General features: G+C 52.7%; 4 protein-coding genes across 5 annotated transcripts in view; 3 read left to right on the top strand and 1 right to left on the bottom strand.

Moving 5' to 3' along the window:
* The window catches only part of AREL1 (apoptosis resistant E3 ubiquitin protein ligase 1), a 19,657-nt gene extending 2,254 nt beyond the window's left edge, over positions 1-17,403 (top strand). Inside the window, exons 3-19 of one of the 2 annotated variants that reach the window (XM_076345107.1) lie at positions 1-19; positions 1,692-1,929; positions 2,939-3,108; positions 3,187-3,367; positions 4,100-4,347; positions 7,596-7,673; positions 8,180-8,321; positions 8,730-8,851; positions 10,622-10,697; positions 11,072-11,181; positions 11,707-11,886; positions 12,047-12,172; positions 12,372-12,501; positions 12,588-12,646; positions 12,837-12,926; positions 13,909-14,084; positions 14,272-17,403. The exon at positions 1-19 is cut by the window's left edge and continues 208 nt beyond it. In XM_076345107.1, coding sequence (XP_076201222.1) covers positions 1-19; positions 1,692-1,929; positions 2,939-3,108; positions 3,187-3,367; positions 4,100-4,347; positions 7,596-7,673; positions 8,180-8,321; positions 8,730-8,851; positions 10,622-10,697; positions 11,072-11,181; positions 11,707-11,886; positions 12,047-12,172; positions 12,372-12,501; positions 12,588-12,646; positions 12,837-12,926; positions 13,909-14,084; positions 14,272-14,374 — 2,248 coding nt within the window. In that variant the 3' untranslated portion in view covers positions 14,375-17,403. The remainder of the gene's footprint in view (positions 20-1,691; positions 1,930-2,938; positions 3,109-3,186; positions 3,368-4,099; positions 4,348-7,595; positions 7,674-8,179; positions 8,322-8,729; positions 8,852-10,621; positions 10,698-11,071; positions 11,182-11,706; positions 11,887-12,046; positions 12,173-12,371; positions 12,502-12,587; positions 12,647-12,836; positions 12,927-13,908; positions 14,085-14,271) is intronic. The other variant, XM_076345105.1, reaches the window with a different exon arrangement.
* A 22,593-nt stretch (positions 17,404-39,996) lies between these two features.
* On the top strand, positions 39,997-115,478 carry LTBP2 (latent transforming growth factor beta binding protein 2). Its single transcript, XM_076345104.1, has 35 exons — positions 39,997-40,538; positions 48,959-49,029; positions 54,915-55,158; positions 74,824-75,005; positions 76,316-76,486; positions 78,108-78,308; positions 78,682-78,950; positions 80,552-80,654; positions 89,623-89,697; positions 93,718-93,840; positions 94,342-94,506; positions 95,344-95,574; positions 96,143-96,165; positions 97,602-97,641; positions 98,054-98,146; positions 99,196-99,321; positions 99,516-99,644; positions 100,097-100,216; positions 101,169-101,288; positions 101,496-101,618; positions 101,817-101,942; positions 104,449-104,571; positions 104,879-105,004; positions 105,102-105,224; positions 105,454-105,585; positions 106,774-106,899; positions 107,682-107,825; positions 108,100-108,291; positions 108,414-108,494; positions 109,125-109,253; positions 109,474-109,614; positions 109,857-110,024; positions 110,567-110,842; positions 111,073-111,222; positions 114,579-115,478. The coding sequence occupies exons 1-35, from the start codon at positions 40,084-40,086 to the stop codon at positions 114,743-114,745; spliced, it is 5,268 nt and encodes a 1,755-aa protein (XP_076201219.1). The 5' UTR covers positions 39,997-40,083; the 3' UTR covers positions 114,746-115,478.
* A 677-nt stretch (positions 115,479-116,155) lies between these two features.
* On the bottom strand, positions 116,156-118,337 carry NPC2 (NPC intracellular cholesterol transporter 2). The gene is made up of 4 exons (XM_076343426.1): positions 118,212-118,337; positions 118,019-118,126; positions 117,591-117,763; positions 116,156-116,942 (listed from the first exon to the last, which is right to left on the bottom strand). The coding sequence occupies exons 1-4, from the start codon at positions 118,294-118,296 to the stop codon at positions 116,856-116,858; spliced, it is 453 nt and encodes a 150-aa protein (XP_076199541.1). The 5' UTR covers positions 118,297-118,337; the 3' UTR covers positions 116,156-116,855.
* A 4,606-nt stretch (positions 118,338-122,943) lies between these two features.
* ISCA2 (iron-sulfur cluster assembly 2) lies at positions 122,944-124,219 on the top strand. The gene is made up of 4 exons (XM_076345103.1): positions 122,944-123,007; positions 123,218-123,386; positions 123,532-123,647; positions 123,838-124,219. The coding sequence occupies exons 1-4, from the start codon at positions 122,949-122,951 to the stop codon at positions 124,010-124,012; spliced, it is 519 nt and encodes a 172-aa protein (XP_076201218.1). The 5' UTR covers positions 122,944-122,948; the 3' UTR covers positions 124,013-124,219.
* The last annotated feature ends 14,304 nt before the right edge of the window (positions 124,220-138,523 follow it).

Below are 138,523 nucleotides of genomic sequence, written 5' to 3'. Positions count from 1 at the left end.
CATGGCCTTCCGAGTGCATGTAAGGGAATATTTCTGTTTCCATGCAGCTTTGGGGGCAGGAACAGAGGTCTGAGTTAGGGATGGGCTCTTCAAATGTTTTTTTGTTGGGGCCAAGCTGGATGTAACTTAGGAGTAGGAAAGCTATCTGTTTATGTCTTCTGGCCCCTGTGACTGTGTTGCGGAACTCTGTAAATGCATATCTGAGGTTTGCACTCCTTAAAATCTTATCTCCCTCTCTTTAGAATCCTCTGAAGAGCCGGAGGAGACCAGGCTTGTCCTATCTACTGCTTCCTTTACTGGGAAGTGAGTGGGCTGAGCCTTGCCTTCAGCAGACTTGTGCTCTCTTTTGGTTGTGCAGCTGAAGTTGGGAGCATGGGAGTGGGCATTTTACCAACCCAAGAGCTGTAAAGCTTCATGGCCACTCCCCATTCCTCAAAAATTGTGTGTTTTTCTGTCTGACCTGGAAAAGCCTGCCAAGGACTCTTGTTTCCCTCCAATCCCAAAAGGCCAAGTCTAGGGGAATGGGACAAGTATACAAAAAGATGGGTGAGGGGCCTGAAAACTGAGAGTTTGGAGCTACGTGGAGAAAGTTTGAACAGGTTTTGCTGGGCTCATGTGCCCACCTTTCTGCCCCACCTTCCCCACCCAGAAGGGTATCAAAATAAGAAGAAAGGTTCAGCCTGGTTGCCATACTGATCCCTCTCGGGAAGGCAAGGAAAACCCTTCTGCTTGAGGGTGAGTGAGGAGTTCTAACTCCAGGGCAGGCAGTGAAAAAGAGCTGAGGGGAAAGGGACTTGTTCTGTTCCTGCTGTTTAAATCTATTCCCTTCACCTTACTGACTGACTCATGGCAGCTCCAGCAACGTGCCCTTCCACTTCATGCTTGTCTCCCATTTGCTTAGCCTTTTATTCATCAACAGTAGCTGTTGCATGCACTGGTTTCTCTCACTGACAGTCAAGATACATACTACTTCAGGCCCCACACCCTGTTTAGAAACAGGGAATAATAGTAACCTTTTGCTGACTGCAGGCTGATTGCAGATGGCAGGCAGGATCTGGCCCACAAGCTGCTGGTTCTTGAAGAGCCACGCACGTAGGGTTTCAAGGTGTAATTCTTTCCCTGTAAGGATGTACTGGTCGAGTATGTTACCTTCTGAAATTGTCTGGCAGATCACTTCTGTGATTGAGCTGCCTGTGATTTTTATCTAACACGTTGTTTTCATGCTGATGTTTCTTATCAGTACAGACTGGGTCAGCTCCTTAGGTCAGCATCTTCTCCACACTGTTTTCTGTAACAAATTGGTGAGAGCTTTTCCAGAGCTTAGCTGTACAAATGGACAAGATCTGCTTGTTTCTCTGAAAGGATGTGGCTTTGCTTTTTTCCTTTTGGTAGTGGGTTCTCTTGGTTTGTGTTCTGATATTGCACTAACAGTGCAGAGAAGAAATGCCTAGAGGCATGTTCTTTTCAGGGCACTCATTTGAACCCCAGCACAAAAGAGAATGAGGTTGTTGAATGCCCACTTGTGCCCTGTTCGCTTGGGAGAACACAGCCTGTGTGACAGAGCTGGCTGTTAATTTTTTTTCCTTTGCTGAGCTGGGGTTCTTGCCCTTGTTTCCCCAAGGCGACTTGCTTTCTCTTCCTCTGTGCACTGCATATTTTTGCTGACCTGGACTTCTCCATTTCCCATGCAGTTATTCTATAAAAATGGGCAACCCTTCCCTGCTCACCGGCCTGTGGGGCTGCGAGTTCACATCTGCCATGTGGAGCTAGCAATTGATATTCCTGTAACCCAGGAAGTTCTTCAGGAGCCTAATTCCAATGTGGTGAAAGTGGCCTTCACTGTGCGCAGGGCTGGGAGATACGAGATCACTGTAAAACTTGGTGGCTTGAATGTGGCCTACAGCCCCTACTACAAGGTGTTCCAGCCAGGTAAGGTCTAAGTGACCCTGTAATGATTCAAAGTGGATTTGGAGGTATTGAAGGCAGTTAGGTAAATGTGTTTCCAGCTAAAATAGGTAGGTGACAGGGAAAGGGTTACCTTCACCATTTTCCCCTTGCACATTTAGATCCCGGCAGTAGACCCATGACTAAAACATACTTGTGACCACCAGTATGTGGCAAAATAGAAACTGCCTTACAGAATAAGTCATTAGTGCTGCTTAAACTCCCTAACCACTTGTGTCATGTTCTCCATTTTGTAGTAAATTCTTCATGATCTTCAAGATCATGATCTTCATCTAGTAGTCAGAGAATGCCTTTTGTGAAAGTATTGAGTTATTTGTATCCGAATTGGAAATGCTGTCATGATTTGACTCTCTTCCTCTTTTTGAATACCCTACTCTATTCCGTTAAGCTCCTGGAGCAGTTGTTACCCTTGATTATACGCTTCTTTAAAAACATTTCCTTTTTATCCATTTTAAATTTGTTTCCTTTACTTTTGTTTTTTGACCCAATCTACATCTTTTCTATTTCATGTACATGTTCATTGAAAGTACCTCTATTCCATTGCATTGTGAATAGATACAAAGCTTGCTAAGATACCCCTTCAGAAGGAGGAAGCTCAGATTTAACTCAGATACCCTCCAGGCTAAAGTTTTTTTGGCAAGGTGAATTTGCAGGTTTCCTTGGATGTCAGCCAACTTGTACTTTGTATCTGCAATGGGAGCAAGTTCTTGAAGGTTAGAATGGAGGAAAGAGCATTCTTTAGAGGACTAGTAACTACATTTGCTTTATCAGTATTAAGTTTCTGACCCAAGGCAAACCCTGTGCACCACACCATGTATTTCAGAGCTCATTTTGTTTTTTGAATGTCGGGGCATAGAATGTGTTTAGATTTGATCCATTTTCAAGGGTATTGTGCCCCTAGTTGCTCTTCCTTTGCTCTTTGTAGCTTCACCTTGGAATTTGTTTGACTCTAAACTGTTGTTGTCTGCTTCAGGGATGGTGGTTCCCTCCAAAACCAAAATTGTCTGCCATTTCTCCACTCTGGTGCTGACCTGTGGGCAGCAGCACACTCTGCAGATAGTGCCCAGAGATGAGTATGACAATCCCACCAGCAATTCTGTGTCCCTGATAGATGAGCACAATTACAGCCTCTCCATCCATGAGGTGAGTGCAACCCAATCCCTTGCTGCTTGACTTCTGGTGAGCTAGAGAGCCCCCTTTATTAATATGTTTTCTGTTTAGCTGGGTCCTCAAGAAGAAGAGAGCTCTGATGTTGTGTTTGAGAAGTCTGTGGTGTCCAATCGGCAGACTTGTGAAGTGTTCTTCCGACTCACCTTGCACTGTAGGGGGTGTTTCCATGCCTGCATCTCCTACCAGAACCAGCCCATAAGCAATGGTGATTTTGACATCATTGTTCTAAGTGGTGAGTCAAGAGCTACTCAGTATTCATTCTCCAGGTGTCTTCTTACAAGATGCTTTGCACACTCTGTAGCAGAGCTAAATGTGGCTTCCCTGCCGGCTAGCCATGCTTAATTGCTCAAGAAATGCCTATTCATTTAAAAATGCTAAGGTAAATGAATTTGATGCTGACAAGGGAGATCTCTGAAGGCTGATATTCTGTTCCATCAGCATGTAAAAGCACGTGTGCTTTTTCACCTATCTTGGGAGGTTTACCTCTGAAATTAGGCAATTTTTATTGCTTGCTAGTACTTGGCATCTGAGCCATACCATAAGTGAGCCAGTCATGTATTGTATGTTAAGCTATATGGATGAAGAACACTGCGTGTAACCTATGTGCTTTTTTTACAATTTTATAATTCCTGGTTTCTTCAGGAGTGAGCCAGTCTGCAATGTGGCTGTAACATGGCTATGCCTTCAGGCTGGTGCTCCGAGACAGAGGTTCTGCATGCCTTTTTCCTTTTTTCTTGAACCAGTCACTGTCTGAAGCCAGGACAGACAAACTGCTGTCTTGAAATCTTTTCATCCCACTCCTGGGTTCTCTTTATCAGTTTCACTTGACCAGGTTTTCCTTTGGATGTGTAGCCTCTTCTTAAAAATCATGGTAACTAATTTGGTGGTGGTCTGTGGATTCTTTACTTTTTGATTCTGGTCTCTGTTAAGATTTATACAACTCTTTTATATCTGTTTCCCTCAGAGAATGAAAAGGACGTTGTAGAACGCAATGTGTCCACCTCAGGTGTCAGTATGTACTTTGAAGCCTACCTTTACGATGCTCCTAGTTATACTAACACTCAGTGGCAATTTCCACTAACGCACCTGAGCTCCTCCCAGCGCCGTCCTTCTATTGCAACTGAGGATGAAGATGAAGACTCTCCCTCTGACAGCCAAACCCCTGAGAAAGTGAAGAAACCTAAAAAAGTGTACTGCTATGTGTCACCTAAGGTAGATTATCGCAACATTACCACTCTTGAGTGCATGTTTAAAGTACACTGCAGCTGAAGAGCTTCCTTGTGCCCTATATCTTAGCTCCAGATTTAGGTGCCTCAGATTTGGTTAAAAAAGGTTTGCCTAAGGCTAGACAGCAAACCTGGTGCTCATGACTGAGAATAACGTTAAAATGCTCCTTGAGGTTTTAGGACTCCATGTGTCTTTCTAGGTCTGATCCAAAGCCTACTGGGAATTTTATCACTGATTGTTCAATAGATATTCCGTTTGCCTTTCCTTTGCTCTGGTCAGGTCAGACCTGCAATTCCCTTTCTCAGTTTCCGATACCTGTAGGTAGGAACTTAGAGGAAGACACTTCTCAGATTTTATGTCTTTGTCCTGTTTCTTGAATGTTTCAGGGAAAAGAAAAGGAAAAAAAATGGTCAGAGGACAAAGGGTAAATGTGTAAGTAGAAGAAACAGGATTCAAGCAAGTCAAGAGAAACTGAGGATTCTCTTATAGTAAGAATAGGTTAACAGAAATTATTACCCCTTATTATTGCATTCAGGGAAACTAGACAGAAAATTCCACTAAATCTACTAATAAATTTAAATTCATTTTGACAATATCCAGCTGAGGGTGTTAAGAGAGCTGGCTGATGTCATTGCGAGGCTGCTCTCCATCTTTGAGAAGTCATGGAGATCGGGGGACATCCCAGAAGACTGGAAGAAAGCTCATGTCACCCCCGTCTACAAGAAGGGCTTAAAGGAGCGTCCAGGAAATTATAGGCCCATCAGTCTTACTTCAATCCCTGGGAAAGTTAGGGAACGAATCCTCCTGGGGGCTATCACAAGTCAAATGAAGCACGTGACTGGGAAAAGCTAGCACGGATTCACCAAGGGCAAATCATGTTTGACAAACCTGATCGCCTTCTATGACAAAGTAACCTGCTTGGTTGATGTGGGGTGAGCGGTGGACATTGTCTACCTGGATTTCTCCAAGGCTTTCGATATGGTTTCCCACAGCCTCCTCCTAGAGAAACTGATGCATTACGGTCCAGACAAGTGGTCTGTGTGGTGGGTGGGGAACTGGCTGACAGGCCGCACCCAGAGGGTGGTGGTAAATAGCTCCTTTTCAAACTGGCAACCTATCACAAGTGGGGTCCCCCAGGGATCGATATTGGGCCCATCGCTGTTTAATATCTTCATAAGTGATCTGGGTGATGGGATCAAGCATACCCTGATGAAGTTTGACGATGATACCAAACTGAGTGGGGAAGCGGACACTTTGGAAAGGAGAGCCACCCTGGAGGAAGACCTGGATGGGCTGGAAGAGTGGGCTAACCAGAACCTTATGAAATTCAACAAAGACAAATGTAAGGTCTGGCACCTGGAAAAACATAATCTAGGAGTGCAGCGCAAGCTGGGATCTACCTGGCTGGGGAGGAGCTCTGTGTAAAGGGACGTGGGGGTCCTGGTGGACAAGCAGCTCAATATGAGTGAACAGTGTGCTTCTGCGGTAAAGAAAGCAACAGGATGCTGGGTTGCATCAACATGGGCATCACCAGCAGAGATGAAGTCATTATCCCACTCTACTCAGCGCTTGACAGGCCACACCTGGAATACTGTGTTCAGCTTTGGTTCCCGCTATACAAAAAAGATGTGGACAGGCTGGAGAGGGTCCAGAGAAGGGCCACAAAGATGATCAAAGGACTGGGAAGCCTGCCATATGAGGAAAGGCTGAGAGAACTGGGTTTGTTCAGCCTTGAGAAAAGAAGGCTTAGGGGAGACATTATCACCATGTTCCAGTATTTAAAGGGTGGCTACAAAGAAGATGCAGACTCCCTTTTTACAAGGAGTCACATGGAAAAGATGAGGGGTAACGGGTACAAGTTACTCCTGGGGAGATACTGATTGGACACAAGAGGAAAATTTTTCACAGTGAGAACAATCTGCCGTTGGAATAATCTCCCCAGGGAAGTGGTGGATTCCCCAACATTGGACACTTTTAAGATTTGACTGGACAGGGTGCTGGGCCATCTTGTCTAGGCCGTGCTTTTGCCAAGAAAGGTTGGACCAGATGATCCTTGAGGTCCCTTTCAACCTGGTATTCTATGGTTCTATGATTAATCTATCGATCTGAATGCATTCTGAAAAATCTGAAAAATTTATCTTAGCAATAAATATCAAAGTGAAAGACTAATCCAGGAACTGCTTTCCTGACAAAGGGAGAAAGAGGGCTGTGAAACAGTTATAGGATGGAGGGTGTTGCTAGAGATTTCTAAATCTCTGCTGCGTGCGGCTCTAAGAACTGACTTTGGGAATGAGTGCTGGGTCCTTGTGAGCTCAGCATCCTTTCATCCTTGGGGTATTGTTCTGGACTTCTGTACTTTTTTCTGTTGCATTACCTGGTAAAGGAGACCACCAGAAGTGGGTAGTTGCAGGTTCCCTTTAGGTGCCAAAGTTATTAATGTGATTCTGATGCTTGCGTAATTGTATCCCTGGATATCTCTCTATATACCTAGAGCATCTGTCCTGTACAGTAGGTAACTGTTACTATGCTGTTATTTCTTTAAGAGGTTGCTGTTCATATTTGCTTTGTTTCTGGAGAAATGCTGCTCATAATTTTTTCCAGACATTGCAGCTAGAACAGGCTTGTGCAGGAAATGGTTTTGTATTTTGTCTAAAGATGCTAAAATTTCATCTTAGCTTGCTTTCTAGAAGGCGATGGTTTCACAGTTAGTAATTATTTGGCAGAAGTACACTGGGAAGAAATTTCTGCAAATCTCCTGGATTTAGCAATTGCAAGTGCTTTTTAAAAGTTGTTTGAAATGGTTGTGAAAATGAGGGAGTAGTAGCAATAGTTCTGTTAGGCAGTGTGACTTTTTCCAAAACCTTTTTGTCAATGCATTACAATTTTGTCCTGAATTTAGCCTCTGAAGTGAACTTACTATTACCTTCCAATTAGACTGGTGATGTTCTACTGAACGCAACGCCTTACTACTGTAATATGTGTCGTGCTGGTATCCCACATGCATTGTAAATGCACGCAGTAAAGTCTTACTGACAAGCTGCTTACAGTTCTGTACAGCTTTAAAGGTTTTTATGTATTGTGCCAGCGGACGATGTCACCAAATGTTGCAGAAACCTATCCCTGGGGTTGGAGGGAGGTCTGGCCTTAGGGATCTGTCTTGTGCCTCGTGTTTCAGGGACAACCCTTAACAGATGTGTGACCTTTAACATTTTCTTTTCCTTGTGGTTACTCAGCAATTCTCAGTGAAAGAATTCTACCTGAAGATCATTCCATGGCGCCTTTTCACTTTTAGAGTATGTCCTGGCACAAAGGTGAGCCTCTTTCCATGTAGCTGTCACTGCACCTCCATGTTATTAGCTTGTGGTCCTTGTGAATGACAGTCTGATTTTTGCTTTTGGAGAGAAGGGCTGTCACCCACAGGGCAACATTTTGTTGTCTAAAATTCAGACTTTGGAATTCCCTCTCAGTGCCTAAATTCTGCTAATATTTATGAATAGGAGCCAGTTGTATCACTCCTTCCTGCCTTTTGTCCCAATCCTAGGTGAAAATCTATTTCTTTTGCATTTCTCTTGTTTATTTTCCTCATAACCTTGCTAAAATGCTGTGATTGTGTCCGCTGAGGCCCCTAGGCTAGGGTGTGAGGTTTGAAGCAGCCTCCTAAATGGAGTCCGGATGCTTGAAATAGTGTTCCTGTTAACTACATCTGCTTGGGTGAGCAGAGAAAGTCTTAGAGCGCAAGTGGTGTTGCTCTGTCCACTGAACATGCTGTGCCTTCTGCATGATGGGTTTACCCTTTCTTGCATCTTTTTGCTGCTAGTTTTCATACCTTGGTCCTGACCCTGTACACAAATTACTGACACTGGTGGTGGATGATGGGATCCAACCCCCTGTGGAGCTCAGCTGCAAGGAGAGGAACATCTTGGCAGCCACTTTCATTCGCTCTCTGCATAAAAACATAGGTAAAGGGGCGGTGAGGTGGGTACAGTAGTCAGGAAGTTAGCACTTGAGTCTGCTAGTTTTGCTTGGGAATGAAGATTGTCAGCACTGAATGACCTCTGATGAGAACTCTGATTCTTGGAGTCTCATGTTCTGTTCCTGTGGGTGCTTCCAATGAATGTATTTCATCGTGCCAGCTGTTCCTTTTCAGTTTGGCTTTTCTGTCAGGCTCTTTGAAAGTGCACCTGTGAGTATCTGAATGTCAGCAAGACTAACTGCAAACTGCCTTTAGAGTTTTGTTTCCAAACTTTGCTGTAATAAACTCATCCTTGGGCTGTTAGGCTGACCTGTGCAGTTAGTCTTAGGAATGCCTTCTAGATGTTCAAGGTTTTGACAGCTCAGGCCTGAACTGAAACTGTCACCATTCTCAGGAGGCTCGGAGACCTTCCAGGACAAAGTGAACTTCTTTCAGCGAGAGCTACGTCAGGTGCATATGAAAAGACCTCATTCAAAGGTCACGCTGAGGGTCAGCCGTCACTGTCTGCTGGAGTCGGTGAGTGTACAGGCCACTTTGCTTAAGCCCAATGCTTCCTCCATCCTTTTTCTTCTGCTTAGTGCCCAAAGAAATCCAAACTGGCATGTGCTAGGGCAACCATGCTAAAAGTGATTAGTCCTTCTGTTTCAGGGCACATGCCAGTAGACAGCTTGAGACGGGAAAAAGAAAAAAAAAAAAAAATCTCAAGGTAGCTCCTCTGTGTTCAGGTTTGGTATTGTGTGGGATGCTGTGTTCCTTCTCTACAGCCAGGAAGATCAGATCAATTTCTTAAGTAATTAGGAAACTTCAGCTCTGATAAATTTTTAAGGAACTCGTCACAGAGTAAATCAAGCCATGAGAGCTGTCTAGGGTAAATGCATGCATAGCCTGTAAAAGCAGGAAATCTGCTAGTGCTGTTCTGTTCCCACTTTACATTGGAACCCGAGGCCTAGAGAGAGACTGTCTACCTGGACCAGATTTGGGAGCAGAACCTAGAGCTCCTGAGTCTTTATCTACTGTTTTTCTGGTACAGAGCCATTCAGTGAGATAAGCTGTAAAGTCAGGTGTTACCGAGCTGCGTGTATGAAACTCTTGCATTGACAGGCTTCTAGTAGTGGTTCAGTGTGATGATAAAATATTCTGTAGAGTCCTTGAGTTAAGTATTCACCAATGCTGACCTGAGCTGATGTGTTTCTGAAATCGAACTTAAGAAAGAGACATTCATATATCCAGTTCTTAACTGACATTCTAAATACTGTGTACGCAGGGCAGGCAGTTACCCTGACTTACTGTTTTCCACGTGTCTTACAACAGTGATGTTATAAAGACGGAAAAGAATGTTTCTGGGGAAGGCAGGAGTGGCTGGGACTTCCCTTGATTTACACTCAGTAAATCTGTGTGTTGGAATATTTTCTGCACGTACGAGCTTGCAGTGTTTACGAGATTATGTTTCGGTTAATAGTTTGCTACACAATGACTTCACTTCTAAACAGTATTTCCATGACTATTTTTTCCCACTATTTTGGAAATTCCTGCACTGTCATGAGCACTGGTGTTACAGCCTAGTAAGACAAAATAAATTAAGTGCCATAATAAATGTAAGCTTTAGTGTCCAAGGTTGACAGGCACAATGAATGTGACCAATGTGTTTAGCCCAGAGGTGTGACTAGTGTGATGCTCTAACCTATTTGAGGATAAGCTAAGCCAAAGCTACCTGTATGACTGAGGACTGCTGTGTAGCTTTTTTACTTTTCTTTAATTGGAATCCAGAATCGGGATACAGGAAGTTCTAGACACTTGAAATAATTTTGTTACCTTTTTGCATCGTGACTTGCTTTAAGTATGAGCTCAGTGAACCCTTCAAGCTATTTTCTAATGCTTTGTGAAACATTCCTTTTTTAAATCTAACTCGTGGGCTGGCAGTGCTTTACAGAAATTGCTCCTTCCCACAGGCATTTTAATACTTTAAACAATACTGTACTGCAGCCTTGAGAGGGATACATCTGTGCTGTGCTAAGACCTCACGCTGGTTTTAAGATGAGCTGTATTTATGTGGATAAGGTGTCTTATAATGGAAAATGAGGAATTGGCTTCTGTGGCCTTGGACAAATAAGAATTACACCTTAGGAGTTCCTAATTCTCAGTTTTATACTGTAGAGTACTAGACTGTTCCTTGGTTTTTTTGTGTTGCTTAAATTGCCCATCCACACGTGCAGGATTGTATATTGGCTATGGGGTGCCAAGCAGTAATGGCTGCTGCTATTTTCTTTTCTTTTTTTTTTTTTTCAGTCTTTTAAAGCAACACGAAATTTTTCTGTTTCTGACTGGAGCAAAAACTTTGAAGTGATTTTTCAGGATGAAGAAGGTGAGTTATCCTGTGAATGTATTTGAGGAGGAAGTGAAAGGAATGATGGTGGAGTAGTTTTAGTCTGAAATTCTGGTTTCTTGTAGTATGTCTATCCTTTGTGGCTTTCCAGCCCTTTCACTTTCTCACAGACGTTAGTGAAATATCCTGCGGTGCTATTCTATCCCTACTTTACATAGGGACCTGAGGCCCAAATAAAAACCATTAGGACTAGGTTTGGGAGTAGAACCTAGAGTTCTGGAGTCCCTGTCTACTGCTTTTTTGCTATGGAGCTGTTCACTGCAATGAGCTCTCGTGTCAGGTAATACTGAGCAGCATGCATGGAACTCTTGAATTGATGACCGATGGATGACCAAGCTTGTTTTATCTTGTAGCTCTGGACTGGGGAGGTCCACGCAGAGAGTGGTTTGAGCTTATCTGCAAGGCGTTATTTGATACCACCAATCAACTCTTTACCCGCTTTAGTGATAACAACCAGGCCTTGGTGAGTCTGCAGTTCCTATGCTGAATGTACAGAATTGTGTGCATTGACAAGCTGCTAGTTAAATAACGCTGCTGCTAAATTCATTAAGTGGTGTGCAACCTTACCCATTCTTTAGCTTGCCTGCAGTCACTTCCAGTGCCTTTCTCAAAGCTTTGCTTAATGATCTTAACCCATTGAAGTGTCAAAGAATGGGCTGGATGAACAGCAGAGGGTGGCCAGTCAGCAGGGAAGGCTGGATTTCTGGGCAAGAGGAGGTGGCATCAGAGTGTCTAGAGGTTTTGTTGGGTCTGAATGTTTCAGAATCCATTTCTGCTCTCATACAGCTTCTGGCCTGTGCATGTGTAACATTTTGTATTCTTTCTAGGCAGGCTCAGGCATTTTATTTCTGTTGCTTGGCTTTGAGGATATTACACTAAAGCTCCTGGGGCAGCCTGAGAGATGCAGTGACTTGAACTGGTCCCATACTTGCTATTTGTGCTAGTCTTGTCTGGTACTTGGATGTTTCATTTTGTTTCCTCTTCTCAGGTGCATCCAAATCCAGGGCGTCCCACATATTTACGACTCAAAGTGTATGAATTTGCAGGCCGCCTAGTAGGAAAGTGTCTTTATGAATCATCTCTGGGAGGTGCTTACAAACAGCTGGTTCGAGCTCGCTTCACCCGATCCTTTCTGGCTCAGATCATAGGACTTCGTATGCATTACAAGGTAAAGCTTCCCAGCCTTGTCTGAAGCCTGTATTGGTCTGGGGAGAGGTTGAACATTGGTGTAGTAGAAGCAGATCCAGAGTCCTGATTAACAATGTATAGTTTTGGTTGGTTTTTTTTTCCTTCCTTCCATGTCCCTGCCTTCTTTTTCTTTCACACAGTATTTTGAAACAGATGACCCAGAATTCTATAAATCCAAAGTTTGTTTCATACTGAACAATGATGTGAGTGAGATGGATCTGGTCTTTGCTGAAGAGAAGTATAGCAAAACAGGACAACTGGAGAAGGTGAGGGAGGCAGCTCTTGAAGATGGAACAGTTTAACCCCTTCTGCCCGTAGCAGGGGAGGCCGAGAACTCTGCTATGTGCCCCAGAAAATTGAGCTTGCTCTGGGCAGTAGCTCCTTGCTTGGGTTTATTCTGCTTGGGAGTTCAGGTCTGGGAAATGCTGATGGTCACACTCACATCAAGTGTTCTCCTGTTTTCAGGTGGTGGAACTGGTGACAGGAGGGGCTCAAGTACCAGTGAACAATGAAAACAAAATCTTGTATCTAAATCTGCTTGCGCAGTACAGGTTGGCCAATCAGGTTAGGGAGGAGGTGGATCACTTCCTGAAAGGTAACATGCTGTCTGCTCCCTGCTCCTGTCTGCCTTTATGTCCCAGGGGATAGCACTTGCTGGTCTGCTCTTCTCTTCTCTTCCAGGTCTTAACAAGTTAGTTCCTGAGAACCTCCTGGCTATTTTTGATGAGAATGAGCTTGAGGTAATTGCTGCTTTCCTAAGCATCTCTATCCTTACTTCTCCTCCCCTCTGACAAATGAAGCACTTTCTGCATCTGGAATAAAGCCAAAATGTTTCTTCTCTAAGCATTTTAAACATTAGTAATTTGCACAGTAGCTGTTGCCTTGTTTCCTGGGCTCCTGAATTTCTGACTGCAGTCTCTTGCCTTTCAGTTGCTTATGTGCGGTACTGGAGATATCAGTGTCTGTGACTTCAAGGCACATGCTGTAGTGGTAGGAGGATCTTGGCACTTCCGTGAGAAGGTAAGTGAAAGCGTTTCTCCCTCCTGCGTGCTGAAACCAGTTATCCCTACTACAGCAGAAGACAACTTAAACTGGGAACAGATTTCTTGGTTGGAAATTAGGCTTCCAGAAGGACAAACTGGAAGATTTGGGGGTCAGGAGTAGGACTGCAATCGTTATGAAATAATGTTTCCCCCTAGAGACATCCTTCAGCCTGGCTGACTAGAGATGATGCTTAATCAGTTACCAGCAGGAAAAAAATCATCAGCAGTGGTCTTTTTAAGAAAATCCAACAAAGCACTAATTAAGAACAGTTCAGCAGGGAATCAGGAGGAATTGGTGGGAATTATTGCTACTGAAGATGTTCATGGTGATATACTTATCCCTAAGGGATGCTTGAAGATCATGATTGCAGCCCACGTGGAGTGTTTGGAATTCAGTGCTGTGGTAAAGACTACTGATGTAGTAGCCTAAATTTGTACCCTGTAATTGTTCCCATCCCTCCCTGCCTTTCCCAGTGTGAGCGGTATGGGAATGGTAGCAGTTTCATTTAGAAAAATAATGGAAGCTGCCAAAAAACCTGAGATGAAAAGAGATTGGGAGTACAAGCTTCTAGCTGTAAACACTGGGATGGTTCCACCTTCCTGCAAAAGTACCAGAGGATGTGAAAAAGCAAAAGATCAGCATAGTGCAAGAAGCAAATGAGCTTCTGCATTGTAAACCTACCTCATTGCCTATGCAGGTGTTTCTAAAAATAAAATCTCTGTGGGGAGAGCAGAAGTCTTTCTGCTTTAAGGGAAAGGACTGGTGGGAGGTAGTAGCATGGGACATGTCTTAACTGATAAGAAGAAACTATGTAATACTTGCCTCTATGTGTCACCCTGGTAAAACAAAAAAAATTCTGACTATTAATAGGGGCAATTGACTGATCTTCTTGCAACTTGTTTATATGCTTATTTGATTTGCTTGGCTGACCTGGCTTTACGTTCCTGTTTCCTAACAGGTCATGAGGTGGTTTTGGACCGTGGTCTCCAGTTTCACACAGGAAGAGCTGGCCAGGCTCTTGCAATTCACAACTGGTTCCTCCCAGCTGCCCCCAGGAGGGTTTGCTGCACTCTGTCCATCTTTTCAGATCATTGCGGCTCCAACTCACAGTACTTTGCCGACAGCCCACACTTGGCGAGTATCCTGGGGTGGTAGGACTTTCTGCATTGCGCTTTTGGGAATGACACCAGCTAGTTGTGGTGGGCAAGCAGTGTATAACATGTAATGTGTGTGACGCTCGTGTCAACCCATCTAAAAGCAGCTGATGGGGATGATCCCCTCTCAGATCTAGTCTGAATGGAATTTTTCTTTTGTTTTACAGTTTTAACCAGCTGTGCCTCCCTACTTATGACTCCTATGAAGAAATGCACAAGATGCTGAAGCTAGCTATCAGCGAGGGTTGTGAGGGCTTTGGCATGCTGTGATTTCCCCTTTCCAGGAGACCACTTAGCCTCCTGGCTCTTTGTGGAAAGACCCAGGTTCAATCCTCTGCTTGTTCTCCTTTCCTTCACATGGGCAATGGAGGCAGAGCAAAGACTCCATGTAAAGGAATTTGTCATCCAGAAGATGTCACGTGGCCTTTCCGTATCCCAAATATGTCATCAAGAGCTCATCTTTTCCCTTTCCCTCATTCTCCCTTTGGTTCAATGTGAAACAGCAAAAGGACTGTGGTGCATTCATCAAGGAGATATTGCACTTGATTTCCCTGCACCCTGTACACCCATCCTTCTGTGAGAAGATGAAGTTCATAAGCAGAAGTTAGTGAGGTGCAGGAGATCTGCTGAGCTGCCGTTATTGTAGCTCTCTGGGAGGAAGAGGGAAGACCAGCATGGAGCTCTGCTGGAAACCTGGCTCACAGGAAGCCTTAGTAACTTTCCATGTCTTGGCTCAATTCCCCCAGTGATGCTCCCTGATAGCTAATTTAACTCTATGACTCATGAAGAGTATAGGGTTGTCCATCCTTTCAGCACCTGACCCAGAAGGGTTTCTGATTCTCCTCTCCATCTTGTTCTGGATGCTGCTGTCACCTGTGCCACAGAGAAAAATGGGCAGTATCCACTGGAGGGAGTAACCCAATGGAGGGAACAATCTCATCGGAGCACAAGTGCTGGCCCTGACAGTGATCCTGTACTACCTCCGCCAGGGTCCAGCAGCAGAAGCATGTACTTCTCCAGCAGTGGCTGGTAATGAGCCTCTACAAATGAACTGGAAGAGGAGTTTCTCCTCCATTGAATGTTTCTGATAGTTGATGTTGCACAGGAAGCTGTCCCATGCCCTTGCCTTCTTTTCCCTTCTTCGGGAGAGAGCATGGGCATGAGTGTGATCCCTCAATGCTGAGCACCAATGCCTATCCCACATTCACCTTCAGGGTATGTACGTTATGTAATAACAGTGACAGGTCAGGAAGCAGCTACAGTGTGCACTGGGCTTGCGTTTGTTGTTGGGGTGGTGGTACTGGGCAGGATGTGGTACCTCCACCCCGGCATCCCACAGGGTCTTGGCTTCTACCTCTATCAATGCAGCAGCCTGAGGCTTCTCTTTCTCTACTGCATTTCAGGCAGAGTTTCCAGAGGGGTGCTGGTGCCTGGAGAGCAGCTGGCTTTCTGTCCTCCCAATCTTCCTACCTTCTTTCTTCAGCTTTCCTTTCCTCCTGTTCCGTTCAGTGCTGCTGGCTTTCCAGCACAAAACGTTAACTAGAACTTCGCTCAAGTGATCACTCAAAAGCCTGCACTCACCATTGTCTGGCTTGTGGGGAGAGGAGTGTGCAGACCAGCATGAGAAGTAAGCTTATGATTGGGTTGTGTTGTTGCTGGCAGTTCATTCAGCCCTTCCCAGGGAAATAAAGGGAAGGGGAATTTGGGAATCTTTATAAGTTCTTCAGTGAAGCAAAATTCAAGATCTTGCAGTTCTCAACAGTCCCTTAGTTCAGGTCAGGAGTCAAAGGCGTGCAGGAGTCAAAGTGTGAGAAACCTGCATTGCTACTGCCTGCAATGTAAGCTTTCACTGGATTATGTAATTGCTGGGTTTCTTCCAGAGTGGAGTCTCAGACTGGCATCCCTGAACTAATTTTAGAACACCGTATTAGATAAAAAGTCACATCATCCTTTTCAGTCCCCTTCTGCTGTCCTCAAGCTGATCCAGGCAGACTTCTGCACAGTATGGATATTTTAAGATAACTGTGTGTGCTTTTCCAGTATAGCTTAGTTGAACTGACTGGGAATTTGGGGGAAACATTCTACATCTAGAAAATGTTTTTAAGGCAGCATCTTAGCCATTCTTGGGCTGAGTGTGTTACTTCTGTACGGAAAAAAATAAGCCATTTTGGTGCCAAAAAGCAGCCAGCTGAGCATTGGGACTACTCAGGGGGATTTCTTTGCCTTGTGAATTCATTCCCCCATTGGCACCGAGGTGCTGGGAGGCTGCCAGCTTGAGAGTTGCCACTGTTGCGCTCTGACAGATCACTTCAGTAGTGGCTGTTCTCCCTTTTTTAGTGAAGGCTCCATTCTGTAAGGTCCTGAACTCCTTTGGGTGGAGAGTATGGTACCATTTTACACTGCAGATGGCTTCCATGGTCAGCAGAGTTACAGCTCCTGTGTTCTCCATGCCACCACTTCACTGTTTTCTCCAGGGACTGAGAGGAGGTGGCAGTGCTCAGCTTAACTCCTGTTTGTTGGGAGGCGTAGCTTGGTGCTGTTCCCACATTGCAGCCTTGTCTTGCACTCTTACCCGGTGAGGATGTTTCCAGCCTTGTAGCTATGGGCCAACTCTGCCAGTGACATCTTCCTCAGGAATCTTCTCCCTTCTTCTCTTGAGCTGGACTTTTTTATTCTGAGTACAAAGTAGTTGGACATTGGGCTGTCTTCCTCTGCTGGAAAGAGCTCCTAAATGCTTCTCATTGCATTGCAGCCAGCACCCCATGCTTCCCAGCAGCTGTGCAGATGCCAAGGACTTTCTTAACACAAGCGCAGTCAGCCCCTAGCTGGTCCCATGTTTCTGAGATCCATCACAAACTAGTTTCTAAACTCGTCTCAGCTTTATGCCCTTTTCCAGTGCAGTCACTTTTTATGCTGCCCTTAACACTGGCAATGGGGATGTGCTTTGGTCACCTATACTGTATGTTACTTCTGGCAGAGGCTTGTTACTTTTATTTTTACGCTTTATTTATTCCCACTTAATAGAGGCCCTTCTGTAGAAATCTTTAGGATCCTGGTGTCCTCTCAGACAGGTTCCGTGTTTCCTGAAGCTGCTTTGAGGTGCAGAGGGCCTGGCTTCAGCCTGCGCCTGCAGGCGGTGTTGCATGTTTTTAGAAACCAGGAACTGTGGATGATACCAGTCAAATCCTAGTTCTCTCTGGTGAATTTCTGGCAGAGTTCAGCCAAAATTTGGAAGCCTGTGGTTGTAGTAGCTGATTTTGTAAATAGTTTGTATAATAAATAAAATATTTTAAAAATGCTGCCTTCTCAGCTCAGCATTCTTTCGGGGCTGTACAGAGGGAATCAAACTGGTTGGTGCTGTCCGTGGGCGAGGGGCCTCTCCAGGTCTTCGGTTGTCTTGCTGAGATGTGCTGCAGGGGGGAGAGGATGGTTCTCCACCTGCAGCCTTTCAGGATGCCTGACTGAACCCAGGACCTGTGAGTTTCTGGGAAGAGGCAGGACTCTGGGCTGGGGCGCACAGGCTGCTGTGAGGTCTCTCTGCAGTAGGCTGGAAAATGGGCTGAAGCAGCTGGTAATGCCAGAAAGTATTTTAAGGACTCTTTTATGTAAATTAATAATGCGGTTGGTGCAATTACTTTTTCATCTCACTGTGTATTACCTGACTTTTTGAGATGCACGCATTTGTACTGCTTGTGCTTCGCTGTACTGTCAAGAGGGTTAGATGGAGCCAGGAGAAAAGGGTGCGTTTGAGTCCTTTGCACCTTTTTAAATTGTATAAAATGTTTTCAGATTGCAGGGTGCAAACAATGTACCTGTAAGTGTCCGCTAACAAACAGCGGAGTAATTAGCAAGTTGACAGCTTGTTGCCTTCAGGGGCAGTATCCAATTTCTGTGATTCTCTGAGCTTGAGCTGTTCCCAGCTCTGATGAAAAGCATTCAATTTATCACTTGTTTTCCTTGGACTTTTTTTTTTTTTAGCTTAAGGATTAAAATCATAACTTTAAAACTTGAAGATTCTGCAACATGATTCTGTGTCCATTAGCATTGTTGCCTGTAAAACAATGAAAACACTGTTTCCTGGGCTGTACAAAGATTTAGCCCATCTTCAGCCAGCATAGCATTGGCTGGCTGCGTGTGTTCCACCATATAACTAGGCAGATGTTCTCACGTATTATGAAACCAGCATCTAGCCTTGATTCTGGCTTTCAAGCCATGAGCACTAGCTACAGAAGAAAGTGAGCAGTGTATGTGAGTCTCGGGAATTGCCTCTGTGGCATTGTGCTGGGTCATGGTATTATTTAGAAGCTCCTTGTGGGAACAAAGTTGTCTTATGCTGGACTCAGAAGACAGAGGTTAGATAAAGCGGTGGTGAGCATTATGAAGAATCCAGAAACTGAAGTTCCAGTGTCCCCTGGAAATTGCAGAGGTTGTGAGTCTAGAGCTGCTGGAGTTGGGGTCAGGGCGCTAAAAGGTGGGTGACTTTCTCTGCAAACCTGGCATGAGCAAAATGATACACAGCAAACTATGTGGGCATGTCTTTACATGCCATGACCAGTATTACTCATGGGAAGGGGGCCAAGTTGAAGCTGGAGTTTTCAGAAACACTATCTTGTTTGGGTGTGAAGGAGAGAGCTCAGCTTGCTAGATTACTTTAGCATGAAGTAGGTTCTAAAGTTTCTGCCTCTCTTTGCAGGATGCATGATATCATCTGACTGCCCACATTGTCCATCCTAATCACCAGTTTCTTGTGATGTCTTGGAGAGGGAGTGGTGACAGTGACCTGTTGCTGACTCCACAGCCTTCATTTATCCTGGCACCTGGCATGGACTTGGGGCTGGGAGAGAAATCAGGCCCACGCACTCCATGCTGGAATCCTACATGCCCCAACTTGTGTCTCCAGCAATAGCAAGGAGTTGCCTGATGTCTTAGGATCCTTGATTCCATACACGGCCACTTGACCTGAGATGTGTCAAGATGTGCTGCTTGGGGAAACTGGATTTTTGTGCATTCAGTTCCTCTGCTCAGCTTTCTGTTTGCCTCAGTTGTAGAACTATGGAGAAGGAATTTCTTAAGACACCTGAATGAGAAAATGGGGAAATGATGCTTGATTTGGATAAGATTTCTTTTTGCTTTCGTAGTGTTATGGCTGAGCTGGTCAGTTGGACCAGGCTGTAACTCGTGGTTCCCATAGTGAATTACTATGTTTTGTATGGTTTTGGCTGTTCTGCTACCATCTTGTGTCTGACTGACCTGACACATGACAGCAGAAAGAGTTTGATTATGGGAACTATAAAAGGAAAACACGGGGAACAGCAAAGTCCACCAGAACCTCAGCCTGTCTTGGCTTCAGCCTTACAGTGCAGAATCTGAGATTTTAGAATCTTCCTCTTAAACTCTTACCTTGTTTGTTTGTTTCTTCATTGAATGTGTGAGAAACTCTAATCTCTGCTCTCCAGAGCATGAAACTTGATTGTAGGAGGGAGGTGTTACTGCATGAATGTGTTCATTTTTAGACATAATTTGCTATAACTTTTTTTGTGGTAAAACAAAACAGCTGTAGCTGAAGTTCACCCAAAATTCCCGATCAGTCTTTTCCAGCTACCCTTCTGCAGGGATGGCGTGCTACAAAGTATGTTGAGGCGTGGGCAATTGCGCATGGGGTTGGAAGTGGGGAGTGAGGCCGAAAGCCAAGCCTTTCAGCCTTGGTATAAAGCTGCAATGAATATAGACGAAGGAAGCGGAGTTCTTGCACCATATGAGGGATGGAGAAACTGGAATTGGCCTAAGGCTGCTCCAGAGTTTTCTCTGAGGCACGTGAAGGCCAGACTGAGTTTGGGTGGTTTTTGGGGGAGTGACTCTGCAGTGGCCAAAACCAAATTCTTCTCTCCCTCTTGAGGCAATTCTCCGATAAGCTTGCAAGAAGTGTGTTGGCCTGCACCCACCCCTTAATTTAGGGATTTATGCTAACATAATTCTGATGGCCTGTAAACTGATGCAATTTTCTGAGTAATCACAGAAATCTCATCTCTTACCAGAAGGAACAGCTGTTTGGGGTTGTCTTGTGCTTCAGTAGCTGAGTGTGAGGTTGCCTCGAGATGAGATAATGCCGCTAATGGCAGTAGGTGAAGAAACGCAAGGAAATACAGTTCTCTGCAGTCCTCTTGGAGGATGATGGAACCAACTCTGGGGGGTTCAGATTTGTCTGGGGAAGTGATCTGCTGTTTAGAGACTAGCTCAGATTTGCAGAGGCCTCTATTGCTGGTGTGGAACAGACTTGGACTCCTACTCAGGGACAACTGGCAGCCCCTTCTCCCTTGTCTATGACTAGAGCAGTCAACAGCCTTCCCTCTCTAGGCCCTTTCGTATTGGGAACAACACGCAATACACTGGTAGCAATTGTAGTCACTGTTGAAACTAAAAATTATAGTACAAAAATGTCACCTTGGTGTCTTCTAATAAGACACTGAACTGTTGTCTTTCTGCTGCATGTCCTCACCCGTTGAGAGCAGCTCACTGGGCTGCTATCTCTTATGCTGATCAGTGTTGTCTTGTTTCCTTCTGCTCCCTCTCTTCCTGTTCATCTCCTGTCCTTTCTCTCCATCTCGTTCCCAATCCCAAAGAGCGGTCAGTCCAGATGTTGTATAGCTCCTTGCATAATGGGGCCCTGTTTCAAGATGGGGGCTCCTAGTGCTACACCAGTATTGCTATTAAAAATCGAGGGCCTAGTTGTAGATAGCCCTAAGGCTGTCAAGTTGGAGGGACTGGGCAGATGCTGGCTGTTCTGGTAATGAATCTTTTCATTTTTAGAAGACTTTCATGACATCTGCTCTGGTGCCCAGGTCTGCCGTGCTCCCTGACTCGGCTCTGTGCTCTGAAGTCTGCTGCCCGACAGTTCTCCGAGCAGAGCCGTGCTGCCCCGGGCTCAGGGATGCTCAAGGTGATGCAGGGCTCGGGGATGCTCAAGCTGCCTCAGTGCAGGAACAGGTAGCAATGTGGCAGCCCTATTCTGCCAACAGAAGGTGACTGTGGCTAGTTGGCCACCAGAGGGGGACCGATAGTCAACTTGAGCTGGTCAGGTTTAGGAGTGGCCAACTTCAGCTATCTTAAAACCCTGCAAGTTGGGTTACTGTTGTCTGGGTTTTTTTTTTTTTTTGTTCAGCAGACCTCCTAGTTGGCTGGCAGATTCTCTTGCTGTGCTTCTAACCCCCAAACTGGAGCGTATGAGAAGTGAGCATCTAGGAAGCATGCCCTGGTTTGGCACAAGTCCCTGTTGTACCGCTTCCCCTTGCCCTTTTGTTTTCCAACAGGCAACACATTTAAAATGCATGAAAGGAGGTTGGATTTACGTATGTATGATTAACCTGCAGCACTCCATCTCAGGAGACTTGGGACAAATAGCTTAGTAAGAATAATGTGCTTAATATGAACAAACAGCAGCAGTAACACTAACCAGATTAGGTGTATTCCCTCAGGCTTTGAGACACAGATTAGTCCCTGGTTTGCCAGGGGAGAGGGAGTTTTAACGCATGGACCAGGAAAGCAGAGTTGAGCTTATGCACAGAGAGCTGATATTCTCTTTTTAGGGCTCATTATAACTAAATGGACTGTTTTTATTAACTGCAGGCACCACTAGCCAGGAAGCCTGGGGGAGTGGAAGTTGACATGAGCTTGGATGAGTTGCAGTAGGTGACTGGAGCAGTGCAGCAGCTCCAGGGACAGGACGGAAAAAGGACCCTGTTACCACCCTCAAGGAGCAACTGTCTTGAAGTGGTCCCTGCACAGGCAGTGCCTGCCTTAGATATTCTCTGCATCGGGTTGTTTTTGAGTAGAGCTGGCTTGGCCCAGCTGACCTGGCACTTTGCAGTTAGCGGTATCAGTGGCCTGTTGGAAGTGGCTTTGGAAGGCGCTCTGGGAATGCCTTTCTAGGAGTTGGCTCTGCTGTGCCTCAGCCCCTCCGGTTCCTCCTCCTGAGCGGGGCTGAGCTGCAGTTTAAGTGCAAAGTGGCAGGGTTTCAGAGGAGCTGCATACCAAACATCAGTGACGTGTAATGCACTTGGTGCTGCCATGCCGGCTCAGGCCTCAGGCTCTGACCTTGACGGATCTGTTCCTAGGCAGTGTCAGGAGCATAGGGAGAGGCACCAGGTCAAACAGCAACAGCAGAGGGAGGAAGGTAAAGAGTCATGGGACTGGTGGTGTGGGACCCAAGAGGCATCTTTACATTCTAGTGTGGAAATGCTTATGGATCAGAAGGCATCTCTCTGGCTGCATTTCTCGGCAGGATCCCTGCTCCTCAAGTGCTCAGTTCAGCACTGGAGGTTTAGGATTGTGTGAAGAGGTAGTCTGTGAAGACAGATAGAGTACCGGAGCCCAATACAAGGTTGTGGTGTTGAAGTAGAAGTTTATAAAAGGCTGAAGGGTGCAGAGAGAACACACAGCTCCTCCTGATCCCTTTGTCTTGTCAAACAAGGTCAAAGCGACAGCTAGCAGGGATTGAAAGGCAACAAGCACGTGGCTAATGAAAGCTGTCTGCTCCACAGATGGACTGAGGAAATCAAGAGCTTTCCTCCCTGTCCTCCTAAGGGCGGATAAAAGAGTGTGACATAGATGTGGATAATGAAAACATCCATGGTTAAATAAGATTTAAAGCAAACAAACCTTCCTGCTTCAGGGCCAAAGCCTGTCTCGGATAGACAGGAGTTAGAAAGGAGCTTGCTTGCTGCTTCTCTTGAAGCACTGTCCTGTGCAGGATGCTGACCTGGAGGAGTGTTTGGCAGCTGGTGGCTCTAGGCAGGAAGAGGAAGGCAAAATCTGCTTTAATCCTGTCATAGATGTCATGCTAATTACAGTTGAGCCAATTTAATACTTGAATAAGGAACAGGCAGATCCTTCACAGAACTGGGTGTTAACGACTTTCCAGAAACCCTCTCCCATCTAGGGGAGGGCCACCCTCAGCATCCTGCTGTGCCTGTAAGAAGGGCTGCACAGAGAAGGGCCTATCCCTTGTGCCCTGTAGTCCCAGTTCAGCACCCACCATGTTCCCAGTGGGTGTATCAATGTAGAGCCCTGCCAAATACGGTGAGAAGTCTTTGACATGTCTCCGGAGCATCTAGGTGTCTGCTATTAGCCAAATTTCGGTAGTGTTGTTCTGTTCCCTGCATAGCTAATTTCCGTTACACTCCCCTCTGAGCTGTTGGATGGATGTGAGGTGATGACAAAGCCTGAGCCTGGAAGGGAGCTGTGTTGTGGTGCTGTGTCAGGGAGCCCCACACCTGTGTTCTTACATGTCCTAGAGCTGGCAGACTCACAGCAGGGAGCATGCGCGCTGCTCTGCAAGGCCAACGTCTGCCCCATACCCTTCTCGAGCCATGGACCCTGCTTGTAGGTACAAGAGGACCTTTTTTCCTCCGTGTCCTCAGCCTAGCGCAGGTCTGAGGAGGAGGAGGGTTGTCTCCTGAAGCTCATCCTTGGTGAGCCCCATGGAGAGGTGGATGCAGCTGTGGTTTCTTCTCTGCCTCCTCACCTTCATCCCTCTCCCTGCATCTCATCCCCTGCCCTGTTCTCTTCCACTATCGCTCCTTCTCTGCTCTGTTTGCCAGTGTGGCAGTGGAGAAGACAAAGTGCCCTGATGCACTCTGGCTTGGCCTTCTCCAGAAACCTGCACAGGGAGAGGTCCCTCCCCAGTTTTCTCTGGCTGCCTTTTGCCTTTCTCATCAGTCATGGTAATTTATCCTGGCACTGTTTGGCAGGGGCCGTACCTTGGCATCATGAGCAGCCAGGGTCAGCTGTCAGCCTCTGAGCCATGAGCCTAATGCAACAGAACAGATGTAGGTGTTTTTTCCAAGTTTTCCCTGGGCAGCAGGATTAAAGTCTCTGTTCTCAGCTGGGGTCCCCGGTGTAGTCACTTCCCTCTGTGTTACACAACACCCTATTAAGAACAGCACAAAACATGCTCATTGGGATCCCTTCCCCCAACCCTAGAAGGCCAAGGAACAAAGGCCGAGGGAGGTTTCCAAAGGCTGAGGAGCTGCCTGTTTGGTCCAGGAGCCCTGAGATAATCCTGCCCAGGCATCCCCCTGTGCAAGGGCCCTGCCACTCTCCATCCTTGTGGTGCCAGAGGTAAGAGGGAACACGGGGGAGTGGTGGGTAAAAGAGCAGTGGGGTCATGTTCCTCTTAAATCCATCTGGCTGTGTGCAAACCTGAGTGGGTACCAACGGGGGGAGAAACTACTGTGCCAGCATCACTGCCAGGCCTGGTATCTGCGCCTGCCCCCTGAGCTGCAGGCTTCTGGGCGTGCCTGTGTGCATGCGCAAGCATGCAAACAAAAGGGAGTGACAAGAAACCCCGAGGGGTGTCTCGGTGCTAGCAAGGGAGACGGGGTTAGGGTGTGGTCCACAGTCCAGGCAAACTTTCTTGCTTGAATTCAAAGGTGTCATGCCCTGAGAAGACGCTGGTGTTTTCTGATGGCCGGGAAGGTACTGAGGGAGCTTGCTGGAAACAGGGAGGCAGTGTGCTCTCCTTAGCCGATCCTGAAGCGGTTGGCTGCAGAGAGGGACTGTGGGTGCCCTTGGCGAGCAGGAGAGGGCTTCCCCAGCAGTCCAAAGGGACCAGTTAAGTCCACGTGAGCACACACAAGGATCTGCTGCCTCTGTCCACCAATTACTTGCTTTAGTGACAAAAGACCATAAATGAACAAGAGAGTTAACGAGGTCCGCAGCAGGCCAGGTTTGGAGGCCTGCAGGGCTGAGACGTCTGGAGCAGGTTCAAAGGCGCAGTGGGAGGAGAAGGCCCTGGAGCTCTATGTAGCAAACAAAGGTGCTGCTGGTTCTCCCCCTCAGGCAGCGCTGTGAAAAGCCATCTCTGACCAGAAGGACAGTCCCCAGGAGGGGGAGAGACCAGCTCCTGGCAGCATCTGTTTGTTCAGGCCCCTGATGAAGGACTTAAACAGCTTGTTAATTCACTCCTTTGTCCAGCTGCAGACCCTTCATCATTGCAAGTGAGCCTCCAGGGTGGTGTGTGCAGTTGTGAGCCAGCTCCTATGGCCCTGGTACTGCGCTGGATGATCCAGTGAGCCATCAGCAGGGCTGGGGAGCCAGGGCGTGTGTTGCAGCTGTCTGGCCCATCTCTAGTAAAATGCTCGCAGCAGGTCCTTTCCATCTGCTTTGGCTCAAGAGTGACCCTTGCAAACCTCCTCTCCCCTGCAGTCGCCTCAGCAGACGGTGGGAAGGCAGATGGAAAGAGGGAAATCTCTGAAGCTGTAGTGATAGAAAGGTCTGACCCCACAGTACCTCTCACTTCAACACCCACAGGTGTTGGGCTCTTGCAGTGCCACCTAACCCCTGAGCCTTGGCCTCCGTGTCCCTTCTCCCACCCCTCCAAGCACCTCCTGCTCTTCTGTAGCCTCGGTGGAGGCTCTGGATGGCATCCAGCTGGAAGAGAGCCTGCCCCAGCTCTGCAAGCAGAGTAGAAAGGGGCACCCGCGTTACAAGGGGAGTTCACAGCACGGTGAAAGCTGAGGAACACTTGTGCTCTAGATGACGTGTTGATGGGGTCTTGGAGCCTGTGAGTTTGGGGGTGGGGGGGTGTTCAGTTGTGGTGAATCACTGCAAACCACTTTGGGCAGCTGTTCTCTTGACCCCACCCCCCCTTGCACCCTGGATGCATAAAGTCTGCTTTGGGAGGGTGGCAAAGTGTCCTTTCCTTACCTGTGATTTTACCAGACTGCATGAATTCAAGGCGGTGGAAGGGTGTGCTTGGCCCATGCTGGAGGAAGCTTCAGCTCAGCAAGGGTGTTTGGGACAGCTGAGTTGTGTATCGCCCGTCAGGCTGCACCAGCTGCTCTGGAGTCAGGATTCAAACCACGACCAGACTTGGTCCCCGTTCCAGACTTTTCCTTCACCTCATTTGTTAACGGCTTCGGATGCAAATTCTGTGGCCGGTATGTGGAGGCCTGGCTGGCTTGCAGGGCTCCTGTCCAGCTGCCCTTGTTGGATCCTCCTCCCCAGCAGGCCTGGCTGGATGCGAGCACTGCAAAGGTCTCAGAGGGAATGTGCGGGGTATCCAGGTTACGGTGTTCAGCGCTGTTGCCCTTCCTCTCCAGGTGACAGCAGTTGTTGACTTGGACAGAGGACAGGCCTTTCCCATAACACAAGCGAGACAGATGCATCCAAGTACAACACAGACATGCAAGGTTTGCCTGACAGAGGCAGTTCACGCCCCCTTGCATTAGGTACGATGCAGTCAGCTCATGAGAGACGACCCTTCCTCCTGCAAAATAGTTTGTGCAGGCAGTGTGGACAAGGAGCAAGAAACAGCCTGAAAAGGAATAGCAGGATGGTGGAGAGAAGCTTGGAAAGGTTGCCAGGCCTGCAAATGCAAAGATGTCTAGGGGCCACGTAGAGGGGCTCCACTGTAATGTTTGGTACCATGCCCAGCCTGAAGCTCTAGCACCATTTAGTAAGCTGGACCAGCCTTGGCCTCGGTCTTGTTTGGCTTGATGGAAGTAGTTGTCATCGTGTCCCGAGTACAGTATCATTGTCACTCTTTAATTCCTCCAATGAGGTGTTGCAAACAGATATACATGTGTTGTAGCCATACTTTGGATTTGGATTTGCCTCTGGGGACAGGCAGTGATAAGTGTTAAGAGCTGTTTAGATCCCAAACTGTTGCGTTTCTGAACTGGTTTCTAGCAAGAGCAGAAGACACGAGGCTGGGGAAGAGGCCGCTTCCCCCACCAGAAGCATCCTGCTGGGCTGGGGAGGGACCCCGAGCTGGTGATGCCCTCCGAGCAGCTGGGGTTAATGACCAGGCTAAGGTTATTGGTAGCATTACCTGACAACTGCTAATTGGGTTTGCCTGTGTTCAGCACCTGCCCCTGGGATTTTGCCTGGCAGCTGCAGGGGCAGGTCTGGGTCTGTGGAGACAGGTCCCCCATGGAAAGACGCTGCTGTGATTGATGACCAGTGATGAATGAGGGAGAAAGGGATAGGAGGAGAAAGCTGCCAAGGCTTTAACTCCGGTGGGTGCAGAGGTTCAGCCTGGTTCGGATCTGCCGGCAGGAGGGGAAGGGTCCTTGGCCAGCCAGGGTGTTAACAAGCCAGAGGTGAGTGTGGGTGATCAGGACGGCCATGGCTGCATTGCATAAATCAAGCTTAAAGTGCCAGAAAAAGCCCCCAGGGAGATGAAATGTCTAAGTGTCATCAGCTCTGCAGAGATAATGAGAACCAGAAAAGCACCTGGAGGTAAAATGGCACAGATCCGTGAAAAAAGGCTTGTGGACCCGGGATCCTCATGGATCTGCACTGACTGCGGGGCCGGCAGGGGGGATGGCTGTGGGGGAGTCTGGTGTTTATGGAGGGGCTGTAGGGTTAATCTTCCTCAATCTCAAAGGCAATTGACTCTGAAAGAAGAAAGTCTTCCTGCCAAATGATGTCCCCTGCCCCTTCCCCCCCCCCCTTCTTCAGTTGCCTTGAACAGAAAGCAAGAAATGGAGGGAAACAGCAAGGGCCAGATCTGCTATCGCTGTGTTTGCATGATCAGTGAGAGTGAGGGGGACACCCCCCTTTTGCTCCGGGATTAGCCTCTTGAACATGGCCCTGTAACTTGGGGGTTGAGGGAGCCCCTTGGGGACTGGAGCCAGGAGGTGCAGCCAAGAGCGTTGTGTGGGTCCATGGGTGTCACGTCCCCAAGAGAAGCACCCCCAGCTCCTCTGGTGGTGACCAAACCCATTGCAGTAAAGGTGGCTGGTGGCCACCTGTGTTAGAGGTCAGATCAGAGTGAACGATGCTGGAGCAGGCTGCTGTGGGAGGGGAGGCTGTGGAGCCTCTGTCCTTGGAGGGGTTCAAAAACCCAACCAGACACAGCCCTGAGCATCCTGGCCTGAGCAGGGGGCTGGATGGGACCATCTCCAGAGGTCACATCCCACCTCAACCAGTCTGTGATTGTGTGGGAGAGCACCAGGGGATGCTCTCCACTGCCAGGACCACCTGCTTGCTTGGACATGGCCGGGAGGCTCATGACTGGCTGAGGCAAGGACAATAGGAGCCTGTTTCCTCCTCACCTCCATTGCGAAACGAGAGTGATGGGGCCCTTCACCGCTCCCTTGCCCACGCTGCTCCTTGCAGGGCTGTGGCTGAGCCCTGCAGAGTAGGAGCGCTCCTGGGCACTGTTGGAAGCTATCTATCTGAGCTGCTGCCTCCGGGCACTGCGGTGGTGAAGCTGGCTTGCTTCCACTCTTCCCTAAAGGAGGCAGGGCTGTAAAGCAACATGGAAGTTAAGCACCAACAGCTACTTGGCCGTCTTTGGCGTTAGGCCTAAACTGGTGGGGGCAAGGGCAGGGTTATTTCACAAAATAGCGATGAATATCTGCTGGGGTTTGTTTTTCTAGCTGCCTCTTTGTTGGTGCCCCGAAGGCTTGTGGTGAAGGGCAGATGTTTGGTCTCTCCCCTTGTACCTGTGCCCCAGGCGCGCTCCTTGCTCTGCTCACAAAGGCTGCGGTCCCGGCCTCGGGAGAAGCTCTGTGCCGGCTGTGAGATCTCAGCCTGGATTAAGTGGCAAAGGCAAATCCTTGGCTTTGGGAAGAGCACACTTGACCTTTGCCTCTGCGGAGTTATGCTCTCCCTCGGGAGGAAGTGTTGGCTCAGCCACTGAACAAAACGCCGGCTGTCATGAGCAAGACCTGCCTGCCTCGGGGAGGGAGGGCCTGGGGTGGGGGTCAGATTTATGCTCCAGGGGGGAGGAAGAGACAGCAGACCCAGTGACCTGGAAGCTTAGAGGTGACCAGCTCAATTTACTGAGAAACGCAAAGCTATGTTGCCTCCTCTGTCGGTAAAAATACACCATCTGGGATGGTCTGGGCAGATGGGCCCACTGGCACATCCAGATGCGAGGGGGGGATTTGCTTGGTAAGATCCAAATGATGTTCTGAATCCCCTTTCTCTCCTTATTTTCCAGCCCGTTCTCCTCTGCCGTGTCTTGCAGTGCCTCTCGTCCTGAATCACTGCTAGCACCTTTGCAGGTTCTCCAGGTCCCACGGCAGAAGTACTTGGTAACAAACTTGGCCCTAGCATGGACTTAATACAATGTTGTATGTGCTCAGTGGTAGGTGCAGCTAAACCTGCTTGTTTTCCTTAAGCAGTGGCATGTGTACAGCTCTCACATTAATTCAGACATTTTCTCCTACAGTATGCCCTTTGTTCTATGTAACGTGGCTCACTCTAGTGCCAGAGGGCCCAGCAAGGGTATGGGCAAACACAGAGTGGGTGTGTGGTGTGGTCTCTTTTCCACTTCGTACCTGAGGGCTGAAGCTAGATCGTTCATCTGAGATCACAGAAGCAGCCTGCGTCAGAGCCAGAACTGAACTCAGGTCCCAGCATCAGCACTATGAGGCAGTGCCCCGGCGCTGTTGTCATGAGCTCTGTTTAGAAGCTGTCAGGTCTCTCTATACTGATGCTCTTCTATGCGTTCACCTAAGTCAGGTTGCTCTTATTTCCAGGATTTTTTGGGAGCTCTGCAGCCCCAGCACCAGGCTTTTGAAGCAGATGCATAAAGACAAAGAATCTGGCTGAGTGCAAAGTGCTATAGAAATGCATGTGCATCTTCATTGCTGCAGGTACAGTGTTTGAAGGTTTGGTGTTAACCCTGACCTTCACACCCTTGTCCCTCCCCAGCCTCCTCCACTGAAGTGCTCTGAGCTTGGAACCGCTTTGAATTAGTGCCTCTAAAGAGGTAGCTCAATATTACTGAGAGCATGTGGGTTAGAGAGGGAAGAGATTCACTCAGGTGTAGCTGATGAAAGAATCCAGGTCTGCCCAAGCCTCCAAAGGGCTGTAAAATAGGTATAATATATATATCTCTCTCTGTAGTCTACTGCATTGCAGAGAGTTGAAGAGACTGATCCAGCTTGAAAGAAGTGTCTCCTTTTGTGCCATCTTTGCCAGTTCCTGTAGATACTTGTACAGTGCTCAGCCACTGGGTTAGCAGAGTGGTCTCTCCTTCAGAGGTGATGAGAGCATAGCATGGCCAGTCAGTACTGCAGGAGAGGAAGGTTGCCTTCGCCTGCAGGTGGACTGGCAAAATGGAAGGAGATGAGAGGACACCCTGCCAGCTGTGAGCCAGGCTATTGTGGGGTGAGAATGAGGGGAGGAGCAGTTTTGGAGAGCACATCTAGCATCGTTTTGCTTTACTATCAGGAGAAGGATTGTTAATCAGCTGCTGTGAACTTAGACCTAGGCCATCTGAAGATCTTGTGGGAAGCAACCACCACCATGTTACCAAAGCTCTCCTGCACGCTGAGGGCAGAGCTACCTCCTGCTCCATCAGCTTTACAGGTCTTCTGTGTCTCTTGCCTCTGTGTCACTCACACCCCGAAGTATCGGCTGTGTTTCTGTTGGCGAGGGATGGCTGGGAAGAGACCAAGATCAGAGTATGTTACTGAACGCTTGTGTGGGAGGTCTGTTGTTAGCACGGGTGTGAGAGCTGCACATCTGAGAAACTAATATGATGAGAGGGGCTGTGCACGTGAAACAACTCAGGGCAGTGGGCCACGTTCCTCCTTTAGATCTGCTTGGTGCTGACAAACCCATTAGTGGCAGCTTGATGCTGCTGCTGATCAGGACTTTGCTGAGAGCGAAAGCCCTGGAGGCTGTTGGCGGCTGAGCTTTGCACAGGACCGAGCTGATGGAGTTAGTTCTCCCCCCCCCCCGGCCCCAGCGCATATGGTGCAGATTCCCAACCAATTTTCTGAGCAGGCGGTGTTTCTGGGACATGTTTGGCTGAAGTCTAGGCTCAGTGCAGCTGCATCAGCAGGTTCTGGGGTGGGAAGGGCACTAGATTTCACTTCCCCGTTTCCCTCCTAGAGCCTTGCTGACATGGCTTCCTGGACCACTAGTGTCAGGAAGAGGCAGTTCGGTTTCTGGGGTGTGCGTGTGTGGGGGGGGCTCAGCCCAGCCTGCATGGGGCGTGAGAAGGGCACCAAACCATCCTGTCAGCCCAGCTGCTTCTTCCACTAAAGCATTGAGACAGAGTCTCTGCCATACCCAGACTGTTTGGAAACATGTTGATAAACTTCCAAATGTCTATTTTACAATCCAGATGTGCTAGCCTTGGCTGTAAATGCTCATCTGAAGAACAGGTGTGCTATAATGTTTCTAGCAGGGGCCCCAAAGCCAGCTGGAGGCTTGAGCTGAGCAGGGGCCAAGGGGCTGGTGCCATATAGGATATGGATACCGGGGCAGGGACAGGTGAGGCAGAGAGCTGTAGGTCAGCTGTAGTTCATGGCAACCCAGAGTCAGACTGTGAGGGAAGAAAGGGGCATGCCAGAATATCCTTCAACCCCCAGCCTCTGCTTAGCAGCACCAGAGCCGTCTCAGGAGAGGCTGCCCTGGTTGTGTGGGTAACCTGGGTGCATCTCTGGGGTGCATCAGCATGTCCTGGTGAGGAAGCACAGGGCTAGACCTGGCCACCAGCCTCTGTGGTATTTTCTGTGGTTTGCCTCAACCTTTCTAGCAGCTCTGTGGTCTGGGAGGCACTGCAGGTCCCCACCGGCATTGCCAGGGGAGCTGAAATGGGGCAGCTGTTTCCTTGGGCCAAACTTCACGTGTGCCTTTGGCCTGAAAAGCGGGTGTCCCCCCTGAGCTGGTGAAGGTGTCCTGCTGCTGGGCCTGGATCTGGCTCCAGAAAGCTGTGCTGGGGAGAAGCGCAGTCCCAGTGGGAGGATGGGTGGCAGCAGTGGGCTGCCAGAGACGGCACCAGCCCTGGGTGCAGGCTGGCAGGAAGCCTGTGGATGGCAGAGATGAGGCAGGGCGCAAGGTGCTGATACCACACCGCCTTAGCTACTCATGGTGTCTGCAGGCTCAGAGGTGAGAGCCACACTTCTGGCCTATCCCCTGCCCTCCCCTTGTCCCCCCCGCAACCTGCTCTCACATAGGATTTTAGCTCCACTGGTACCGGTGGGTGATTTTTTGTAGCCTAAAGGCTTTGTCAGTGATGTTCATACCCTCCAGAGCCCCCACAGAGATGGCCGAGCTTGCAGGAAAGCAGAGCCTGACTGTGAGCAGCAAGGTAGACAGCACATGCCATAGGGGCAGCTGCCTTTGGTGAAAGTGGGCAGCAAGGCAGGGGTAACTCAGGCCAGGGGCAGTGCTGAGGAAAGCCAAGGGCTGTATCAGTCCCATCCCCTCACAGAACAAGAGACCAAAGTGGCATTGAGAGGGGCCCCCACAGACAGCACTTTCTCCTGCACCTGGGGTGGCCCTGGCCGTGCTCTGGGCCCAGCTAGGAACCTTCAGCATCCCCTTGTCCCTTCTGGTGGGCAAAAGGCAAGCTGGTGCTGTTGCTTCATTTTCATCTGCTCACAGATTGCACCCCTGGCTTATGCAAGTACCTTTACTGCTCTGCATCCCTGCCTGCCTGCTTTCCTCCTGCTCATCTGCGGCAGGAGCTGCCTGTAGATCAGCCTAGCTCACACAGCCTCGGAGCAGGTGGTTCTGGCCTGATGCTGCTGTGGGGATGTTCGCCAGTGGCATCAGGAGCTCCCCACCTCCTTCAGCCATGCCACCCTCCAGGACATGCTTCCCTTCGCTCAGGGATGCACAGGGCTAGGCTCTGGGAGGGAGGAAGGAGAGGGTCTCTCCCACGTCCGCAGTGCCAGATGCCTTCTCAGCCGCCACCCCTGCCATCAGGGCTTGCCAGCCTCAAGGGAGTGCAGGTGGCCACCCCGGCACTTGGCATTGCTGCACGCTTGAGCTGTGCGAGGCTGCCTTGCCTGCTCAGCCCGGCTAAGAGAGGGGAAGGGGAGAGGGAGGGAAGGCAGAAGCATGACCTGAAAGCGCTTGCCAGAGCTTGGCACGGAGGCAGAGGTAATCATCAGCAGAGAGGGGCAGGCTTATATCATCTCCGCTTCTGCCCTGAGCTCCAAACACAGTTCTGGGAGAGGCAGGAAAATCATGAGTGCCATGTCTGTAATCCTGTTGTGGATTTTTGTTCTGTGCCTGGCGTGGCCCCTGTCTGGGTGGGAAGTGGATGCTTCCCCATCCCAAGCCCCTTACTCTTCTCAGAAGATGACCTGATGCGGTGCGGCATGGAAAAGGGCTTTGCTCATCTTCTCTGCTGTTGCCCTGCATTTATTTCCTTGTTAAGCTCTCATTCCTTGTTATTCTTATTTAAGGCTCTGGGTGTGCCACACCTATGTGTAGAGTGGGTGACAGTAGAGTCAGCATGGCAACTGATGAGGGAGACTTCTGGAGCTGTGATGTCACTGGGGAGCTGGATTCCCAGCCTATGAAGTCATAGCTGGGAAACTGGGTACTCAGCCTAATCCCAATAATTACCCAATGGGACTGTAAAGTGTCAATGAACTAGTCTATTGCTTGATGACTGACTACTTTAGCTCTAACACACGCCACCTAATAATCGCCACTTTTTGCAGTTCCCTAAGATTCACTTATTAATAAGCTATTAAACATCCACTTGAAATCACTGCATTGTAATGAGCTGAGATCACTGCTCGGGCAGCCGTTCCAGCACCCAAATTGGTAGGAAAGCACCTAAAATCCCGTGACTGGGAGCAGGCCTGCAATTTCAGGATGGCAGAGTAACCAAACTAAAATACAGATAGAATGTCAGCCCCACCGATAATTCCCATTTCAGGATCTGTGTGGCTATCATCAGTTTTCCTCTGACGTGCAAAGCTGATGGGCTGAAGGACTTCCAGTCCAAGTTCCCCGTGCCCTGGGCAGCCAAGGTGAAGGTCTTAAGGAAGGAATAGCAACTTGAAGGAAATGAGAGCTGTTGCTTTTTAGGAAGATTGCTTTGGAATCAGAAGCAGAAATGAAATTACTTTAATCCCAAACACTCAGTAGAATTCAAAGTTTGATTCAGGTTTGTTTTTTCTGGTCTTTTTGTTGTTTAAGATAATGCAAAGGAAATGCGGTGCTTTTGAGAGAATTTTAGTGTGTGGGGAATTTCTCAGGAAGAGCTTCTTCAGCAGTCTGGGGCTTGCCTGGTTTCTTCTGTCCTCACTGTTGGGTCATCTTGCTTGGATCTCTATCTTTTCTCTTCTCCAGGTTGTGGGCTCCTTGGGAAGTGCTGCCTGTGAAGTGGTACCAGACACCAGGAAGGGAGACTTTCCACTGAGAAGAGCACCCCGTGCTCCCTGTGTATCCTCAAGCTGTTGCTCCCGCTTCCCTGTTCCCTTCCAGTCTGTGACAAGCTGATGTTCAATGGCCGCCTCAGGAAAAGCATCCTGGCGTTAAGACCCCAGTGAAAAGGGGGAGAGAAGGTTATGGAAATTCACACTATCGGGGCCCTTTCCACACTCCTCTCAGCAGTGCCCCGACCACATGGGGAGTGTTCCCTCTTTGTGGGTCACAGCCCTTAAAAATGGCAAGAGGCTCTGCTTCCTTCTTTCCTTTCTTTTCCTCCCTTAGTGAGGACAGCTGACTAATGAGCACTCCAGTTGAAGCCCCCCATCACGTTGATGTCCTGAGCAGGCTTGCTCCTGCAGGGAACGTATGATGGAACGGGTTTCCTGGTCAGGGCAGCCTCCATGCTCCTCAGGGAGCTCAGGCTTTCCTGGTTTCCAGGCCCCTCTCCCTGCTGCGTGTGGTTCCAGCCACAGGTATCGAAGAAGCAGGGAGGCCAGACCAGCCTCCTGGGGAGAGGGGAGATTGCAGTCGGATCATTGCAAACAGGACTTCATTAATTATAAATGGACAGGTTCCCCTGAGCTGCTGTATCTCTGTATGAGTCACATTCTAGCTGAGGTTTTTTTTTTTTTCCTGAAGAGTTGCTGAAGGGGCTTGAAATAGTGTGATGGATAAATAAGGAACCAGCTGTGCTCTGCAGCCAGCCCTACCAGAGCCTTTCTGCAGCAGTAGCCCACAGCAACCTCCTCTCTGCCTCACTCTGCACTCCCATCCCTTGGGTTCTGCCCTCTGGTCCTGCTCTCCAGGTTTCTTCTTCCTAGCGGCATGTTTTCGTCTCCCGTTGTAACCTCTTTTCCAGCGTGTGGTCTCAGCCCTTGGTAATGCACGGACATGTTTAGACAACAGCACGACCAAGGAGTCCAGTTGTGGGACACCCACTTGGCTGGTCTGTGCCTCCCTCCTCCATCTCAGAGATGGTCCTGGTTAAATGAAAGCACAAAAACCAATAAAACCAGCAAACCTTGGCTATCGATTAGGAGCTGCTGGACAGTTTCTCTTCTGTTTTCTGACAACAAACCGTCACTTACATGGCTCTCAGCTGCCTGCTGGCGACCTCCTCACAGGGAGAGGCCAGGATGTACCCCAAGGCCCTGAGGGATTCACCAAGAGTGGGTAGAGGTGGCTGGAGGGCCAGGCTGTGTGTCTGGCTGGAGCGGCTCATCTGTCCAGTGGGAACACCTCCTTCCCTGGGTGCCGTAAGCATGAGTGTGCTGAGCTGTGTGTATCTCATGGCAAAGGCAAGGGGTGGGAATGCTGTCCATGGAGAATTTGCTGGCTGTGTTCGTATATTCAGAAGCTGCTTTTCCTGCCTCTCTGATGCCCATGGTTACAGAGGTCCTCTCCAGAGGTCTCTCTGCACTGCTGCCTCAAAGTTGTTTCTCAGTCCAGCTCCCCAGGGCTGCCATGTCCTCCCTCCTGGTGTGAGATGGCTCTTTCCAGAGAAGCTGTGACTTGCACCTCTAAAAGGCTGGCTTCCACACACTGATTTTTAAGCCAGTGGGGCTGGCCAACCTTCCTCTGCCCGGGAGCCGGGGGAGTGCTCCTTCTTCCTCTGCGGGAGCTGCAGGCAGCTCCTGAATTCGTGGAATGTCTCCCATCTGCAGCATGTTAGGGGTCTGCTCACAGTGGAGGCAGAAGCACATGTGGGTTGTGAACCCTGCTGAAGAGGAAGAAAAGGGGCTAATTAATCTAAGGGATACAGTGCCAGGAGCCACATCTGGGGACCAACTGGCCCTGGAAGCGTGGCTCCCAGGTGCTACCCTCCCCGAGGGGGTTGTGCAGAGCTGGTGTGGACCCAACGGGAAGGGAGTGAGGGTGTGAGGGGGCCTGGTGCAGAGGGGCCCCCCTCAGAACAGTCCTGAAAGAGCCCCTTCTCCTTATCCTTTGAGAGGGCTCAAAGAGATGACTTGCGCTCATCTCTCCAGCGCACCTTGACCCCTCTGCCTCTGGCCCCATGGCTTCCATCCTCAGCTGCCCAAGCACTCCTCCTCCTCTGCCGTAGTGTGGCAAGCAAGAAGGGCCATGCTGTCAGCACAGTCCGCCCTTGCTCCTCTCCTCTGCAGGGTCTGATGAGCCCCTTGCTTTCTGTGCTGGCTTCCAGGTCTGCCTCGTTCACCTTGGCGCCCTGTCCCTGGAAAGCGTGGACTTAGGTGCTGCAGCTGTTTCTGCCCTCCACCTCTCCTCTGGTGCCATCTCTGCTGCCTAGAAGGTTGTGCAGTGTATTAAGGGGAAGTGAAGGCACCAAAGAGCACTTTGAGCTGCCCACCTGCAGCTTGCCCTCCCAGAGGAGCCTTGCGCTCCCCGCTGCCAGGGGCTGGGCTATCGAACCCTGCTCACCGGCTTGCTGCCTCATCCTCTCTCTGCTGCTGATCTGTCTTCCCAGGCACAGGTTTGATCTCTGTGGCGAGCTGCCCGACTGTCCGAACTCTGCCTGCGTGAACTCCTGAGGAATGAGGTATTTCATATTTGCCTCCTGAGCCCCTGCTGAGCGGCACGCTGATGCCCAACTCACACTACAACTCCCCTGCGCTTCCCCATTTTCAATGGGTTTGTTTTCAGGGATGGCTGAATGTGAAATGAGCCATGGGGCTGGGAGGCAGCAAGCCCATGCCCAAGCACCTGTGCATCGCCCACCTGCACTGGAGATGCAGTCACTCCCCTCCCCAGGCGCCTGAGCCTGTGCCTGCATCCCCTGTGCCAGGCAGCTCTAGGGTGGTGGGGCCGGGGCTCGCTGCCCTCAGCTGGCCCCTGCTCTGCTGCAGTGCTCACACAGGATCAAACGGCGCCGGCAAGTCCCTGCAAAAGCAAATGAGTGCTTGCATGTGTGAGACTGGAAAGAGTTCAGTGTCCAGCTCCAGGGGGGGTAGTGTAAACGTGGAGTGAAGCTGATTTGAGAAGGGACGCCAGCTCCCTGGGCCGGGCTCCACTGCAGCCAGGGGCGGCTGCGGGAGTTACTGGAGGGCCATCAATGGCTTTGTTGGGTTTGCACGTCTCATTCCCCGGCCCTGTTGGGGAGGCACAGGCTCCGGCAGCCCCGCCGCCATCAGGGCCCCGAGTGCAGGCTCCTGCGGAGGTGCGGTCCCCTGGGAATGCCGGAAGTTTCCTTCTTCCCCAGGATGACCCAGTGCCTCCGGGGAGGAGGAATCCGCTTGCACCCTGACTGAGCCTGCTCTGGGGTTGCCTGCTTTAGCTTTGAGCACTGCCTGGGCTCTTGGCTGCTTTGTTTATGGCTTTGTTTATGGCGTTGATAATTTTCTCGTGTCAGGTTTAGGCACAAGCATTCTTTCCACTGCTGCATAAGAAAGTAATTAGGTGAGGATGGAAAGGACATTCCTCTTTCTTAGAACAAAGAAATGAGCCACGGCTGTTATCGGGCACTGCTCACGGGATGCTCACGGCATCCAGGGCCACGCAAGCTCCTGCCCAAGCAGTGGCTCTGCCCTGGCAGCGCTGGCGGGTGAGCTGATGGCATCCCAGGAAGTGCCAAAGCACCCGCTGGTATTTCCTCTGATGCCGCTGCCTTGTAAGCCAGCTGCAGCGCCAAGGTCAAAGCCCAAACCTGCTCAGCCCCGTTGCTCCCGTCGCACTTGCTCACCTGCTAAGTTATCTCCCCTCTCCCTCGCTTGCAGGGCCCCGGCCGGAGGGGATGCACTGGGGTCCTGTTCCGCTCCAGACCCAGTGCGCTTTTGGGGGGATTCATTCCCTGTGCTTCCGCTCCTTTCCTGGCTCCTCCGCACCCCAGAGGGCAGGCAGCAGTGCTCCCATCCCAGGGAGGGGACGTCTGTGGTCCGAGAGGGCCTAAAAGGCAAGGGGCAGTGGGAAGAAGTGAGCTGGAGCCACTGGTTTCAAATGGGAGATGTGTTAGGAGCGCAACTGCTGGAGGCCAGAGAGGAGGCACTGGGCAAGCTGGACCCTCTGTCACAAAGCTTTTGGGAAGCAGACAGCTCGGTGGGGGCCAGGGGAGGCAGCACCTGCAGCGGGAGAGGCTGGAAGGAGAGGAGTATCAGTGGGATGGGGTCCTTAAGGAGCTGGGGGAGCGGTGGGCACGGGAGGAGAGCCTGTGCTCTATGTGGCAGCCACCCCACACATCGAAAGGGACAAAAGAGATTAGATAAATTCACGGGCTGATATGATAATTTGCCTTTTAAACCCAGTGGCCGAGCTGCAGCATCTGGCTGAAGGAGCCCTACTCGTGGGCTGCTGGAAGGCGTGAAGGTACACTGAAAGGATCGCTCTGTATGCACACGGAGTATCTTGTGTTCTCTTGCAGGCATCCAGCCACTGCGTTCAGGGTCAGGATGCCGAGTGAGGTACACCTTTCATCCATCCGAGCTTGGCGTGATGAAACCGGGTTGCTAAGTGTTACTGGCCACAGGACCCACTGCAGGGACACGCTCCGGTGAGCATCTCTTTCCCGTGAGCACCTGTGGTGCCCTCTTCTGCCTCCTTGCGCACAGAGATGCAGTGAGAGGTCTTCAGCCACCCACCAAGTTCACAGCCACCGCTGTGGGCCAGAATGAGCCCACCCCAAATACACTGTGTTGCTGGGCTGGGAGTGGGCCTGCACTCCTCTGGGAAGATTCGCTCCCTGCCTGAGATGGCCAAGGGCAGCAGAGAGCAGCAGAGATGTAGCAGAAGGCAAGGCCAAGCTGATGTGTGTGGCTTGAAAGGGGATTTCTGCCTCCCCTTCTCCCTCCTCCTACTCTTCCCTCAGTCTCTCTCAGTGCGTATAAAGCGGTCATTTCAAGTCATCCCTCCACCTCCAGGTGCCCACACAGAGACAGATGGGGGCAGGGATGCACATCTACTCTAAGCTGGTGGGATATGTCTCCTGGAAGATCTCTCTCAGCTGAAAGACCTGGAGCTTTTAGGTGGGGCCTTTTCTAGCCTGGACCTATGCAAGTAAGAGTATAAAGCCCAGAGTTAGGTTTGAGGGGATCTGAGAGCTCTGTAGCCAGGATGGGATGGCAAATAAGGCTCTTCCCATTGCCATGCCTTTCTCCTGGGAGATGCGATCAAGAGCAGCAAGAGGGCTGATGCTGCCGATGCAGCTCCAGAAGTCCCCAGCTGCTGGGGGGCGGTGGTGTATTCCTCCGGCATCCGTGTCTCCCGCTCCGTGCACCCCACACCCGGGCTGCTCCACCTTTCCCGAGTGCTTCCAGCTGTGGCGGGAGCCAGCGGCTCGCTGCGGGCCGGGCGGCAGGGAGGGCTCCGGGAGCTGCACGCCGGCTCCCGGGCAGGCGGCAGACGGGTCTCCCCGGCCAGGCAGGGGTTAAGGCTTCTCTGTTGTAGTTTGTTTCCCTTTGCCAAAGTGGGTGTTGCTGGAATGTCTCCTCTCCTAAGGAGGGGGGGCGAGCCGTGTCCTCTGGAGAGGGGGGATGTCAGCATCAAAAAGACACAAAAGGGGGAGGTTTCCAAAAATAAAACCCTCCATCCCCTCCAGGCGCTGCCAGTGCCAGAGGCAGGCGCGAAGGTGCTCGGAGCTGCCTGCGGAGCGCGGGAGCTCGCTGGCAGCCCGGCGAGCGGGGCGGCCGCCTACCTCCTCCTCTTCCTCCTCCTGCGGGGGCCGCTCGGCAGCCCGCGCCCCTGCCTCAGCCCTGCTGTCTGCGCCCCCGGCCCTGGTGGGCGGCAGGTCCCGGCGGAGCCCCGGAGCGGGATGGGGCGGTGAGCGGAGGGCGGAGAGCCGGCGGTCCCCGCTGCCCCGCGCCCGCCGGAGGATGCCAGCCGGGCGCTGACCGCTCCGCGCCGCCCGTCTCCCCCCGCCACCGGCTGACACCATGCGGGGCACCGCCGTCAGCCTCCTCCCGCTCACCTTTGCCGTCCTCCTGGGCCTCGCCGACTGTCGGCCGGACTCCGCGGCCAGGCTGGAGCCGGGGCGCGGGGGGGCGGCGCGGCCGCGGGGCCGGGGGGCTGCCCTGGGGGCGGCGGGCACGGCGCACAGCCTGTCCCCGGCGCCCAGACCCCCCCCGCCGGCACGGCCCCTCCCCGCCGCCCTCCACGTGGACCGCGGCTCCGCGGCTGCCGCGGGGAGCCCGAGCGGCGGCGACGGCCGGAGGCAGCGTCCCGACCGCGGGCTGCCCGCGCCCCGGGGCGAGGCGGGCGATGCCGGGCTCGGTCCCGGCCCGGGGCAGAGGAACAGGCTGGACCCCTCCCGCCAGCGGCAGGGCGGCGGGCTGAAAGCTCGGGTCGCGCCCCGGGCGAAGGAGCCGAGCGGCAGAGGGAGGATGGCGGGGTAAGTGCCGCGTCCGGGGAGACCTCGCTGGGGGGGCGTAGCGTGAGCCCCGGCGGTCCCGGCGCCGCGGAGCCCCGGGCAGAGGGGCCGGGTCCCGTCCTGAGCCCCGTGCAGCATCCCGGTGCGTCCCCCCTTCCATCCCCGCGGGCGATCCGAGCTCTGCCCCGTCCCCTGCGGGACGCCCCGCCGCCTGTGCCCGGGGCAGTCACGGGGGTGATGTGCGGGGGGCTTGGGCTGCGCTGCCCCTCGGCTGGCTCTGGCACTGGGCCCGGGCCCCAGAGCGGAGCAGGAGCCCGCTCGGTGCTTGCTCTCGTGCCGCCCGTCTGTCCCGCACGTGCGGCGGGCGATTGCGCTGCTCCCGCCCGCGCGATCTGTCAGCGTGCGCGTGTATCCGTGTGCACGCACGTGTGTGCGAGTGTCAGGCGGGACGCGACGCCACGTCGCCCGCCCGCCTGTCGCATGGGGATATGCGGCTTACGAGCGTGCCGGATGCGATGCCCTTCTGCTGGCGCATCAGGGCTCCGGCAGGTCGGACAGCTGCCCTGCGCGGCGGCGGGGTGTTAGTCTGCCGCCCTCCGGGGCTGCCCACGGCCGTCCCAGAAAGCGTGTGGGGTGGGGGGCTGCCGGGAGGGGAGAGGCAGCGTGGCCATGGTGGCGGGAGAGGCTGGAGGGGCTCGCTTGGCTCTGCAGGACGGAGCCTGGCCGCTGCCGCTCTTGCTGCAGGTACCTGGCCTCTTGGCTCCTTCCTCCCATAATGGGCCCCTTGTAAGCACTCGGTGCGGCAGCTTCCCATGGCTTCAGCTGGCTCAGCCAGGGGAGGCTTCCTATGACTTGCCTGGCAGGGCCGCTTCCAGCTCCAGTCTCTGGCTACAGCCCTGTGGAGGTGGAGGGGAGATCATATGGCAAGGCCAGCTGCTCCGCTGCGAAGGGAGACTGCGAGTGGGACGTCTGGCGCAGCGCTGACGTACCCTTCGGCCCCGGGCCCCCTCCTCTGCAGTTCCCTCTCTGCTGCCCTGTGGCTGATGCCCTCGTGACGAGCTCCTCTGCCAGCTGGGAAGGGCTACCGAAGCTGTCGTGCAGGCAGTTTGACTGACCCATGTGGCAGTGCGTGCCTGCTCTCCGTGCCAGGGGGACACAGAAGGCAGGCTCTGGGCTTACTGCCCTCTGACAAGAGCAGAAACTTCTTCTGCTATCATCAGGTGGGGAGCTTTACTGGATAAAAGGCAGCTTAATCTCTGAGGTTTCTCTCTCCCATACTTGCTTCCCTGCAAAATTTAAAGACGGAGATGTCCCCTCTGTGTAGTTTCCTACAACAAATCTACAGAAGCAGTAAACCCAAACTTGTTCTTCCCATTATGTTTGATATGCAAAGTATTTATCATTAGCGGCTAGTCAATGGCAGGTAGGTCTTGAGCAGATTTTGGCTTACCCAGTCCATTAGCCTTGGTTTGTCAGCCGCCCAGAGGGAGAGTCTTGGGAAGATCCAGTCCTGCTCGGTCAGGTCTGGGCTTTTTTGGGCTCAGGAGGATTTTACCCTTTCTGGAGTCGGAGTGTTGTCAGCATTGCTTTGGGATCATGTGGCAGTTCAATTGGATTTGAGTCATCTGAGATGTAGCCCGTTTCTTTTCAATGACTACCCTGAATAGTCTTCACTAGTCTAGGCTTTTCAGGCTGCAGCTGCCTCCAGTGACAACAGCTGGCCCACACCGCTATCAGGAGCGGGTGGGCAGCCCCAGGGTTCACGCTATGTTCAGAAGAGCGCTGAACCTCTTTGCAAGTAGCTTGCTTTCATCCCTTAATCAAGGATGTAAATGGGGATGGTTGGTCCAGCACTTAGGCTCTGTTGACCTGTTATCAGCTAGGTTTGGCTTCCTGGGGTATTGGAGAGTGCCGTTGCCTCCAAGGCACAGTTAGAGGAAGGAAGAGCTGTGCCTTGGGGCTGTGTTCCCCATGCAGGCTGTGCTGCGCTCTCTACCTCTGCTTTGCCCTGGAAGATGAGGGCTGGGGATATGGGGCTTGCTCTGATCCCCAAGAACTTGAACTCTGGAACATGCGTATAATGGCTTGTTGTCAGTAGCTTTCCATCTCTTCTGGAGTCCAAATCGGCACTTTTTAAACTTCTCTATGACCTACTGTCTTCGGAGTTTATGAGAAAGCCTAGCTGAAATAATTGTCCGTGAGTAACTACATGGCGTTCCTCCTCATGGAACGCTAGCTGCTGCTGCCTCCAGCCATTTGGTGAGACTCCGTCCTTCCACCTCATCCATCTTCTTATGTCCCTTGCTGCACTAGACACGTTTCCATCCAGGAAACTCAGGGCCCCTAAAAAACTTCATTTCATGATGTTTCATTTTTTTGCCAGGTGGGATATTTTCTGTTCTTCTATTTACACAGAACTCCTACTACTCTCTAGTACAACAACCTTCATTTTCCCCTTACCCAGGTAGCTTTGCAGGCTGCATTAAACCCCGGCGCTATTTATTTATACAGTTACTTTGGCTTAAAATCTCAACTCCTGCGTGGTTTGCCTTTCCTGATTCCCCAGTCAGAATTCTCTGCTGGTACCTCTAGGGGCCTCGCACAGTCCTGTGGTTGAAAAACCCATTTATTAGCACTATATCCTTTTCTGGATAATTATTTTCTTGCTTTGTTTGATAGCAGCATACCCAAAATTGAGTTTTTTTCTTAGGGACTGTTTGGATGTGTCTGCCACCCTGCTCACATCTGACCTTGTTGCAGGTGGGACCTGCTCACACCCTTCCATGAGTGCATCCAACTGCAAGTCTTGCAAGAGCTGGGTTTTAGTATTTTCTCCTGGTGGCTCATTGTGAGGTGACTTTTGACACCACAACAAATATCGCAGAAAATTACTGTCTCCTAACACTGAGCGAGGAAAACAATCCAGCCCCCAAAGCATCTCTGCTTTGCTGTGCTCTGCTTAACCTGCCTGTTTCCCCAGCCTCCCCTGACTGGTTTGCAGACACACACCGGTCCCCGCTGCTGCAGATGAGCTATTTCTACCCAGTGCCGTGCAGCAGGTGACTTCCCAGTCCAGTGTGTTCAGTCTGATGTTTGAAGTGTTTATAGGTTCATCAATGCAGCTTCTGGTCCATGGAAAGATTTTCCTCCTGAATGTCATGGGGTAGGGAGCTCCCAAGCCCTGATGCATGCCAGCTATGGCTGTACTCGCGTGCTGGATGCATCCCTAATTCGTGTCCCCCGTGATGTGACCCCCCTTGTTCCTCTGCCCCGTGCCTGGGAGGGTGGGTCCCAGTGATGATGCTCAGGTGACGTACACAAAATTAGAGGAAGGTGGGTAACGGGAGAGTAGTCTGGGGAAGCCTCCACTTCTGGTACCTGCCTGGACAATTTTCAGGGGCATGTGAGGCTCCCCAGGTAACAGGCTGGGAGTCCCACACTCTCTCCTTCTCCCTCCCACTTTCTTTTTGTGCGTTCTGCACCCCAGCTCTTGTTTAATTGCTGTTGTAGACACCGTCTGTGGCTATCTAGTCCTGCTTTACCCAGGCTTTGTGGGATATAGGTTCTTGCTGCAGTGTGTGTATAGGACTGCTCAGGAGCAGAGGCAGTTAATGTTGATGTGGACTTGGCAGAGGATTTTCAGTGGCTCATCGATGCCAGCAGCCTTTTGCTAATGTTCTTCATTGGGACTGACTGCAAATATTTCATATGCATTTGGATGAAGTTCACTGTCCTGCAGTAGAAAGGCAGACCTGATGATCTAATGGTCCCCCTGGCCTTCTGGGAGGATGCTGTAAATGACCTGAATGGAGTCAGCATATCTGGCAGCACAGAGTGCTGCATGAAGTTGAAAGATGATGCATAGATTGCTGTTAAAATAAATGGTGAAAAAAGTGGTTCTACTGAATGCTTTAGAAACAGTATGTGATCATCGCTGAGGCTGTGCACACGCTGAAACTATGTGAAGCCATGATCTTACTACTGTTCTCTTGTTTTCATTCCCCCTAGTGCTTGTTACAGTTGCTTGGCTCTGGTTTCATATAACACTGCAAGACCTTGCAGGCTTGTATCATCCTGGGTACCACTTTGCACAGCAGGGGCCTGATCCTGACTGTGGCCTCTGGCTGCTGCAGCAAAGCAGGTGATGAAGGACTGGCCTGCTGCAGCTCCTTTGCCCAAGTTGCAGGTTGTGCCAGTGCATCCAGTCAGGGCCATGAACAGTACTTCTGGATGTAGGAAGGCTTCATGGCACTGGCTTCAGCTCTGTGAGGGGTGTCTGGGAGAAGCCTGTCCCAGAAAAGGAGCAGGCCAGTGAGTAGTACCTGACATCTCCTGTGCACCAAGCTCTCACAACGTGCCAGGGACTATACCTGAGCACGGATGGTGCATAGTAGCTACAGAGTTAGGAGCAAGCTTGGTTTGCAGTTGCTTACTGCTGCCTGTGCTGTTTGGAGACCTCAGGGTGTATCTGGCACTTGAGGCAGGGGCTGAGATCTGGATCCAGTGCCTCACCCTGCATTTTGCCAGAAAGGCAAACCTGAAGGCCCATGTCTGCACTAGCGAGCTATGTCTTAGGGCTTTCTCTGTCACTGTGGCTATTCAGCTGTCTGAGCTATTCAACCCCCTTTCTCTCCAAAAAGGGGAAACTGGCTATTGGAAATGGTCTTTGTCTGCTCTGGTCCGAGCTGGGCTCTGAACTATTTTGGAAGGTGCTACGTGGCCCATGAGCCCTGTAGCCCTCCTGTGTTACAGGCAATCAAGTCCCAGCGCCTGGGAACATCCCCAGCAATGTTTCATTTCCTAGGAAAGACATGTGCTAGCTGACCTGGCCCTTGGGAAGGTAAATACATTAATTAACCTATTCCACTGGTAAGGAGGCAGAGATAGGGAAGACAGACAGTTTACCCAAGGCTTGTTTTGGCATCAGTGGCAGGGCTGGGAATAGGGCATCCCCATGCAGCGTGACCTAGTGTGAGTGTTCAATGGGACTTCAGCTTAGGAGACCTGTGTGAGGACATGTCTTCTGCTCTGATCTGGGGCTGTGTTGAGCTTCTTTCCACCTGGGAGAGCTGCTGACCCCTCCACGTGCCCACCCATCCTCTGGTGCCTCTGCACCCCAGGCTGCCCAGGATGAGGGTGAGAGTCCTGCTCCCCTCTCCCTGCTGCCATGCTTCCAGTTTCAAGGGGTGGGTAAGCAGGAGGCAGCCTGGGTGCTTAGCCTTGTGCGGCAGCTGAGTGCTTCAAAGTTACGAGTGTGGCTTTGTCTCACGTCATTGTTAAGTCTGCCAGGGGCTTGGTGCATCATGGCACCCGGCAGGTCCCCTTGCTGGGCAGCTCTGCCTGCTGCCTTGGAAGCCCCTGTCCCCTGTGCGATGGGGGGTGATCAGGGGCTGCTCAGTGTGTACAGGTAGCTCCCCAGCAGCCATCCCTGGGACAGTGACACCAGACCTGGAAGGACCCTGCCATTTCTTTTGTTCTCCAGAAGCAGTGCTGGATGGAGAGGCCCAGGACTGGACATGCCCCACAGATGGCTCACACCTGAGCCACGTCTTTGCCCAAAGTGTTGGCGATGGCACGTGCAGCAGGACAAACGCAGCTGGGGGTTGCCACTCTCTTGAGCACTGTCCCTCCACGCTGTAAACATGCCGTGCTCCTTAAACCTCCCGGGATTCATTCTGAATTCTTTGTAAGACAGTGAAAACCACATGGTGTTCAAGCCATGCAAATATCAACTAAAGGCTTTAAGTAGAACCAGGCGTGCTCAGGACTAGGTCCCATGCGGCGAAGCCCCCATAGCTATTTTCCCACTGCTGATGCCCTTGCTCACCTGACGCCCCATGCTATGTAAGGTCCTGCTCACTGGGCCTTCATCGGGAAATAGTTGTGGTCCTTCTCTGCCCTCCAGTACTACCTACATGTTGCTCTTCCCAAGTGCTCTCTTCCAGTCCTGAAGGTCCTCCCTGCCTCCATCTCTGCCCATCCTCTCATCCAGGAGGTTATGGAAGGAAGGGACATTCCCGTCCAGGTCCTCCCTCTGCCCCTTCCTCCGAGGGCATCCCTGCCAGGTTGCTCCCTCTGCGCATGCTGGGCTGTCCTCCCTCAAGGAGCATCGCCCTGGTACTAGCATCTCCCTTCACCTGGGGTTGGCAACTCATGTCTGGAGTTGGCAGTGACACAGAGTGACTCTTAATGAGAGGTTTGTGCTGAACCCAACAGGGGTTTCATGCCTTCAGGAGTGATCTTGTCTGCTCAGGCTTGGGCCCCTGTCTGCTTTAGTCTCATACCTTTCTTCCTACAACCTCTGGCTCGCTGTTGGCATTGAGAGCAGCCAGCAGCATGCTCCCTCCAGCATGTGTGTGAGATGTAGATAAAGCTTGAACTTTAATCCCATGAAGAACTGATAGTGTGACTCAAGGCCAAAACAGCTTCTCTGGAGAAGGTAGTTATTTTGCCTACAAGAAACAACCTGATTATGTCAGTAAGTTGAGGTGGGACAGGGCAAGGGCTTTGCTCTTTGAACAGACCGGCTGAGTATGACTTGCGAGGTGTGTTTCAGCTGTGCTGAAGGAAGAATGGGAACTGTGACAGTCTAAGCAAAGATGCTTATGCTGCTGCTTGGAGTGGAGTCCCTCAGCAGACCTTAATTACCTAAAGACCTGCTGCAGCTCAGTGGTTTTCTCTCTTTACTGATCTGGACATCTTTAAAAAGTTTAAGGCCTTTTGTGGGCTCTTATGCAGTAAGTAAAGTTAAGTTTGATTACCTTAGATACTTTCTGGGGATGTCTTAAAGAGACCCATACATCTCTTTGGGTTGACAGACAAAAAGCTGGAAATTGGCGCTCTAGCCCAGCCAGAGCAGACGCGAGTGGATGCAAGAATTACTTTGGCTTGTTCTGTTTCCAGGAAGTCACACCGAGGGAATTTAAGTACTTTCTCCCTTTAAAAATCTACCCAGGTTAATAAAATGTTGATCCTGAAGGGCTGGCTTTGCAAATGATGTGGCTTCTCAGACCACTTCCCCTTCCCACGTGGAGTGATTGTATCTCTACAGGCAGCTTCATTCATGAACACCAGAACAATCCTTGGCACGCCTGCTACCCACCGTCTTTGGCTCTCCTAAAACGTGAGCCCCACAGCTTGAGCTCTGGCACTTCTGAAGTCTCATCTCATGCCATGTGGATGCAGGAGTCACGAGGATGCCAATTCAGAGCAGGATCATCTTCTGACCCTGCTGTGTTCATGTGAAAGTCAATCCAGAAGACAAATGTGCATGTTTCCGTGGTTCCTGTAAATTCTGTCAGCAGCTCCGACTGCCTTGTCCAGCGTTAGAAATAAACCATGCTCCCCACTTCATTTCCAGAGGCTTTCCAGAGCTTTCAGGCTGCCTATTTCTAACTTTTTATCTTTCGATGACTGTACTCTCTCATCTACCTAGACATGCAAAAGTTACATATTCCCAAAACCTTCCCTCCATGATGAGTAAATACGCTTGGAGAGCAACCTGCAACTTGTTATTCCTTCTTGTTATAGATGTGTAAATATTAGATGTGACCAGAGGAAGCAGGATTAGCTGCCTGCTTGGGCATTGCAGAGCACCTCTTGGAGGCACAGCACTGTCTCTGATACCTGTATGTTGGCAGCAATCACTACCTGAAAACACATAATAAGGGAGAGGTGGGAGGGACATTGTTTATGCAAAGGCAGTCAAAAAGTTGTTGCAGCAAAGTGCTGGAATTAATCGCCATGGAAATGATGCGAGCATCCTGGGGTTAGTCTAGCACCGTGCATGTCAAGCAGGCACAAATTTCATAGCACCGGAGAGTCCCCAGCCCCCGGGGATGCTGTGCCAGAGGCAGATAACAAATGCGGGACTGGGGTGCTCACAAAGGGAGAGCAAGCCTGGGAGTGGCCGATGCGGCTGCTGGTGTACCGTCCCTCCCGGGGTGGGGTTGAGCAATGAACAGCAACAGGCGGCAGCAGTTAGGCAGAGAATGAATTGTTGTCTTTAGCCAAAGCAGCTTGGGACACTTGCGGAGGCGAGACGCTATGACCAAAGTTGGAGTCAGGCCCGATTTACACCCTGATACCACGAAGTGCCGTGAGATCTTTAATGATCGTAGGCCGCCGGCCTCCAATTGCTCTCAGGAGGAAAATGGTTCCTCTGAGCGCTGTGCCAGGAACCCAGCATAATGCCAGTTCAAAAGGGAGATACTCCCTGAGGGACTGCTCACACTGCAGCATTCACATAGTCCTTGGGGGTTTATTTTCCAAGCACTTAAACAACTCAGCCCTTGTCCCATTGGTTTTGATCTCAGCTGCTGGTCCATCTGGAAGGAAATATCAGATGCTGCAGGAAATAATTTTACGGGTGACTCAGAAGTGCTGGCTGCAGAGAGACCTCGGCTTCCCTTCTAACCGTGCTGTTTTGTCTCTCTGCTTAGGCCAAATGTCTGCGGCAGACAGTGTTGCCCAGGATGGACCACGGCTCCCAGCACAAACCGCTGCATCAAACGTAAGTACGATAGTCTCAGCCGGTGCAGGTCTTGCGATGCACCCCTAAAAAGCGTTTGAGTACTGCTGTGACCCTGCACACGTCCCCTGTGCTGTGCCAGGGCAGGAGATGGACTGTGGGGTCCCCGGAGGCAGCACCACAGTCTACCTGTGGGGCTGCCGGGCTGTGGGTCAGCTCTACCCGCCTGCTGGCAAAGTCTGAGCACACTGAATAATTATGGCTTTACTTTATTATCGTTATTAGTGTCCATCCCGAGCAGGGTCTTGTTGGGGCAGGGCATTGCAACGGCACATTTATGGGTGAGTTTAAAGCCCTGGGCTCTCATTGTCCTGCTTGGAGCAAAAGGCAGGTCTGTGAAAGTCCTAGGAGGTGGGAACCAGCAGAGTGGGCCTGTGCTCACGTGGGCGAGCATTGCTGACACTGAGGGGGAGATCAGGGCTGCAAATTATCTGAGTGCTATTAAGGAAAGCAATTAATGGAGTTGGCACAGTGGCTGGGACGGGTGGGGCTGGAGCGTGGTGCAGCACGTGGGATGTGTAAAATGGCAGGGGGCTGTAGGGTGCTCCTGCAGTGCAGAAGCTGCCCGGCCAGGGCCCTCCTGCCTGCACACAGAGGGGTTAATAAGGGCTCTGCTCCTCCAGTCAGCCCTGCCACAGCCCTGGGGGTTGAGGTCATTTTGGGCTCCCTGACACAGCGCTGGAAGGGAATGGGTTTGGGCAGGCACCAGTACTACGCACGCCAGAGGCAGCTGCACTGTCATCTCCGTCCCCAATAGCTCTGCAACCGCAGCCCAGCCCCTGCCATGATCCCTGTCCCTAAACAACGGGGTTACATCACCCAGCCCACCCGTGGGCCTTCCCAGGGGACTGCCTGCCCCGTGCACCTGCCTGGTCCCAGGGAGGCGAGGGGCTGCCTGTAGCGCCCAGACAGCTCGGAGGGCAGGGAGCACACAGGCACCGGGCAGGCTTTCTGGGCAGGAACACCCTGCCCAGAATAGCTGAGAGCATCTGCCTTCACTCGAGTGGCAGCAGCTGTCCAGATGTTTAACAGGGAAAGAGGCTCAGCTTTGTTTGCCGCAGGATCTCATGGCGCTTCGGCCGCGCTGGGATAATTGCATTAGCCATCGCTGTTCGGGAGCAAGGGGCCAAGGGCTGGCTCACCTCCCTTCTCCCTCTCCCCCCGGCCGACAGAAGCCAAACGGTAGAGAGCGTGCTGTGCTGCCAGACAGCGTCTGTAAACAGAGCGCGGGGCCAGCGATGGCAGCATCTTTCTCTCATTAGGGATTTTTGTAGGAGCAGTAGATCTGGGCTCGCAGCCACGCAGGCTGTCTAGTGATTGCTCAGGTGCTGGGCCCTTGTTCCTAAGGATTCATTAAGGACACTGTCAACATGATCGGGCCTGACAGTGTCCCCCCGACCGGGGATGGTAAATCTCAGGCAGGTCTTAGGTGGAGACCAGTGATGTGCAGACATCATTTCGTTCTCAGCTACCTCCCTCGTCTGGCTTTTCTGCTGGAGTTCAAGCTGCTGGGTTTGTTTGGCTGTTTTTAAGGCTGCCGAGGCAAGCTGGACAGCCCGTCCCAGTTAGTTTCTGCACTGTAATACTGTTTAATGTCTGATCCCACGGTCTTTGATATGGGGCATATCAGGGAGGTTAGCGGGGTAGAAATGCAGCCAGTGGGAACCTCTTAGCGCGATGAAGCAGGGAAGAAGTTGGCATTCGGGTCTTGGGCAGGACCTTGGTTTTGATGGGTCTGAGCCTGGGTGCAGGAGAGAGGATAGGCCAAATTGTTGCCTTCATCTGCTCCCTATTACCTACTGAGCGTGGTGATTTCTTCCTTCTCCACCCATGCTTTTCCAGGGACTTTCCTCTTGCAACATCTCTGCATATGACTGAACTCAAGCCGTGGGCAGGTTTCTCTAGCCTTTTGGTTTGTTCCAGCTTCGAGGACCAAAGTGCAGCGAGGACTTGGGGGGTTCTCAGAGAGTCAATGACTGGGAAGATGAAAAAGAGAAATCTCTCTCTTCGGGACACCGATCTTTCCTGGGAAAGTGGAAGTGAGCTAAGGGAGTTTAGGAGGAAGATCTCGCCCGCTTGCAATGGGCTTGGTTTCTACCCACACACTGCCAGGTCACCACACTGAACTGCATACAGGGCATCCTGTGGGGCTCCAGAGGTCTTCCTGCAGGAGGGGACATTAGGGATAATGAGCTACATCTGAACTTGGGCCTGAGGAGTTCATCCAACCTCCTGCCTGTTTAACTTCATCCTGGGGTGAGACTCGGGGCTTTATGTCCTGGGTTTGGTGGAGAAGAAACCCGTACACACAAGCTGGCTGGAAGCCCCCTTGCACTGCCCATGTTTCAGGGGCTGCAGGGGCTGCAGTGTGCACTTGTCAATAATTTAGCTGCTGCCTATTAGCTCACCATCCTTCCCCTCTGCTTCAGAGCAGGGGAATCCTCTTGCTCAGCCTCCCAACTTTAGTTCATCAACCTCCACTTTCATCAGCATTATTTACTATGGTTCTCTGCTGCTTCCCAAGATAGCAGCCTCGGCTGGGCTGGTAACGCAGGGTGAGCTTTTTTCCTGACATGGATATTTTAAAGCCTAAAAGAAACATTTTTAATTAGCATGTTGGGAAGGACTAAATAAATTCATGCACTTTCTAATCTTGTACAGATGGTCTTGCATTTAAGGTACTGGATGGAGGCGCAGGGATTCCAGGATGAGTTGCTGGCTCTGCTGTGGTCTCACACTATGTCTTCAGACAGTCGCATTAGCACCTGGGGCTTTTCCACATCTGCAAAATGGAGATGACATTCACATGCTCTCTTTTGTCTCTCTCCTGTACAGTGACTGTAGGGTTTTTCGAGCCCAGACTGTTTTTCACTGAAGTTCTGTTTTCCCTCTCTGTTATTCCTGTATTGCTGTTGATCTCCCTGCCTGTCAGCCTGCACAGATCTCTCACTTGTGTTAAATTGTCCATCCCTTCTGGCTTTGCTAACACAGTCAGAGCTTTAAATTAGAACTGAGATTACATATTGCTCTGCATCAATAAGCAAACTTTTCCATGAGAAAGTGGACTAAATCACCCCAGTGGTGCAAGCCCTTCAGCATCTTCCCAGTTTTCCTGTGGACGCCTAGCTGGATGGACAGGTTCCCCACATTTAAATGGGACTGAGCAGGAGCTGCTTACAGTGAAGATCTACACCACTCTCCTAGACCTAAAGCACGTGCAGAGCAGCAGGGACACAGTAATTGAATGTCACCTTGCAATGCCATTGCTCAGTCCTGGGCCGGGTGTGCCTGCAAAGTGATGGGAGGTTGGACTTGGTGACCTTCCCCTCTGACAGTCCTGCCTGCCTGGCCTAGGTGGGTGGTCAGAGTCACGCCGCAGTCGTCCCTGCAGTGTGACCTTGCAGGGAGGAGTTACCTCATGCACTGAAGACCAGATAGCACCAGACTTGATCAGTGAGGGCACTGCTAGATGCTCTTGAACAAACTGGCATTGCTACTAATGATACTTCAGCAGTGCTCCAAATCTCATCCTTTTATTAAGAGTTTTGAGACGACTCTTTTTGCTTTCCCTAAAGCCTCAGCTCCCCAGACTACAGTGAGAAGAAATGAATGGCTGTCATCTTAACAGAAACTGTTTGTAGCCCCCACAGCTGGGAAGAGACATCTCCCCAGAGAGCAACCCCTGGGCTCAGAAACCAGAAAGCAAAGAGAAAGATTCCATATATATATATATATATTTTTTTTTTTTTTTTAACTGTCTTGTTTCTTCTATCAATGTTATGGTTTTGGGGCCCGATTCGTGATTTCACACACTTGGCATTGGCAGTATTTCTGCTGAATGATCTGCTCTCCCTACATCACATAGCTGGACTGAGTGAAAACCAGTGACTTTTTAAAGCTCTTCCAAGTTCTTCCTGAGTCTGCAAAGGCAACCAGGAAGGGGATTAATCCTAGAGCTGGAATATCTCAGCTAGGGCAGCTCCCCACCCATCCTGTGTGAAGGGACCAGAAGATTAATCCCATTCCCTTCTTCCTCTTCTCTATGTCAGCTGCCTTAGGGTTTTTTTAGAGTGTGTGGTCACTTATCACTGCTTTCCTGCTGAAGGGCACAGTCTAACGTGACTATGAACGTGGTTAGTGGGAGAGGTTGTGAGAACCACTGTGATCCCAGGTCCCAGCATTGCGGGTCTGCAGTATTTCAGCATGTGAAGCGGTTGTTTTCAATGCCAGGCTTCCTGGTCTGGTGGCATTTGTTAAAACAGGCATTTATTGGGAGATAACGGTAGGGACTGGCAGCCTATTTAAATCACAGCTGAGTTTTATATTATAAATTACATCAACTTCTGGAGCGCCAGACTTCCCAAAGATGGTTAATTCCTGCCTGAGTAGGACCCTGTCTCTGTTCCAGTCTGCAGTGGTGACTGATTTATTTTACTGGGGGATTTCATCAAAACCTCCGGCTTTAACCTATACAGCCCTATGTGACTTGGGTTTTCCCTTTCTTTGAGATCTCCCTTTCTTCCTGAGTGTTAACATGGTAATAAAGGTCAAATGAAGCATTCCAGACAACGTATCCTTGATCTAGTTAGGAAAAGCTGATGGCAGTCCAGTTTTGGGTGAGGGAAGGGTTGTGGGGGCTATACTGCTATGAAAGGACCTCAGAGCCTGTACAAGGACTTTCCTCACTTGGCAATAGCATGATGACGTGTGGATGGCATACAAGGCTAGAGCTCTCTGCATGTTTGTTGCCCAGAAGTAGTGTTTCTTGCAGGCATGCTTCGATCTCATAGGGATGGATAGCACAGCCGAAGAGGGAGGGATGTGCTTATGAAACCCCATCAGCTGAGTGCGAAGGTGGTGGGATGTCAGATGCTCCTGCAGCCTCCCTGGGGCAGTCCTCGGGAAGGGGCCCTCAGCAGAAGCGGTGGCTGCATGTTTCAACCCATCCACAGGGTTCCCATGTGGCTGGAGGTTAATGTCCATCTTGTGTTGTCCGATGAGGTTTCATTACCCTTTGGCCAGCCGGCCCTTTCCTTCGAGGGAGGACACTGTTTTCCAGTGCCTTTTCAATTACTCTTGCTCAGAACAACGAGCCTGGTCCTACCTGAGCGAGCTGTGATTTCCTGGCTCTTGCTGGCTGGGCTATAAACCCAATTTGGCATCTGTTGACTTGGGAAGTGTTAGGGTCCAGCGTATAATTATAGCACTTTCCTCCCGGGGTGCAAACTGAAGCTGATGTACTGTAATTAGGAACACACACAGGCTCAGAGGGTGATTTGGGCATGAAGTTAATGAACTGTAAGTCCCCGTAGCTGTGGAGGAATTTAAGCTCAGTGACTCCAAAATGAGCTGCGGAGGGAGAGCTGGAAAGGTCTGGAGGGGACAGCCGGGGGGACCATGCAAATAAGACCCCAAAACGGGCTAAAGCAGGAAGGTAACACGCAAACTACTCCCAAGAGGCTGTGATAGCGCATGGTCGTCTGTCTTCTCATCTGACAGTCATTGCCTCCCCTTGCTCTGGAATTGAGGTCCTACTCCTGCTCAGGGAGCTTTGGGCAGTATTGGAAGCTGTATGCTCTCTGCAGACCATGCTGCTCATTTTTGAGCTTTCTGAAGTGATTATTGCTGGAGAAGAGCTCTGCAGAGACCAGTGGGGAGAAGTGGGAACAGAAACAAGTCTCTGATGGCTGTGACCTTGTGTTAGGGACCCATGGCAGCAGTAACACTGAGACTTTGAAGGCCACCTGCCTGCAGAGAAGAGATGGGGCCGCCCCGGTTGTGCTGCCCCAGCCAGGTGTCACCACCGTGGGGCTGAGCACGCTGCCGGGAGCCTCCTGTCCACTAACCACCTTTCTGTGTCTCTCCAGCTGTCTGTGACCCACCATGCCAGAACAAGGGCTCCTGCAGCCGTCCCCAGGTCTGTACCTGTCGCTCAGGCTTCCAGGGCTCCCGGTGCGAAGAAGTCGTTCCTGAGCAGGAGTATCACCCGCCCGGTGCTGCTGCCGCCTACCAGTCCCCCGCAAGCTCCCTCCGGAGGAGGACCAGCACGGCAGGGCGGGATGCCTCCCCGCGAGGGGCTCAGGCGCCCGTCCCGCGGCACGTCCCGGCTGTGTAAGTCAAACCCAGTTCCTGGCAGGATGGTTCCCCAAACCCGCAGGCAGCTAACGTCATGCTCGGTTGGGCCACAGCCTCTGCTTCATGAGATTGGGCAGCTCGGCTCCCGGTGGAGGCTGCTGCCTGGGCTGTGGGAGCTGATGAAATGGTTCAGGCCCTGCTGTCCCTCCAAGGGACTCAGTTTGGTGCCAGCACTGTGTCACGGTCCCCAGGCACATGCAGAATAGGACAGGCTAGTGGCAGTCTCACTGTGAAGGAAGACCGTGAAGCTCAGCAGTTTGCCTTTGTCCAGTTGATGACCAGCATTAGCGGTAGCAGCAGGGTGGATGGAGGAGTGCAGGTTAAATCTCTTTCCCAAAAGGATGTGTTTAGAGCAATATGTCCAGGTAGTATCCACAGGAGGTACATAGATATGAGGTGTGCTATTAAATGTCGGTATGAGCAAAGTGATAGTACTTGGAGATGTCTCCTGGCAGACTCTAGCTGTTATTGAGCCATTTGTTCCATATTTCTGTGTCACCCTGCTGTAGTGTGGGTCATTTTGGTACCCAGGCAAGTGCCTGTATATTGGATAGGGAAGCAAAGATGCAGCTGTTGGAGCACACAGAGGTCTGTGCAGGAGAGACTCTGTGAGGAGCATGTTAAGCTCGGAATGACAACTGTGGCATCATCCGGTCCTTTCGGATGAGGAAGAGCTTATGGCTTCAGCCCACCTGCCTCGGGTCAGTGCTGAGGTGCTCTTGTACCCGAGCTGCAACTCCTCCACACTTTGTGTTTTGTGAAGTCCCTCTGGACCTGTGGGTTTTCTGTTGAAGGAGGCAGTAAAGGTGGGAAAGGTGCCTTTCCCTGACAAGCACCTCTGTGGTGCTGGCAGCTCAGTGGGGATGGAGAGGTGGGAATGGTGCCTGCTTGCTATACCACAACCCACACGTTTGTTTTTTTAAAAAGTCACCTCCGCTTTTCTGTAAGAGTCCATGGACATGGGAGCAAAGTGTTAGACTGCACCACCCCTAAAGGCCTGTGTTGTTCTTGCTGCTACTCACCCAATTGCGGGGCCAGAAAGACTGATTTTGTTGGTAGCCACCACAGCAGAGAATTTGCACACGGCTTCCAGCAGAAGTCCCTCAGTCGTAGTCAGGAAGACATTACAGCAAATTACAGGTGCCTACCCAGGAGGTAACTTAAGTTTCTCCTTTTCTTCTCTGAGCTGTTTTGACTTTCTCTGTCAGCGTCATTTAGAGCTGCCCGAGGAGATGGCAGGTTGGCCTTTGTTTTTCTGTATTTCTGCAGGTTGTTTTTAAAGTGTCTGTTGCACTTAAAGTAGCTGTTGCCTTTCTGTCTCTTCTGAAGCAGAGGCAATGCATGGGCTGGAGACATTTCTAGACACTTACTCTCGGCCATCTACAGTTTTGGAGGGGCTCAAATGACTGACGAGGAATTGACTGACACGAAGCAGTTCACTGAAGCTGGCATATCTTGGTGCCCAAATGAAAGACTATCTGATGGGAACCAAATTCAGGCAAGGCAGAGGTGATGCTGCCAGGGAGAGGTGGCCAAGCCCCTGTCATCGCTGCCCTGAGAGAAGCTCAGTGCCCGAGCAAGCACGCAGCCCTCGCACGTGCCTGCAATCCTGGTCATTGCTGACAAGTTTCCCCCCAGTGATGACCTCCTCCTACCCCTTCGTGCCACTGCTCTGTGCGCAAGGACTGGAGGGGAGGGAGAGCAATGCCCTTGGAGATACAGCACCTGTTGAAGGCTTTCCCAGTAAGGAACATGACCTCAGGCTCTGCGCAGAGGATGGGGGGCTGTGCAGGCACTGGCAGAGCATTCCTGTCCAGACAGTCAGACACAGCGTCTAGCGATTGCTGAGCTGGGATTGCTGAATGCCCAGCTGCCTGCTGTACCTTAAATCCTCTGGCGCTGTCCCAAGGAAATAGGACTCCATTAAGGACCGTGCCGTGCCTTTCCTCCTTCCCTCCCTGTGGAGGCCATAGGACGTCGCCTTATCCCACAAGATTCGGCAAGAGTATTTGACGTTCGTCCTTTGCGATGGCCGCAGGTAGGACCCCAGGACATGGCCACCACTGACTGCCTTCTGGATCCGTCCTGTGCTGTGCCTTTCCTGCCTGGGCAATGCGTCACGGTGCTGTGCAGGCAGGTGTGGGGCTGCCTGCACCCTGGCATTTGTCTGCATCGAGACACCTCACTTCAGCCCCTGGGCGTTTTCCTGTGCAATTCAGTTGCTTGGGTTTTGTCTGTGGACCATATAACATATGGCAGACAACTGGTATGACCTAGAAGTCTTGCTGCTGTTAGATGGGTTGTTTCCCAAATATTTCTGAGTGTCCCCTTCAGCCTGCCAACTTCTGGGCTAGCTGTGGAGCCTGTAAGAATGAGTGTCTGCAGCCAAAGGCTCACTCCTGCTGCTGTTGCACCCGGCCGTGCCCTCCCACTGCTTCCCTTGCACTGGTGTTGGTGCTCATCTGGCCCCTGGGTAAGTTGGCTCAACAAAAAACTAACACATCAAAATTAAGGATAATTTTCTGCCACTTCAGTGGGCTAAATTAACTTGTTGAAAGATTACGTGAGGACCAAAAGGATTGAACAGAATTGCAAGGCTAGCATTGTGGGGGGAGGAAGGGGGTGGACACCCCTTTTGGTGGAAGCCACTTATTAGGTTGGTCATTTGTCTCATGAAACCATGCTCTCAGACTTGTCTGAACATGGAGCCTGCTTCTTGCAGTCATAAAATCATCTATTTCTGTGCTACCATTAAAGTAATTTCTGTGCTTCTGCGTCAGGCTTTCTCCATACAATTGGGCGGTCAGCAAAAGCAAGAAGCATACTGGCCTTTGCAGAACTAGGTAGATCTTGCTCACATTTGCAAGTACAAGGATCGGTTCTCAGGCACTGCAAGCTCAGGGTCATCTTCACTGGAGTTCAGTTCACTGTCAAGTCTGAGAGGAACAGCTTGGGTTTTCCAGTCCTTGGTCTCCTCCTGGATAAGGATGGGTTGTGCTCGTGGGACACTGACTTTCTAGTGAGCCCACCATGATCCCACAGCAGCTGGCTTGCTTGTCTGATTTGTTGATAAGGAAGAGGTAGAAGAAACTCTTGGGTTTCTCAGTGGACAGAGGACGCTGGTGGTTCCAGGTCAGTGGTTGTGAGAAGACTATGAGATCCAGGACAAACTACCAGTCCCCAACCTCCCTGCACATTCATGTTGCTAACAAGGAGGAGTTGCACAAGAGTGGGAGCTTATAGACCTCTAAGCCTCATCTTGCTGTGCCAAGACAGGACATGAATCCTCACATGAGTGAATTTGCTTTCTCCTTTAGTTTATTTGTGTGTATATTGGTGTCGTGGTTTAACCTCAGCCGGCAACTGAGCACCACACAGCCGCTCGCTCACTCCCCCCGCCCCCGGTGGGATGGGGGAGAGAATCGGAAGAGTAAAAGTGAGAAAACTCGTGGGTTGAGATAAAAACAGTTTAATAATTGAAATAAAGTAGTAATAATAATAATGATGATGATGACGATAAAAGAATATACAAAGCAAGAGATGCACAATGCAATTGCTCACCACCTGCCGACCGATGCCCAGCCAATCCCCCAGCAGCGGCCCCCCCGGCCCAGCTTTCCCCCAGTTTATGTACTGAGCGTGATGTCACATGGTATGGAATGTCCCTTTGGCCAGTTTGGGTCAGCTGTCCTGGCTGTGCCCCCTCCTGGCTTCTTGTGCACCTCCAGCCTTCTCAGTCGGTAGAGCATGGGAAGCTGAAAAGTCCTTGACTAGTGTAAGCACTACCTAGCAACAACTAAAACATCAGTGTGTTATCAACATTATTCTCATCCTAAATCCAAAACACAGCACTGTACCAGCTACTAGGAAGAAAATTAACTCTATCCCAGCCGAAACCAGGACAATTGGCTTTATTTGTGTTTGTACAGAGGTAGCAATCAGAAGCTCTGAAGTCATGCACTTAGAACAATGCTGTATTAGATGCCATATAAGCAGGCAACAAAACCCATGAATCCTCTCCAGAGACCTGCTTGCTAAGCAGAGATGGGGTTGATTTTGATTTCAGTGTGTTCTGAAGCAAGTCTTCAGAGAGAGTTAGGAGAGCAGCCTCCTAGGTTATTCAGGAACTGCCTAGACCAAAATATTCCCCACTTGCCTGAGTGGTGGGGCTGCTTTAAAATGATTTCTTATCCTCAGCTAGTTGGACTTGCTGCTTAGGATGACTGCCACTTCACTGTGGAGAGCAGCCTGCTCTGGAGGTAGGAAGTCTTTGGGAGTCTGGAGGAGCCTATAAAGCCTTGGTGAAAAGCATGACGAGGCAGCTGCCTGTTTTCATGGCCCTGTTTCTGACAGATGTGCTCAGGCTCTCCACAGTTCATGCCTGGAAGCAGAAGCAGTGACACCTTCTGCGGCTTCCCTGCCAGGAGAGCCCAGGAAGCACGACTGTAACAGCAGGAGATACGTTACTGTCAGTCTCCTGCCCTCAGCCTTGGTGAGAAGCAGCAGCTCCTTGACCAACAGGCTTGTACCGGTCATACGCAACTGGTTGTACTGGTTGGTTTGTATTTGCACCTGTCAGATGTGAAGGTTAGCAAATGGATCTGTGGGCATTCCCAGTGTAGCTGTCAAAGATCCATTTCTGGGCATGCTGGCAGTCCTGGGAAGATGGAGATGTGGATGTCAGCCTGAGCATTGTGCTGAGCACAGATGCCAGTGCTGCCATGTTACATGTAGCCATCAGTGCTTCTGTTTGGAGGGGTACCAGGGAAGAATCACTGCATCCGTGGCTTGCCCGTATGGTGCACATTATGTCTTCTTCCTGGGACTAAAGAAGAAGATATATGCAGCCTTATCTGAGCTCAGCACTTGCCCAGGGGAAGACATGGCTAGGAGAAGGGCAGATCTGGGTTTACTTTGCTGACACCAGAGCTGGTGATGCTCAAGCTTTCATCCCTTAAAATACAGGCTGAGCAATGAGTACCACTTCCCAAGTGCCTTCAGCAGGCCATTGCTCAGTGGAGGTTTAGACCCAGGCATCTGAGGGAGCCTGTGGGGACTTGTTAGCTGCTGCAGAAGCTGGGAGGCCCCAGCACTGTGCTGCTTGGAACAGGGAGTGCTCTGGAGAGCAAAATCCTGGGGGTGTTAGAGGCCCTCCTGGCACGGACTAGCTGCAAATCCTCCCTCTTCTTGATCTCAGCCTGAATCTCTGCAACTCTCTACAACTACCTGAGGTTGTAGCAAGGTGGGTGTCAGGCTCTTCTACCAAGTAACAAGTGATAGGACAAGAGGAAACAGCCTCAAGTTGCGCCAGGGGAGGTTTAGATTGGCTATTAGGAAAAATTTCTTCACCAAAAGGGTTGTCAAGCATTGGAACAGGCTGCCCAGGGAAGTGGTTGAGTCCCCATCCCTGGAGGTATTTAAAAGACGTGTAGATGTGGTGCTTAGGGACATGGTTTAGTGGTGGACTTGGCAGTGCTAGGTTAACGGTTGGACTCGATGATCTTAAAGGTATTTTCCAACCTAAACAATTCTATGATTCTGTGACTCTATCATTGTGCAGATGGAGCTGCACCTCAGCCCAGAAACCGAGCTAAATGGAAACAGCTTTGTTTTCCTAAGGCTGGAGTATCAGCAGAATTCCTGTTTATTTAGCAGGGAGTGGAAAGGGCTTGTGCCCTTGCCCCTCGCCGTCGGGACGGATGGCCAGCTGCCTCTGACTCCGGGCAGCATGCGAGGAGAGTCCTGCCGCTGCCACCCGAGAAGGTCCCTCCTGCGGGAGTGCTGGGCATAAATCTGTGGCCAGCACCTATGCAAGGGAGCTGTGCTGCCCAGATGGGATGCGTGTGCTGGACGAGGGCTGCCTGGGAAGCAAGGCATCCTTCCTCTTTACAGAAAAGAGATGACTGGGACCTGCAAAGCATTTTCCCAGCAACCCAGGCAAGGGAAAAGGACATAGCTGTCCTTTTATAAGGTGCTGAGACACTGTGCAGACAGCTTAATGTGGCTAAGCTCTTGAGGGCAGGGAGCTTCCTCTGAGGGGGCTCTGTTTAGGCAAGGCAGTTGCTGGGAGTTGCCTGGTGTTTTCAGGATGGAAAAGGAAGAAGGCTGAGTTGTGACATGCCCACCCCACTGACTCCTGATCTCAGAGCCTCCTCTCCAGCACCCTGGAGGAGTCATCTCCCTTCCTGATGAGAGGAAGGGCTTGAGGGCCCTTGAGGAGTTGTGGCAAGTGCTCCTGGCCTGGGGACACCGGGAACCTGATGCCAGCAGGGAGGCTCTGCCAAAATCTCTATTCTCTCTCCTGGAAGCAAAGGATGAGAACAGCAGGGAGCAAGCAGAAGGCAGGATCTTGGGTGTGCGGCAGAGGTTGCTGGATAGAGAAAGTATATTTCCCCCCTTTTGAAAATTGGCTGAAACCAGCTCCCATTCTGGTGGCAGTCAAATATCTAGCACGGTCCTTTGCAGCGGAGAGAGGAGCCGATGAGTGGACATAAAGCTCTCCACCCTGGGGTGGCCACTTGAAACATGACATTCAGAACTGTGGCTTGGCAAAATCAGCTTGATTAGCTTGTTGTCTTTGAGGACTAACAGATAAAATGAAAGTTCATTGCAAGATCACTTGCTTTTTAAAGATGCTGCTCCAAACAGAGACAGATTTGTCTTAATTGTTAAAGCAGGATCTGGAGCCTCCTGTCTTGCCAGCTTTGAACTTTCCACATTTATGAGGAAAAGGGGAGCTTTCTTACTGCCTTACTTGGGTTGCTGCTGAGTGCCCAGGCCTGTTTGTCCATGATACCTATAGTGCTAGAAGGTGGTCTGTACTAGCCACACACCTACTGATCACACCTCCTGCTCTTCTGCTCACTTATGACTGTCACTCACTTTACATTTACAAGGGTTATAATTTATTACTACCCAAACAGAAGAGAAAATAAAAGCTGACGCTGGCTGAGAAGCCCCTCTGTGTAAGTGCATTCCCATGGCATGGGCTGTGGCAGGTTTCCTATTTTGCTTGGGATGGGACCAGCCCAGGAGATCCATAGCACATGACGTTGAACTCATGGGGTAAAACACTGGTGCCAGCCTTGCCATCCACCACTGCAGTGTGTTTATGCATATTTTCCCAGTGCAGATAAGCCCTAATTGCACCTTTCTAAGGTGCTTCCCTTTGGCAAGATAGTTTTCACAAGGTGGCCAAGCATTTACGTTCCTTGATCCAGAGCCAACTTTAGTAGATATCTGAGACCTTGTTAAAAAATTGAAACTAAAAAGCCAGTGCCAGTCCATGTGAGAATATGTGAAAAGAGATTCCACTCAGGGCAATGCGATCTCCATAAGCTCCAGATCTCGGCCCTTCTCCTGCTTTGACATAGTTGAATGGCCTTGGCAAGCTGGCTGGGAAGCCTAAAGGAAAAACTCAAGCTACCCAAGAGGAGTGTAAATGTCATTTTTCTTATATAAAAAGACTTCTGTTTTCAAATTACACGATATACCTTCTCTAGCCTGGGACCAGATACAGTTGCTCTACTTTCTAGTGTTTTAAAGCTGTCAGCACCATTCTGGTTTATGTGTTTTATGTATTTACTTTCTAGGGGGTTGCATATGCTTCAGAGCAGCAGGAGGATAGCTGGCTTTTCAGGCTCTTTTTAAACTCCAAATATGGTCTTTACATTAGGCCTGGTTCTTCTGCACCTCCTTGGGAGCCATTCCTATAGCTTAATTCAGCCTCTAGGCTTTGGGAGATAATGTTCAAATGCACTTTTCCTTCTAACTGAAAGAAAAATGCTGCTACTGTCAGCTTAGTCTGAGACTACATGCAGGAGAGCAGGGTACAGGGCAAATGCATTGTACATGTGGTAGGTGGGGTAGTACAGAAAATCCAGTTTATAGCCTATTTTATATACTATACATATATATCATTTCGGACATTTATGACAATACAATTTATATAGCAGTTCTATAAAAAAGAAAGATGTTAGAAGAGCGCTAAGGCCACGTGATCAAATGCTGGAGAGTTTTTCCCTAATGCCTGAATTAGGATTGTCGTCCAGCTTGCTTTCAGCTCCCTTGTGCATATGGATTACGCTGCAGTTTCTCATACCTGATCGTCTGTTGCCTTATTTGGTTTAAGCTGGTACTTAAGCAAAATCAAAGCTGTTCTCTTTGGTTTCAAGTGTTTTCCGTAAATCACCAAGTGCTGGCAGGACACAAGGGATCAATTGAAGCTGATTCGGTACAAGGAGCGGTTGAAATGGAGATGTAGAAGTCTCCATATAAAATATGATCATTCTCCTCTCCTTTCTTCAGAAGCACCCTGAGAAGTGCTGCCCTGAGTGCCTGGTGCTGGATGGGATTGGTACCCAGCTCTCTGCACCACCCCATTTTTGTCTCACTTGTGTGGAGGCTCTCTTCAGGGACATGCAGAAACTAAACATATAGGCAGGAACGAAGAAGAGATTCAGGCTGGAAAAATATTGTCTGTTACAGCTGAAGGAAAAAAATCCTCCATGGGAGGAAGAAATCTGGAAGAAGGAGGGGCTGAGGTTTTGCAGAGTAGGAGTGAATAGCAAATTAGGCAGTAGAGAGTAATGCAGCATGGCCGTGTACGAGAGACTGGCGGTGCTTGGGACTTTGGAGGCAAAAGACCCGAGTCGCATGGACTTTTTTCCTGCGCACCCTGGGGTCCTGCACTGAGTCAAGGTATTCTTTATTGCCAGAAAAGATCTTGACAAATTGGAAGAAATTCTGAGAACTACAAAAGGAGGGAGGAAGGGAGCCGAGGGGAATGGTTAACAGACTCACATCTGCAAAACTGAGCCTTGGAGGATGGGGAGCATACTCGGAGGCTGAGGCTATCTGGTGGGGGCAGACAGGGTGTATTAGGTTGCCTGTAGCCTTGGCAGGGTGGCCGTGCTAATTTTTCAACTACGAGGCTTTCTACAACAGCAAAGTGCCAAACTCTTCCAGGGATGTAATGACAGGTTGATAACGACACTGGAGCTCTGCCTTCTCCATTGCTTTGGAGCTGCTCTGCTGAGGAGCTGCAGCCCAGGCGCTGCCAAAGCAGGCACAGCCTTTCTGCCTGCTCCGGAGCCCTTCCCGCCAGGGATGCCATGAAACCTGCTCCTCCCTGCTGGTCCTTGGTGTGGATATCGAAGGCCATGTGGGAGAGGTGTGAGAGCAGATTTGTCGTCACGGTACCCCTGGAAGCACTGGCTTTGTCACCAGGCATCATGCATACGTGGCCAGGAGTGCTCCTGGTCCCCAGCCAGGCTTTAGTCTTCTGGCTACTGAGCAACTGGAGGGATGGAGCCAGTGCAGAACAGTACAGAATAAAATCACCAGGATGCTCATTCCTCGATCCCTGGCAGGGCTGAGACTTCGAGAGTGGGCAGCAAAGTGTCACATCCCAACACAGCTCTCATGGCTGGAGTGCTGCAGGTGAGGGAATCCTATGTGTGGCAGGGGATGGAGAGATGTGAGGAGACCTAACTACATAGAGCTAATAGACCAAAGGCCAGGTGTCCTGCTGGGTGTTCAACCATTATAGATTAAAATATTGTGTTTAACACTCCCACAGTGTTCCCAGGATGAGTGGGAGACTTCCCAGCACCTCCTGCTGTCGATGAAGAGCCTCCCCTTCTCCAGATGAGAGGACTACACGTATCTCTTCTCTACCCTGTTGCTCTCATGCCCTCTGTGTGTGTGTGTGCAGTCGCAAGCTCTTCACCCCAGTTGCACACCTGGGATGAGAGAGGCTTTGCCTGCCCTCTCCGTGTTCCGTGTAAAGTGGGGGGCAGGGAGCTGGCTCCCCCCACTCCCCAGGGTGCATGTGGGTGTGAGGATGAATAGGCTAAAGTGTTTTTTCAGGGCTTTGAAGTTGGCAGCCTGGTGGAGGGGGTGAGTGTTGCTAGTCAACAAGATGGAAATGAAACTCAAGAGTGCTTGTTTTCTCCCTGCTATAGGGGGGAGACGAGTGATCTCCCTGCGGCCAGTGGTGAGCTTTTCTCTGGCGAACGCCTCTGCAGTGGGTTTCATTAGATGGGGGCTGGGTCCTCAGCTCGCAGCTGTTGTGTCTTGTGGAGACAGAGGGCCCGCCCTTTGGGCTGGAGATCTTGGTGTGCTTGTGGGCACAAGGGCAGATTGATACGTTGTCCTCTCCTCTTGCATGCTTCTGCCCTAAATACAGGTCCTTCCCCTATCAGGGAGGACCCTGCTGCTCACCGTACTGGGGGCCACAGGGAGGAGGAGAGGGACAGTGGAGGCATTGCCGTGGCCGGTGGTGGTGGCTGAACCCTCTGTGGGGTGGTCACGTTGCACGGCGGACAACCCAGCTCTCCCAACTGTGCCAGCATCTTACGCCCAGTTGTGTAATGGTGCAAAAGCCGTGGCCATGGGGTGATGTCTGCAGTAAGATGGTGGCACTGATGGAGACCTTCATGTGACAGCAGCTGTTAGGACACTTCTGGATGGGTCTCTTCTCACCAAGATGTGAGAGCGGCTGTGCGACTCCGTCTGGCAGCAGTGCCATGCCCGTTGATCACGCTGCTGAATGCCAGCCCCCGCATGCAGGCAGGGGAGCCAACTGGAGCAGCTTTCTCACCGCTTCAGCTCAAAGGAGCGAGTGACTGAGCTGGGGAGAGGAGGGCTGCACAGCCACCCATCTTGCCTGCCATTCGCTGCACACACCACAGGCCAGCCTGGGCGGCTCTGCCAGAGGGGTGGTAGCTCGCCTGGCCTCCCTCGCCCTGTAAATCCCTGTTTTAGTCTACGGAGTGTGCAAGGTTTGGCCCAGATGTGGCATTTGTAATCAAGTAGCCTGGCCTGGTTCCTCTGCTGGCTCCACTTGAAACTCAGAGCGGTTGCAGGCTGCATATTGATTTTTCTGGGAGGCACTGGCCCACAATTCAGCTCTGGAGACAGGCAGATTACAAACAGCTTTTCGTCACGCTTGGCATTTGGAAATCATGGTTCTGGCCACTTTATGGGTCAGCACTAAGGTCTGATGGATCCAACCAGGAGTATGATCTGCTGCTCCTGGTGACAGCCTGGTGCCGTGCCCTTGCGCAGGGCATGTTTCTGCAGCCTTGCTGGGCCACGCAGGTGCTGTTCCCATACTTGGAGAGCTGGACTGCTTCCAGGGAGTCAGTTGCTCAGTCCTTAATACACGAGAGCAAAGAAGAGCACTCACAGAGTGGCAGGTGGCACGTGTGGCAAGGGAAGGGCATTTAATGTCAGCAGAGAGCTGTGCAGAGACATGTGAGCAGCCACTTTGGCTAAGGAGCAAATTAGACCCCCAGAGACTGGTTAAAGAGAACCTGTTCACTGTCTATGTGCTTATAGAGGTTCACTTATGCGGTGTCTGGCAACTCCTGAGCAGATAAAAATAGTGTTCACAGCCCATCTCCTTCTCCCTCTTTGTTCTCATGCACTACACGGCGGGCTGAGAGCCAGCTCGGGTGGCCCTGCAGCACTGGCACTGCTTTGGTGGCCAGAGGAAGGAAGATGCCAGGGTGGTGGTGGTGGAGGGACTGAGCTTGGTGGCGTGGGACAGACAGCTGGTGCCTTTGCTGTCCCATGGACTTGCACATCTGTTGCTGCCGTTTGTAGTGAGAGATCCAGTGAAATCTCGGCCAGCCACTGGCACATATGTCAAGCGGAGCAGGGATCTGGAGTTACCACTGCAAGATGGCACAGGAGAGAGCCCAAAATGAGAGCCATGTGGGCTCTGTGACAGCCGCTTGCTAGCCATGGTGAGGGATAGTGGTGGCATCTGGGTGCTGGACTGATGTGACTCCTGGGCATGTGCCAGCAGCATTGAGTGTGCGTGTGGGGCAGGGAGCCTGACCCTCGTTCCTGCCTGTGCAGCCCCTCTTTGGCAGTGCTCTTTGTGCCCAAGGCAAAGAGTGTTGTCAGTGGCACCTCTGCCCACAGGAGCTCTCGAGGTCTTGCAGGGGAGGGAGGATTTGGATGATTCCCTTCCTGCTTGCCCAATGACCTGACTGTGTGTGAGCTGTGCCTGTGGCACTATGAGGTGGCAGGTGGACATGTGAGGAGAAACTTTGGCAGCTGAGATCTGTTGTGGTAAGCAATAGAGTTGCCATTCACCTTGATGTCCCCGTGACGGTCCAAGTGCCTGTGTCTGGTGTGCCATCTGGCATGAGATCTGGCTGCAGGTGACTGAATCGGGCACAGAGGCACCCGGATGGTCATTCCTGTGGCCTTCATGGTACACAGGTCCTGCTTGGCTCAGCCGGGAAGGTCTCCTGCCTGGGGGAGGTTGGTGGCTGGTTCTCCTGGCCAGGAGAACTTCCTTGCCTTCCACTAAACCCTGGGGAGTGGGGGGCTTCAGGCTTCAGTGTCTCCCTCACTTGCACAGGGGGTACCAGTGCTGAAGGCAGCCACAGGAGGGACAGTGGGAAGCTTGAAGCCGGCAGGTTTCAGAGCTATCTCTGCTGCTCGTGGGGATAATAAACTGAGCCAGGATTTATAGACATAATGTGGGTGGGCTTGAAGTCAGGTGCCTTGTATGGTGTGGTTTCCCCCCTTCTCCCTGAGTCCTAACAGAGCTGTCTTCCTTGTCAGCATGTTTGTGAGCTAATTGATAATAAACTTGAGTGCTCTCTAAGCAATGCCTCCCCTGTGCTCCGGGGCCCAGAGCCTGAGCCACGAATCCTGTCTGCCTGCTGAGGAACCTGTTCAGAGTCCAAGAAAGGGGAAGTTTCTGGTCTGCGGTCAATTTGCTGCCTTCCAAGGCTGGCTGCTTCTCTCTCCCCCTGTAGACACAGACACTGGTGTTGAGGCTGCCCATTCTTCTGTGATGCTTTAGTGGAAAATCAGCAACTGCCGAGCATTACAAAGGGGGAAGTGAATCACTGATTTTGGTCCCCGTGGCCCCAAGCAGGGAGGGCATCTAGCCAAAGGGACAGGCAGACAGACAAGACAGACACCAAGTATATTGTTCGGCATTTAAAAACCAGGGGAGAACCCGCCTCTTGTGCTGGCAGGTTATCAGGGGCTGAGCATGACTCAGCCCCCATCCTGGCTGAGCCTTCTCACCTTGGAGCTGCACACACAGGCTGTGGGCTGGAGGAGCTGGGGTGGACTTACCAGTGCTGCAGCGACTCCCCTCCGTGCGACCCTGCTCCCAGCCCCGCAGGCAGCATGCTGCCTCTCTGGGTGGCTGGAGGCAGCAGTCGCATCCCAGGCAGCAGGCTGGTTGTAGTTGGAGAGATGGAGCTTATCGAGCTTGGACCCTGGGATGGGGGTTCCTGGACTCTGGGAAGATGGTTGCTTCTCTGAGGGTCTCTTATCTTCAGTTTTGTTTTGGCCAGTGCCGTCCCACTCTGTTGTTGCCCTCCTGGGAATTGCTCCTTAGGTCTCTATGGTCTCTATCATCTCTCCCTGATGCTCAGCGGAGTGCAGATTTGTTTCCAGCTGGAACAGTGACTTTCCAATCCTCATCTGGCCAGCCCTTGCCTTGTCTAGGGTTAGCACCCCTCCCTGCTGACCGCATTGTCCCGAATTCACTCTCTCCACAGTGCCTTGGGCCATCCACCCTGCTATGGTCAGTCAGGCTTTGGCTGGGGAGAGGGTGAGGCAGGCTGGATGAAAAATCAGTAATACTCCTGTGGCACTTGGCTCTGCATTTCCTTTAAGCAAACACAAAAAACACCATTTCCCAGCTCTCTAGCGATCTGGCCAAAGTCAACAGTTGGATGAAGAGCGGCCGATAGAAGCTAAATCCAGGAAAGACTGAGGTGTTGCTGCTGGGGAGAGGGAAATGCCTTGAAGAGTTTGCCACTTTTGCCTCCAGCCCCAAAGAGGATGCCTGGCCTTAGGTCACTAAGAGAAGCCACAGCTGTATACTCACCTGGATTCCCTATGGCTTTTGCTTACACAGAGAGCCATGATCATCAAAAGTGATCAGAGATTTGAAAAATACTTTCTATATACAGTGGGATAGAAAAACAGTATTGTTTTCTGGACCCCATGGTCTCGGTGATTTAGACTTGGTTATTGTGATTCTGTGTACCTAGTCTTGAAATTGCAGGCTTTTAAAAAAACCTGTGGTTGATTCAGAAAACAGCGGTCCTCATGTTCATCTGTGTGGTTGCCAGGAGCCTGCCAGCTCAGTCTTCCACTCGCTGTCCTCAGCGGGGTGAGAGATACCACTCACCTCCTCTGGGCAGGGAACAGGCACCTTGCAGGTTCATCTGGGACTGGGCAGGAGAGCCATCGTATCCAGGGAATACAACATTTTTGTACCTTCTCTAGCCTGCTATCTCTAAAGTAAATATAGAGCAGAGTGTAACTGATAACAAAACCTGTTTAAAATAAAGCGTTTATACACAGAGAAAGGAGCCGTGGTAGGTGTGCAGTTCCCTTGCTGGATGTCATACAAGTGTCATTTGGATCCTGCAGGGATGTGTAGCACTAGAGTGTAAGGGACCAGGTCTCCCTTGGTTCTCCTGACTTCTGGCATGTGTCCTCAGGGGCTTATGGGGAGTCCAGGTCCTTGACCCGCACCTCAGAAGAGGGCAGCTACAAGTACTTGTTGGGTAGTTTTGAACTGTTGTAGATGTGGGCCACTCGGCACAGCTCCCTCCCATTCCAAATCTCTTTTAATTTTGATTAGCACCTAATACCTATAGGAGTGAAACTTTCCATGTGCTGATGACTGAGGTCTCTCAGCCAGTGACCTTTCAGCTGTCAGCCTGGTAGACATCAGTAGGAGCACACACATCCATGCTCCTGGAAGGAGAATGCTGCTCCCTCTACCTTCCCTCCTTGACCCGTGTTTCCCCTGGACTGCTGCTGCTGTTAGCTGGACACCGCAGAGGTGGGCACCCCAGGACATCCCAGAAGGAGAGGTGTCGTAGGAGTCTGCACGCTGTTTCTGCCCCACAGGCTGTGCCTGACACGGAGAAAGCTGTCAGCAGCTCTGATGGATGAAGAGCAGGGAAACCAGCTGCTTGGCAGGCGGTCGCCTATAAAGGAAGAGACCACTGCCTCTTTGCAGAGATCTGGGCTGGCCATGTGCCTGGCTGGAAGAGTGGAAGTGAGTAATACCGCATGGAGGGAGGCTGTAAGATTGAATGAATGTGAAGCCCTGGGACTTTAAATGTCCCAGAATGTAGTCCTTGAGGTCTCAACCTCCTCTGCCTCTTCCATGCCCCTTCCCTGAGCAGGTGGAGGCATGGAAAGTGGTAGCACAAGCTGCCCACTCCACTGATCTGGAGCTGCCCCATCTGTTTTCCATCCTCACTCTTACCTTAGGACAGCCACACCAGGGAGAGAACTTACGGCAATGCAGATCCCTGGGAAGTGGACAAGCTCTGGCCGTATATATTAAGATCCACCAGATGGTTAGGGGTTGCTAATGCGTTCTGGCCAGGTCTGTACTGATGTGGTGAGCTCAGGTCCACTCCCTGAGACCCTTCAAAGCAAGCCAGTCCCCGTGAGCCCAGCATGGACTGACTCTGAAGGTTTGGAGAGGAGAAGCTCTGTTTTGTATTCCCTGACCATGAGCCAGCCGCTCGGCATGACCTGGGGATGGATTGGGACTGACAAACTGAGGTGGAAAGACACCCTTTGCCATTGATTTCTGTGGCCCGGGGTAGGATGGTGTTACTCAACTCAGTCTACAAATCCCAGAGCTCATCTGCCTAGAATAGAACCAGATAAACAAATTAATTCAAAGCAAATCTGCCTCCCCCCGCTGTGACACACACTGGAATGCTTTGCCAACAGGATCCCAGTAGGATGGCTTTTCCTCAAGTATTGCAAGCCATGGAGTAATGTTCCTCCTCTGTTTTCCCTTTGTGAAGTTGGCACTGCCCCTCACAGTAAGCACATATAATCCACTTTTCTTTGCAACTGAAATGCTAATGATTATTTTATTTAAAGCCCTTCATATGTTTTTTTTATTTTTTTTTTTTTAACAAAATCTGATGATCCTAGGAATGACAGGAGTTGTCTGTAAAGCCAACGGGTGGAATTCCTTCAGGCAGGCAATGGGTAGTGCCCAGCCAAGTCCTGCTACTTGCACGTGGCATGCTCCCTTCCTCAAGGATAGATAGGAGTATTTTCAAGCACAAGAGCTGATATTTCCCTGTCTTATGCCAGCGGGCACCTTCACCCAGTGACTCTTCAAAACTCAGGCTGAAGGTTGCCCTCGAGTGACCAGCACTAGGACAGTGAGCGTTGCTGGGCTGGGGAACTCTCACCTCTTTTCCTTGGGGTGCTTCCATCTATGCAGTAGAAGACCTTGGAACCCCAGCCACGTTCACTCATAGGACTATGCTTAGGGTCTCTCACCAGAGATCAGAGAACGAATGTGCCTGAGCTTCCAGGGCTTGGTAGCTCTCAGCTTCCCTAGAGCTCCATACAGCTTTTCTTTTGTCGCTAACAAAACCAGCAGTAGCACACCAGGTAACAAAGCAGTAGGTAACAGGCACCAGAAGTTCCTTTGCTGGCAGCAAGGCTGGATTAGTAGCTCAGAAATGTGTGAGCAGGTCATGCCTGGCCCCCATGGCCATCAGGGATAGGTAGTACTCTGCAGAATCTCAGGAGAGCTTCTGAAAGAGGCTCATAGGGACAGAGGTAGGACTGAAATAAAGTTCACTTCTCTGCAATTATTCTGGTTAGCCTTACTGATTATTGAAAAGCAAGCACTGTTTGTTGTCCTCGTCTCAGTTTAGATCTTGATTTTAACAAAACAACAAATATTTTTATCAGCAGGTAATAATTTCGTTATCTGTCTGTGCTCTTTGACCAATCCCACTTGCTCTGTCTCCATCCCTGAATGACCTGTAGCCAGACTCCACTCCAAACAGCGTATGAACCTTCAGCCTGCAAAGCTGGGTGTCTGCCCAGCAGCAGCACGGGTTACCTGTGCTGCTTCTTCTCAGGACTCCTGTTCATGCCTCCTTCCAGCAGCTCAGCAACTCATTTTCAAGGTTTTCCTGCGTTAGAAACAATTAGGTAATGAGTATCCAGACTGGGGACTTCTGTCTCTGGAATAAAATCGTTCATTCTTGGATTCCTACAGCTCAAGGCCGGAAACAATCAATAGCTCAATAGATAATCTAAAATTGCCTCCAGGACAGCACAGATTATGCATTTTTATTTAGTTATATTTGCATTGTTCCAGTGATACCTCATCTCCCAGCAGCACACTTTCCTCTCCTGAAGCGATGGTATCGGGAGTTGGGGAATCCACTACTGGGGTGTTTTTTGCAAAAGGAAAACAGCTATACTGCTGCGTGTGGGCGTGATTTCTAGTAGGGAATTATTTGGCTTTGGTTTGCAGATGTTGTTTCATGGTTTGCCTTTCTTGGTTAGATTACAAGGCTCTTTACACCTGGCATTTTGTTCCTGTGGAGAAACCTGTGCCCTGTAATCAGAGCACCTCTTCATCTTCTTTTTGCTAAATTGAAGAGATTGAATACTTTAGGTTTCTTACAGAAAGGCATTTTTGCCAGCCCTCAAATTATTTTGTCATGTTTTTTCTTGTATCCTCTCCAGTTTTTCAACATCCCTTAGAAGATGTGACATATTTCACATCAGAATTAGATGTGATATTTTAGCATACATACTCCCTGCTGTGATGAGGATGTGTAGGGAGGAAAAAATACCTCCCTGTTCCTGCAGTGTTTCACTGCCCTGATGTCAGGGCATTGAACTGACAGTTCATATTTAATTGCTTGTCATTACCCCCGAAATCTTTTCAGAATTGCTGGTTTCTAGGATCGTCTCCTTCTATCTGCAGCTGCTGCCTGCATTCCTTCTTCCTAGAAGTGTAATTCTGCATTTGGCTCTATTAAAATCCCATATTGCTTGGATGGATTTGCCCTCCACAGTGATCCAAACTGCTCTGTGTGATTGCTCTGTTCTCATCACGATACACCACATTGCAAATTTTTGTGTCAGCAGCACACATTATCAATGTCGATCGTATGTTTATTTCGAAATAAAAATATTTATTTCCAGATGAAATCCTTGAATCGTGCCAGGCCTCGTACTGATCACCCTGGAACCCATCTAGTTCCCTCCCCAGCGACAACTGCTTCTTGTGTTCTGTCACACAGCCAGTTTGTTATTCATTTCACATGTGCCTGATTGACATCGTACTGCCCTGTTTATTTTTTTATCGGAATAGCATGGGCTCTCAGCCTGTCGGTGTGCGTGTATGTAATTCTAGTGAATGATGAAAATGGACTTCTTTGACAAGAGTGGTTCTCCTTAGACCCCTTGACCTCAATTCTATATTCTTTTCCTTTAGTTCCCAATCAATTGATCTGTTCGTCATCTTTTCCATTCTGTTGTTCAGGGCTGATTTCGGGCTCGCTGGCTGACAGTTACCTTGTGGATCACGCTTGACCTGTTTGAATACCAGCGCAGCATTAGCTCCCTTTCCATCTCCCCAGATCTTACCGTTATTCCAAGCTATCCAAGCCAGGAATGTCAGTGAGCCAGAGCTGCCATCAGCCAACTCTCGTTGGATCATCCAGTCCTGTTGGGTTTAGAAACACCTCCCCTCTGCCGACTGTGACAGGGAAAATGGTGGCAACCATAAAGTGGGATGGACCTCTCTGACCTCTTTGGTGGGACAGAGCTAGTTTGCCCCAGCCATTCGGTCAGAGGTGGAGGTGTTGGACAGAGTATGCAGAAGACCTGTCGGTGCTTAAGTTTGGTTGCAGAGAAATCCAAGGCACGGAGTTTCAAAGAAACTCAAGGGGCATATGGGCAGCCAACCTATTTTGGCCCCTGGTGTATTAAAGCCTTTTTCCTTGCAGGTGATGCAGGCGAGAGTGAGGGAGACATTTGCTGGTAAGCACAGAGCACCCTCTTGGAGGTTTAGTGCTGCCAGTCAGTAAAAAGGAATGGGAGCAAATGCAGCAGAGCAAGATGTGCTGCTCTGTCGGTTTAATGCAAAGAGCTCTGCCTAGTGGTCTACATGGCTTTATCACAGAGTGTAAGAAGTGTGACCTTGTGAGCTGGATGGCTTCTCTATGCTTAGTCCCCAGAAAACACCAAAAGCCACAAATGCAATTACTGCAGAAAGTTGTAGCTGCACTTACAGGAGTGAGTTCTTGGTCATTTTCTCTTGTTTGTGACTCTCGTAGGCCAAGTTTTGTTTATTTGCTTGGCCTGCCTTCTCTTCTGACTGCCTTGCTGGTTTTCCAGTGCTCGTTTGGGGCTGGGAAGGCAGGTCCTGAGAAAATTCCCACCATAGAACAAACTGATTTGGAGCTGCTTGTGTTTGCTGGGGGAGGGATGTGGTGGGGCAAGGAGCAGCCCTTGAGTGTGATGGGCAGACAGAGGTGCTGCAAGGCAGCCGGGGCGTCCCTGTGGTGGGGCAGCCTGATGTGACGGTACAGGGAGGGTATCTTGGTGAGCACTATGCCCTGCCAGGCTCAGAGCTTGCGGCACAGTCCCTGGAGTGAAATGGTGCCATCGTGATGACTGAAAGCAGGTGAGGAGTGGAACCCTGCTTGGGTAGCCAGAGCTCTGTGTCCAGGTGGTGGCTCAGGCAGCTTGGCAGTGAAGATTGCTGCAGGGCATCCTGGTGGACAGGCACTGTGGGTCAGCGCAGTTACTCGTGAGGAGTATCGGTTCATTTTTTCTCTTCCGCAGGACTCAGAGCAGAATTGGCTCTCCTGTCTCCCCCCAGCACACAGGGCCGTCACGGACTGTCCGGCGCTACCCAGCTGGCAGTGGCCAACTCACCTCTAATGCACTCCCCAATGGGAATGGACGTGAGCAGAGCAGCTCTGGGCCACATGCAGTTTCCCAGGAGCACACCTTGTCTGCAAGGGGTAAGGCCTCCAGGGCTGTCACTCTTTTGGGACTTCTTGTTGGGGTGTCCTGGGGAAGGGCGATGGTGTGACTGGGGATCCCCAAGAAACTCTGGACTCCCAGGACTGCTGAGTGGGATGAAAAGGGAAGGTCAGCATATGCATTGCTGGGCTTGGTGAAGAAAGAGACCCTACCCAAGGAGGACAGATCAGGGGACCAAAATGCTGACAGCAGGGGAGAGGAGCCAGGGGAATGTGACGGATGCCCCCCAGAGGTGTTGAACATCATCCCAGCACTGCTGCCCTGAAGGGGGATTGCCTCAGTCTGTAGGAATGGTGTCTCCCAACTTCCTCCTCAGTCTGAGCAGCCCTCGAGGTCAGATTGTGCAACCAGCATCTAGTTCTTCCCTTTGGCTGCCCCTTTGGTGCCTTCGGACATGAGCAGGGATCAGGCCAGGCTGCTGGGACATGCAGTTGCTGAGGCAGAGCCTCAGCAGCTCCCCAGCTAGGACAGATGCAAGTTGTCTTCTGCAGCTTGGCTCCCCCTGAAGCCGTGCTTCCCCAAGGAGGCACCATGTGGCATCTCAGCCCTTATGAGTAGGGCCGTGAGCCTGACTGAAGCTGTAATCTGAAAGTAGGGATTGAAATGGGGAGACTCAGGGGTGAGCACCAAGGGGGGCACCTGCAGAAACAGCTGTCTCGCTGGGCAGGGATGGAGGAGGGCTATGGCGTTGAGCCAGCTGGTTCATGGTTACACAATAGTTCTGCCTGTTGTCCATTTTCCGCAAGCCCCCAAGAGCCCTGAGTGCCATTTCCCCCTGTATCTAATGTGAGGATGGTGAGGGACCAGGAGGGGACTGCAGGTAACTGCAGGAGGTCTGGGGGTGCTTACAGGGAGACATTGGTTTTCTCAAGCCCTGATGCTCTCTTTGGTGGATACCAGTGTGGCTGTTCACGTGGGAAGCCTTCCAGTGGTTTAAGGGCAGCCAGTCTCCCAGCTACTGACATGGCTTGAGAAGGAATATTGTCTAAAGCAGAAAAACACTCTTTATAGTGGAGTTAGTGCATGTGTGTCCCTTCACAGGGAGTTATGCCACTACAACTGGGCAGGCAGAGCATGCTGCTGGCCATTTTTCATGTGTTGACAAACCCTTACTGATGCTGGAGCAGAGGAGAGGCCGGAGTGAGCAAGAGGCAAGGAGAGTCACTGTCCCGGGGAGAGACACAGACCCCTCCTTGCTCTGGGAATGCTTTGGAGCTTGAGCTGCAGATTACCAGCCCCCTGGCCTGGAGATGCCGTTTCCACTTAGCACTGTCCTTTTCTTTCATAGGGACCAACCTGACAGAGAAGATTAGGAAGATAAAAATCGTCTTCACACCCACCATCTGCAAACAGACATGCCGGAGCGGGCGCTGCTACAACAGCTGTGAGAAAGGAGACACCACCACTCTCTATAGCCAAGGGGGACATGACCACGATCCCAAGTCCGGCTTCCGCATCTGTGAGCACCCCAAGGCCCCCAGCCCATCTTCTTGCCTGTTCCCCCACTCTCCTCCTTCTGCCTTTCCTGCCTCTACAGACTGAGAGCTTGGGCTGCTATAAGGATGGGAGGAGATGGCCTCTCCCAGTGCCTTGGAAAATGTCTCCTGGGGTCTTTGGGGCTTATTCCATCTCTGTCTCTGGGGGAGGAAGACAGACCTTGCCTCATTGCTCTCTTTCCTGGGCAAGCAACTTCTGTTTCCATCCCACACCAGGTAGGGGGGACGCGTGTGTTTGAGTCAGGCCTGCAGCCAAGCCTCACCACCCCCTCCTTCTCAGAGCCAGCTCACTGCTTTCGTTGGCATCCAGTCTTGGGGCTGACTTTCATCACCTAATTTCCTCCTGTTCTCTCCTTTCACTCACGTGGCAGCCAGGAGAGCTGGCTGCAGGTTGCAAGCTGTTCCTATAAACAGGGCTGCTGAAACCTCTGCTTGCCTTTCAGAGCTGCTGGGATTGCTTGTCAGGTCACTGGGATACTCAGCTGTGGGTTGGGCACATCCTCTTGGAGCCAGTTGTTGGGAACAGCCTGCAGGACCTGGTGGGACCCATCCTCTGAAAGCCTCTGTAACTCTCAAGTTCTTATAACACTGAGAGAATGCAAAGTCTGGCTGTTGTGGACACTAACTGATACAGGGTTCATGGGAATTTCTGCCTAGATCCCAGTCCAAAGATGTGTCTCCTCCCCCTGAAACTGGTTGCTGGGGTTGAGCAAATGAACTCGGAGCAGGGTGGGAGCTCATCCCTTGGGATGAACCTAACAAGCCATCCTGGGATGCGCAGCAGCAGTGTCTCATCTCACACTGAAATGAGTCAGGATGATCTGTCAGGAAATCCCATGCCTTGTCCGAGTGTCGCTCACACTGAGAGACGCTCTGGGGTGCTCCAAGCATCTGATGAGGCCGGAAAAGACATGACTTCGGTTTCATCTGTGGATGCTTTTCCTGAGCCTATACAGACGAATTGCTCCCGGTTCTTTTGTCCCACTCCAAGCTTCTCCCACTTGACCTGCTGGCAGGGCCAGGGCTGGCCGGGAGACAGGATCTGAGGATGTGGCTCTCTGCCCATTCTCTCCTTCCGCCTCTCCCCTCCCCACTGAGCTCCCTTCTGGGCTGGGAGTAAAAACCCTGCCAAGTGGGGAGGGGGTGATGCAGAAGAGAAGGAATTGTGCCTACTCGGCCGCATGTGGCTGCCGTAGCTTCTGCCCCACTCTGAGGGATCCTGCTGTGCCAGCAACACCACCTTGGCCCTGGGGGGTTGCCCCACAGGGCATGGGTGCCCCAGGCTGGCCGTGGCCCCAGAGCCCAAGGGAGGGCTCATCATCTTCGACCCATGACTCCAACCCTGAGCAGAGCTCAGGGAGGACCCCGGCTTCACCTGCTGCCCGCTGGATGGCGGTGCACAGCAGGGACCCCAGGCTGCCTCCAGGCTGCAAGTGCTGACCCCAGCCCGGTGCTGGGTCTGCTCCTTGGGCACCGTGGGGCTAGTGCTGGCCCAGATCCAGCTGCCTGGCCTCCCCCAGCCACCCCTTGGCTAGAGACAGTGGCACAGTTTCTTTGCTAAGCAGACCTCTCTTTGCCTTGCAGACTTCTGCCAGATCCCCTGCCTGAACGGAGGGCGCTGCGTGGGCCGGGATGAGTGCTGGTGCCCCTCCAACTCCACGGGGAAGTTTTGCCACCTGCCAGCTCCCTCTCTGGAAAAGAAGCAAGGAGGGAGAGCCCCAAAGACCCCATCCGGCAGCTCCATGAAGCACTCCACGTACACCCTGCCCTTGTCCAACCAGCTGGGTGAGCATGGCTGGGGGCTCCAGACCCCGCATTTCCCTCATACTTCTGAGTCCTCCTACTTGGGTGCTCCTCAGATCTTCATTAACAGGCCTGAGGAGGCCACTGCCTCCTTATGCTTGCCTTTTCAGGCCAGGTTGTTAGAAAAGTGGTTCCCTTAGTTTCTGAAGGGCTCAGGTCACCGGGGAAAGTTTTTGGTAGGTTTGTCCTGGTTTTGGGCCAGAGAAGTATCTTCTCTTAGATGCAATCTTCCTCTAGATTTTCTGGTGGGGTCAGTCTACCTTTCCTCCCTTGTGACTTTGTTGATGACAAGATGCTCTTCGGGTGCCAAATTGTTGCCAGATTGTCGCAACTGTGGTATAAACTCATCTTCCAGCTTCCCTAAACCCTTCCCTGGTAAACGTCCACATCAACCACCCTCCAGAAGCCACCGTGCAGATTCATCAGGTGGCCAGAGTGCGGGGTGACACAGAGGTGTCGGAGGAGAACAGCGTGGAAGCGGTCCTGGTGCCTCAGCTGGCTACCATGCCCTGGTACACCTACGCCCACGGGAACGGCAACAGCATTGCCACAGAGAGCGGCCAGCAGCAGCAGAGAGCCCCAGGGCTGCTGGGGAGGTGTTTTCGGGAGGCTCTCCATGGGCAGGTAAGGGGTCACCCGTCAAGCGTTGGAGCATGTGTGTGGAGATACCTTTCTTGTTCTAGGGTACAGGTGCATTGGCTTATGGGGCAGGGAGGGTGGCCTTTCATTGCGTGAAGCTCTTCAGCATCAGCGTGGGCATCACCCAGGTGCCGTGGGCATGGGCAATAATGTGTTAGTACTTGGGAAGAAAATCCCTTGTTTTGGCTCAACAGGGAGACCTCGCTGCCTTGCCCTGACCAGGCTGTGGCCTGGGGCAGCACAGCCCAGACTTGATGGCTTTCACACGCAGTCTCGTTTAAAAAGGGTGCCCTATTTATAGCAACATTTGCAGCCACGCTCTGCGATTATTGTAGGAAACGTATAAAACATAGGAAAATTCCTTTCCCTCTCAGACGATAAATGAAAGTCTGATTTCCATGGAACAACGCCTTCCCGGGCAGCTCGGTCGGGGCTTGAGAAGCAAACGCACGTGAGGGGCTTTCTCACCCTGTCCCGCAGTCATCGTAATTTCTTATTTTGTCTTTCCCCATATGTTTCTCTTGCGTCACTGGAAAAGCATTGGAGGTTTTTGGCACCCACAGGAACACCTGTGAGCTCCCCCGGAGCAGCTCACGCTCAGCAAGACCCCCCGGCTGGGCAGCCTGGGACCCAGCCCCCTCCCCACTGCTCCCCAGCCCTTCCTGGGGGGCTGCTCCCTGTTCCCATCCCGTCCTTCAGTTGCTCCCATCAGAGCCGTTCCTAGTGGGATGCATTCTCAGCCATCCCCCAGCACAAAAATAGAGATCAGACCCTGGGGCTGGAAAAGCTCCGTTCCTCCGTGGGGAGACAGCGGCTCTCTGTGCCTGGGAGCAAATGATGATGCACAGTGATGCTCGCAGATGCCCAGAGAGGCTGCGGGAGACGCTCCGTGGGGGGCGAGGGGGGCAGCGGGGGGTACCTTTGCTGTGCTCACAGCTCACCCAGCCGGGGTGATGCCGTGCCTGGGAGAGGGTGAGGAGCCCGGTGGGGAGCGCTTGCCTCTCCCTGCTCAGCCACAGCCGAGCCGATCGGTATGCGAGCGCTGGGCAGGCGGCCACGCGCGCCTGGACAGGGGCCAGCTCTGGCCTGTGGGCCACGGCGGCTCCGCTCTAATGGGGAAGCCTGTAATCCAGAGGGCCTTGCTGGGGGGGGGGCGAGCAGGGCGGGAAAGAGAGACTCATTAAGCAGAGTAAAGTGCCTGACCGCAAGCTCCCCGCCGGGCTGGAGTGGTGCACCCATTTCGCTGGCTAATCAGCCAGGCACATGGCTGATCCAAGGGCTTTGCCTGGTGATATCATCTCTGGTTCATCTCCTGCTCCGTTTGATGTCCCCTTCCCCTCCGAGGGGTGCAGTCGAGGGAGTCTCATGTTTTTCTGTCTGCACAACTGTTTACTGTCTTAAACAACATCCCCGGTCCTGCTGTGTCCCGGTGGGGAGCTGTGCCAGGAGGGCTGTGCCAGCCTCTGACCCCAAACCATCATCCCCTGTGCCGGCTCTGCCGCTGCCGTGCCAGCCGGCTGCAGCGGACAGGCACGTGTCCCCTTCCCGTCCCGCAGAAGCCTGATCCTCTGGTCCTCTCTCCACAGTGCACCAACCCCCTGCCAGGGCTGACCAAGCTGGAGGACTGCTGCGGCAGCGTGGGGCTTTTCTGGGGTGCAGACCAGTGCCTGGCCTGCCCCCCCCGGCCAGGTGAGTGCTGCCGCCATAGGGGACAGTGCGAGGTATGGCCTGCACCCTCGGCAAGCAAAAATGGTCAGGCTGCCTCACATGGCTGAGGAGGCGTGGTGCAGAGCCACGGGTCCCCTGCCATGTGGCTCTACTTTGCCCAAGGCCTTTGGGGATGGGCAGCATGTCCAGGGTGGCACATGGGGCTGTGCCCCCTCTGCTGCTGCCCCAAGGAGTGCTCTGGTTTGGGTGCTGGCCCTAGGCTCAGTGCTTTCTCCCCAAACCACCCCTGCAAAACCCTGGTGCAGCCGGTGGTTCGGGCCATGCCAGCCCCACTTGGAGGGAGAAACAGGAAAAGAGTGTCCGTGGTTTTAGGAGGTGCAGTCCTAGATTGGCGGAGGAGGCTGCAGACTCGGCCCTATAGAGTTACGGGCTTGCTCTGGGCCCGACACGGGCTTGGCAGGGGCTCTGGAAATAACACTACATCAAACAATTGGCAAGAACGCACCCGGGGTCCGTTCCAGGGGCATGGGCGTCCAGCCCTCTTTCTGCTGTGCTCGGGAGCCGGACGGGCTGATCCAGTGGGAGACGGGGATTCCTTGGCTGCTTCGCTCGGGGTGCTCTGTGACAGGCACGGCCCCTTGCGCCACAGCCCCCCTCCCACACTGCAGTGGAGAGGCTGTGCTGAAGGACTCCTGGCTGGAGGGAGGCAGCCCCGCAGGCAGCTGGTGCTGACCAGGTCCACTGCAGGGCAAGGTGCATATGTCCAATGCAACACAGGCAGGGAGCTGCTCACCTCTCCCCTGCCTGCCCGCTTGCCCCCTTTCATCACTGCCTGGCTGCTCGTTCACATGCCTTCACTGGATCAAAGGACTAAAGTAAACAGACCCCATGGTCCAGGAGACTTTGACCCCTGAGGAGAGCAGAGGTGTCCAAGGCGGCAGGTTTTGTGCAAGCAAGTGTGGTGTTGGTGTCTTCTAGCTCTGCGCAGAGGCTGTCCCACTCGCTTGCATGCACACTCCCAAGAGCTGTTTGCGTCTCGTTGTCCTCCCTCGATTCGGTTCCTCCTCAGCCAGGGTTAGGGCCGGCTGGAGCCAAATTCCTCGCAATCATAGACGAGGTTGTCAGCATCCTGGAACCCAGCGCAGATCTGGGGAGAGCTGATTGCTGTCATCTTCCTGCTCTGCACGGCTCTGCTGTGGCCCCGGGCCACGCTGCTCCTTGCCTGCCCTCGTCTGTGTGCCAGCCTCAAGGGAGCCTTGGGCACATGTGGTACGTGGGTGACCACAGGGTCTCCAGGTTCAGCACAAACAAGGAAATGCCCCACATGGGCCTCACCCCCGTCCTCTTCGTCCCCAACCTTTGCATCCCCAGTCACAGCTTTCTCCTCCCCATCTCACAGCAGTCTCCCCGTTACTTGCCCTGTCTCTCTGTGATCCCCCCATTAGGAAGCAGGGGGGCTGCTTAACACATTGGTTAGGCTGCAGATGGCTGCAAAATCTCTGCACCTCCTTTCTCTTTCTCCATGCCAGGATGCTAGGTATCACTCAGCGGCCAGAGCTGCAGCAGTGATTGCTCTGCTGGACTTAGATCTTCAGGCTTCAAAATGTGTCTCTAATCACAGGCTTCCAAGACATGAAAACAGGCACGAAATACCCCCATGTACTCCTTGCAGTCAGCCAGCCAGTAGAGCAAATGCACTTATGAAATGCTTCCTAGCTGCCAGCAGGTCCCACTTCCACAGCTCAGCACATGCCCTGTGTCCCAGCAGCAGCTGAAATTCAAGAGAGGTTGTCACTGCTGGTCTTCGTTGAGTGGACAGATGCTTGTGTGGCTTTTTTTCAGCTTAATTCCATGGGGATATGAAAAATGTATCCCCATGGGTCTTCTGTCTTCCTGTGCCACAAGAAAATCCCATTCTCAGTCCCTCTGGCTTTGGGTGATGAAGTTTCCCTTTGGAGACCAAATAGCTCTTGTTGATTTTGGCAGGAATTCAGGCTAGTTGAAGGGGCCATTTTCATCCTCTTTAATTGTGTGCAAGTATCTTCCTCCTTTGGCTACCTCTGATTGACTGGCCCGTAACCAGCCCCACATGCAGGAGACCACACAGTGCAAGTGAAGGGAGCTGTAAGGCAGACACTCAATGGAGGCAGCCTTAGAGAGCCCGGCTGTTGTGAAGTGAGAAGCCCAGGCGGCTGGCATGCTTTTCTCTGGTGTGCTGTCTTCGCAGACAAGAGATCTCACCCCAGAGGGAGCCAGGGAAACAGTCCTTTCTCCATGATCTTACTGCTCTCACAGAGCCAACGAGCACTGTGACCTCCCATTGCCCCGTGCCTCCTCTGCCAGGGCTTCCCAGGTCCATGCCTGTCCAGTATGAAGGCATCACTCCACATCGTTCCTGCCTGTAGACCACATCCCACACTCACAGCCCTTCTGTCTCCTGGTCTTGCGTGTTGTGCTCAAAGTCACTGGGCTGTAGTTCAGTGACCTCGTGTCTCGTGCACAGCGATAACATGTCCAGTGGATGTTTCCAGCTTTCTTCTTGGCACTGCGGTCTTCGGAGAGAACTTCTTGCGCTTGTGTGTGCTGGGGAGGCGTGGACCAGAGCAGACTTGACAGCACTGGGAGTTTAATTCCAGCAACCAGAGACAGAAATGGCAGAAGCTAGTTCAGTGTAAACACTTACAAATGTACAGAAGTGCAGCCAGGCAAGAGCTAGACAAATGAAGAACTTGTTTGGATTGACTGTCTGCCCGAGACACTGATTGTTAGTAGAGTCTGGATACGTCCGGATGTCTCCGTCGACTGCAGCTTTCATGTTTGGTACGTGTTTGTGTGCGGAAAGACATCAGAGAAAAAGAAGAATCAGAGGCAGGCATCTGTCCGAGCAAACCTGCCATGACCAATCCTCGCTATTTTTTGTGTTTTGCCCAGCATCAGAAAAGCCAAGGCACTTGAATGCTTTGTCTGCATCCTAAGGAGACTATGTTAAAAGCTGAGTTCAGAATTAAGGTAGAGGTGGGGTTGACCTGGCCAGGATTCTCTGTAGCGGGTGTTACATTAGTCTCAGAGGTTTCCTTAGGATCTGCTCAGGCTTTTGGCTGTCTGGTTTGCTGCTGGGAGGGTGTATATTGTTAGGCCCCTTCAGAGAAGTGGGCACAGAGATGGATATTCAAGCAGGCTATAGTAGAAGTCACTGGGAGTTTGCTGTTGCTCATGTAAGTGAGAGCTGAAGATAGGATCCCCAGGATATGTCAGAGACAGCCCTGGGAGAAAGGGGAGAGCCGAGACCTTGCTCGGTGAGCTGTTGGGGCAAAGGCTGTCACCCAACCCATGAGAGAAAGAGAATGAGCCAGAGGCAGGGCCCTGGAGAGTGGCAGGACACCTGCATGCTGTCGTGCAGCTGCAGTCCTTCAACTCCGGCTGGAGATGGCTGGATGAAATGTGCTGTGCTGCAAGATAGGATAAATCAGACGGAGACATCCAATGACTCTCCTGGGTCTTTAGTACTTGGAGGAGGTGCTGGAGCACACAGTGAAAGTCTAGAACAGAGAGGTAGGAGGATATGGGAGCTGGAAGTTAAAACTCAGAGAAGACTGATAGAGGGAAAAGGGAATCGGAGGCTGAGGAAGCAGCTGATGTAGAGACACTTGGACGTGGCTGGGAGGAAGCCCAAGGACCAGCAGGGTATTTGAGCAGTGCTGGTGAGGAAGCTGCACTGAAGCAATGTCCTGTCCCATGGCAAGCTCAGGTTGTGGGGCTAGTAGCAGGCACACTGCTGGGCAGAGCTACTCCTGCTTACCTGTCAGACCATATACTATTTTGGGGTATACAGTGGTGTGTGGAGAAGAACATGCTGGAACAAGGTGAAGACATGGTCCGTGGAAACTAAAACCAACAAGACCCAAGCTGCAGGTTGACACAGACCCCCCACAGGGAGGGTGTGGATTTGGACACTGGTTTCCCTGAAGCCTTGGCCCTCCTCAGGCACGTGGGGATAAAGGAAACCGGTAGTGGAGAGTTTTTTCTGAAGGCAAGGCGAGACGATCTGCCCAGAGGGGGTCACAGCCCTTTTCTTCCACCTCTTCCCTGTCCCTGAGACCACACAGCTCTGTGACCAGCACTGTTCCAGGAGAAGCCCATATCGGTGATGGACACCCTCTCCTCTACTGCGCAGGAGCTACAAGTCTCACCTTTCTGCGGGGGTTTGAGGAACTTTCTGGCTGCAGCAGTAAACCTGCATCTTCCAGGTCCTGGTTTTTCACTGCCCGCTGTCCCTTATTTCAGGCTGCAGTCAGCCTGAGCGTGGGCTGGGCTGCGCACCCAACGGTTGTGCTCACTGCAGATCTTCCTGGGCTGCTTTCTCTCCTCCTGCCTATGGGTTTTAACTGCATTAAGAAACAAGTCTTTGAAGGCTATTGTTTTGTTTTTATTCCCACTCCCAGTGTTTTTTCAAGTTTTTTGTCCTAGAGAAAAGTCTGAATTTCACTGGAAAGTTGGATCTTGTAATGTCTGGTTTGGCATCCGCAGCACTCCCCAAACAGACCTCCCACCGTGAGACGGGTGGCAGCTCACCCATGGAGCCGTCGTCATCAGAAATGCCGAGTGGCTCCGCAAGCCGCACGCTCCCCTGCGCTGTGCCTGCAGGCATTGAAACAGCCACAGGAAGCCCCTTGAAAATCAACCTCCTGGTCTGCTCTTGTGATCAAATCAGGGAGGAAACAGGGAAAAAACCCTGGAAATATGGGAATGAGGCTACGGAGGGGGCTGGTTCTGCCACTGCTACACCACGTGCCACAGGGAGTCTGTCTGAGACAGTGAAGAAGGGCTGGAGGTGGGGAAAGAAGCTGAAACCTCTGCAATACTGTGGCAGTACCACAGAAAGCAGTACCTGGGGAAGCACAGCATTTTCAGAACTGCCTTGTTCTGCAGAGTGCTTGTTTTGCCCATCATTCATGTGCAGCATCGTGGTCTCGGCACACAGCAGCACAGTGTTGCAAAAGTGGGGTTTTTTTAGGTACAGACGTATCTTGTCCCAGCTGGAAGCCACTGTGGGAGAAGAATGAGGTTCTCTCTGTTGAAATGACCCCAAAAGCCAACAGTAATTACCAGAGTCTTTTTTTCCTCCAAGCATCTTTTTCACCTTGAAGATCTTTATTGACCATGAGTAGAGCAGAGGGCTTAGTTTTGCATCGCACATCAGCACTGGTGCATGCCCTCCTCACACCTGCTACCGTAGCCTTTGTTGGGGCATTGGAGAAAGCCTTGTGGGAGCCTGCCTACCACAGACCACCCGGAGGAGAGGAGAGTGGTCATGACAGATCTGGACTGAAGGATTCGTGTCCTTTCCCTCTTGTCCATTCTGCCTGGGAACTCATTCCCACAGCCACAGCCCTGCCTGCTTCTTGGTCTGGCATCTTCAATACTTTTTCTCTCTGGAGGTTGCTGTGGTGTTGGAGCTGCTCTGCTCTTCTGCCAGCAAGTTCAGCAGCTGAGGTCCTTTCTGCGGTGGAGGCTGATCTTCTCTGCTTCACACTAAACCAAGCTGAGGTTTGTATGAGTCCACCACCCCAACCACTCCAGATGCCACAAGACCATGCACTCTGGCTCCTTTCCTCTCCCACAATCTGGAAAACCCAGAGCAAGCAGAGGCACCACAGCCACCCTCACAGCTGCACGCTCTGTGCCCACTGTGGGCACAGGGAGATGCCTGGGGTCCAGCTGGGCCTGTGGTTCTTCTGTGGAGCCAGTCCAGAGTCTCCAGAAATGTCTGTGAGTCCTGAAAGTGGCAAAGGAGTTCAGCAAGGCAAGTTTTCTCAGAGAGATAATGCCTTCTGTATGATAAATGGAAAGAGTTGAAAGAAATGGGCTAGCTTTCAGCAGCCAAACATTTCCTCACTTCTCATCTGACCACAGGCTTGCCTCTTCCCCTTTTAACAGAGTGATATTGGCTGGCCTAAGGCAATGTATTATCTCACCCTACAAACCTTGCCTTGCTCAGGCCCTTGTGGCTACCACGACTAGAAGTGGTTTCTTTCCACTTCACCATCAGCCTGAGCTTCTTCATCCCATCTTCAGACAGCATTTGGGCAGCCAGGGCCCTTGGGTAAAGCCTATTCTGGGAAGTGATGGACAACTTACGAAGTGTGCCTGGCTGCTTAAAGATCATCCTGCTAGGCTACAAAACCCCTCTGCCTGGTTTTTGTGCATTCATTTCCCTTCTCATTCTGCTGTGCTTGAGTATTGTTCTAGCTGGGGACAAAGGTGCTGTGGGAGTCCTGGGCTGTGGCTGCTTTGTGCTCACCTTTCTGGATCTGTAAGCTTATTGCACGTGTGCTCCCCTGGGAGAGCCCGACCCTGCCGGGGATGTCTGGTGCCTGCAGACCTTGCTGAAAGCAGCACTGGGCGGTGGGATGAAGCAGAGCTGGAGGGATTGATGAGGAGAGCCGAGACGGAGTCCTGGTGTGCAGGTACCTGGTGAGCACATCGCTTCAGTGCAGTGCCCACGGGGCTGAAGTACCCGGGAGGTGAGGCTCTGAAATCATACCCTCAGCAAGCCTGAAATCCCTCTGCCTGACAGATGCAGCTCAGCTGCTCCGTCCCCAGCCTCAGGCTCCAGGAGCACCCCTTCCTAGAGAGAGTGTAGACAGACAGACAGACACACAGACACATAGACACGGGAGGCCGGGACTCCTCTGGCTGTGGGTGCTGACAGATTTCTGACCTCTCCAATCATCAGATTGGCTTTTTCCCAGGCGTTGCCCTTTGCTGGGTTCCAGAGGAATGGCCTCCCGCTCCTACCAGCTTAATGGGAGAAGGGTGGCTGCTGATCCCCTTTGCAGGAAACTCAGGTGTCCTAGGCTGGTTTTTCAGGGGTTTTTGGCCGTCTCTGCTGTAGTTCGGCAACATCAGAGCTCGTGGAAGGAAATGGTCCTCTGCTCGAGTAACCAAGTACAAAGCTGAGAGTTAATAGCTTACATCCTCCTGCAGCCACACGCTGTCTTCCCTTGTGGCCAGGTCCTGGCAGAAAGAGAGCAGCCTCCATCCAGTACTTCAGAAACTGTCTTGGTTCCCCTTGGTACAGAGAGATCTGCTCACATTACATTACAGTTATTCTTTCCAGGGAATGTGAGTTTCTTTGCAAAATTAAGACATTTGTCTGCAGCCTCACGAGTGATTTGCTTCAGTAACGAGTCGCAGGTTTCTGCAGACTGGAGTCATACAAGTGCTGAGGTGGCACGAGACCTACAAGCTCACCCCCCATCACGGGTATTTTCTGCTTTGCCCTCTCCCCAGCAGCATCTGGCAGAGGGATGCTGCAGGATCTGTTTCTCTGCAAAGGCTTTTTGGAGAGGGAGCGGGGCTGTGACACATGTCATCGCTGTTTGATCTCTGGCATGCTTGGCTCCCCATCGGAGGGCTCGCACATAACGATGCTGCTTCATTTGAGCGTCTGTTATCACATTGTGCTGAGGCTGACAGATGCTTCCAAGCACAGTTAATGCCTGTCGGCAGCCCCGAGCCCACAGGCTGCAGTGTGGGAGGACCTGGAATCCCACCGGGGCACTGAGCCTGGAGTCCCTGAACCAGAGGTTGTTTTTTCTTTCCCAGAAGGTTGGAAATGTACCCAGCAATTCCCAGTATCACCAGCAACTCCCTCGCCCCTAACATCCAGATATTTGTAAGCACCTCCTGCTTACAATTCATGACTGAACTGTTGAAGGGGGTGAATAGATTTTTCGTCATTAGTCATTCATCCGTCCACTGAGGATCTCGCTGCACCCGGAACACCTTGTAGCTTCATTTAATACACCTGCGGAAACTAGGCTTTCTATTCTCCTTCCTGGTACAGGCTGGTGAACGGCTTGTTGTTCTCCAGTCTTTTACTTCCCAAGCACCTTTATTCTAGGAAGCTGGTCCCTAACTTTTGCCTTTCAAGAAGTGTCCTAGAATGGCTTTAAACTGCATTATAGGGTCAAAGTGTCCAGGACAAAAAGTTATGGACACGCCTGTTCTCTGCCTCCAGCGCATTGTTTGTGTTCTTAACCTTTGCAGGCTCTTTCTGACCATCTCTTGGCACAAGGATGGTCTCAGTTTGTCCCTGGTTCTCGAAAGCTGCAATGTGTTAGGAATCTGCCAGATCCTCAGTAAGGCTGTTGCCATGGAGGGCTTTCCACGTATGACACCAGGGTGTGTGCTGCTGATGCCAGGCAGGAGGAATTCGAGTGGTGGGAATACGGCTGGACAGTCACTTAGCTGTTACACACACTTCTTGTTCCCAAGCGTACGGTCCAGAAGACTAAAAAGAAACCCCACCCTGGGAAAAATCACGTCCTTAGGCAAAGCACCCTTCTTCCTACCCCACCCCATGCTTACTCACTTCCCAACCCGTCACCTCCTGGATTCCCTTTCCCTTGCTCCAAAATACGGTGCCTAAATTTGACCTCCTTGGAATTTATGGGCCACATTTTACTTGCCTTTAAAAAATTGGGAGAGATTTAATGGTACAGGTTATAGGCCATTTTGAAACCCACAAAACTATTTTAAGCAGCAATTTGAAATTTTCATTGATGAAACTGATCGGGGCAGGAAATCACATGCAGTAAAAAAGGGGGGAAAATGTAATAAGCAGGCCCTGGGCTGTTATTTCAGCATCTTGTCAAGGACCTGTGTCGTTCCTTTCACTCTGATCCCCCTTGTCATGTGCCACCTGGCTATCCAAGCTGGCCTGGGAGGAGCCAAGGTGACACAGTGGTAGATATGAAGTACAGGCAGCACCTCTGGGTCACCATTTTGGCACCTGCCAAGCAGCAGAAGATACCGCTTGTGAAATGTGGCTGCTCTCACCTTTCCTTCTGCCCTGGGAGTCATCAGAGGCCCATCCAAGGCAGACTTAGGGACCCTTTCCCCTCTGCAAGGAGGGCAGAGAGAAGGTAGGATGCTGGTGGCTGGCTCTACTGCTGGTGTCCCACACTGTTTGCTTTCTTCCCAGCACACCCTGTGATTGAGAATGGGCAGGTGGAGTGTCCCCAAGGATACAAGAGGCTGAACCGGAGCCATTGCCAAGGTAAGGATGCTGCTTTCATCTCTCTTTCTCCTTCCCGCATCCACTGTCAGAGCTGTAATTATCTACACAAGTAAAATACAGTTGTCTAACTCCCTGATACAGATCTACAAAGGACGTGACTTATAAAAATCCCTGTGCTTTCATCAAGCATAAAAAAAAACCAGGTAACACTGGACTACATGACTCAGCTGATAAGCATAGTCAGCGCATAGTTGGGCCAGCACAAGGAAACTCACCTGCTAAGTCCTACTGACACAGTAAGGACCTATGTTGCTGCTCTGCTACGTGAGTGTAAAAACACTTCTCCTGTCATCTGAAGCAACAGAAATTCTGTTGCCTGAAAACATTTGGGAAGGTTGTCGGCTTGTTCAGTTGTTCATTTTCAAGTGGGAGAGTGCCATAAAAGCGAGTCCTTCTGTTCCAAGCATGTCGCTTGCCCATGCTGCCAGGCTGCCCTGCCTGCCCCATGCTGCTGGGGTCTATCTGTTTCTCAACTCCCGCGGTCCCTCAGCTCTGTGTGAGGAAGGTGCCATCACTCCGCTTTTCTGTCCGGTTCATGTTTATTTGGCATCTCTTGGCCCACAGGGCTTGTGTTTTTCCGTGCTCTGACTGAAGTGGAATTTTGTGGTTCCCTTCTCGTGATTCATGATAAGCTGAGAGGTGTCATCTCGAAGATGCAGCAGGGAGCCTGGGCCCCGGCCATGCAAACCCAGGGCTGGCAATCCAATGACTCATCTCTTTTAGCTGGGACTTTCCACCATGCTTACTTAATTAATGATTCAGCCTCCCCACGTTGTCCTGGGGGAGAACTTTCAACAAGGCAACAGCTTCTATTCTCCTTGGTGCTCAGATCTCATCCCTTATGCAGCCATAGACATTGCTGCGGGTATGAGGAGCTACCCCAAGATATCGAATAGGAGTTGGAAGAGCAGAGCCACTGAGGGACTCATGTCAGTGAGTAGAGACCTGCAGCGCCTGCTCTGGATTTGTGTCCCCTCTGGAGCAGGGAGAGGCTCAGCACTCTGAGGAGCAGAGGGAGATGGCAATGTGGAGTTGGCTAGGAAGATGTTTTTGCACATGAACCATGAACCGGAGATTTGTGCCTCTGTGTGCTCCTTCATAAGCTGGGCTGGAGAAGTACTGTTCTGCAGACAGTCTGCTGCCTTGAGGTGCTTTTCCCATCTCTGCTGTTGCAGCGGGACATGTGTCAGGAAGCCCAGCACCTCACTCAGGGTCCAGAGTGAGCAATTTGGCTGATAGACTGTGGGAGAGGCTACACGGGGCCTTCTCTTGCTGGCCCAGGTGGGAGGGGAGCCAAGGGGCTAGACAGCAGCTGTTTGTTCCTGAGGTCATTGGCTGTAGGAGAGGAGCTGAGCTGGGAAGAAGCTGAGCTCTGGCTTTGCCGGCTGTCATCAAAGCACAGATGAGTGACTGGAGGAGGGCCCTGGCAAGAGCCCACTTTCCTCTGTTCTGTATGGACAGAAAGGGTTGTCTCTGGTGCCTTCCAGCAGAGGAACAAATGGCTTATCTCTGCAAGATCTCCCTTCCTTTCCTTCATCCCATTGACCAGGAACAAGGCTGCAATGAGTCTGAGTTGAGAGTGCCTGGCAGACCCAGTCAGGAAACCTCCCGGTGCTGCTGGGACCAGCAAGAAGGATGGCACCGGAAGTGATAATGTGGTTGCTAGACATGAGGCAAAGATTGTCTTGGAGGCTGCAGGCTGGGGTGCCTGGAGACAGTGGTAGGGAGGTATCACTGCACAGGACACATGCCAGCACCTTGGCGTCCGTATATCCTTGGTGTCCGTATATCCTTGGTGTCTGTTGCTGACTCAGTTCCTTTTTGCTCACCAAGCACCAGTGTAAACCAGCCTGCACCTTTCCACCACAGGCTGCCTGACCCAGCGTGGCTGTTTCTGACGAGCACTGGCAGGCTTGTGTGGGGTGGGAGGAAGCAGCTGAGACAGCTTACAGATCTCGGTTTGTGGTCCCTGAGGCCTCTTCTTGTGGGCCAGCGCTGTTGCTGGCATGCTGCAGGGGGTAGGAGTGCGTAGCCCCGAGCGTGCCTGCCTGCTTCTGTTCCCCGTGGGGATTTCCACTGCGGGTGGGTCCTCTGCTGCCAGTGGAATAGAGGGGGCTGGACTGAGGCCAGGACGTGGCCCTGTTTTATATTAAGCTCATAAAGCCCAGCCCTTGGTGCTTGTTTGTTTTGTGCTCTCATTACTCTAATCCCTTCAATCCCTTTGCTTATGTGGAGGCCAAACACTTCATCCACTTGGTGTGTTGGAATAACACAGTGCTCCAACCGTGTAGGGGAGTGACAGGGATGAGCGCGCCTCTTCTCTGAGTGGGGTTCCCAGCACATTTGGGGTCTGGCCACTGGTCTTTCTCATGAACTCTGTCCTGTGCTTGGTATGGAGCAGGAAACCATTACATTGCACAGCCAAACCCTACTCCTCCCTGGCCTGCCGCACATCCCTGTAGCTTTGGTACTTCCAATTGACTGAACATCATGGCCTGGTCTTGACGGCCCCTGTGTGTCTCAACCATGTATAGGGCAGCTAGTGGGGTGAACGGAGGAATTTAAGAGCACAAGACTGGGGAGGACCTCTCAGGTCATTAAGTCTGAACTCCAGCTGTCATAGCTGGCTGTGTGATACCCCCACTTCTACCAAGCAGTGATGCTTCAGCTCCAAGGAATAAGGTAGTGCTGGGAAAGCCGTTCCTAAGCCTAGCTGGTCTCAGTCAGGCTCTTCCTGTGTCTCCATTCTTCCGAGTGTCCCAGCAGCCCACCTCTGCACCCCTTCCACCTTGAGACAGTCAAGAGCAACACTGTGTGCTTTCAGGGCACCTGAGGTCTCACCAGGGCCTTGTACACTGGCATTAGGACTGCCCTGTGTCTTTGGAAAATGTTTGGCATGATGCTGCCTAGCACCACATTGGCATTTCTTGGTCTTGGCAGCTCGCAGCTGTCCTGTGAGCAGCGGGTGCGCCCAGGACCTTCTCACTGCCTGCTCCCACCTCTTAGCTTGTAGCATATGTTCCTGTGATTTGTCCCGGGGTGGTGCTGAGATTCATCCCACTCCTGCCACTCCGTGCTCCCATCCAGCTCTTCCTGCACTGCTTGTGCCTCCTGACACAGCACATTTCATCAGCACACTTACTTTTCTGGTGCCAAGCTCTTTAGTGAAGATACAAAGCTACATCAATCCATGAGGAGGGCTTCCTCCTCACTCTCCACCGTGAAAGCTGCCCTCAGCTCCCCCTTATGTACCTTTTGCCAATCCCTGTCTTCTCCGGCTTAGCTCATACATTCCTGTGTGATGCTGTAGGAAAGGCAGGTGCTGCAGGCCAAATAGATGAGACCAATGGTGTTTCCCTGGGATAAGCCCAGCTGCCTTCCTGAAGACTGCATCTGATGTATGCTGAGTCAGGGGCAGAGGCAGAGCTCAAGGCAGGGCTTGAGCTTGGCATCTTCCTGCTTGCTCAAGCAGTTCCCAGAAGAAGACACTACAGTGGCAACCTGGCGCCTGGCCCACCATCCCTGCCTGGCACTGGGCTCCGTGTGCCGGGATCAGTCACTGCCCTCCCTGCATGCTGGCACTGATTTTCTCATTCAGGATCCTCTGTGGATGATGGCTCCATATGAGCAGGACCAGGGGTCAGGTGAGAGGACAGGAGTCTCCAGTCCAGGCTTGCAAACAATAACCATGATGGCTGTAAGAGTGACCCTGCTGGGGCGGCTCGCCGGAGGGGCCACATCTGTTTTCCACGAGGACCACGGAGCAGAGGAGTCATTCACGAGCCATCCCTGCAGCTGCAGTGAGCGATCTCTGTGCCACAGATGTAGGACTGCTGTCAACGCGGAGGTCCCCACCATGCTGCTCAGCGCAGAGGCTGCCTCAGACACCAGCCCGGCTGAGACCCCTCAGTCTGTGGCATTTGAATGGGAGGCACTGGGTAGGGGGTTCAGTTCACCCTCAGCTTCCCCACATCTCACCGGGCTCTCTCCTTCTCATAGATATCAATGAGTGCTTGATGCAGGGCCTGTGCAAAGACGCCGAGTGTGTGAACACCCGTGGCAGCTTCCGCTGCACCTGCAAGCCTGGCACCATGCTGGACCCGTCCCGTAGCCATTGCATCTGTAAGTGCTCCAGGGAACCCCTCAATTTGGGAAAGGGGCCTGAGCAGGACCCCACAGCTGAGTGGAGGCTGCAGCGTGCTTCACGCCTCTTGCAAGTGTGGCTGAGTGCCTGCTATGCTGTGCTGCGCTTGTGTGCAGGATGGGACCCCATGCCTCAGGCCCTCTTCATCCATCATTCTTCCCCATGGACACCTCATGGCCCCTGCTGCTGTTCACTGCGGAGCCTAGAGGGGACATGGCTGCAGTGCAGCAGCAGAGGACACAGCCTCACGGGTTGAGAGAGCTCCCACAGGAGCTGGATTTGCTTGGGGCTGGCGCTGCTGTGGGGATGGCCCGATGGCTGAAGGCTGGGGGGTGTTCTGGGGAGAGGGTGGGGCAGCCCTCGGGACAGACTGGGAGGCACAGGCAAAGAAAGGCCCGAGGGGGAGAGGCTGAGTGTCCTCATTTCTCTGGTGAGCGTAGAGTTTGACCTCCGGCACTGACCCTACCATTGTGTTTCAGCGGACAAAGCGGTGTCGATGGAGCAGGGGCTGTGTTACCGCTCGGCAGCCGGAGGCATGTGCTCCTTCCCCCTCTCCCACCACATCACCCAGCAGATCTGCTGCTGCAGTCGCGTCGGCAAGGGCTGGGGGAAGAACTGCGAGGAGTGCCCCATGCCCGGCTCAGGTGAGACGTGCCCGCTTCGGCTTTGCCTGCTCTGGTTAGACTGGGGCTTGGGCTTGCCTGAACTTGCCACCACGCAGACAATTGCAGGACCCAGAGCTGAGCGATGCAAATGCTGGCCTATGAGATGGGTGCAGCAGCCCAGGGAGCAGACCTGGATAATACTGGGAAGACAGAGAAATCCCTGATGGGAAACCACTCTGTACCAGAGGGAGAGCACAGCCATGTCTGTGCCTGGCTTTGCTCGACAGTCCTTTTGTCTCTCGTACATCTTCTACTGGGATGAAAGCCAGGTGAGGATGAGTTTGGCATATCTCAGCATGGGGTAGGGTGGAGGGGAAAGCACCAAAATCCTCAGGGCTGGGAAAAGACTTCAGGTGGTTTGTGCAGAGCATCCTGAGTGATGTGCAAAGCGCTCAGTGCCGAGGTACCAGGGGTTCACTTTTATCTGCTCCCTTTCTCAGCTTGGACCTTCCTGTGGCATGATCCCTTCCTAGCAGTACTGACCCAGGGGAGGGATTTAGTTTTTGGTGTCTGGGAGTACCAGCCAGTGCCTGTTAGAAACCCACCCTGCCCTGTGAGCAGATTCCTTCTGCTCAAAGCATCCACCCACTGCAGCCCAGATGTGTTTCTATAAGGATTTAACCCTTACAAATCTCCAGAAAATTATAAGATGGGAGAAACTGGTACCTGCATTCACATACATGCCTGTCCATCTTCACTCCTTTCTTCCACTTGTCCCACCATCACGTCTGGGTGCGGTGAGCCAGGTGGTCCCTGCACCAGCCTCTTCCTTCCAACCACCTCCCTCTAAAGCTTTGATTTGATTTTCCCTCACAGAAGCCTTCAAGGAGATTTGCCCAGCAGGACATGGCTACACCTACTCCAGCTCTGATATCCGCCTGTCGATGAGGAAGGCAGAGGCAGAAGAGCTACCCCTCAGCTTGGAAGAGCAAGGGGAGAGCAGCAACTGGACATTGGACTGGGCGGCAAGGAGACAGCAACTGCAGGACAGCCTGCGTGGGAGCGTCCTGGAGGCATTCCCCCAACCTGGCACCTCGGCAGGAGAGGGTAGTGTGGGGTCTACTTTTTAAAGCTGCTCCATCTGGGCCCCTAGCAAGGATGGGCAAATTCCTAGGTCCTGCCATGCCCCCGTGGATGGACTTCTAGCTGATAAGGGCTTTCTACATCTGTATGAATATGCAAGATGTTCTTCAGCCCTACTAGTGTTCCTGGGGCATGAGACACAACATCTTCAAGCCTTTGGAGAGGAGGTTGAGTGTTTCAGGCTCCTGTGACCGCATCTTTACAGTTGGTGCTGGCTGGCCAGGCTGTCTCCACCAGGACCTCAGGTCTGTGTGGCAGCCCTGGTACTGCAGTCCTTGGGCTTTTGTCCGCCCCAGCTGTAGGGAAGTGTGACTGACTGCTTGTGCCAGCACCTGCTGGAGTAGAAGCTCCTGGGGTCTGTGCAGTGCCAGGAGAGGAGTCTGGGTGTGTTGGCTTTGGGAACAAGCTCTTGTGGAGGAGCGTGAGGGACTGAGCAGCAGTGTCTTAGAGGTGGGGTGAAGTTAGGGCAGCCAGGGTTTGAGGATGCCTGCCAGCCTTGTCTCTACTCACCATGCACTGTTTCACTTTCCAGGTGAAGTTACTCCTGCTGCGCAGGTGAGTAAGGTTTGTCTTGCTACATCTGGGTGCATCCATGGTAGCTTGATGGGCAGGAGGGGGGATGTCATACAAATAGGTGTCAGGGAGGTGTGAAATGTGGCCAGAGAGAGCACTAAAGAGAGCAAGTAGGTGCTGCTGGAGGGAACAGCATACGAACTGCAAACCCTACCCACCCTGGCTGAGTTGCCGTGGCTGAAGGCACTGTGCCATGTGCCTGCTCAGCCCTTGCTAAGAGGCCATTAGCTCAAACCAACAGGAGCTGGGAGCTCTGCTGCACTAGTTCATGGTCAGTGTTGACTCCAGCTGGCATTCGCTGGGGCTGGGGTAGGAGCCCAGGCTGCTGTCAGCCTGGCCTGGCTGCGGGCCTGGGCTGGCAGCAGGGGAAGGGAAACTGCTGCAGACAGCTTGAGGACCACTCCTCTCACAGAGTCCAGTGTCATGTTTAAGCCCAGCTCGCAAGCAGGTCTCCCTGTGTTGGCGTGGGCGCAGCAGAAACCCCACTGGAGCAGTCAGAGTGGGGGTCTCCCACACTGGCTGTGTGAATTCACCCTGTCTGATGGCAGCAGCCTGGGGACCGATTCTCTGCCAGGCTCTCCCGGGGCTGGGTTTCTTTATTATGAATATCACTTGAAAAATGTGTGTCTCTTGATCCCTGCTGTTAGTAGAGGTTGGCATATCTCTCCTGATCATCTCTGTGCCCCCCTTGCTATAGCAGCCCAGCCCTCAGAATGTACTTGCAGCCCCTCTGAGAGAGGGGACAGCACTGCCGTTATCACTGCTTCATAGACATGAAATGACTTGCCCAAGAACATGTGAGAAATCTCAAGACAGGGCAGAAATTTGAACCAAAGTTTCCAAATTTGAAGCGGAGCTAGGCTGGGACTTGTGTTGCTCAGCCACCTGTTTTCTTCATCTGTTGCGGAAAGTTCCTCAGAGCGGAGACCCAGGTTGTGCTTCGACATCTCCTTTGGCAGCCATGGGTTTGTCAGGAGGGGATGCCAAGAAAGAACACTGAGCACCAAGCACCCTTCTAGTAGGTAGCGCTCTGAGGCAGGTTGAAGCAATGGCTGTCCTCAGCCCTCCAGAGCCACCAGTGACAGTGGCAGTATTTACCGTGCCCGACTGCTCTTCCTGTCCGCCTTGCAGAAATGTTTGCCCCGTGGCAGTGCCCTGGGTCTCACCCACATGGCGTGCTGGCATAAGCCCTCTGCAGGTAGCCCCCTGGGCATGGCCAGGAGCTGTGTTTTGCTCAGGACAATGTGCTCAGGACAGAGTGGCCCTTCCAGCTGCACCCAGCCATGGCAGCTTCTCCTCCCAGCACAGTGCCTCAGGGAGCAAGAGGAGCCGGGAGGTGGATGAGAAAATGTCTTAGGGATGGTGCATCCCAGCTACATGCACGTGGATAGAGGCAGTCCTATGTTTCTGTCCCTCAGGGTGCTGCTGATGCCACCGCAGAGCCCGCCACACGCAGAGGTGAGCACCCGGCTGGCAGGAGGTCAGAGCAGCTGTGGGGAAGAGGACGGGGCAGCGAGGAGGGAGGAGAGCGGGGAAGTTGGGAGCTGCCTCCTCTGCACAGCAGCCCCTGGTGCTGGGCAGGACAGGCTCCCAGCTGGGCTGGCTGTGGGGCGGCATGGGGGACCCCCGCCACACTGCGGTGGCTGATGTGGGGCTGTAGGGATGGAGGGAGGTGGTGGCTCTCCAGCGAGGTGGAGGAGACTGTGTTAAATAACAACATGATGAAGTTGCTGCAGCCACCCTGCGGCCCCTTCCCATGTGCTCTCTTGGGGCTGTGAGTGCAGGGACACCCAGCATGGGTAAACCTTGGGTCTGCACCTCTGCCTGGGATCAGGGGCTGCACCTCACCTCTCTTCTTCTTCCTCAACAGAAGAAGAGGAATCCTGGCGTGGTCCTCCCCAGCCTGGCCCCCCCACCACCTGGGATGCTGCTGCTCCAACACAGATGCCAGTGCAGGGCTCGGGTGTGTGTCCACTGCTCTCGGGGACTTCCCTCCTCTCTCTGCCTGGTGCTATGGGGAAATTATGTCCTAAGCTCTGCCCAGGGGCTCTCTCCCTTCCGCAGCCTGCTTGTCTTCCCACATGCCTCACTTGATTTCCCAAAGAAAAGTCCCTACCCTACCACCCTGGGCTGTTGTCCCAGCCTGGCCCCGGCTGCTGCCAGCCAGGGAAAGCCGACTGGCCGTGGGGAGGCATGAGAGCGATCCCATACAGGGAGCAAAGTGTTTGGCTCTCTGGATCCTTCCCTGCCTGTAGCTCGTTTGCACGGTGCAGCGGTGGCTGCTGGGTGAGGGGGATCACGCGCCTGCTCCGGTGGCTTTGGCCCCGTTCCCCCCGCTGCGTGAGCTGACTCATCGGGAAGTGGGAGCACAAGGGGAGGCATGTGGCTCCCGGGGCGGCTTGTTTACTGTGCCGGAAACAAGGGCGCTGTTGTTCCAGGGTTGCTCAAGTGTCTGGGAGCGTGGCCCCTGCCCTCCGCCGGGGGCTGGAGCACCTTGGGGAGCAGGCCTGGCGGAGGCACCTTGCTGAGGAATGCGTCTTCCTCAATAGCCTTTTGTTTGGGGTTGGGTTGCCCCCCCGGCCAGCTCAGTGCCGAGGGGTATGCGGTGCCCTGCTACCCCCCCACTGCTGCCTGTGCCCCGCTTAGCAGGGTGGTGGGGGGGCAGCCCTGCTGTCACCCCAAAAGGAGGCCCCTCGCAGGTGCCAGGCTCTGCTGACAGCCCTCCTCCAAGGTGTGGGAATGGTCGGCTTCCTCACTGCCCTTTTGTGGGGCTGGGGCACAGGTGAGCAGTGTCTGGGGTGTCCCAGCTGGGCTCAGGCCAGATGAAGTGGTAGGGTCTGCCATGTCCTCTCTGCAGCCCTATGGGCACTGGCTGCCTGAAGACGTAGAGGAGCAAGCTGAGCCTGCTCCACCTCTCTCCAAGAAGGGAAAAAGCAGCCTTCCCAGCGTGGTGCTGGGGACACAAGGTAGACCCTGGACTGCTGCCCCCAACCCCATGCTCTGTTCTCCCAGTGATCAGCAGCTGTGCCTCTTCACCCCTCTCCTGTGGAGCCGGTGCTTGCGTGCTCACCCCGGAGGGATACAGCTGCTTGTGCCACCCCGGCTATACGTTGGACCCCAGCCACCTTCACTGCATCGGTAGGTTGGCATCTCCTCTGCCTGCTGGGCCTCGACAGACCTGTCGGTCCTTCAGGCTCCTGGGGGAAGGTTTTCTGGCAGCTCTGCTGAGCCCCTGCCCACCCGCTGCACCACGGGGCTGGCAGGAGGCTGGTAGGGGGCTGGCAGACAGCTGCTGTGGTGACTGCCTGTCTTCCTTCCTTGCCTGGGCACAGATGAAGACGAGTGCCTGAAAGATCCTTGTGCTGGAAAAGGTCGCTGCATTAACAGTGTGGGCTCCTATTTGTGCCTTTGCTACTCTGGGTACACCCTGGCTGTCTCGGAGGGCAAGCAGATCTGTCAGGGTAAGTGGTGTCTGCCTGGCACAGGGCTGCCACCTCCCCAGGCTCTCCTCAGTCTCTTGCCCTCACGCCCTCTCATGTACATGCATACACACATGGACTCATGCACACAGTGCACACACACACATGCACACCTGCACACACCCATGCACACCTGCACACCCTCCCTCCCTGCAGGCCTGCCCACAGACAGCCTGATCCATGGAGATCACCCTCTCCTGCTCACTCAGGGACAGGACCTTGCCCATGGAGATCTGGGCAGGAGCCTGTGATGCCAGCCCTGATCGCTGCTTCATGGCAAAGGCAGGTGTAAGGACAGATGGGGGATGAAGGAGAGCCCTGGCATGGGTCCCCGGGGCAGAGCCTGCTGCAGGTGGAGCAGCATCTCTCCTGCGCCCAGCCTTCCCCACGCTGGAGGGGGAAGACTTCAGGACTGTCTCCCTGTGTGTTGCCAGATCGAGATGAATGTGAGCAGCCCTCTACCTGCCAGGGACAGCAATGCATCAACACTCCCGGCTCCTACCGCTGCGAGTGCAAGGAGGGCTTTGCCATGGGCCCCAGAGGACAATGTGAAGGTGAAGCTTGCTGCTCCCTGTTCCCCTGCCCCTCCAACCCACCCTGTGCAGGGCTGAACACCTCCTTTTCTCACCACTCCATGTATCCTCCTGGAAGGGAGGAAGGACTCTCCCCCATGTTTGTCTGCCCTGTGCCGCCCCTGAGGGCTGCCTGTCCTCTCCTCTGCCTGCAGGAGGGACAGGCTTTCCTGGGCTGGGAGAGGGGAGTTCTTATGAGATCCTCTCCCAACTCCCCAAGGAGATCCTCCACGACCAGCCCATGCTGGCTTCCTATTCTGGCAGGAGATGCCTATGCATTTTCGTGCCAGCTTGACTCCATCATCAGACCCTCATGCTGGCAAGTGGACTGCAGGGAGAGCAGGCTGCAGAGACTCAGGCCACCTGTCCCCACAGCATCCCGCTCACGTGGCGCGACCTGGGCCCTTCAGACCATTCGACATTGTGAACATACGATGTGCCTGATCAAAGATCCCCCTTTCTCAGTAGCTCGTCTCCAACAGAGAGTGGAAGACTATTTTAGGAGGCAGTACGGGAAACAGGGCATGCACAGAATGCTGCTCCTCCCGCACGGCCTCCAGAAAGCACTTGCCTTAAGGACTTCCTGAGCTGGAGGCTGCATCCTAATCATAGTTACGAAAGTCCCTGATGAAACAGCCCTGCACAGATGTTCTCTGATCCCTTTCTCTGCCCATGCACATTCCTGGCCTTGGCAACATCCTGTGGCAGCAGGTTTCGCTGCTGGATTATGTTAGCCCTCAGGTGTGGGTGTAGGATCCTGAGTGATAAGTGGACTATAAGAAGTGTTGCTCAAGCCCTGGCGAACTCATCTTACCTCCTCTTGGGCATCACTGTCCCCCGGAGGGGGACTCTGAAGATCCAGCTGGAGGGGACGTACTGGAGAAGGCTGCACTGTTCGCCTTTGGGGGCCTGAAAGGAGTGTGTTTCTTGGCAGATATCAATGAGTGCGTGGATCCCAGCCCTTGCCCCCGTGGGAAGTGTGTCAATACGCTAGGCTCCTACAAGTGTGTCAGCTGTGGGGATGGCTACCAGCCCAGGAACGGGAGATGTGTTGGTGAGGAACGTGGGCTGTCTCTGGGTGGCACCCTTACCCCGTGGCAGTGCTCCCCGCAAGTCTCAAAAGGAGCAGGGGCACGGGCAGCACGCTCCACCCACGGGCAGCCAGCCTGTGTGGCCAGGGCACAGTGCCCTCGCAATTTGGGTGGCAGAGATGGCCCTGAGCACTCTCCCATTCCATATTGCTCTCTACTGTGTCACGCAGATGTGGACGAGTGTCTTGCGGAGGGGACCTGTGCTCACGGGCGGTGTGTCAACCTGGACGGCTCCTTCCACTGTTCCTGCTACCGGGGCTACAAGGTAGCACCTGACGGGAAGAGCTGCCAAGGTACTGGGGAGCCGTGAGTCCAGACCCTCTGAAGTGTCATGCACCCAGTCCAGAGGTTTCCCTGGGCTCTCCCTGAGCACTTGGCTCTGCCTGAGTCCTGGCCACCATGTAGGCTGGTTCCCTCAACACATCTGCCCCTGGTCATGGTTCCTCCACATCCTTCCCACTGATCCTGCTCTCCCTTGTGTGCTTATGCAGACATCGACGAGTGCACTGCCCAGGCTGCCTGTCCCTCCGGACTCTGCCTCAACACCGAGGGCTCCTACTCCTGCATGGCTTGTGACACCGGCTACGCTGTGTCCAGAGATGGCAGCACGTGTGAAGGTATCCCTTTCCCAGGGACAGAGGAGCGGGTGCTGGAGGGAATGAGGGAAGATAGACTGCCATAGCTGCATTATTTGTGGGGCCCGGAGACTTCTTTATCCTCAGGATCCTTCTCCAGCTCTTTAGCTCTCTGATCAGCAGATAGCGGGGGGCAGGGGCTGCAAGCAGATGTCACCTAGAGCAGCAGGAAGGTGATCTTCCTCACCCAGGAAAGGGATGGGGCGCAAGGACTCATTGATGAGACTCCTGGACTAATGGTGAACTGGGGGATGCTGACAAAGGCCAGAGGAGTACAGGAACCTGGAAACATGGGCAGAGACGAGCTGTGTGTGGTTCAGTTCAGAACTGCATGCCTGGAAGCATGTGCCCTGAATGTAGGTCCTCAACACAGGGAGAAACCTTGGGTCCACAGCCAGTGGAGAGACTGTGGGCACCCAGGGTTCATCTTTTTTCCCCAGCCCCTAATGTAACTTGGACATGTTTAAAAAGGAAAGAGTAGTTCAAGGGCTCTGCTGTGCCAGGTATGCATGGCAGAGAGTTAACACCAGCATGGATCTGTGTTGGTTGCTTTGCTCAGACATGAGAGTGCCCCATCCCAGCCTTACAGCCTGACTGCCCCAGCACAGGCAGGGAAAATCCCTCCCTGGTGGCTGCCCCCAGGGGACATACTGGGCTTGGGATGGCTTGATGCAAATTCCCTGTTTGGGGCAAGGGAAGGGAGGGGGCAGAGCTGGCAAAGGTATTTGTTTAAAGATTGGCCATGTGCTGCAAATTTCTCTCTGGAGCACTGCAGAGCTCTGCAGCCTGCACATAGCTGGCAAACAGAAGATCTTGCCTTTGATGTGACTCTCAGAAGACCCCCTGCATGGGGGGCCTCCAGTGGGGAAAGAGAGGGAGGCTTTCCTCCCTCTCTTCTCCTCTGTTTTGGTGTCTGAGAAAGCCAGCGTGAAATGAGCTTATTTTCCATCTGATTTTTGGGTGCAGTGGAAGAACCATGGTTTGATCCCTTCTGTCTGCCCTCCCCCTTTCCCAAGACTCCACGTGAGCCCCTTCTCAGCCACCTTGCCCCAGTCATGTCACGAGGGCACCTTATCAGGGTTCAATACTGTTTGGGTCACACCGACCCAATGGCAGGATGGCACGTTCTTCCCTGCCTTGGCTGGTGGCCTTGGCTGTGGATCTGGGTTTCATATTTGAAAAATGATAAGGGTTTTGTGATAGTTTTGTGATAAATAAACTAGGTTATGGTTCATCTCCAGAAGGATTCAAGAATATTGCTGCTTGCAACCCTTTGAGATTGAACAACTGGGAATCCTGCCCCGAGGCAGTAGGGAGCGATGCTCATTTATGCCTGTGGCGTGCTCAGTGCTCTGCAAAGGGGAAGAGAAGGGCCCTGCCCTGCCCTCAGGAGCTGCTAGTCTCAGGGCTTTAGCTCCTGTCAGGGGAAAAGAGTGCAGCAGGACCTTCTCCACTAGCATGTCTTCTGCTGCCTGCACACCAGCCCATCCTTCTGATGAGCAGCATCCTTCAATGCTTCCCCCTACCTCATGGGCCTGCAGGCAGTCTGCTGGCAGTCTGCTGGCATATTGCAGCCCTCTGTTAGAGGGAAGGCACCCCTCTCTCCTCTGCTGTGAGCAAAACCCTCAGAGTGCGAGCAGGCTCTGGCCAAGGCCTGGGGGAGTTGTGTTGGAGAGGGTTTGTGGGGAGCTCTGCAGCTGGGTAAGAGCTGATGTAGGCCTCCGGCCAGCTTTGCCAGGAGAAGGACATTGTAGGCAAGCCTGGCAGGTAGGAAAGCAGAGCCTCAGAAGGTATGGCTGGTGCTGGGTTACTTTCCTGATGTTTGCTCTGTGCAGTTGGCTGAAGAGAGGGTTTGTCAGCAACTGTGGCTCTGTGGCTCTGTGCTGGCCTCTTCGTGGTTGTGGTGCCCAGTGCAGAGCTCTGCTGGGGAGGTGGACACTGGGGTTAGCAGTATCCCTGTGCTCGCAGAATCACAGAATGGCTGAGATTGGAAGGGACCTCTGGAGATCATCTTGTCCAACCCCCCTGCTCAAGCAGGGCCACCTAGAGCTGGTTGCCCAGGACCATGTCCAGATGGCTTTTGAATATCTCCAAGGAGGGAGACTCCTCAACCTCTTCAGGCAGTCTGTGCCAGTGCTCAGTAATCCTCACAGTAAAAAAGTGTTTCCTGATGTTCAGATGGGACCTCCTGTGTTTCAGTTTGTGCCCATTGCCTCTGGTCCTGTCACTGGGCACCAATGACTTGGTGCTGGGATCCAGTTTATCCTGGTCCCTATGATGGAGGGGAGTGAAGGGTCTGGGCTGACTCCTCACACCCAAGTAACAGGGAGTCTCTGCCCTCATCTCACTGTAACGGGATGGTCTGGGAGGGCAGCTCAAACCCACCTTGCAGTCCAACAGCTGGGTGATGGCTTCTCTGGGTGGGGATCTTCTCCAGTGGCTGCAAGAGCTGGGGCCTTACTCTGCGCTGTGCCCTTCTGCTTGGCAGATATGGATGAGTGTGAGGACCCTGCTGTTCAGTGCCTGGGGGGAGAGTGCAGGAACACCCCGGGCTCCTACGAGTGCCACTGCCAGGCTGGCTTCGAGCTCATCAATGGCACTGTGTGCAAAGGTATGAACCCCATCCCTGCAGCCCTCTGGGTCCAGGACATACAGCCTCCCTATAGATCCCCCTTCTTTCTCAGCAGGGAGGATGCCAGTGCCAAGGCAGGTGATGCCACCATGCATGGCACATCCATAAGTTTGTAGCCAAATGCAGGATCACCATGGACAGGGAAGATCTCTGTCTCCATGGCGAGAAAACCAGGGGCCAGGAGCCCTGTGAGGGCTGCCTGTAAGAGACTGGGGAGAGGGAATCCATGTGGCTTAGGATGTCGTCCAGAGCTGGGCGTATGGCCCTGACTTTGCTCCCTCTGCAGATGTGAATGAGTGCCTGAACAGCGAGATCTGCAGCCCCAATGGCGAGTGTCTCAACAGTCACGGATCCTACTTCTGCATTTGTGCTCCTGGCTTCTCAAACATGGCTGGCGGAGTCAGCTGCCAGGGTGAGCTGGAGGATGGCAGGGACATACCTCGGGTCCTGCCCTCTGCTCCCTCCCCTGCTGTGAGATCCAGGCTGACGATTTTGGCCTGATTTTGCAGATGTGGATGAATGCGCAGACAAGTCCCGGTGCTCACAAGGCCAGTGCCTGAACACAGAAGGCTCCTACAGGTGTCTGTGTGAAAATGGGTTCAAACACTCCCAGGAGACTGATGACTGCGTGGGTGAGAGCTCATCACTGGGTAGATCAGCCCCCTGGGATTTGGGGGGATGGATGCAGCCAGTGCAGGGGGGAGGGCAGTTCTGCTCACAGCACCCAAAGTTGCTGGCGACTTGTAAGGAGGACTAGCAATGGCTCAGGGCCTCTGGCCAACTGAACTTGACCCAGGTGCTGCAGTGAGCAAGCAGGGTCCCCATCTGACCATCCTCATCCCCTTGCCCTCCTCCCTGCAGACGTGGATGAATGTAAAGAGTACGGGGATGCCATCTGCGGCACGTGGCGGTGCCAGAACAGCCTGGGCTCCTACCGTTGTATCATGGGCTGCCAGCCCGGCTTCCACTGGACCCCCTTGGGTGACTGCATCGGTGAGTACAGCCCTGGGTGTCCTTATCCCTCCTCCTGGCAGGGACAGGGTGGCTGTGGGACATTTCTGCCAGGGGTGCGGGGGAGAAGGAGGAGGAAGCATGTGGCTGGTGGAGAGGCAGATAATGCTGAGAGTTTGTTTTCTTGGCTGAGCTGCCTGCTTGTGTCTAGACTTCTCTCTTCCTGGCATCTGGAACAGACACCGCATTGTGCTGCTTTCCGCTCAGGGAGAGTCCTGGGCAGGTTACAGCCATTCCAGGCTTGGGGCTGGACCGCAGCTCCCTGTAAGCTGTGCTTGCTGGGGCTGCTGCCTGTGCCAGTCACCTGCCTGGCAGGGCTGGGTGAGGGGAAAGGCTGCTAGTACCACCATGTGCTAGGCTGGGGAGTCTGGGTTTGGAGTTCAGGCTTCAGCAAAGAGGAAAGAGCAAAGGGGTTTTTGCAGATTTTGAGGCTCCCCCCTGGCTCAGGGAAGGCTGCAGCAAGGAGGAGCTGCTGCCAGCCACTGGGCTCAGGGCTGCGCCAGGACTCAGACTTAGCATGTGGAGCTGCTCCTGGCCTTGGGAGCAGTGGGCTGTGGGCACGTAGCCTGCTCCAGAGAAATATGCCCCATGCAGTGGTAGGAGGGGAGTGGGATGCAGCCAGCAGGGCTGTAAGCCTGCCCTGCGTAGGCAGAGGACCCAGTTGTGACTGTCCAACCCCACTGGGCTGGGGCAAGGCAGAGATTACTCCCTGGCCCTATAGCAGTTGGAGAAGGACCAGGTAAAGAAGAACTGGGCAGGAGGGTAACATCCTAGATCTGTCTGCACTTGCCCCACACACTTCAGTTGCACCCTTCTATCTCCTGCCAATGTGAGCCTGTAGGCTCTGTGTCCCTTTACACCTCTGCAGGGACCTGTGCTACCCTCAGTCACCCCTGCCAGCCACCTCCCACGCTTCCTATCCATTTCCCATTCCCACTCTGCTCCTGTCGCTCTATCCATGCTCTGCAGCTCTGGATGCTGCAGGAAGCTTCTCTTAACACGCACATCCATAGCAGGGAAGTGAGTGGGGCAGCCAGACCCAGTCCCTCACATCAAGGGAATGCCTGCCCCATCCCCAGGTCTTGGGGTCAGAGCAGAAGGACCTGGGCAGGGGGGGTCTACTGGGAGACGTGGGGTCTGGGGCAATTCCTGCTCTCCGCTCTGCTGCAGACATAGATGAGTGTGCCAATGAGACACTGTGTGGGAGCCACGGCTTCTGCGAGAACTCAGACGGCTCCTTCCGCTGCCTCTGCGACCGTGGCTATGAGAGCTCGCCCTCCGGGCACTACTGTGTTGGTGAGTCTCCCGCAATCACTCTGCCAGTCAGTGAGGGAGAGCCATCGGCAGATGTCAGGCTGGTGTCCCCACTGTGTGACAGCTCCTGGGGCATGGACGGGGGCTGCATCTATGCATGGAGAATCCCAGACATGGACCGGGCAGCTCATGGAGGCAAAACTCCTCCCCTTAGCACAGCAGATCCTTGGGACTGCAAAGGAGCAGGCCCCTATAAAAAGGCGAGCGGCTCCCAGTGAACATGGAGCCCTTCTCCGTGCAGGTGGAAAGGAGGTGCTTGGGGGCTGGAGGCACTGAAGGTGCTAGAGAGGTACTTTAATGGGTGCCTGGAGAGAACAGGCAGGGTGTAATATAAGGAAAAACATTTTCACCGTGAAGACAGGCAGGCAGTGAAACAGATGGCCAAGATGGCTGTGCAGTCGCCATCCTTGGAGGTTTTAAAGACCCAACAAGATAAAGCCCTGAACATCCTGGTGGGATCCCATAACTGACCCTGCTTTGAGCAGGGGGTTGGACTAGAAACTTACAGCAATCCCTTCAAACCTGGACGATCCTGTGATCCAGTGACTCACTGCAAGCTGGAGTTCGGGCTCCTTGAATCCACTGAGAGCAGGGCAGGAAGCTCTTGCCAGACTTGTGTTGAGCCATGGTGTGAACAGAGCTCTCAGCTTGTCCCTAGCAGCTTCCATCTCCCTGCTGAAGGGTGACCCCATGCTGCAGACCATGCACAGACTGCCCATGCAGAGGCAGGGCGCCAGCTGCCATCGCTGCCCCTTGCTTTGCAGATGTGAATGAGTGCGAGCTGATGGTCGCCGTGTGCGGGACTGCGCTCTGCGAGAATGTGGAGGGATCCTTCCTCTGCCTCTGCCCCAGCGATCACGAGGAGTATGACACACAGGCAGGGCAGTGCCAGCCCCGAGCAGCCATGGGTGAGTAGGCAGCTAGGACAGAAACACGGGTGGCAGCTAGAGCAGGAGCGTGGTAGCCCTGGCTGGGGTGAGATAAAGCTGAGGGGCTGCCAGGACTGTACAAGTCCATGCAGGCATGGGCAAGTTTTCGTCTGGGGAGAGCTGAGGAGCCTGAAAGTGGGGACCTGGGAAGGCCACGCTGCCAGTGATGGGTGTGCTCTGGGACCTCCTAGGTGTGGGATGCTGTGCTGGGGTGCCAAGGACCCCATCCCGTCCCTGCTCTGCTGTCTTCTAGAGGGCCCTGAGACACACACAGCCCACCTCTCTGACAGTGCAGAGCGCAAGCAGTGCTACTACCACATCAATGACGTTCGCCTGTGTGACAGCGTCCTGGCCAAGAACATCACCAAGGAGGAGTGCTGCTGTACTGTGGGGGCAGCCTGGGGTGACAATTGTGAGACTTACCCCTGCCCCATCCTGGGCACAGGTAGGACTGTGGCCCCACCACACCAGGCAAGGCCAGTGCTCTGCCCGCCAGCTCCACCTTGGTTGCACTGACGAGCTGTTTCTTTTCTTCCCATCTCCCCTTGGCATCTGCCTCCTGGCCAGTGGAGTACCAAGAGATCTGCCCTCTCGGGAAGGGCTATGTTCCCCAGGAAGATCTGCTCTCAGGAAAAGTTTCTTTCACAGGTACTAGCACCATTGTCTCTCATTTCTTCCAGGGGGAAGAGAGAGGGTGCTGTGCAAAGCCCTGCGTGGAGATGCATTCACAGAAATATCTCCCTGGGGCTGTGGTGGGGGATGCTAACATCCTGCTGCTGCTTTCCTCCATCCAGAGAAATCCCAGATTGCCAGCATCACCGAGCTGGAAGTGCCCCTTCCTCCAGTCCTGCCTAACTGCTGGCAGTGACTCTTTTCTCGGTGTAAACCTCCCATGCCCATTTCGAACCAGGGATGGGGTCCAGTAAGACACAACCCTTCCAGTTACTGATAGATCTCCCAGTGGCCGGCTGGCTCAGTCTTTGGCACTTCACCTCCAGGAGGTTGTGTTCTTGACCTTCCAGAAACACACACGTGAATTTCCTATTTGTGAAAGTATCCTGTTCCCTGTCATCCCTCCTCCTGCTCTGCCTGTGGATGCTTCCCCCTCTGCTCCCAGGCATGTGGCCGGTGGGAGAGGCGGGGGGCTCACTCGGGGACCTGCTGCCAGTGATCCAGGCCAAGGTGCCAGGCTGACTTTCTGCGGGCACAGCACCCAGCCTGCCTGCTTCCACGGCTCTGCTCCCTGAGATGCTCTCTCCCTCCCTCCATCCCTCTCAGACATGGACGAGTGTGAGATATTTGGCTCTGAGTTCTGCCGCAACGGACAGTGTTTGAACACGGTACCTGGCTACAAGTGCTTCTGCCGTACAGGCTACTTCTATGACTCCAGCAGGCTTGAGTGCGTTGGTAAGATGGCCTCAAAGAGCAGCGGGGGCCCCCACCATGCGCAGAGGGACAGCTGTGCTGCTGCACCCAGAGTTGTCCTTGCTGCCCACACTACAGGGTCAGCTCTGGGTGACAGGCTCCTGGGACCCTCCCGGGGAACGAAAGAGGAGGTGGCAGGCAAAGGGTCACATTGCCCATGTCTGCCAGCCTGAAACATTGCTTTGTCCTTGTGCGTGGGCAGACCAGGACGAGTGTCAGAACGAAGTGTACTGCATCAACGGTGAGTGTCTGAACACAGACGGCTCCTACCACTGCTTCTGCAGCCTCCCTCTCGTGCTGGATGCCACCGGCAACCGGTGTGTGAACCTCTCCAGCAGGGCAGGTGAGCCCAAGCCCCCGCTGCAGCACACCTTTGCCCCGCACATCCTGCCCCGCAGCTGGGTCCCCCGGGAGGGAGCAGCGGGTGGGGGCTCAGTGCTGGGCTGAGGGGTGCCGGTGCCAGCACAGTGTGCAGCCAGGGCAGGGGGGCAGGAGCTGGGGCACACGTTTGTCCCTTTCAGGACAAGGGGGGGTGGCACTCTTCTGGATGATTTTTATGGCATCCTTTGCTCGTGGCACTCACAGATGCGTTGGAGGAGTACGAAATCCACCTGGACGTCTGCTGGCAGACCGTTGCCGACTACATCTGCCAAGACCTGCTGCATGGCGAGCAGACCACATACACGGAGTGCTGCTGCCGGCTCGGCGAAGCTTGGGGCCAGAACTGTGCGCTCTGTCCGCACAGGTCCTCCGGTGAGTGGGGTGGTGTGGGCAAGCATCCCCTGGTAGAGGTGGGGATGGGCTGGGCTGCTGCCGGTCGTGCTGGGCAGGGCTGGCTGTGTATGGCTGCACTGAAGGCTCCTCTTGTTGTCTGCATTGCCAAAGCCAGCCCAAGAAGTGGGTGACTCCCCCACTTCTCCACAGCTGAGCTGCACCAGTGGGTAGGATGTACCTGAAACTGGTTTGCAATGAGTCCGAGGTGTCTGAGGGCAGAGTTGCTCTGTGCATCCTGCTGCTCCTGCTTAGCTTGGGAGAGGTGAGGCAGTGGCAGCCCGGGATGGGAGCACACTGGGAATTGGGGTTCTCACTGCTCAAGGACTTGCCGGGCCTGGACAGGAGCTGGTCTTCTCAAAGATGGGGTGCTGTCAGCAAACTACAGAGCTGCAGCTTTGGAGGCCATTGAATGCAGGCCTGGCTCAGCTGGCCCGGTGTGGATGCACCCTCTCCAGCTATAGCAGACCTACCTCTCTTGAGCCGGGCTGCACTGACACTTCCTTTTCTCTCACCACTTACAGCTGATTTTGCTTTCCTGTGTAATGGGGCCAGTGAAGACAGCGAGAGAGGGGCTGAGCTCCGAGAAAGACCTAGGTATGAATATGGACCAGGCTTGGAAGACCCCCACTATGGCCTTCCCAGCCCAGATACGGGTCCCTACTACAACTACCTGGAGTCTGAGTACGGAAACCCCGATGCTGGTTTCCCTCGGAGGGAACCCGACAGTGAGTTTCGTGGCAGCCCTCTCCACCATGGCCCAGGGCGGTCCCCACCCCGCTACCTGCCCAGCCAAACTGGTGAGTACTGGGAGACACAGAGAGGTGCTTTCCCACCCAGCCTGTGTCCATGGGGACTACCTGGTGGCTCCCACCCCGGCCAGGATGCTCCAGGCTTGGAGCAAGCTCTTTTCCTGGCTGCTCTGCATCGGTCCTGGCCCCACCAGCACCATCTTGCCATGTACCTGTTGTCCCCTCCATGGCTGGGTGGAGGATCACCCTGCTCTGACACCGTCTTGCCACCCTTCCAGGCCTCTACGAGGGCTTCGAGGGGCTGCAGGCTGAGGAGTGTGGGATCCTCAACGGCTGTGAGAACGGGCGCTGCGTGCGCGTCTGGGAGGGCTACACCTGCGACTGCTTTGATGGCTTCCAGCTGGACATGACCCGCATGGCCTGTGTGGGTGAGTGGCGGCCAGGGCCAGCCCGGGGGCTGCCGGGGGCTGCAGCCGGGGCTGTGCGGGCAGCCTGGCCCTGGCATCCCTTGGCGGCTGCCGCTCTCTGGCGGTGCTGGCCGGGACAGCTGCCGGAGGAGTCCCCGCGCTCCCTGGTGCTTCCATCCCACAGAGCTGGGAGGACCGTCCTGGAGGTTCAGCCGGCCACTTTCTGCTGGCAGCTAAATCAGGGCACCTCAGGGCATCGCAGGGAGCAGCTGATCGCTCCCTTCTTCGCATAACGCTCTTGTACATCACCAGCCACTGTTACACTATCCCTGCTTACTTTCCTCTACATTCACCACTGCCCTGGTGAAATTCCTCACTTTCCACCCTGCCCTATGAGACACGGTCTCTAAAGCTTCTCCCTGCATCTCCTCTACATCCCTATACCATGTCTCCATCCTTTTCACATGCAGCTCCCCAAGCCAGCTGAGGCCCCGGGCACTCAACAGAGCAGATGAAGACCTCTTTTTCCTTAGGCACGGCACTTAATCCAGCTCCCAACATCCTTATTGCATGACACAATCATGCAGCTTTTTCATACAGAACCTGTGGTCTCTGCCTCCCCAAATGCTGCTGGGCAGAATGGCTGCCTGAGTTATTACTCCCCCTTCTGCATTTGTGCAATGTTTCCCTTTCCTTGGCCACAGTGCTTTGCACGTGCCTTCAGTGAATTTTGTCTGGTTGATTTTGGACCGCTTCTCTGCTTGATCAGAATGAGTCTGAACCCTAGGGCCCCCTCCAGAGTGCTGGCATCACACATACATTTCATAATCATGGGGATTCTTCCTTCATCCACCTTAATGACAACATTGAATGCAGTAGGGGTCAGGACAGACCCCCACAGGCTGTGCTTTAAATGGCTTTTATTTTATCAGCCAGGTATTGCTAATTATCTTTGGAGTGCAGCTTTGCAGCCCATTGTGCAATTGCCACGGTTTCATCTAGACAGTATTTTCTCAGTCTGCTTGAGTGTGTCATGTGAGAGTGTGTTGAAATCCTCACTGTGGCCAAGGCACATCATATCCACCGCTTCTCCCTTATCTGACACACCAGTTATCAGGTCAGCGAAGGGAACCAGATTGGCTTAACGTAATCAGGCCTTAACAGATCTGCACCAGCTATTTAATGACCCTGATATCCTTTGGAGGGTTATGACCTAATCACTCACAAACCTGGTCTGCTTAAGGGAATGGAGGTGAGCAGTCTGTAATTCTGGATTCTCCCTTCTCTGGTTTTGAAGATAGTTACCAGATTTACCCTTCCTTGGGTCTCTGAGGCCTCCTTTATCCTACATCTCAGAGAGAACTGCCAGCTTTTCAGGGACTGCAGGAGCATTAATCATGTGAAGATGAGCTGCAGCAAGCCTTTAGCAATATGGATGTAATTGCTTTATCTATCTGATTGTCGAACCTCTCCATCACAGTATGGGCCTTGCCCTCCCTGTGCTCCTGCACCCTCGTTTAAACATTTCAAACATGGTCTGCGCCCTGTCTGGTCACCACGAGCATTTTTATGATGGCTGGAACAAAGCCCGCGTAAGCTGCTCCAGCCAGCTCGGCTGGCTTTTGTTTCCTCCACCGATAAGGACCAGACCGACATTCCCCATTGTTTCCTGCTAACATATTTATGCAGCCTGTGCTTGTTGCCTTTAGTGTCCTGGACTAACTAGCACGCATTTTACACTGGAGCCTGTCTCGGTTTTTTTCCCTTCAGTTCTCCTATGTGGTGTTTAGCCATCCCCATGTTTTTACCTTGCTGACTTCAGGCCTTTAGAGTACTCCTGCAGCTGCTGCAGTGTTTCCCCTCTCACCTCCCTATAGGGATAGCTTGCTCTCGCCCCGCCGGACCCACTGCCTGCCCCCGCCCCTGCCTAAGCGGGCAAGCTCCAGAACTTGGTGTGCACTGCTAGTGCGACTCTACCGCTTCTGGTTTTTGGGTGCCTCTGGGCTAAGTAGCCTTGTTTTACTTCTCTCGATTTGGTGGTCCACAGCCAGACCAGCTTGGCTGCTCTGCCCCCTTTTACCTTTCCCTGGAACCCCCAGCAAGGCTGCCTCCCCCCCACTTCCCAGGCTGTGGGGCACATCTCCCTTGATGTGCTGCCTAACATCTCCTCCTTGGGCTTCTGAGCAAGCCCATCCCATCCATGGTGGTGTTCTGGTCCTGAGGTTTAGCCCAAGTCCGCAGTGCCCATTCAACCATTGCTTTGGCTGCGTACAAAGGCTGCCTTGTTCCTCAAGCTCTCTCATCTCGCATTTCCCCTCTCCTCCTTCTTCCTCCCATGACTGCTGTGCTTCCTCCCACCGTACCTGGAGGTTTTGCTTCCAGCCTCCCTCTCTTGGGGTTGCACTTCCCTTTTTTTGCCAGATGGCCCCCTCCACCTGTGCTAGGGATAACCTGAGGTTCCCGGGGTGGCAGAGCTCTACAGTCCTCCCGGGGTCCATCTGTCACTGCCGGGGCCTTTGCTCTCCCATGGGTGGCTGGCTGAACCCATCAGCTGCTCCCCACTCCCACTGGATCTGTGGGGGGGTGAGGCTGGCATTTGTGCTCAGAGGGCTCGGACCTGCCTTGGCAGGTGAGGATTTGGGCTCTGGAGGTCCTGTGGCTGCAAACAAGGGCTCTGAGGTACACAGGGATGCTCTGCCCAGCTGGTGGCCCCACTGCAAGTTGGGGTAGCTCAGGCAGGGTGTCCAGGGAAGTGCATTTAGCAGAGCAGACCCGTCGCAGCAGGACAGCTGCTGTAGGGCTCACATGCACGCTCTAGCCCAGCGGCGAGCCAGCCAAGTGAGCCCTTTGGCACAGTTTGCAGGTTAATAAAACAAGCCCTTGTTTGCGCAGCGCGAGGTCCCTCTGTGTTCTGGTCCTGGAGGTGATAATCAGCCTCTCAGGGCCACCATCATCTGCCTCGTTGGCCTTGTCAGATCTGGAAAGGGCGTTTTCCAAGGCTGGAGGCAGCCTTTCTCCTAGATCTTACGCTAGCACAACTTATTAGCAGGAAGCTGCTAACCCAGGGGTGTCACCAGCTGCAGAGCATGGGGGGGTGTCCTTATCTGGTGTGCATTGCTGGGGAGTGTACCCTCCTGTACTGGGGGATGCCAAATGCTGGGGATTCACCCTTGGGGAGTGAGGGATCTCTGCAGATGTGCTGAGGGGTGTGGGAGGCTGGTGGGGTCACGTTCAGCATCCTGGAGGTGCTGGGAGGGGGCACGGGGCACCTGTGCGAGAGGGCTGGGGAGGTGGCAGGGGCACAAGGAGATGTTGGCTGTGGGCTGGGACTGCTCACTGTGCCACCAGCTCACCCCCAGTCCTTCTCTTCCTTGCAGACATCAACGAGTGCGAGGAGGTGGGCGGCTCTGAGCCCCTGTGCCGGTATGGTACCTGTGAGAACACAGAGGGCTCCTACCGCTGCCACTGCTCGCCGGGCTATGTGGCCCTGGCCCGGCCCCACCACTGCGTGCCCCAGACAGCCCAGAGCCCAGCAGCAGCGTAGCTCTAGGGGAGTGGGGGTGAGGGTGCTCCCCTCTGGCGTGTGACTCTGGGATCTGGGAGCACGGAGAAAGGCCCCCTAGGGCTGCGGGTGCTTCGAGGCTCTTTGCTCCTCCCCCTCCAAAGCGCACAACTTCCCCGCCACCTCTCTCTACAGGCCAGGGCTGAGCTCCCAGCCTCTGCACCCCCTCCACCCCGCCAGTCCCTGCTCCTGCCGCAGCAGAGCCCACTCCGGCCCCCAGCACCCGTCACATCGCCCCGTGCTGTGGAGGCTCACGGGACGCCTTCCCCTGTCACGCAGCCCCAGCCTCCCCCCCTCGCCATGCTGAGAAAGGGGGTTCATCTCCCCACCACTGCTGCACTGACCTAGCGACAAGCCTCACCCACACTGCAGGTGTTGGCCCCGCTCCTCCTGAAGCATCCAGCCCCCAGGCCAGAGCTTTGAGGGGGGAGTCAACCCCAGCTTTCTAAAGCTGCTGCTTAACCTTGGGGCATGGTGGAGAGGCCAGAAGGGCCCCAGGGCCAGCTCTCCCTGCAGCCAGCCCAGGCACATCCCTTAGCCCCACACTTTGCCTTTGTGCCCCACACTGGCTGAGCGGGGGGACGGGGAGGGGCAGGTCCAGCTTCCTTTCTGTAAAGTTGTTTGTTTTTTTTTTTTTAACCGAGTCTGCTGGAAACTTCTCTCATGTTGTTAAATAAAACATTTATTTTGGGCCCCTGTGGCTCAATACACTGGGGCTGGTCAGAACTGTGCTTGTCTTGCCTCTGCCAAGGGGTACCAGAGCCACGTCTGCCCTGTGGGTCCAGCCTGGCAAGGCCACCCTACTCTCTTAAGCCAATTCTTACCCCTCTCATGCTGGCATCTAGCCTTCTCCTGCTCCTGAGCCAGAGCAGAGACCCTTGCCAGGCCAAATACTTGCTTATCTCCCCAGCCCAGTGCCAGCTGCAGGAGCCAACTCCAGCACCCAGACAGCACAGGGGTTGTGGCCGCTCACACCCCGCCTTGTTCACACACAAGGGGGCTGCAGTTTAAGCATGAAGGTTTCTGCAGCTGGCAAGAGCCCTTGGACAGGTCTGGGAGCTGCTTTTCCAGCCCCAGGGCCCTCACTAGAAAAGCCTTTACCTACGCTGCAGCAAGCAAGGCCATGTTCTACACCACCGCCTCCTCAAGGAGCCTTTACACAATTTTGGGCCAGCAAAAGACCAGCAAAGCAGGAGCACCAGCCAGACTGCTAGCTGGACACCCTGGCAGCCAGATACCCAGCTGCTCGCAGGTCACCCACACTCAGGCCAGCATACCACCTCCATCCATGCCTTCAGCTGAGAAATAAGACCAGCCCAACCCCAACTAGAAGATGCCCAGCCACTCTGCTTTTCCTCCTGCTCCTTTTCACTCACAGAAGACACAAACAGATTTTGTCTAGCCTTTATTAAAAGGAAAGTTATAAAAAGAGGTTCAGGAGCTCCCAGCAGCTCCAAGTTAGTAGTAGTGCAAACCACTGGTTAGAGAAAGAATCATCCCTGCAGAGACGCCGAATGCCATTTGGTTTTGCATCCACAAAAAGGAAGTTTTCCCAGCTGCAGTCCTGTTGGCTTGAGCAGGGGCCCAGGACAGAGCAGGCCACCAGCTCAGGGAAAGCCTCCTCTCCTTCAGCTGCATGGATGGCAAACGCAGGTCCCAAGGGCATCCCGGTTGCGACGGAGCAGGAGAAGTGCAGGAGGGTGGATGCCACCAGCATTCTAGAAGAGGCACTGAAAGGTTACCAGGTAGCAGCTCAGACACTAGCCAGGTTCATTTGTAGAGAAATTCCTTTGTGAGGACAGACAGCTCCATTTCAAACAACTACAGCATCTCCACAGAGCGGCCAAAGGATGATGCTCAGTCACTCCTGCAGCAGACACTGCTCCCCCTTGAGCTGCTGTGAGAACACCCCAGGGGGCTCTAAATGGGGTAAGAGCCCTCTGCCCACAGGTGACTTTGCAGGAACACAGTACTGGCTGCTCAGAGGCTGCAGAGCTCTGAAGGAAGCAGTAAGAAATGCTTATTATATAAAAGAATTTGGCCTGTGTTGTCTTCTGTTTTTCCCCTCCCCAAGCCCTGATGGCAGGGCTCCTCAGCTGGTGATCTGAACTGGTATCTTCCAGCAGAACAACATCTGGTCCTGGTCATCCACCAGCTCCCACTTCACAATCAGTTTAATCTGAAAGCGAGAGAAGAGCAGAGAGAAATGAGAGTATTCAGGAAACCGCAAGGCAAGGACACGGTGGGGAGTTGTTACTTGTGTGGAGCAAGGAGGTCCCGGGAGCTCTGTGCAAAAAGGACTGAGCTGGGGCATTGCCCCCGCTGCAGTAGGTGGGCCATGCTCATGTGGTGGCTCCTGGAGTATCTTACATGGATGGAGGGTTCTGCTGCGTGACACAGGAGACCTCCACACACTGCACTTGGATCCCCACTCTCCGAGTAAGCAGAGAGTGGAAACACCCTGCAGCCTCCCAGCTGAACTGCACCCTGGAGCTGAGCACCCCCAGTTTGGGAGCATTTGGCTGAATGCAGCAGGCTCTGCAGGGAGGCTACATGCAAGCACAGTACAGAACAGGCAGATAGTTGGGCAGCTGAAGCCACTTCTCAGCAGCTGGAGCCAGGCTGCTTCCTCTCCTGGGTCTGTCCCAAAGTGGGAACTTGAGACAGAGTCATACTCACAGCAGAAGTGCCACCAGATAGTCTGAGGACTCCTCTAACCTCTTCCCCACCACCACAGGACAAGGTGTCCTTCCTTAAAGGCAGGTGGCAGGACTGTCCCAGGAAGGACGGTAGCTCTGAGGAGCAGACCAGCTGCCCGCTTACTTACACTGGGGTACTCGCTCTTCACAGGGAGTTTATTCAGGTAGCTGTAGGAACGGCCCTTCTGAATGGGGCACTGGATCCCAGACTTGCATCCATCAGGCTCAGGAATGGGAAAGGGTATGTCCACGTGCAGCATCTCCCCGTACACCCTCGCTTTGCTGCCCTGACTCTCGATCTCTGCAGAACATGGAGAAGTGTGAGCACGGCACCGGAGCAGAGAACACATTTCTACCTTACGGCCCCCCCGCCCTTGACGTAACCTAGAGGCTGCGAGAACACAATTAAGTGACACTCTTCCTCCCTGGCCACTTCTTCCCACACAGACCTCTCTGCAGCCACCTTTCCCCACTCCCCTCCAAGCAGTGCGACACAGAAGTGATCACCTCCCCCCTGCCCACCCCCCGACACCCCAGCTAGGGAAGCGATGCTTACTGCTGGCGAAGGTGACATTGATGCTGTAGGATGTCCCCTTGTGGAGCTGGCAGGGCTGCGTGGGGCAGGGGCTCACGTTCACCTCTTGGATGCTGCCGTCTTTGGAACCTGCAAGGAAGAGCCGGGCTTACCGGGCCTTCTCCGCCTGCTGACCCCCCCTCCGCACGCCTCCCCGCCGCCCCCAACCACTCACCGCAGTCGACGAAGCGGAGGGGCTCGGCCAGGGCGGTGGCGGCGGCGCCCAGCGCCAGGAGCAGAGCGAGCGGGGACGGCGCCATGGCGGCGGCAGGAGCGGGAACGGCGGCGACGGCTCCTCCGCGGCGTCACATGAGCGCGGCGGCCCCGCCCGCCGGTCAGCTGGGGCGCGCCCCGCCCGCGGGGCCGGGCCGGGGGCGGGGGCTCCGCCGGGGGGGGGTCCCTTAGCGCCGGGGCGGCTGAGGCTGGACCGCGCCGCCCTGCCGCCCCCGGGGCCGAGGGGGAGCAGCCCTGGCCTCATCGGGCAAGGCGGCCGTCTGGAAAAGGGCGGCCGATACACCGCCGCGGCTCCTCCGGTAGAGGAGAGGAGAGGAGAGGAGAGGACAGCGGGGGAGGAGGGCTGTGCTGGAACTACAGCGCTTGGACAGACAGACGCCCTCTCCGACAGCGCTGCTACTGGAAATCCCCGCTCCTGGGCTGCGCTGGTGCACGCAGTGCTAAAGGGCCGCAGCTGGAGGACATGCTCACGTCAGGCAGTGCGATGGGCTGGGAAGCTCCTTCAGTGCCTCTACTGAAAGGGTAAAAAAATAAAAAGAAGCTAGCGTAGTAGACTGGCCTGTAGCCTTACTCATTACTTACTCTGTACCTGATGTTTTGCATGTTGAAAGCTGTCGGTGTAACCCGAGTGCCGAGAGTTACACCTACTAAGTAATTGGTGTGGTTGCTGCCTTTCACAGCACGTAGGTTAGTCCTGCTTCTCAAACTCGTGAAACGCCGGAGACGCCCAGCTTTGTGCTGTGGATGCTGAGACAAGCCAGAGGATGTTGAAGATGCTTCAGCAAGCCTTTGACCCAAGCTAAAGTTTACAGCTTCTCACCAATTTCACACGGTAGCAAGTGTTACTCTTAACGGGGTCACGTCAGGAACATAATAGAAAGGCACGTGAGTGATGATTCGGTAGGAACGCGGCAGAGCTGACACAGCTTCTTCCGTCAGACCTCTGTCCCAGTAAGGTGTCTGCCTACTCAGCTTCAGCTGCGCTGCCAAGTGCCTCAGAGGCAAAACCCCCACGCTTTGCTCAGGCTTTCCACAGAGTGTGTCACACCAGAAACCCCAGAGGTGTTAGCAGGACTGAGGGGGACTTGCTCTTGTGCATCTCTCTGCTGAGCATTTTACCTCTTCAGAAAAAAAAAAAAGGATCCCTTCCTTCAGAAAGAGCGGGGCTTTTTTTTTTTTTTTTTTTAAGATTCTGAATTAGCAATCAGTTTGCAGAGGCCTCAAGCAAGCAGACCAGGGTGCTTACAGCAGCCCTATCAAAAAACAAACAAACAAACAAATGACCTTGCTGAGACTAAGCCATATATTTAAGCCCACCTAGCACTCTTCATAACTGATCCACATAAAGTCTTTTCCTTGCACATGGGAACTCATGCCCTTAGAAAGGCTTTCCTTCTCCACATCCTTGAAGCCTTACAGATGATAAACAAAGCTGCCTATCTGACCGCCAGGACAGAAGCGCGGTCAGGTCAGAGCAACACCATGAACTACCATCACACATTCACAGGATAAGCAGCGTCACACTTGGGAGCAAATTTCACAGTGCATTAAACCAGGATGCCTCCCTGTGAAACAGCTTTCCAGATGCCTTTGCTTTGCAGCAATAGCAGCAACTACATACATACAAGGCTACACGTATTTCAAAGGCTTTGAACTAAAAATTGGTGAACCTAGAATCAGAATTAACACGTCTGTCCCCCCCCCAACTCGATTAATAAAAAGCCCAATAAGCCTAAGTTTGTAAAACTACAGCCAAGGCCTTTACACAAGAAAGAAGCAGAAACCTTCTGCTCAAGGTTTTTAGCTGGTATCACACATTACCATCATGCCAGTTTTGCAATAACCGCACTAAAGCTTAAATTCCTCAGGGCAGCATAACCATCATCAGCCTGACAGACCTTGCTTTTAGGCAAATGCCCCTTTCGACATCCGATACAGGACGTGGGCCTCCAGGACACCTTGGGGCACAACGTTTCACCAAAATACTTCAGAAATAGTCAATGCAACTTTAGGCTGGTCTCATTATTTTGCAAATAGGCAAGCAGGCAGAACTCCTCCCAGATTACCGACATCACGGGGAGCTTGTGTTAAGGTGCAGAAACACCAGGAGAAAAGGCAAAGAAAGCCAACAGATAAATTCTTTCCAGCAAGACTAATACTCAAGTTCTTCATTTCTGTAATCCAACCAACTCTATTACATGAGGAAGAAGTCTACGGTTCCACTTTATGAGCTGGCTACACCCAATGACTCCAAATCCCTCTAACAGCATTGCACTTGCAGCTCGGTAAACAGATGCACCTGCAGGCCCTACAGCAGCACTGAATACAGAAGTCAGGTTCTCAGGAAAATCCACATACAGAGACTAATCAATTTTACTGTTCTTTCAGCCAGAACATGCTCCTTTTGCTACGAATCATCAGAATTCACATTGAAACGCATCGCAAGCCGCTCTCGCATTCAACGCCATGCCAGAGGTTTTATTATCACCAGCTTCTGAATAGCTGAAACAAGCTCAGTTTTCCACCAAAACAGATACAAGATGATTTAAGCATACATTGCAGAGGAGAATAGAGTGAATTCAACTCCCAGGCAGATCTCTTCAATACAGTGTGCTTGAAGAGAGTTAAAGGAACTCCCCAAACCCAGATAACCACAGACCAGAATAACAAGGGGAAAACAAAACACAACGAAACCTAAAACCAGTTTACATTAAGCTATCAGGAACAAGATGACCAACAAAATCACAGCCCAGGAAGGAAGAAAACCTAGACCATAATTCTGAGTGAGAAAAAACCACCACCATACCACATAGCTAGCAGAAGGAAAAACCAGCCAGTAATAAGAAAAAGGTGCAAAGAAGTAGCTGTTCTCCTTAGTTACACTCACCTCTCCTAGCCACTCAAAAAATCTGCCTCCAGCACCTGAGTTACTCCTCAGCGTAGTGGATTATTAATTAGATTAAATTAACTCTGAGTGAGGCCAGCTGGCCTCTTTCTCATTCTTTTGGTCTGCAGTAATCATCTGAGCAACATCCTAAAGTGCTTTGAAGATACTTGTCACACTTCTGACACTTCACACTGGTAAAAATTAAGGCAATTAGAAAGTAAGAGTGTCTATTTTTTGGGGCTATATCCATTCTCCAAAAGGCGTTCACAGTGAATGCAGTCACAACATGGGGAAATGCAGTGGGATCAGTCTAATACACCCTGGAGGAGAGAGCAGCAAAGCCGGTGTGATACGGAAAGCAGGCATGATGATCCCCTGCCTTTTCTCCCAGGAGTTCGTGATTTGCTCCTCCAAAGTCATCTGCTTTTGGGACACCACATTGATAATAACTGGAGAAACATAGCAATATGCTTTTTTAAAATATTAAGTGTTCCAGTATGCCTGATTGAGGATTTATCAACCATTGCAGGTACCTGCATTAATACCAGCCCCCCTGGGACCCTGCCTGTAATACTTTCCTGGCTTTATCCTAACATCGTTAGAGTTAACCCAAGAGCAAGCAAAAATAAACAGCTCAAACTAGTCTTTATTTACATACTCAGGGTGGGACAAATAAGCAAAAGCACGTGGTTGCAAAAGCATCACCTTGCTTGTAGTGGAACGGTGAGAAAGCAAACCGTCACAGAGTCCCAAGGTCCCCTGACATTAAATCACCCCCTCCCGCTGGGATGACCGGTTTTCCCCCGCCATCCCACTGTGTGACTCTCCACAAGCCTGGCTGGGGGTGAGGAACAGGATTCCTCCCGCAGAAACGCATGAGGAAGAAGGAGATAAAGACTTTTAACCGCAGGCACATCTGTGAGCGACCAGCCAGACTGCTGTCACATGTCAGATGATCAGGAGGAGGTGAAACCATGGAGGGAAACATTCCTCAGGCGACTACAGGGGAGGCCGCCGGGCCTGCCCGGTGCTGTGGGGCCCTGCTTGGGCAGGAGGAAAGCCAGGAGCAGGGAGGGACAACAGGGGCGCGGCGGAGGCCGAGCACGCGTCCGCAGCGCCAGGGCGGTAAGCAGCCACCTGAAGGAAAACCGGCCTCCGCAGGGATTTCTGAGCTGAGCCCCCGCCTGGTAAAAGGACAGCAAACCAGAAAAGCCAGGATCAGGGAAAAACCCTACAAACCCTTCAGCCCAGGCCCCATATTTGCTCCTCTGCTTGCCTAGCTTCCCCTGCGCAGCATCTTGATCCCTCTCAGGGTCTCTGGGTACTGCTCAGAATAAAAAAACCTCACAGCTAATTCCAGGGCAAACATGCTCTGCTGGAGAGCGCTGCGTTATTTATTTTATTACTCTTTATTGTCTTATTGCAGTTTATTTCCCTCCATGAGTACTGCCACTTGTGGAGGCAAACACTCCCAAGGACGAACGGCGGCTTCGTGCCTTTGTGCAAAGCTCCGGCGGCTTTGCTGGCGTTACCGAGCCAGCAGCCGAGCTCTACCCGCGGAGGGACGCTGCCTCCGGAGACGCACCGCGCCGCCCGGCCGGGTCGGCCCGCCCGGTGGAGGTGCCGCCGCCCCCGGCCCGCTGGGGCGGGCAGCGCGTTGCCTAGCAACCTCCGCCGGCTCAGCACTTCCCCCTCGGCGGGCGCCATGTCGGCCCTCGCCGGAAGCGGCGGCGGCGGCGGTAGCCAATGGGCGGGCGGGGGCGGGGCGCCGAGGCGGGCGCGGGGGGCAGTATGGCGGCGCCGGGGGCGCTGAGGCGCTGGTGGAGGTTGGCGCTGGGAGGTCGGACGAGGTACCGCTCCGCGGCGGCGGCGGCGGGCCCGCTCGGTCCCCTTGGCCCGCCGGGGGGTGTCGAGTGTCCCCGTGCGTCGCCACTTCTGCGGCAGGGGGTGGCGGCTGCGGGGGTGGGGGCCGAGCGCGCCGCCCAGCGCGGGGTCGGGCCGGCTGCCCTCGACGGGGACCCCTCTGAGGCTCCCCCTTTCCTCCCCTCTCCCTGAGGCAGCTGGTGTCCCGCTCCCCTGTGCCGAGGACGAGCGCTGCCGAGGCCCCCGCCGGGTCCTGCCTGTGCGGTTGGCCGCCCGCTGCGGTGGGCATCGTCCTTCTCCCAGCCGGGCCCGACGGAGAGCGACCCCAGCGAGGGACAGGTCTTCCTCAGCGAGAGCTGCGTGAAGGTAGGGACCCCGGGAGGCAGTTCGGGTGCCTCTGGGAGGGATTCCAAACTGCCTGGCCTGTCCTGGGCACGCATAGGGCAGGCATTTGAGTGCTTGCCAGTTTGTTCAGCAGGTCTTTTAACCCTCTTCCTTTTTTTCTTTGCAGAGGCTGCTAGAGATCACAGAAGGCTCAGAGTTTCTCAGGCTGCAGGTGGAAGGAGGTGGATGCTCTGGATTCCAGTACAAGTTTTCCTTGGACACAGTTATCAATCCTGATGACAGGCAAGGACAAAGGGGTCTAGTTGTGGTCGGGTGTGACTGTTCTTGGCAAAGGTAACAAGAAGGGTGTGCATGACATGACAGTATCTTGAATTGAAGGGAAGAAGCCTGTGAGATAAGGAAACTGCTCAGGCTTTGCTTCTCTGTCGGGTCTGCAGCACAGTTAATGGTTAAATATGCTGCTTTTCTGCAGGGTGTTTGAACAAGGTGGTGCCCGTGTGGTCGTGGATGTGGACAGCCTGGCCTTTGTGAAAGGTTCCATGGTGGACTTCAGCCAGGAGCTGATTCGCAGCTCCTTCCAGGTGGTGAGCAACCCCCAGGCAGAGAAGGGTTGCTCATGTGGGACTTCCTTCTCTGTCAAATTCTGACTGGACTTCCCATGGATGGACACTGTCTGCAGACACTTCCTGGCAGTCTTCAGAGGGTTTTTGCTTGTTCTTTTCCCAGCTGCTCCCTCTCATCTCCCTTACCCTGTAACACAGCCGTTACACATGACTCCAGCTGTGTGTGTGTCTGCACTGAGCCTATCTCCAAGATTTGTTGGCCTTCCCTTCAGAAACATGAAGTAGCTGTGAGCACGCACATGGGAGCATCTTCAGCGCCTTGTGAACCACCAGCCAGGTGGTGCTGACTCACCTACCCTGTCCTGAATGTGGAACCACTTAACTGCTTGTCTCTGCAAGAGATGGCTGTATATATATATGTGTGTGTGTGTTTATTGAAAGTTCTTACTAAAAAAAAGTCTATTGATTGCTATTGCTCGTGCATTCCCACATAGGTAGAATCTGGGTTCTTTCAGGCTACCGTTGCTTATCCCTTGTCTTCCAGCTGAATGGGACTCGGAGTCTCTCTCCTATACACCTCCCAGTGTTGCTGGCTCTCCACTCCCCAACTCACAGTGGGCTTTTCCAGATACTTTGCTGTTCTCTTACCCAGCAGGCTTCTCTGAGTCCCAGGAACCTACAGTGGTTTTGCTGTTAGTCCCTGGGATGAAAGTTTTTACTTGTTCAGAGTAAGTGAAGCTAAAAAATTGAGGTAAGAAGAATTAATAGCTTATTTCTTTTATTTAAAAAAAGAAAAAGCTTGTATATATATAAAAATAAAATACACGGTCCTCCATCCCCCAGTGCTATTTTAGGCTGTTCCTAAAACTGACTTGGAGTTGTAGGTCATACAAACTCTCAGATTTCATAGTGTGTCTGCTGCCTTCCCTTGCCAGCAGGAAGGGAAGTTCAGGTGACACAGGCAGAGGAGGATCTGGAGTACTATTTAAGGGTCCTCAAGTCCTTTTGACTTAGTTGTCTGAGAATCTTTTCCGTAACTTGCTTCACCATTTAATCTCTGTCTAATTTGTGCCTGATTTGATGAAAGAATGAAATAGCTCTTTTCCTTTCTGAAACTCCCATGGAATGGGAAAATCTAGAAGTTTCCAGAATAACATCCTTTTGATTAGTCATTTTCTGTAATTTTTTATCTGCCACTAGATGTCTTTTAAATCAAAGTGATTCACCTGCTTCTGGGTGAAAGGAGAGATGGGGAAGCTATTTTTGTTCTTGTTTTATCTGATCATAACCAAATTGTCTAAGACTTGTTTCACGTGAGTGTGGGAGCACTGCATGACTTTGGTCTCAAGGAAACTGCTTATGGCAAATCATGAGCTTTTTGAGACTCCGTGCCACAGGCATTTTTGTTGTTAAGCTTCCCAAATGCCTTTCTAAACTAATCAGCAGTGCATACATACAGCACTGGTTTGCCTATTGATTTCTAGCGCTCAGAGAGTTGATAGCCAGCTATTTTCAGTTTCATCCGTAGCTGTTACAGGAGTTCATATGTGATCTGCTCTGACTTTGTCACATGGGGAATAGGGACAGGATTTGGAGCAGCAGCTCTTTTGGTTTAGCCCTTTCCACTTCTTCCATTTCCTGCAGTCAACAAGTTCTCCCTAGTTACGTTGCTATCAGAGGGAGCTGGATATAGCACTGTCCCATTTTGTAACAGGGAGTAAAAGGATGTGATTAAAAGACTTGTCTAAACCCCTGCAGGATGTTTTGGCCCTACCCTTATGCTCCCAGGTCTTGAATGTGATGTCAGCCAGAACTGCCTTTGAAAAGTGTAAGACCTAAAAGCTTGTGTAGGTAGAAGACATTGGATAAACTCAGTTTCTTTTGGCTGGGATAACTGAGGAATGAAAGCTGGCGGGAGGAATTGCTTTCTGAACCAGGAAGTACAGATCTGTTCCTGATCTATTTCACACAGTCTGACCTTGGTCAAGTCCCTTTTGGGATCTTTTATGGGAAATAAAAGTGCAGCAGTAGTTCTGGGGAGGTAGCAAACCAGCAGCTACCAAGGCTTTTTTCCCTAAACTAAAGCCTGCCTTCAGCCCCTGTAAGCATGCAGCCTTCATCTTGGATTACTGTTCTTACTAAATGTAAATGTGCCATGTCTGTTCAACCTAGCCAGGCTTCGCCAGGTTTCACCTGCCTTCACTCACTCTGCACTGATGAAGTAAATCAAGCAAGTGCTGTCCATGTGGAGTGCCACTCTCTTCAGAGAATTTGCCTCCTCCCTCCCAGGGACTGTACAGGGGATGAGGCTTTGGGTTCGTACCAGTGCCACCGGTGGCGTTGCTGGGCTCGCAGGGGAAGCTTGCAGGTGTGGCTTGCTTTGCCTGTGGTTCTGGCAGTACTGCTCTAACTGCACTAGGTGGACCCCTTACTCCTTGTGAGTCGCTGCGCGGGACATGTATGGGCATTTCGACTTCTGTCTGGGGTGAGGTTGGATCTGCTCCATGCAGGACCTAGGCAAGAGCAAAAGTTTCTTTGCAGCTGCCTATTTTGAAGGCAGGCTGGAGCTGAGTTCATCTGGTATTGCAGCAGTGTGGTCTCTAGATCAGAGAAACTGCTATGAGCTGGAGAGCAGTTCCAGCTGTACAACACGTTGCTCTTGGCCTCCTAGTCTTGCTTCCTGGGAGCAGCTATAATGGCCAAAGCTACTAGTCTTCCAGCTCCCAATGGGGAATGGGTGCAAAGGACTGTCTGTCACCTCCAGAGTCCTCCTGACTCTAAAAAAAGTCTGTCAGTACATCAGAAATGGAAAACTTCTGTCCATGTCTAGGAAGTCAGCAAAGGGGGTCATGTTAGCAGAGGGGGGTGACCTTGGTGAATTTTGGCTAGATCCTGGCTCCTATGGAAGAAAAAAACCAACCGGTCAAGGTTTGTACAGTGAATAGCCTTAGGGGGCAAAGGTGTCACCACACAGTAGGCTGTGGGGCGAGACCAGCAGCGCCAAGAGAAGGGTGCAGAGGATTAGACAGGGAATTTGATTCTGCCTGGGCTGTGAGGGACTGCCAAGGCACACCTGTGAGATGCCTACAGTGTGGGGATAGATGGGAGCCCTTGTTCGGAACCACCAAGAAAAAGCAGGAGTACAGAGCTGGAGGTGCCGCCTTTGCTTCATTGCAAATGAGAAACTGCAGTGGAAAATCTTTCTCTGCTCCCACATGAAGAAGGAGGATTCTCTCAGTTCACCCACCTGACAGGGAATGAATGATCAAGAAAGATATTTATGGAAACCTACATGAAGATGAAACTTCAAGGGAAAAGGGCACAATCATCAGTGTCACTGACAGGTGGGTAGAAGAGGATGGAATAGAAATCCTCACTTTGGTGAGGGCTTGTTGGAGTTCTGCAGGGACTTCTCAGTAGATGACCAGCACATCCTCAGCCTGTGACTCTGGCTCTGTTCTTCAAATTAGGTATCTACCATCACCTATTACCTGTGGGTCCCTCGTCCAAGCTTCAAGCCAGGCAGTGGTAGAGAAATGGCGGGTTTTTGTCATGCCCCTTTTCTCGTGGTTTAGGGATATGCATGGGAATACTGTGCTCACCTTGGTGGGCTTCTGTGTGGTATTACTTGCTACAAAGAGCATTTGGGGGTGAGTGGCTCCTGTAAGACCGAGGGCCAGCCTATGGTGGATGTTAGGGGAAGAACTGGCCCTCTTACCCCAAAATTTTCATCTGCAAAATTTTGCTAAGCTCAGTCCTCTCCCTTGTGAAATTCTATGTCTGTACAGAGCTGTTGGGTGAGTCAGGAAGACAGCCGGGGTGAGGAGCCAGTACCCCCCGGATGACACCCACTGGGGTTTCTGCTGCCCCCACACGGCAGTATAATTTCCTGCCTTCTTAGGGCTTGCCTGAATCCAGCACCTGGGGGAGGAATCACTGAATGGTGGAGGAGGCAATAACAGGAAGGCAGAAGTGCATGAAAGAAGGCTTCTCTTGTCTGTGTCCTGCACTGTGAAGGCAACTGCTTTTATATCAAGACTGTCTTCAGCCTCGCAAACATTTTGAACATCCACTGGCAGCTGGAAGTAAAAAACAGAGTGGTATAAACCTCGCTATTCATGCCCTTAGGTGGGACTAGCCAGAGGAGTTTACTGAATTCAGAGCAAGCATGCTCTGTTTCCAGGATGAGCTGCTACAGCACGTGCATAAGGACCAAACTGCATGCTCTCTCCACTAGCAAACACAGCAGTTGGGTTCATTAGCAGAGGGTGTGATAGGATGTGCGCCATGTTGATGCTTCATTCTCTTCCTGTTTTCATGCACAGCAGCTAAGTGCTCACCCAGCATTCACCATGCTCCTCTGGAATGGGCTGTAGCTGCCAGAGAGACTGGTTGCAGAGAAAGGGATAACCTCGCGTAATGGTGTGTTTGATACGACTGTCAGCCAGCCTGGAAAAAGAACCGCAGTTGAAGGAGAGCATTGGTGAGAATGAACTGCAGCCGCTTGTATTGTATCAAACTCTTCCATTTGGGTAATCTTTTTAGTGCCTTTTTTTTTTTTTTTTTTTTTTAAAAAGAGGATGAATCCTTGAACCAAATATAAAATATAAAATATAAAAACCTAGGTATAGGATTAATGGTGCAGTTTGCATCTTGCTGGGTTCTGAGGAGTATGTTCGCTCAGCGTGGTTTCCAGGATTAGGCTGCGACTGGCAGATACCTGCCCAGGAAACAGCTCGGTAGATCATGGACTTGGGGTGGGATAGCATCCAGTCGTGGACAGAAACGAAGCTGTTCATGACAGTGAGATGGGCCGTTACTCCAAGGTTGTGATTCCTCACCCTGTGGGGAGCAGTTTGTGCACAGTGCTTCCTGCCTCTGGCCTTCCCAGCACTTGTACGGCTCTTAATATTTCCTGCTTGAGCAATAAGAGTTTATGGCCCTAGTCTTTGTGGTTGATTAGAGCCCAAGTTTGTGCCCCTGTTTTAATCAGTGCTCATTTACCTTTGGCATCCTTCAGAGGAACAGAATGGTATGTCTTTCAGTTGCCATGGAAACAGTGAGACTAAATGCACATTTCCATGGCAACCTGCCATTATCTTCAGCTCTATCTGTGGGTCTCATTTTCTGACCATGGGGGTGGGGTGGTGAAAATGGAACTTCATCTCTTAAAAAAATTAAAAAAAAAAAAAAAAAGGAAAAGAAAGATGCTACCACCACCATCACCACCACCCCTTTTCTTCCTCTGGCTCAGGCTTGGGGCCGAGAGAGGCCTGTGACTATTGCCACCATCCTGTGCGCTGGGGCTCCAAGGTATTGTCTTCAGCTCCTTCTCTCCTTCACCCTTCTAAAAATAGAGACGTTCAGAACAATTTGATGACAATGTTCCAGCACTTCTCTGAGCTCTTTGTTTCCTCAACTAACACTCCCAGAAAAGGGCCTTGTAGTTAATTGAACTTTCCAACGGGTTCCAAAGGTCAATGTGTCCCAGCTCCTTTTGGTCTGAAGGGCCAAGGGTTAATTACGGGGTCTAAGACTCTGAGGAGAAGCCTTTGTCTGCTGGGACTGGAGGCGCCAGGGCAAGTCACATTAACCTCAGGAGCGAGGGACCTTCTTGCAAGGGGGGCAGCACAGACTGCTCCAGCAGGTTGTGCCCATCAGAGAGTTAGGGATCAAAGGTGATGCTAATCCATTTAATGTGTGACTCAGGGGATGCAGGGCAGAGAAACCAGGTGTTTGCTGTATGATGGGTCTTGCAGCCCCCTGGCCAGAAGTGCTCTTGGCCACTGCTAACAACTCTGCCTCCCCCAGCCACTGAGTCAAAAAAAAAAAAGGACAGAATCTGCTGTACTTTGAGCAATTGCACACAGCTGTTCCTTAAGCCCATGTTCATTATTCTTGTTCTAGCTGGCTTGACCTTTAGCTAATTCCTCTTATTCATGGTCTAATCTTGGTTACTGAGGGAAAAAGCTTGTGTCTTGCACTGTTCTAGCCTGATGCAATAGAGTCATCCATGGACAGGATGTGGTAGAGCTCTCCTTCCACATCTGCCCCACTAGCCTTTCACAGGTGGTGAAGCAGAGGACAATAAAGCTCTGTCTGCTCAGGAGTTAGCATGGAGGCAGATGTGGTCTTCAGAACAGGTCAGCTGGGTGAGGCAAGTGCTGCTCAAGCACAACTCTTTTCCTTGCTGCAATCTACCACAGCACTGATTGCACATGACAAAGAGCTGTCACAGTCAGCCTGGGTTTGTGTTGTCTCGTCAAGGGGAGAACAAAGACCAGAGAGCACCGTACATTGCTGAACTTGCAGGATTTTGCCCTGCCTGGACACGCTGCCAGGGTTTGGTTGGGAGCTATCACTTGGAAGACACTGAGAATGGTCTCTGAGATGTGGGGCCCTCGCTCCTGAGCTGAGGTGCTGAGCACTGGGACAAACTCTGCATGGTTTGCATGGGCAGAAGTTTGCTGGAGGATGTGCTTCTGGTGCCAGGCTGCACTGGCTTGGCTCCGTGAGGTGCCGTGGCAGAGGGTACAGAGGAAGGTTTGCTGTATGTGCTCCATGTGTGAAGCAGTGGCTGCCCTTCAGCTGCTGTGGGGAGCAGTGTGCCCTGCTGACCTGCTGCACGGCAGCCTGAGAGCAGGGACAGCCTAGGCTCCTCCTGCTGAGGACCGCTGTGCGCTGGCAGGCTTGTGCCATGGGCTAGAACTGTAAGGAGAGTTGCCTTGCAGGCTCAGTCATAGCCCTGCTGCTGTGGCTCGCAGAGCTGCACAGCTGGGGTCGCTTTAGGCTCTTCCCCTTGTGTCCATAGTGGCTGAACAGGCGTTGACCGAGGGAGCGACACAGGCCCTCGTTCAACCTCTCCTTGGTACACAGGGTCAATTCTTGCCAGCATCCTGCGCTGCATCTAGGCAAGGGTGGCTGTGCTCCGGCCAGCGTGTCCGGCAGGCTGCGTGGCAGGCTTCCCCTCACCTCCCTGCCTACCCACGCACACTTGCCACAAACTTCAGACCTGGAAGATTCGTATTAAATATAGAAACTTTTCAGGGAAGAGCTAATAGCGTTTGGAAAAGAGAATTCAGTAGCTGCCTTTGGTGACAAAGGCAGAAATAATGGGGTGATGCTATTGTTAGCGGAACTTTATCTACCAGTGCCTGCAAGAGCTTAGTGGGGAGCAGGGAAGCAGTGGGACTGTGTGGCAGATCCCTCGGCCTCTTAATAAAACGCTTCCCCCTGCTGCCGCTGTCCTATGTTCCCAGATAACAGGCACAGGCCAGAAATAGGACTGCTGTGGTGAAAGGAGTTACTTAATCCTCTTTGAGCTAAGCAAAAACATATCAGTGAAGAGCCAATTCACAGGGCAGAGCTGAATTACACGGGAGAAAATTGTGTCTGCAAATCAAATGGAGCTCCAGCACTGTGAGAGAACGAAGACAAAACGGGCTGGTATGGGAGAAGGGGGAATAGCCCAGACAGATGTTCAGGGGTGGAAGGCAACAGGAGGTATGTGCCGAGCCTCCCCCAGCTCCACCGCAGAAGCACAGGTTTGTGGATGGATGCGGCTGTCAGAAGGCGGGAGGGCACTTAGAGCTGTCCAGGTACCATAAGAGGCATAAGAACCTGGTGAGATCTGGGAGCCATTGAGAAGACAAGAATCAGTGAAGGGAGGGGGTGTAGGTCATGTAGAGAAAAGCAAACAGGATGGAGGAACAGGGAGTGGGCAGCCAGACCGAAGGGATGCAGGGGCTGAGCAGAGTACGTGCCCGTGGCCGGCCCCCTGAGATACAGCTGTGGGGGTGCCAGATCCATGAAGCCACTGACCCAAAGCTCTGCTTTGCACTGGCTGAACTTTGGATGTCAACAGCATGCGGGGAAGGATCCTCAGCAAACAGAAAGTGCCAAAGTTTCAGAGGTGAAAACTAGACCTGCCAAAGGACTGGAAAATTACCTGCTTTTCAAGGAGTGGGCCCTGCTGGCCTGGAGAAAAGGCAGCGGATCTGAAAAGCAAGGGTGCACAGAGAGCCTCAGTCGATGTGTTACGTGCTTAGGAGCATGGGCTAGTTCTCCAAACAAGTAAAGGCTCCTGTTGTAAGGAGCTGAGGAACAGACTTCTGCTGCTTGAGGATGCCCTCTTCTACAATATGCTGGGCATTGTGGGTTGATGTCCTCTTGATGCGTGCTGGATGTGATAGTTTTACAGGGCAGATGAGACCACTAGAAGTGTCAGGTTGGGAGGGCTTCCTAAAGACTGGGGCTTGGTGGGAAAAAGGGGGTCCTAGCCGCCCTCGGGCTGGTCCAAACACAAAGTAGTTCAGCAGAAGGATGGCTTATTGAGAGAGTTGTTTATCTCAAGACAAAATGAGGGCACACCTTTCACAGCGTACACTACACTGGGCACAGAGAGGTCTCACTCACTGCCTGAGCTCTTCACCTAATGCTCGGGTGTGAAGGGCTCGCTACACTTGACCCTACAAGCTTCTTGTGGCCCAGGGGAACCTGATCGCATCCTCTCAGGGACGTCGATTTGTGTCACTTGCTTTGGAGTCTGTGCTCCCTTTGCCCCCTCCCCTCCTGCTCATGTTTTCCAGATGCATTTGATTTATACATGCTCATTCCCTTCCTCACAGGAATGAGTTTTGGTGCGTGTCGGTTGTGTGAGAGAAAAATTGATAGTGCAGGCTGCAGAGCAAAGCAGCTGGGATCTTTCTTAGGAGAGCCGCAGTCGTTAATTATAGGAGTCTAACTAAACCCCGGCTCAGGCAAGAAGCATTTTCTAGATCTCCCTCCTTTCTTTTGTACCTCCCTGCGCAGGTTGTCACATCAAAGCCAGGATTCAGGGACGAGTCGAAACGACACCCACCTTTTTGAATAAAAATGGGATGCCAAGTGCCAGGTAGCAGGTCCCTTTCTGGCTCCCTCCTCTTCCAGACTGGTGCGAGGGGCACCGCACCTCTCCCTGGCGAGGGCTGCAGACAGCACTTGTCTGTCCCTTGGGCTTGCTCCCACTTCTTCCCTGCCTCAGGCAGTGTGGTGAGTCAGCTGCTGCCTTACTAAAGCCTCTCGGGTCTGATCTGAGTACCAGCCTCCTCTCCCTGGCTCAGGTCTGTGCAGCCCGGCCCGTACCTTGGGATGGCAGGTTCCCCAGGGGTCCATTTTGTAAGCAGGGTCACCACAGAGCTGGGTATTTCAGTCACAAGCAGCCTCACATGTGCATCATGGGCAGAGCCAGCAGCACTGGAAATTACTTTCTCTGTATGAATTTACCCCAGAGGAAAGAGAGTGGGGGAAGAGAGAGAGGAAACATAACCTGGAGACACTGTCTCCCACATCATTCTCCTAGAGAAGCTGGTGGCTCATGGCTTAGACAGGTGTACTCTTCGCTGGGTAAAAAACTGGCTGGACGGCTGGGCCCAGAGAGTTGTGGTGAATGGAGTGAAATCCAGTTGGCAGCCGGTCACGAGCGGTGTTCCCCAGGGCTCAGTTTTGGGGCCGGTCTTGTTCAATATCTTTATCGATGATCTGGATGAGGGGATCGAGTGCACCCTCAGTAAGTTTGCAGACAACGCCAAGCTGGGCGGGAGTGTTGATCTGCTCGAGGGTAGGAAGGCTCTGCAGAGGGACCTGGACAGGCTGGATCGATGGGCCCAGGCCAACTGTATGAGGTTCAACAAGGCCAAGTGCCGGGTCCTGCACTTCGGCCACAACAACCCCATGCAGCGCTACAGGCTTGGGGAAGAGTGGCTGGAAAGCTGCCCAGCAGAGAAGGACCTGGGGGTGTTGGTCGACAGCTGGCTGAACATGAGCCGGCAGTGTGCCCAGGCGGCCAAGAATGCCAATGGCATCCTGGCCTGTATCAGAAATAGTGTGGCCAGCAGGAGTAGGGAAGTGATCGTGCCCCTGTACTCGGCCCTGGTGAGGCCGCACCTCGAATACTGTGTTCAGTTTTGGGCCCCTCACTACAAGAAGGACATTGAGGTGCTGGAGCGTGTCCAGAGAAGGGCAACGAGGCTGGTGAGGGGTCTGGAGAACAAGTCTTATGAGGAGCGGCTGGGGGAACTGGGGTTTAGCCTGGAGAAAAGGAGGCTCAGAGGAAACCTCATCGCTCTCTACAACCACCTGAAAGGAGGTTGTAGCGAGGTGGGTGTCGGTCTCTTCTCCCAAGTAACAAGCGATAGGACGAGAGGAAATGGCCTCAAGTTGCGCCAGGGGAAGTTTAGATTGGATGTGAGGAAAAATGTCTTTACTGAAGGAGTGGTTGAACATTGGAAGAGGCTGCCCAGGGAAGTGGTGGAGTCCCCATCCCTGGAGGTATTTAAAAGACGTGTAGATGAGGCACTTAGGGACATGGTTTAGTGGGCATGGCGGTGTTGGGTTGACGGTTGGACTCAATGATCTTAGAGGTCTCTTCCAACCTTAATGGTTCTCTGATTCTATGGACGGCCTTAAAAGCCTAATACTCCCTATGCGTGTGCCTCTCCGATATGTTTCTGGCTGATGATCCCAGTAGAGACCATGCTATTGCCCTGCTTCAGAGACTGCCTACACAGATAACCTCGTCTTAACATCGCCGGCTTGCTCACAACCTTTGCTCGTGTCACTTTGTGACCTGTAATACCAAGATAAGAGCGCTTGCTGCAGCAGGAATCTGCCTGCATTAGCAACTAAGCAATACTAAGAGGAAAGAGGGCTACGAACATACCTAGGGTAGATAAAGCTGATTTGTTCTCTTTGCAGAAGAAAGTTGTATGTGTTTTCCTCAAAGTTTCATGGGGCTGCTAGGAGATGTGTGTGCCTAGCCAAGGGAGGTGCTGTCATCAGAAGCTGATTTTGGTGCCCCAGATGGATGCTCCTGGCCTTTTGCTGGGGTCTGGGCAAGGAGAGAAAGGAAGCAGGGCACTGGCTCGCTAATTAAGGGACTTTCTGCTGCTCAAAGGGGGAGGCAGAACTGGTACCTGATGAGATCCTCTTGCCTGTGCTGGGACCCTTCTTAAAAGCTGCTAAACGTTAAAAAAAAGAAAAGAAAAAATCTGTGAGTGCTTTGATAGTCCTCACAAAAAAGTGAAACAGAAGAGCCTTTGAGCTGCACATATAAGAACAAACCTCTGTACATCGCTGGTGGAAGAAAGGCTGGCAGAGCTGAAATCTGGCAATGGTCCCCAGCTGGCAAGGGAGGTGCTTTTCTGCCACGAGCTCTTGTCATGACTGATGCAGAGACAGAGAGAGGAAAAGCACAGGATCCTCTGTAGGCAATAACTACCACCTCAAACCCGCCAGGGTGTCAGCGGGATAGGGAGGGTGAGCCGGCACTCATCCTTTGCCTCCGCACAGGGGCTTGGCCCCAGGCTCACCCCGACAGAGGCACCCAGCCCAGCCTCACCACATCACTCCTCCTCCTGTGAGACCCTTTCCCAGGGGTGGCAGGAGCCTCCCAGCTGGGCAGAGTTCCCTGCTCCACATCCCCCGGGTTTCCATAGCAATCGGTGGTGTCAGCTGCACCGGGAAGCTGATGGAGGGAAACAAAGGTTCCTCCCCATCCTGGGCCAGTGGTGGGGTGGAAGGAGAAAGGGAGCATCCTGATGCTCCTGATGGAGGTAGCAACCTGGGCTGCCTCAGGTCACCCCCAGCCAGGTCAGGGCACGAGGGTGCAACGGGAGTGTGTAGCCCTCAGGGGCTCTGCAGGGCAGGTTTTGGGGGACTGTATGCACCCCAGAGCCAGACCCACACACCCCTTGCCCTGCCAGGACACCCTCTGGGGGCTACTGATACTGAACAGATGCCACCACTGATTTTGTATCCCCTCCTCCTGCAGCCTGCATCTCTTTCCCCCACAGCCTGCTCCATTTTTCCCCCCTTGGCTCATTGTCAGTCAATGAAGTCAGAAATTAATCTTTGGCATTAATGGAAAACACGGTGTGGGGGCCAGAGAGGCACAGGCAGCCTTGAAAGCGGCATTTTTATTCCCAGGATGGGGGAATGGCACTGGAGTAAAACCCCAGGGAGGGAGAGAGGGGTCAGGCGATGGAGGGGAGTACAGGTATCCACAGCAGTGCCCCAGGAAGAAGAGAAGGAGTGTCCTGGGAGAGCTGCCTGTACCCTTGGCACCAGGGGGAGAGTGAATTTCATAATCTGCTAACCATCCCCACCCCCACACACACAGGCAGGAGGAAGGGGAAGACCTACCCATTTGAACCAAGTAGAAAACTTGGGGGAGACTTTCAGAAAATAAAATAAAAATGTCAATTTGAACCCCAAATATCTCATATTATTTAGCATTTTTTAAAAAAACTTTTAAAAGATAGGTCAGTTTTGAGATGGAACTGTCATGTTGAAAGCGAGCCAAGCTACTTCAGGAAAAAATTATCCCATACATTTTCAGACAAAACTTGCTAACAAATGTGACTGAAAAGTTTGGCATCCTGAAAACTGCATTTTGAGGCAAGCTTGGCATGTGCCAAACATGTTTCATACACTCCCGGTCACAACCCAGGCGTCCGAAGCACGGTGGTGCTGGGCAGAGCCCGGAGAGCTGCCTGGGGAGCGGAGCTGCCCAGGGATGCTCGGCGCAGGCTGGGCAGGTCCCAGCCATGCCCAGGGCAGTGTCACGTGGCTGCCTTAGGGTTTCACCCTGACTCAGCTCCTGCCAGCACCTCTCTGCCTGCGGTGGAAAGGATGGCACAGGTACCCATGGGTCGATGTGTCTGCTCCTGCCTTTGGCTCAAGCCATGGCTCTGCTGCAGGGGTGAAAACTGGGGCCCTGATCATTTTTAGCGTGTGATGGTGGGGAAAGGAACTATAAATAAGCCAGAGCCATCCTTCAATGGCTCGTGCAGGGTGGGGAAGAGAAACACAGAGGTTTCTGACATAATCATGTTCCCGAAAGGGGACTCTTGGAGAGCCTGAGTGCATGATTTCCTGTTTGGAGAGATAGGAGCAGGCACAGGCACAGAATACTGTATCCCTGCCTGGCCTATTGACAAGTGTACATGCTTTTCAGCAGCGAGATTAGACGTCAAGAGGAAATTGCCATTTACAACGGCAGCGTACTAGTGTACGCTGAGACCTCTGGTCTCACGTGGAACCTCTGCTCCGGGCACCAGCTGCGGTATGGCTTTGGCCACCCACACCCCTCTCCCCCATTCCCACCCCAGGCCCCCGGCATCTTAGAGAGGCTAAGGGCTCAAGTCAGGGGGGATTTCACAATTCCCCATGCCAGGCAGAGCTGGGCTGTCTGGGCTTGTTTCCAGCTTGATAAAGGAGATCTTTACAAGGTATGCCCTTGAGGTGGGAGGTCCTGCCAGTGCCAGGCAGGACCCTCTGCATCATTTCGTGGCTTAAATAGTTTAATGCTCACCCACCTCAATAACCTGTTCTGGCACGCTGGGAGACCTGAGAGTCTCTGACCTATTTCCGTGAATTCAGCATTTTCCCATCTTCACCACTTCTGTCCCACAGCCTGGAGGAGGGAAGGAGGGGCTTGGCAGAGGAAGTGTGAGGAAAATGCATCTGCAAAGGTAAGAGAGAAAAAAGCAAGCAGCAGATGTGACTCGAGCTGTCTGCAAATCCCCAGAGGGACCAGAGGACTGCTGAAAGCGTCTTCTCTGAAGAAGCTCACTCCCAGGAATGCTTCATTTCACTGCAACAGGCTTGACACCAGCTCTCCCAAACCAGTGGCTGCGGGAAGGCAGTGGGAGCGTGACACATGCCCTGAGGACCTCTCAGCCCTGACAGCTGCCAGGGACTTTTTCCTTAAGTCAAAACAGGCTTCAGAGTTAAAAACCTTCCCTTCTGGGGGACTGAGACATCCCCCGGGGTCTGGCTGCTCCAAACTAAGCCATATGTAGCAGCAGGAGATAGTGATAAAGCTTCGCTTCAGGGCACAGGTCTTCTCTCTGTAGCTATTCCTGCTTTAACAGAAAATAGCCCAAGAAATAAAGCTGGGTCCTGCCCGTGACCTGGGCCAAGGCTCTTTGCAGCAGCCAAGGACCATGGCTGGGTGCGCGGTGGCTGCCGTGGCAGCTGTGTAACCCGGAGTAGAGGGATGGAGAGGCAGAACATCTGTGCTCACTGCCCCGCCTGGCTTCCAGCACCACTGCCTGCAAAGCCTTTCAGAAGAAAATGCTGTTTGTTCTGACATTTAGAATAGATTAAAAATCATTACAGGCTCTTCTGGAACATTTTAGAAGGTGAAGCTATTGATTTAAAAACTCAACATCAGTTTTGTGAGAGGTGAAATCTCCCCAGCTTCCTCCCATGAACACTGAATGTCCTGGCTGACAGCAGGAGGACATTTACCACCGCGCCGCCCTCCATCCCCAGTTCATCTCAGCCCTACCCGCCAAAAGCCTCCCAGTACGCAGGAGATTTTTAATCTCTTCCATTTTTTGGAAAGAAGTCGTGAGGGCTGACAGCACTGTCTGCGTGCCAAATGTTCGTGCCATCAGGGAACCAGTGGCCCAGTCCTCAGTGCCCCACAGGTCTCCTCCTCCCTGCTCCCTGGCTTTTTACACACTAAGGACCCTGTGTTCAAGGAACAACTTCACACCCGCCATCATTTATATCTCCTGACTTTGCCACCATGACCTCAGATGCCATTTT

The sequence above is a fragment of the Aptenodytes patagonicus genome, chromosome 7 (genome assembly GCF_965638725.1).
Source record: "Aptenodytes patagonicus chromosome 7, bAptPat1.pri.cur, whole genome shotgun sequence".
Taxonomy (NCBI): Eukaryota; Metazoa; Chordata; class Aves; order Sphenisciformes; family Spheniscidae; genus Aptenodytes; species Aptenodytes patagonicus.
Note: the sequence above shows the minus strand (reverse complement) of the source record. Positions and strands in the feature narration are given on the sequence as shown.

Bases quoted from the DNA above. Each gene is read 5' to 3' on its own strand.
- ISCA2 (XM_076345103.1), top strand. From the start codon at position 122,949: ATGGCGGCGCCGGGGGCGCTGAGGCGCTGGTGGAGGTTGGCGCTGGGA. The intron at 123,008-123,217 runs GTACCGCTCCGC...TCCCTGAGGCAG, and splicing joins GCGCTGGGAGGTCGGACGAG to CTGGTGTCCCGCTCCCCTGT. The intron at 123,648-123,837 runs GCAAGGACAAAG...GCTTTTCTGCAG, and splicing joins GTTATCAATCCTGATGACAG to GGTGTTTGAACAAGGTGGTG.
- LTBP2 (XM_076345104.1), top strand. From the start codon at position 40,084: ATGCGGGGCACCGCCGTCAGCCTCCTCCCGCTCACCTTTGCCGTCCTC. The intron at 104,572-104,878 runs GTATGAACCCCA...CTCCCTCTGCAG, and splicing joins CAATGGCACTGTGTGCAAAG to ATGTGAATGAGTGCCTGAAC. The intron at 108,292-108,413 runs GTAGGACTGTGG...CCTCCTGGCCAG, and splicing joins CTGCCCCATCCTGGGCACAG to TGGAGTACCAAGAGATCTGC.
- NPC2 (XM_076343426.1), bottom strand. From the start codon at position 118,296: ATGGCGCCGTCCCCGCTCGCTCTGCTCCTGGCGCTGGGCGCCGCCGCC. The intron at 118,127-118,211 runs GTGAGTGGTTGG...TCTTCCTTGCAG, and splicing joins CCTCCGCTTCGTCGACTGCG to GTTCCAAAGACGGCAGCATC. The intron at 117,764-118,018 runs GTAAGCATCGCT...CATGTTCTGCAG, and splicing joins CAATGTCACCTTCGCCAGCA to AGATCGAGAGTCAGGGCAGC.